Source organism: Pituophis catenifer, unplaced genomic scaffold (assembly GCF_029215685.1).
Source record: "Pituophis catenifer annectens isolate HBS135680 unplaced genomic scaffold, rPitCat1.0.hap2 SCAF_3, whole genome shotgun sequence".
In the NCBI taxonomy this organism is placed as follows: Eukaryota; Metazoa; Chordata; class Lepidosauria; order Squamata; family Colubridae; genus Pituophis; species Pituophis catenifer.
The window spans coordinates 23,635,867-23,780,045 of record NW_027256883.1 but is presented as its reverse complement, the minus strand read 5'-3'; the positions used below and the strand labels follow the sequence as shown (position 1 = coordinate 23,780,045).

The following is a 144,179-nucleotide window of genomic DNA, read 5'->3' as shown; positions in this document are numbered from 1 at the left end:
GTCTCAAATTTTATTTTTCTTATGTGTTTTTTTTCTTTGGGGGGGAAGAATTTGCTAGATACAGGTGAATTACGGAAACATTTGGGGATACAGGTAGTGCTGAACTTACAACTAGTCACTTAAATTTACAGCCCATAAAGTACGTCTGGCTGTTGTAAAATGTGCCACATGCCTATGGCTCCATGCCTGCTCTTGGATGCATGGCAACTGGCTCATCTCTACAATCCATTGCAGCCATGTGTCTGTGATCGTGTGACTGTGATTTGCAACATTTTTTGCCAGGTTCCACCAAACCACATCCAGTTGTATTTGTACCAGTGGTGAGTTGCTACCGGTTCACCCCGAATCGGGTGAACTGGTAGCGGTGGTGGCGGGAGACTCTGCCCACTCACCTGGATGTCTCTGCGCATGCGCAGAAGCGTTGCACGCACGTGCAAGCGTGAGCGCGCCTATGAGCAAACTGGTAGCGGCCAAAATTGAAACCCACTACTGATTTGTACTTATGGTCACTCTGTTTGCTTAATGACTGAATTTGCTTAATGATCACCACAAAAAATGTCAAAAAAACAGGTCCAGTCAGTGGGTACCTAAGCTTACTACTGTCATAGGTTTATGACCAGAAATTCAGTTCCAATTGTGTTCATAAGTTAAGGGCTACTTGTATTAATGTAATGCAACCATGTCAGGTTGTTGCAAGAAAGCGTCAAGTTTTCTTTCAAGGCAGATACCTTATATTAGATACACACACACCAGAGATGGATTTCAGCAGGTTCTGACCAGTTCTGGAGAACTGGTAGCGGAAATTTTGAGTAGTTTGGAGAACCGGTAAATACCACCTCTGACTGGCCCTGCCCCCATCTATTCTCTTCCTCCCTACTCCCAGCTGATTGGGAGGAAATGGGGATTTTGCAGTATCCTTCCCCTGTCATGCCCACCAAGCCACACTCACAGAACCGGTAGTAAAAAATTTTGAAATCCACCACTGACACACACACAATAAAGTAATATATCTAAGAAGATACTGTACTTAACAGACAAGGACCCACTGAATCTATCTCAATATTTTTAATGAGTGATCTTGATATTCACACTGATGAGTCTTCCTTCTTGACTCAGCTGTCTCCCGTCTTCACTCCCATTTATCTCTATATTTCTCTCACTTAGAGGGGTTTCTTTCTTTTATCTTGTGCAAGAACAGCTTTGTTTATCCCATAACCAGCTGTTTTGTCGGCCCACAAGCTACTTAGCACGTAGCTTTTACCAGTTTTTAAATCCTGCTTCTTCTAAGAGTTTCAGTCCATCAGTTTGCTTTTTTCCTAAAGTGTTGCATGTTATGACCTCAGTTAGCTCCTTAGAGTCTGCTATTTCTATCTTGTCTTTACCCCTGCCCTCAACTTTTCACATGTCCGCTGCAAATGAACTATTCACCCTAGGTATGTCTTAGTTGTGCAACTGAAGGAATCTGATGTCTTCATAGATCCTATCCTCCTTTTTGTCTGATGTCTATCAAACCTAAGAAAGCTATGATGCCTTCCTGATTTACAGAGAATAAAATTAGAGAATGTTAAAGCCTTTTTAGTCCAAGATTGTGTTTCCCATAGTGGCTAACCATGTATCAGTAAGCAATAAGGATGCAGCTGCTTCTTTGTTAACTGATTTGATTAAGCCCGTTGTGCAAATTAGAACTATTAGAGAAAACTCTGGCTGCAAAATTCTGGGCAGAGACTAGATGGCACAAGGTTTCTTGTTTTTTGTCTCATCAGTGGCATTTTCTGCAGACAACTCTGATAACCTGAGAGCAACCCAGTCCTTGAGTTGGTGCGTCTTGCCCAAACTATAAAGACAAAAGTATTTTCAAAAATCTGAAAATTGAGGGAGATATTGAAATGTTATTGAATGAGAAGGACTAAAGGTGACATGATAGCAGTGTTCCAATATCTAAGGGGCTGCCACATAGAAGAGAGGGGCAACTTATTTTCCAAAGCCCCTGAAATCACGGCAAGATGCAATGGATGGAAACTAATCAAGGAGAGAAGCAACTGCAAACAAAGGAGAAATTTCCAGTGGGAAAATTAATCAGCAGAAAGACTTGCCTTCAGAAGTTGTAAGGGCTCCAACACTAGAGGTTTTTAAGAAGAGATTAGACAACTAATCTTTTGGTGTAGGGTTTCCTGCTTGAGCAGGAGGTTGGACTAGAAGACCTCCAAGGTCCCTTCCAACACAATACTCTTGTGGCATGTGTAATTGTGCCTTGTTTTATCTAGATAAATCTGCTCTTTAAACCAATAATAAGCAATCAGCAAACTCACAGTAACCTTTGTATGCTACATCCGATCTGGAAACTGTAATGAGTGATAATGGCTAGTAGCCATGAGGACTACTTGGAGGTTCAAAGGAACATTTAATTTTACCACAGCAACACCTTGAAATGAATCAAAATCTATCTGGGAACTGAAGACTGAATGGGAGCAGCCCTGATCTTTTAATCCAGAAGCAGAAAAGAAGCCTCTGTAGATTGCTCACAAGTTCATTTCCCACAGAATAAAATAATCAGGTAACTTGAATGCTTTGATTTGACACGTTGAGACAAAATGACTTGATTTTTTTCCCTAAGTTGAGGTATTGCCTCAATGGTTTGGACTGAGCCAGTATTTTTAGGCAAAGGAGGATCATTTTTCATGGCCCAGCTGGCCACAGACAGATTTATGGCTAAGCTCTATTATCTGTGTAAGCATGTGGTAGATCACCACTCTTGATGATAGATTTTCAAAAGTTAACTCTGTGCTATGTGAAATAGTCCCTTTCATCCTTTCTGACTCTCCCACTATTTATTTTTCCTGGATTAGCAACCTACACTGTGGTCTATACATATATTGATGCTACCTAAGACTTATCCAAGCAGATTTTTTTCTCTTCATATGCTGCTTGAAACTCTACCTCACTGTACAATTTTAACACTGAAAAACATAGCCTCTGACTTCTTTATTTCTTATTTCTTTTCATTCATTCTTTCTTCAACTCTACCTTTTCCTCACTTCTCTTCTCTTGAGATAAATCTTTTGATTTTGTCTGATTAATCTGATTTTAGTCAGAATCTTTAGATTTCTAGCCAATCTCCTTCTCTTTTTATTAAAGAAGAAAATATAGGATGGAATAGTCATTATACAATAGATTAATTGTATAATCAATATTCTATCATTTCCTTCCTTTTGCACTGAGGCATACCAGATTTAAACAACCATAATCCCTGGACCCATTTTTCTACAATTAGACAACTGCTATCTAATTGTCTTTTCCTGTGTATCCTTGAGCTGTGTACTGTTGTCTAAATTATGTCTCCATTAACCCTTCTTTTAGGCCTTTGAACTATGGTGCTAGAGAAGACACATGCAAGTCCCTTGGACTGCAAGGCGATCAAACCGGTCAGTCCTAGAGGAGATCAACCCTGACTGCTCTTTAGAAGGCCAGATCCTGAAGATGAAACTCAAATCCTTTGGCCACCTAATGAGAAGGAAGGACTTACTGGAGAAGAGCCTAATGTTGGGAAAGATTGAGGGCAAAAGAAGAAGGGGATGACAGAGAACGAGGTGTCTGGATGGAGTCACTGAAGCAGTCGGCGTGAGTTTAAATGGACCCCAGAGGACAGGAAGGCCTAGAAGAAAGTTGTCCATGGGGTTGCAATGGGTTGGACATGACTTCGCAACTAACAACAACAACAAACCCTTCTTCTTACCCTGCAGAAGGGTTTCTATTTCACATAAATGAGAAAGGGCAGAAATTTTTATTTTTCTTCTGCTTTGGTGGTGTCTGCATGTATAAATTAGAGTTTTTCTTTGTTAAACTATGTTAAGCTTATTTTAGAGCTTCTAATTTTCATGTATTTCCTGTTTCTAAATGAAAAAAACCCTTGCACCACATATAGTCAGCAATTGTGCTGTGGGGAAATTTTCTGAGGCTAAAAAAAGGGGAGGTAGATGGGTTGAAAAGCTAGGGCTGCAAAATGGCTTAAATTTAACAGAAGAACATAATTGACTAGTAATTATGGGACATCAATCCATGGTACAAAATGTTCACAGTACAAAAGCAAATGTAACAATGACTTAGAGAAGGCATGTATTGCAAAAGTAAAAAAAAATCAGAAGGTGGATCACTGTTTCGAGATCGGAACCCAGCTACATAGATTTGATATTATTCTCTCTTGGCTTTTGACAAATTGACCTTGAGGCGCCTTAAGAATAAAATCAGAACCCACAGTCCCTTCTTGGGTGTTTGTTGTAGTAGAATATAATTGGTATCATAATTGGATCTTGAACCACAATCTGTTTAAATGCAAAACCCCTCATTTGTTTACCTTCCTTGTGGTCAGAGAAGGAATCTGAAAATTGATTGTTTGCTGATCTGTGTCATCATTATTTTGTACATGTCTCTGTGGTATAGCCAGGTCCAATAATCATACACTTATCTTAATCAGCATAATCATAGGGTAATTAGCATACTTTGCTTTCCTTTTGTGTATGCCTTATTTGAAGAGAGAAAGAATACTGATTCTTACTGTTCAGATCATTTGAGCACCTGAGGACACAGAGAACATCATGAAGTAGATGCCAAGTTTGCAATCTAAGGAACATCAAGTTTGTAGAAACATAAAATTGGAAGTGACTCTTTAAACCATTAAACCCAGCTCCCCGCTCAGTGTAGAAATCCAAATAAAAACATCCCTGATAGATGGATATCCATTTTCTATTTGAACACATCCAATAAAGAGGAGTTCCCCCAACTTTTCAATGTCATTGGTTCCTGTCATTCTTGGTCCACTAGAAAAATGTTTAACATTCATCCAGCAGCTGCCTTCTCATAACCCAAGACAATTAGCACACATCCTGTATTTTGAGAGAATAAATAGCAGGCTTCTGTCTGAGAAAAAAGCAAATAAGTCTTGATGTTCTTATATATGATATACCCATCAGATATTTGAGAGTGCAGTCATATTAAGACAGTAAATCCCATGGAATCTTCACCCTTCAAACACACCTGATTATTACTACTTAATAAACAAGATATACTTGTAGTGTGAAAATACCATGATTAATATTATGCTAAAATTTGAGGGAATCTTAATCTCAGAACACCCTTAGTTTATATACCCTGTCATTCTTATAAATATTTTTTTTTTAAAAAAACTCAATAAAACTGGCTAAATGTTTAACCCCTCAATTTGTTTTTGAGGAACTGATTCAATTTTTTCACATTGTAGTGGGGTTTCAGCTAAACACAAGATTTGTGTAAGGAGGCATGACTTTATTTCATGATATACTTTATTCCTACAGTGATACATTGCTTCTCATCGAGGCGAAGAGGCAAAGTATCACCCTGAGTCTTTCACTGTCAGTTTCAGGAGATAATTGGAACAGGTGAACTTAAACATGAGCACTTTGTATGGGCATTTTCTCTTGTCCCTTAGAAGGAAAGTGTTGCTTCATGAACCATCCATGAGGAGATGTTTTACTCAAGCCTTGGCACAACCCTATTGAACAAACATGAACACATTATACACTGAAGTCATAATATAGTTAAAGTCCATTTCTAACTCTTCCCTGATACAGTTTTGTGAAAATGGGATTCTTGAAAGACTTGAAGTTACTTGAACCATAACTGGTTTCAAATACCAGTTCTAAACTCATTTGGTTGATGTAGAAATCCCCCCGTACCCATTTTTTCCAGAGCTGAATCTGTGGGGTCATCCAGTTCCCCAAAGAAAACAATTTTAGTGCCAACTCTATTTAGGAGTAACTGGATGCTATTAAAGTTGGAATTTATCATTTTTTTAATGATAGCACTGACAGTTTTATGTCAAGAATAGGAAAAATAATAATATTCTTTGCGATTCACTCATTTTTATTTCTTTTGTTGGCCATAGCATGGACATTTTCATGAAACCACCTACAGTTCTAATACTGACTTCATGGCCTTGTTACTTAAATAAATCTCTGGAAATATGAAGCATATAGAAGCTGACATGCCTGTAATCTATGATACAAAGTATGGCAGTCTCCTAATGCTTTGAAATTCCAGCCTTCTACCATATTAAAGAAAAATTCTGGAACTCTGAATGCTTCCTGATCAGTGAATGCTTATCTAATAGCCAATTCTGACCACCATAAATATGCTGTTCTACCTTGCCCAGTTCTCACAGTTTTCTTCCCCTGCAAAAGAGGACTTATTACTACATTTTTAAAGAACTTGAGACTTTCTTACCAGTTTCTCTTGGGGAGTATTTTGAGCTTATTTTATGATTGGAGATAAAAGACAGCTACTTCCGGAGTTCTGTTTTCTGTCAATCATCTTTCAATCCATCTAAAAGATGGCAACCAAGATTTCCCAACTAGAAAAAGTCCTATAGGAAGGGTTATTGACCTCGTTATGCCTTTCCTAGAGACTGAATGAATGAGAAGCCAGTTCTCTTATAGCCCTTGACCACCTTGTAATATAAAAAGTGAAATAATATTGTGCTTTTTCTCCAAAAGAATTTATCTCATTAAATTCAGACAACTGCACCCTAAAATCAAATTCTCAAATTAAATGAGAACTGACAGGGGAAAAAATTAATTGGGACTTTTTCTGCATAATAGCATTTTATGAGGCAAGACATGTGGTTCTGGCTTTCTTATGTCTTAATTCTGTCTCTTCCACCTCCTCCTCCTCCTCCTCCTCCTCCTCCTCCTCCTCCTCCTCCTCCTCCTCCTCCTCCTCCCTTTAGTACCTTGTTTTATCTATATATTCCAAGCATAATTTTCCTGCCCACATGACCCACCCACTCCCCCAATTTGTGTTGCCCTCATGTGTCTTTTCCGACCTGTATGGCACCTTTTCTGCAATTCTACATATATAGATCAATGAAGAAGGAAGAAAGGAAGGAAGGAAGGAAGGAAGGAAGGAAGGAAGGAAGGGAGGGAGGGAGGGAGGGAGGGAGGGAGGGAGGGAGGGAGGGAGGGAGGGGAGGGAGGAAGGAAGATTTCTTATACTCCCTGCCAGCTTCCAACAAGGAATCTCAATGGGGAAGCCAGAAGAAATTTGCTTCCATTCCTGCTGCCTTTTTTGCCCGCTTTCGGTTTCTCTCTTTAGGTAAGGAAATAATCTCTAAAATCCTGACCCAATGGGGTACAAGTTGTATAGTTAAAAATGCAAATGAAGTCAAGATTAATTTCATTTCTTGCTTTTATTTTTGCATGATGTACATACCAATATTTCAGTGTTAACTTCCTTCTTTTTTGGGAAAAAATGCATCAGAGTGATTGCATAGTTAAAAGAAAAGCCCAAGAAATATTCAGTGTATCATCAAGCATCTAATTCATATGAATATAAGATATTGCAGTTCTATACAGCATGTGGCTTCTGACACTAGCTGGTCTTACATTTCTTCCACCACGCTTGACTCAATTGCTTTTCCTTCCTATATTTCGCTATACTGTTCTTTTGCAAACTATGTAAATAAAATTTAGTGACGTTGACTATGGGAAGAAAAGGTTAACTAAACATTTAGTTAACTGTAACTTACCTGGAGCATAGCTGGTTTGTGTTTTCTCATGATAAATTTGCTTTCTTTACTGATGTCAACACATAGCCATTCAAACATATTTTTGACTAGAGGTAAATTTTTTATTGGTCAAAACATTAAGACATAAATGTGCATTTCATTATATTTCAAGATATTAACAGATAGAAATTAATGGACTCCTTTTAAAAAATATTCTACACGTGGTTTACTTTGACTATCCATGATAGACATTTTTTGTTTTTTCACAGTTTGGTGAAGTCGTTAAAGTGATAAAGTTTTCTAGTCCCACATTAGACATGAAATTCAGATGAGTGACTTTGGGTCACTGATTTTGCCTCAGCCCAACTCACCTCACATGATTATTGTTGTGGGCAACATAGGAGGAAGAAGGAGCATTAATTATGTTCACCACTTCAAGTTACTTATAAAGTAATAAAGGCAGGATGAAAATAAAATAAATGAATAAACATTGATAACTTTCATTCTAATGTTTTGGATAAATTAAAGACCTCCAGTTGGTAGAAAATGAATAGAATGGTAACAAATCCAAAGTACAAGTTTCACCTTTGGCATTGATTTCTTAAACAAAGTCCATCCATTTTTCCCTTCACCTGTATTGAAAATAATTTCAGCTGAGTTGTTATGGTTAATTCAAAGCCCATTGCTTTTAAAGCTTAACTTGGCCTATGGAATAGAACCATAATAAATATTCTTTTACCTATCATACTTCTGTTTGATTAAACATGATGAAGGGATACCAAAAAGAAAGGAGGAGACCAATTTTTGTAGTATTGTACTGTTAAAAATACCCATTAATCACAATTGTAAGATTTGTGCTGTTTTCTGTGGTATTCTTTCTTACTACAAACCTGTTCAAAAAAGGCTGTATTATGCTGTAAAATGTGTCCACAATTCTGTCTAACCGGCTTTGTACTGATTCTGGTGTCAGTTATTCCACCTATTAATAACCGTGGACTGAGATAATTTTAGCTTAGCATGCTTGAGAGGCTGGAGTTTCTTTATCTGAACTATTTTATACAAATTTCATAATGCATATATTCAATGCATATATTCTTCTTTTAAAGATCATATTCAGCTTCTTTGGATTATACTTTTTCATTGGTTTGTGCAGACACGTTGTGCTCTATCTGCAATTACAGTTTATTTCCACATATATTCCATATTATTCCATAATAATTATTCCTTTTTTCTAAAATACAACTCAAAAGCTACATTTGGGGTGTGTGTGTGTGATTTATTTTGTTTCTGGAACAATAGATTATTTTCCCAGTATAAGTATAAGCATTTGAGGTCCCCCACTACATACTCCCTCCCTCTTGCTCTTTGTTTTAATATAACAAGATCATCAGAATTGTCATTTTAGATGAGAAAATGATCTATCATCTTTTTTGGGGGGCGGGGGGGGGGCTGGTCAGTTTCCATCTCTGCCTTTCTGGAGGATGCCTATTTAAAGTGGTGTTATATATACATATTTTCCCCAATGAGCAACAAGTTCAAAGACAGGTTTGCAAGAGCATTCCCATTCCTGTCAATGGACGTTGGCATGATTCCATCTGGATTTTATGTCATCATGGCATAGGACCCGGGTACCTTCGAGACCGACTTCTGCCACCAACAGCCTCCCACCGGCCAGTTCGCTCCCACAGAGAGGGTCTCCTCAGGGTGCCATCAGCCAAGTTATGTCGGCTGGTGACACCCAGGGGGAGGGCCTTCTCTGTGGGAGCCCCTGCCCTATGGAATGAACTGCCCCCGGAAATGTGTAAGATCTCCGACCTCCGTGTATTTCGCTGTGTCCTCAAGACCCTGCTATTCCGCCAAGCCGGGCTATCAATGTAATGATTTTTAAATTGGGTTTTAAATTTTGGGGTTTTAAATTTGAGCCGAAATTATGTAATATTTTTAATTATTTTTTAACTGATGTTTGTCTTTGTGTTTTTAATAGGCTGTACACTGCCCCGAGTCCTTTGGGAGAAGGGCGGTATAGAAATAAAATTATTTATTTATTTATTTATTTATTTATTTATTTATTTATTTATTTATTTATTTATTTATTTATTTATTTATTTATTTATTTATTTATTTATTTAAGAGGTCATTCTCCACCCAGATATTAAGAGCTAAGACCAGTAGTGGGTTCCATTTACCTTCGCTACCAGTTCAGAATTGTGAGCATGTGCGCACTCACTTCACTCATGCGCTGTGCTTCTGCACATGTGTGGAACCTTCTGCGCATGCACAGAGCATCTGTGATGACATCTGGGTGGGTCGGCATAGCCTCCCACCGCTGCCACTACCTGTTCTCCCAAACCGGGGTGAACTGGTAGAAACCCACCACTGGCTAAGACTGAAAGTCTACATAGTTTCTTGGGAGTAAATCATACAAATCCCAGCAGAGAAGAGTGCCAAGTAAACATAGAAACATAGGGAATGTTACTTTGCTCTGAATCCATGAATGGTATATTTGTTTGCTTTTCTACTGAAGTATTTCTATTTAGCACTGATTTTTCTTTCTTCCATATACTTCTGATCTCTAGGTAATGTATTCAGGGCTTAGACTTTTGTTATCCAGAAACAGTTACATTACATTCAGGAAATGCTAGCCATGATCAAATGGAGTCTTGACTTTCAGCACAAGGGCTCACATTCTTAAAAAGTACATGTTCTGCTTGTTATGTCTATGGAGATTCTCAGTCTCATGAACCCAGTTCATGGTTGTCCCAAAGGTGCTTTTTTTCAACAGGCAACTGGACTTGGTAGGAAAACATAGGAGAACAAACCTATCAGGACTAGATTCAGCAGTCCATCTGCATTTAAAGTCCACTCTTTTGAAGACATCAAAGTCTACATTTTGGACAGAGAAGACCGCTGGTTTGAAAGAGGAGTCAAAGAGGCCATCTATGTCAAAATTGAATAGCCCTCTCTCAAAAGAGGGCTGAAGGTCAGAAGGTCAGAGGGGAAGTCTACAATGAAATCCATGGCTATTTCATCCCATGGCCGGTTGGGCTCAGATACTGTTTGTAACAAACCTACATCATCTACATCATTGAGATCATCTATCTCCAGGCTACAACATAATCCTTTCAACAGTTCCAAGAAGGGATGTCCACACCCATTTGCACCACTCAGGTGACCATGACAACACAGATGAACCTCCAGGTGACCTTAATGACTCGTTAAAAGAAAGCAAATGACCAGCTGTTTGCAAAGAGTATAAAGTCTTCCATTCCCCACCAGCCAGTCAGAGCTGAAGAAGCTTTGAGAAACAAAATGTCTTCAAAGAAAAACCAGAAAGTCCAGTTGCCTCTTGAAAAGAGCACCTTTGGTTCTGCTGGTTAGTTGTATATGTGGAGAGCTGACAGATAAAAAGAAATTTGTAATTTTTTTAATGTTATATATCAAGTCTATTGGAATCTAGGAAAATTGGAAAGGAGGACAGTAATTGAATTTCCATGAAGCTGGAGCATCTCACAGGAGGTTGAATGAGAATATTTCAATAACAAATCTACCATTGGATCCATCAAACCACTCTATTGAACTCAGTATAGGAGATGGAGGCTGCATATCAACTGTACAGCACTGAGTACCCAGGTTTTTGGGATATATTTGTGACCATTGTGTTCAGTAACAGCAAAATGCCTAATAGTTACAATCAACTGCATCTACATCAGAAGTTATTTATACTTACAATAGGTCTCTGGAATCAAGGTCCATACACTTCTTTATACTAAGAAACATCACAAGCATTCTGCTCACATTTAATTTATTCCACCACCCCTAAAACCATTCTACCCTTTCTGTCCTTGGTGTTGTTCATTGGGGGATATTAAATCTCCATTGTGCTTATTTTCCCAAGCTCTGATTTGCCATTTCCCAAGACTGCACTCTACTACTAATTTAGCAACCTACTTCCCACCTCCATTGTCTGTTACACTAAGAATGTCAACAATCTGCTGGTCTAATGCTATACTGATTAAATCTTCTTTTTAGAAATTGTTCTGGTAAAATAAAGTTGTGTTAATTCCTAGCTATGTTTGACAGAGACTATTTCATTACCATTCAGTCCGTGACCCACTCTTTATGGCAGTGTTTGTCATCTTTAAGAGATGTGGACTTGCTGGCTGGGGAATTCTGGGAGCTGAAGTCCAGACTTCTTAAAGTTGCCAAGGTTGACAAACATTGATTGATGGACCATTCCTCTGTGAAAGACTCATACATTTCTGGCTTCAGCAGGAACTTTCGTAAATATGCACAAGGATGAATATGGAAGTATGGTTTCAGTAGTACATACATAGAAATATGTCACTCTTTCTTTTAATAATAGCTAAGTTACTACCCCAAGTATATTTTAGTTGTAAGTTCCAGAATTCCCAATTAGCATAGTCAAAATTAGCATAACTTATTAGCATCAACTGGCTAAAACACCAAAACATTTGGTCAGTTATTGCTGAGAAAAGTAACTGAATTTGTATATCATGGATTTGTTGGAAGAAATATCCATCTGGGTTCAATTCCAAGTGGAGAGAAAGACACTGGAAACATGGAGACTGTTGAAATGATGGTATTAATGGTGGACAGCACCACACAGGGTTTTTGGGTCCTGGGCAAAATGAGCACATGGGGTGGAGAGAGTGATATATTTATACATTCTCTTGGGGCCTGCCTTAGAGTTTCCTGTTCCTGTACAAGAAATATATCCCATTGGCTGTCAGACTTCCAGGGGGCGAGGGTCTTAGCTAACTTTGTAGGCTGCCTATGTCCCAGGCCTGGTTGAATCTTGCTGGGTGATGATGTAATGAATGGGCTTTGGGAAATTCCTATTATGGCTTAATGGCTTTGTCCTGGTTTGGATCTTGAGTGAGGGCTAATCCTATCATATCCTGAGGGCCATGTCTTTTGTGTTGTAGATAAGCTGGCCCAGCCTTTGTCTTGTAGATAGGTTGGCACCAAAATATCTGCTGTGGGGGGGGGGGGCAAGGAGCTGAGGCTCTGAGTTTGTCTTTAGAAACATGTTTCTCCTTTAGGGAAAATATAATATTCTGCCTTTTTAATATTTCCTAGAATATTTCATTTTCCTAGGAGAGGGGTGGGTGCTAATTTCCTACAGGTTAAAATAGAAAAGGTTTATACAGTTTCTCAGAGGACATGTTTTTAAACTCAGATTTGTAGGTACTTTCCCTTTTATTTAGGACTTATTTATGTGGCAAACAAATCCACAGATATCACATGACAAGATGGTGTTCACTATTGCAGGGAAGAATGAAGCTATTTACACAGAGAAAATATGTTTCCTGCAGTATCACAGGAGTGATGGGTTTAAATTCTGAAGCCTTTTTCTTACTTTTGTGAGTCAATACTGTAGATATTTATCTTGTCTCTTGATAGCTTTTAGAAGATCTGATCTATGTTGACATAACTATTCTGTCTGGCGTGAGGACTATGGATTCTTCCTCACCCTTTTTTTAATTTGAAAGTTACAATGAGTAGAAGTCTTGTCCATCAAACAAAAAGACAGATTAGACATGGGAATTATTTATCATATCATTATAAGATTGTGTTTTTTTTTTTTTAATCTAGTGTTATAGGAACTATAGCTTTAAAACACAATTCAAAATTCAATTTAATCATGCTGGGAACCAGACTTTTTGTTGTAGCATCAAGAAAATATGTACCAAAAGACAACAATTTTAAAACATCATTTCTACATCTCTGATGTATTCTAAATGTCAGATCAGATCAGGATCTTCATGTCATGATATTTGTTTATGTCTATTGTAATTTGGCACACCTCTGCTAATGATCAACATACAGAACTTCTTCTCAATTGATTTGCTATGCAGAATGAGTTTCTAAATCTAAAAATTAAGTCTTATCATTGTATCATTGTCAAAAGCAAAGTAAATAAATTCTGTTGTAAAAGCGAGACATATGTTTCACAAATTCAAATGAAGAAAAGAAAAATACTATAATCAGTGTTCAATAAACTCCTCTATTTTGTGCATAATTTTGATTGGCACCAGGTTTCTTCACAGTTGGTTGCCATTTAAGCATCAGATGACAAATAGCACCGTACCCAAACAATTTAAGTGCCTCTAGTTCAATCAAGCAAACAGTCTGGCAAACCTGGTCTTTTTGTAATTCCACCCAGATTAGAGACACCTGTTTCAGAAGAAGGTTGAATAAGTCTTATTAGATAGGAAGGGCATTTAATTAAAAATGTTATTCTTTATGCCATCCAAGTCACTTGACAGTAATCAAATATTTTTTAAAAGATCTTTTAGGCCATGTACTTTGTATAATAGAAAGGAGAAAGGAGTAGAAACAGACCAGACAAGTAATTTTAAGAACTTAATTGACTTCTTTATGCTATGCATGCATGTCTCTCTGTGTGTCTATGTGTATGTGGAATGTCTTACAACATAGAGTCTCTCTAGATCCTTGCTTTGTATTTCTTGGCAATTGCAGGTGCTTAGATTTAATTGGAAAGGTTTTAGGCTTTTATTGATAGCCTTGCTAAATTCTGAAATGCTTTTCCCAACAGCGTTTTGAATTAGAATAATCAAAATAGTGTACTGACATGGTTGCAGTTATTTACATCCCCACAATATGTATCCCATTAGTAGACAATTCAATGGCTATTCACATGAATTGGTAAAATATACAGTGGGATGATGTTGCCACACCTTTAACCTCATTGTTATTTTATTTGAGATTTTGCATGTAGTAAAACCAAATGACTGTACTGTAGAACCCTCTGTGCCAGCATTTTTCAAACTTTTCAAATATGTGTGAACTTCAATTCCCAGAATTCCCCAACCAGGATGCTGGCTAGAGAATTCTGGAAGTTGAAGTCCACATATCTTAAAGTTGCCAAGTTTGAGAAACACCATTCTGTGCCTACAGTATGTATACTTCTCAACATATTATAAAACCCACTGCTATCAAAGGATAGTATGTTTAGTGCATGTGAATATGTGGGAACACAGAGTGAATGGGACACTGTGGACTCATAGTACCTCCATACTTAAAGGGTTTTCACTTTAAGAAAATGATAATGGACTTATAGCAATAGCAGTAGCACTTAGATTTATATACCACTTCATAGTGCTTGACAGCCCCCTCTAAGCAGTGCCAGCATATTGACCCCAACAATCTGGGTCCTCATTTTACTGACCTCAGAAGGATGGAAGCTGAGTTAACCTTGAGCCTAGTGAGATTTGAGCTGCCAAATTGCAGGCAGCCGGCAGTCAGCAGAAGTAGTCTGCAGTACTATCACTTCAGCCACCATTTTATGAAAATACTCCAGCATGTTCTCAAACTTCTGAATATGGTCACCATCTCAGGTTGAAGGTTTCTCTTTGAGATGAAGAATGTTTTAAAGCAAACAATCCTCAAACTTCAAGTGTATTTTTACACGTGCTGAATATAAATCACAATCCAATGCAATACAGTATTTTCCCCTAACCTGATTATTTTTGCTGGATCAAGACAAAACTCAGAGCTTCGAAAAAGATCAAAAGCCTCTCCAAGTACATTGAGATTTGGACAATATAGTCCTCCAAAGATCACAACTTTTAGAAATTATCATCTGGATGGAGATTAAGCTTTATGGTCATTAAATAATATATTTCTTTCTTGTCTATAGCCATAAGTATTATATTCTGCTGTGCTTTTCCACTCCTGTGTAAATTGTTGGGTTAAGGTTCTGTAGCCCCATTTATTCTGAAATATTGGCCAGAATGAATCATAAATATTAGCAGAGCTATTTTAAAACTTGCTGGTATTACCATTTGCTGCTTCAAATGCTCTTCTCAACTAGCTAATGACTTCTGCATATTTGTTATAACTTCTTCATTTGAAAAGAAACCATACCTCTGTCTACAGGAAACAAGCATTTCAAGCCAATGGGGAGACTTGACTTAATTATCAGATTTTTAAACTGAAATTATGTTTCCTAGTATGGAGGATCTATTCAGCCAGGTAGTTCTCAACTTAGAACTGGTCACTTAACCATTTGAAATTGCAACAGACCTACTGGGGGAACCACTTATGATTCAAATTTCTGATGGTCATTCCCCCACAGTCATGTGACCAAACATCAGGCACTCAGCAACTGAATTGCATTTATGACTGTCACGTCTAATGACCATGATGGGCAGGCTTCATTACGGTTGTAAGTTAAGAACTACCCGTATAGCTCACATACTGGCTGGCTATCGAATTGAAAATGAAATATGTGTTAAAACTTGGAAATTCCAGTCTAATCATGATAGCAAAAGAACTCAGTTTAAAATAATGTTTCCAATTTAGCACTTCCATACAGTGGTGGGTTCCTCCCGGTTCAGCCCGGTTCCACCAAGCCGGTAGCGATGATGATATGACGTCACCAAACCGGTTCTCTTTGTTCGGGAGCTGGGCCCTCCCCCCCGCATTATTCTTACCTTTTATTTGGCCCCGTCTACAATCTATTCATTGCCTCTCGAATCCCAGCTGATCAGCTAGAAGGAAAAAAACCTGTTTAAACTTGTGCCTTTGAAGTGGGGCTTCAAAGGGCCGCCCTACAGCTGATCAGTGTTAAAAGGTGGTGGTAGACCGTTCACTCCAAAAACAAATAGGTAGACTGGTGCCTCCAAAAACAAATGGGTAGACCAGTGTCTCCAAAACAAATGGGTAGACCAGTGCCTCCAAAAACAAATGGGTAGACCGGAACGTTCCAAGAACAAATGGGTAGACCGGTACAGCTCTGCAAGCAGTTAAAAACGCCTGGTAGACCAGTATCTCTGTTAAATCCTAAAGAATTGTCACATGACCATCAAACCACACCCACAAAATAAGCCACGCCCACAGAACTGGTAGTAAAAAAATTTAGAACCCACCCCTGCCTCCATAGATATTGGGAACTCAAAACCCAGAGTTCCCAGCACAATGATTAGATGGGAAAGCAATTTAAAAGAGCATGAAGTGGAATTCAGTTATGAAAATCAAAAATCTCTTTTTTTAAAAGACAGAGCTGCAGAAACTGGATTATGTAGTTGTATTTTGCTTGGCTGCATCAATATAAATTAAAGAAAAAAAAAAAACAAACAAACTGTTGAGCCAATACTTGTGTGCTGATTTTGAGGTTATCGCAACTTGACTTTACACAGTCAAGACTTTGGGGTTTTAAAATATCTCTCTTCCCCCCATTATTCCCTCCCTCCCTCCATCCTTCATCCCATCCTTACCTAACATCTTCAGGCCAGCCTGTCAATTTCCATTTGTTAAGAGTCATATTTCAATTTTATCAAAATAAAATTCAAAATAACCCCTTGTTATAAAATTCAGGCCATTCTCTTTCTGACTTTCTTTCCCCAAATTATATTTGACTTATGTTATTTTATATTATTATTATAAAATAGTTTTTTTATTCTCTCTATCTCTGAAAGATCCATTGGCATGCATACAATAAATCATACAATAAAATAATTTGCTAGTTTTTTTTAAAGATTAGGTTTTGAAACAAAACTAATGAGCACAATACACCTTTATAATTGTAATGTGATATATTTCACACAGACATAAGCACACACACACACACACGAAATAAGGAATGCATCTGAGCACATAATTCTTCTTCATATTTTCATTAGAACATGGCACTAAGCTACTACAGCAGGGCTCTGCAACCTTAAACACTCAAAGAGCCATTTGTACCTGTTTCCCACAGAAAACAAAACACCGGGAGCCACAAAACCCTTCCCATGCCTGACTATTGCTTGAGCGGCCACAAAACTAGCATATGTAGTTGAATTAAATGTTCTGTTTTCTTCTGAAACTTTTCTTTTCTTGGATTTTCGCGTGCCGGTGAGTGTCGCACATTGATGGTTGTGACGCATATTTTGAGTGACAAGGAGCCGCAGCAGAGGGGTGAAAGAACCACATGCGGCTCCAGAGCCGCTGGTTGCTGACCCCCGTACTAGGGAGACAAAAAATAGACAATATTTTTGTATCTTCAGCCAGTGATTTGTTTTCATGAAGAAGTTATGAAGAGTTTGTCAAGCTCTTTGCTTTAAAGAAAGGCAAGATTTTTCTCTCTGTTATGATAAACATTATGGTGGCCTATTCCAAACATGTACATTTCTCAAGCAACAAAATATAATTGCAGTTCGGTGATCCTCCCAAATGGTCCCTTAGCACCTCTGTGGTTGGGGACAGAGTGAGACAAAATAAGCTTTAAAAGTAAAGTTGACTGGAGGAGATGATGGTTTCGGTATTGTCTGGCAGTTCAGACTATGGAACTAAAGGTTCAAATTGGTCCATTGATTTGAGATTCTCTATTATTCCTAAATAGATAAAAATAAATAAATATAAAGAAGGGACGCAGTGGCTCAGAGGCTAAGATGCTGAGCTTGTCGATCGAAAGGTCGGCAGTTCAGCAGTTCGAATCCCTAGTGCCACGTAACGGGGTGAGCTCCCTTTACTTGTCCCAGCTTCTGCCAACCTAGCAGTCCGAAAGCATGTAAAAAATGCAAGTAGAAAAATATTGACTACCTTTGGTGGGAAGGTAACAGCGTTCTGTGCGCCTTTGGCATTTAGTCATGCCAGCCAGATGACCACGGAGATATCTTCAGACTGAGCTGGCTCTTTGGCTTTGAAACAGAGATGAGCACCACCCCCTAGAGTCGGGAATGACTAGCACATAAGCACGAGGGGAACCTTTACCTTTACTTTATTATTCCTTTAAGATCTGCTGCTGCCAATCCTGGATTAGCCATTAAGCAAAATAGGCACATGCCCAGGGCACCAAGGGAAGGGGTGCATCTCAGAGTTTTTTCCTCTAGATATCATCCCTTTAACACTTTCATTGCCGCTCTCAATTTCTATCAAACTTTTTGTAATCATCCTTATTTGTTGTGTTCAGCGTCGATCTGCATTGTTAAAAACAGTGTTTTCTTTGGCATGGTACATGACTGAAGCTTAAAAGTCTGAGTCTTAATGTCTTATTAGTTAAGCTTTGGAAGGGCTAAAGGGCACTGTTACTGGGCTCTGCTTAAGGTAGGAGTGTCTAATCTTGGCAACTTTTAAGACTTGTGGGCTTCAACTCCCAGAATTTTCAAAGAGGAATTAGATATTTTGCTTTCATTGGAAAAAGAAAGGCAAACCAGACTTTGTAGCTAGTATTTTTATCTCCACAAATCCTTGTGGGAGATGGGACGGGGGACCAAACTTCCTTTCAGCTGGATCCATGGTGACATTCTTGTACAACCCTGGTTCTCAGCTGCTATAAAGCAAGGTTGAATATTTGTTTCAGTCCTACATTATTTTTCAGGTTAAACTCACTTTTTACTTCTTAACCAAATGAACATCTGGCTCAGATCTTAAGTAAAATCAAAATGCTGCGTTCCTTTTTTGAACTTTTTAAAAAAGTCTCCAGTTGCCCCTGCTGCTTCTGCTTTCTACAGCTTTGCTTTTAATCCAACCATTGCTTGCAATAAAATTAAAAATGTTCTGTTGTTTTTTTTCCCTTTTAGGATTAGAGATCAGAACACTGCGATGTTCTGGCTAAGCTGATGTTAACTTGTTTTGCCCTGTGATTAAGTGTTGCAATGTAGCAAAAGCTGAAGATTAAAGTACAAATGTCTAGTCTTTCTGATGGGACAAGATAGTATTGTTGAAAGAAAAGCATTTGGAAGACACCATTAAGGGATAAGGGATTAAAAAGCAATCGGATATTTCGTTCTGTGAATGGGAAGCAGTTAATGGGGCATATAAATGGAATGGGCCCACAGTGCTTTTTCTGGCTGAATTTACTTATCTTAGTGTAAGAGAAAAGGAGTGGGGAAACTCTTAAAATGCATATTTTTTGGCAGTCTTGATAGATAATAATGGCAGTCTTGATAGATAATAATGAAGATTAAGAGTGACAGGTTTAGACAAGTGTCACAGGCTGCTGGGATGATTGATGTCTTCATCTGGGAAAATTATCAGGTCCTTTATCAGTTCCTGAGTGATTGGCAAGGAAGCTAAGGCAGGAACAAATTCTGATGAGATCTTGTAATTTTCCCTTTCAAAAGCCTGGAGTGCAGATTGGAAACACGGTGCCTGGCTCTTGGTCACTGCAATGCCAAAATGATGATTAAAGGTAAATGTTCCCCTCGCATATATGTGCTAGTCGTTCCCAACTTTAGGGGGTAGTGCTCATCTCCATTTCAAAGCCGAAGAGCCAGTGGTGTCCAAAGACATCTCCATGGTCATGTGGCCAGCATGATTAAACGCCAAAGGCGCATGGAACACTATTACTTTCCCACCAAATGTGGTCCCTATTTTTCTAGTTGCATTTTCCCACCACTGGAAATAGCATTTCTTCTGGAACAGAGCTCATTCTCATCCAAATCCAAAATGTTCAGATTTGATTTCCAAATTCCCAATCCTGTTTTCTCACTGCCACTTTAGAGATCCTCTTTCCAGGCATTCTTACAATTGTGGCCTCTCTATGCTGTCTACCTTACCACCAAACCTACTCTAGCATTTCCTTCTTTCCCAAATGGAGAACCTTTCTATTGCTGATTTAAGTGACAAATAGAGGAGAATATTTGTAGCTCAGGATTAAATTGTGGCATTCTTGATGCTTTGCGAGCTTGGTTGTTTTCTTGCAGATGTGAGGACCTGTTTATTGCATGAGCCAGAATGAGGGCTGAGAAAATATCTACAGACCCCACACATCCTGGACACAATCTATCTCAATTTTTCCCCTCAGGACGCCTCTGTAGGGCATTGCATGCCAAAACAACTAGACACAAAGATAGTTTTTTTGCCCATGCCATCACTCTGCTAAACACCTAATTCCCACAGCACTGTCTTATGCCTAAAGATATTTACTCAGGGCTGTAATGCTATTTTCCTTCTCATCTTCTCATCTTTCCTACTAACTTCTCCTATTGGTATCTTATGATTTATCACTTGTTGTTCACATCTTATGATTTATGGCTGTATCTTATGATTTATGGTCTACAACTTATCACTCTGTTGTTTGTATATACACTGAGAACTTACGTACAGGAAAAAAATTCCTTGTGTGTCCAATCACACTTGACCAATAAAGAATATTCCAATATTCAAATTCATTAGCAAACTACTGTAGGTAACATCTTTAATGCTAGATGACATTGTCTAGTTGGATAATGAAATGTTGCAAGAAAACAACCAAATCAGAGCTGATTAACTGACCCTCATTCTCAACTTCATATCCCTTGTCCCTTAGTAACAATCTTTCTATGAAACAGTGTTGAAATTTAATTTAATTTAATGATTTAATTTAATTTTTGTCCTTTGTTCACATTGTCTCTTTTGGGACGGGGCCCAACGGGGTTGTGGTACAACCTCCAATGTGCTAGACCACAATGAAAATGGGTATCCTTTGATTGGTTATTTTTATTTATTTAGTATACGGCATATGATATATGGGCTAGCAATACTGTATATATTAACATTTCGTCTAGACTAGTAAAACAAAATAGAATATAAATGTTAAAAAGTTCTATGTTCAAATACTAATGCCTAGGCCAGGCCTGTCAAATTCATGGGCCCTACTGACCACGCCCATGGCTGGTTTAGCGAAGGGGGAAAAAAGTCGTGATACATCACAAGACACGCTGTGATGATGCAAGTTTGACACCCCTGGTCTAGGCCATCAAACACTGAAGTGCAAAATCATTTATATTAAAAAAAAAATCAGACACTGGACCAGTATATGCCCTCAGTTTACAGCCAGCCACGGTGTGATCTACAGTTTGACATGGACCCCTGCAGTCACACCGGCCTGGCCTAATTTTTTTCTCCCCTTTCTTTTAAATTTTAAATTGGAATTTTAATTTGTTTTAAATTTATTGGGATTTTAAATTGTCGTTGACCAAATTATTTAATTTGGTTTTAAATTGTTTTTTAACTTTTGTATTTCTGTATTTTATCCTGTGCCTGTTCACCGCCCTGAGTCCTTCGGGAGTAGGGCGGTATACAAATTTAATAAAACCTAAAACCTAAACCTAAACACTGGGGATACTATGCCCCATTAATAAAGAGACTCCCAGTAGATGCTATATGAGGTGCGAATCCTATTCAGGATTGTCCGTTGCTGACACGGTAATTAATCCTTTGACTGGAAGTTTCAATCCTTCCAATCCTTTGATCGGAATTTTCATTTTTAAGTGAAGAATTTATAGTGCCTCAAGAACTGATACACTTTAATATAGGGGCCTCCAACCTTGGCAACTTTAAGACTTGTGGACTTCAACTCCCAGAATTCTGGGAGTTGAAGTCCACAAGTCTTAAAGTTGCCAAGATTGGAGACCCCTGCTTTAATCTATAGTATCTCCCTCATAACAGCACAATAAGTTTACTTGGAACCTGGCATGACATTGTAGTGCACTACTACCAGCAACCCTTCCTTGTTCCTGGCCATACTGATTGGGGTTCCTAAAACTGAGAATCAGAAATATTTGATAGTTTACAGGATTTCCTGCATAAATCCAACACAATTATACTGTAACAGTTAAAAACTATTTTTGATATTGCAAAAGTAGCTAACAATATGCTAGGGCAAACAGATACCAGTTGTGCATTTAAATGAAGTGGGAACCATACAGAATTTTGGTTGCATATCAGCAGACTAACATGGTTATTCCTATAAAAATATTAATTTCTTAGGGCCCATTTGTCAGCTGAGAACCACTTGTGTGAGGTAGTGATTTATTATTTGTCTCCATTCAATTCCCTCTCAACAAATGAAGACAGAAAATGGAATTAAAACAATTCTTTTTTCTGTTCAAATTAATTCAGCTGTTAAAATATGGCTATCCTATCTAATAACATAATCTTGAAAAATTCAACTGATTTTATTTCATTGTATAATTCTATTCCAGCAATCTTAGAGTATTAGTCTGATTGCTTTAAAAGTTTCATAAGCCAATACAAGCTGGGGAATATTTTCATTAGATCATGTAATAATATTTTCACTGTGCAAATAACATTTTAACCAATAAAAAGGCAGGATATATTTTGCGAGAAGTCAACAGTGAGAAAGAAAGACACTAGGAAACATGTTCCTCAAATTTTTATTTCATTCAACAATATCAATCTTTATCAACACCTTTTGTTTGGATTCTCATTTCCTAGTGTCTGCAGAAAACTAAAATTAAAACTTTTTAATTATTCTTTCCCGACTTGTCAATGGCTCTGGAATTATCTACTTATACATTTTTCAGCAGATTGATTTTGAATTATATAAATGGCTATTTCCATAACCTAGACTATGTCATTTATTATTATGTCATTTTGTAAACACATATGATTGACTGATTATTTTAAACTTTAATTAGGTATGGCCAAGTTATATTTCCTTTGCCATTGTGTAACATGTTCACACTGGTGCAATAGGACTGGGTGTTTTATTGGGTTAGGGATTTTTTGTCTTCACTGTGAGTTGTATTGTGTTGGGGGGGTGCACTGAGGGAGCTCAAACCAATCTCATTGTACATATGTTGTGCACTGACAATATTTTTTTTAAAAAAGATTCTGGAATCAGAATCTGAGGCTGATTTTTTTTTTTAACCATTTACCTGAATTTCTCACACAAGATAATCCTTATTACTAAAGAAGAGATCATGTTGAGATACTAACTTATGTGTATTGAATCATATTTATAAATGCTCAAATTTGCAGAACACAATGAGGATTATGTTCAAAGGCACATTTTTTTTAAAAAAAATGTCACTTCATTCCTGTTAAAAGTTGTTGGGGGAACTGCAATGCAATTGTCAAACACTTCATTGCTTTGTATTTTATCATTAAAGAACTTGCAGTTGCTTTGTCCAATTCTTACAGAGATCATTTTGAAGTTCTACCTTTTCAATTTTTTATTTGATCTTAATTCCCGCAGTTATAGCTACAGCCATTTTATCTTGCAAAAAGTCTGGATGACCACTGCACAGCAGCAAAGAGAATTATACAACTCTTTGGGGGTGGGGAAGCACTGTTGAGTTTCAAGTCTACCAAATGTATTTCCTGCTATCCTGCTGTCAACTATGGGTAACATCTTCATTTGACACTCAGTGAGCCCACCAGTGGCTACCAGAAGGTGATTCAACAAGATGTTTCAATTGTGTTCATGAGTCACAGCAATTGTTTTCAATTGCAATGATTAATTGAGGAATATTTTAACTACCAATCTTCTTATCACCTGCCTAATTAAAATCAAGTTGCAAGACACATTTTTTCATGGTGTAAATGATTCTCCTGAAATTCAGTCATCCAGCGTAGGAAGCTTACATCATGTGTCACGGTACTTCATTTTCTTCCCACCCCTGTTCCTGCCAACAGTAACCAATGATGTATAGCAGAAGTGTGAAGTTATAAAATGACATCATGGGATAACTAGAGTTCTGTTAAAGAACTGATCTTCATTCAGTGATTATACTTGGCATGTTTCTTGAAACATGTCTATGAGTCATGGGATCCACCTATTATTCAGTCAACATAATTTTCTATCTCCCCCTTCTTTATGCTTTCTCTATTACATCCATTTCTTCACCTGCAAATGTTACAGCTTTTAAAACCAAAGGGACTTCAATGTTTTTGCTTTCTTTTCTTTTTTTAAAAAAAGCTCTATCTTTTGAAAGTTTGTAAAAGTATGGGAAAAAGATGTTGGATATGAACTTGATGAGTCAGCTTAGAACTCATGGTGTAGAATTGCCTTTACATCTATTTTGGCATGTCATCAAGCATTAACTATAAAAATATTGCTCCCTTAAAAGTACATTAAATTAAACAGCATTAATCAAAGTCTTCCCGTATTGCCTTGAAAGGAACCTGATCATACTGAGTGGATGGAATTCTCTGAGTTTGGTATTTGAGTTGCAGACATTACATTGCTGTTCCAGGTAACCATTATCAAAGCATGTGGTTTGGAGAAGTGAAATTTGCTGATTGGCAGGGATGATATATTGCTATATCTTGTCTGCTTTGTGTGTGCAAGATTGGGATTGTTCTGTGGGTAGATACTGTTTTGCAAAGGATTGATGCCTAATAGTTGGTAGATTACCTATTTGTCTGATCGATAGTGATTTCCCTGTTTCCTGAAGATAGGCTCAAATTACAGAAGGATCTTGGCAGACTGGAATCCTGGGCCTTAACTAACAAATTGAAATTCCGTGGTGAAAAAAGTAAGTTCTACATACAGGATTAAGATCATGTGAATTATTAGTATCATTTGGCAAGACCACATATTCAATTATGGTCACCACAGTATAAAAAAATATGTTGAAACTCAAGAAAGAGTAGAGCATCAAAATTAGGGGACTGGAGGCTAAAACATACGAAGAACAGTTGCTGGAATTGGGTATGTCTAGTTTAATGAAAAGAAGGACTGGGGTGACATGATAGCAGTGTTCCAATATTTGAAGGGCTGCCACAAAGAAGAGGGGGTCAACCTATTCTCCAAAGCATCTGAAAGCAGAACAAGAAGCAATGGATGGAAACTAATCAAGGAGAGAAGCAACCTAGAACTAAGGAGAAATTTCCTGACAGAACAATTAATCAGTGGAGTGACTTGCCTCTAAAAGTTGTGGGTGCTCTAATTATGGAGGTTTTTAAGAAGAGATTGGACAACCATTTGTCTGAAATATTATGGGGCTTTCTGCTTGAACAGGGTGTTGGAATAGAAGACCTCCAAGGTTCTGGTATTTCAGTGTTTGGCTCAGTGAGGTTGATTATGTTGTGTAGTAGCACTGCGGTTGATTAGTTTGGCTCAATTGATACGAAGAGAACAGCAGCGTGGTAGGTTATCATGATTTCATTCTTTTCTGTTGCTGGGTATTTTATTCTTGAATCCATTGAGATGGTGGTCTGAGGGAATCTTTGCAACTATCTGCTAGGTGTTTGAATTTCTTGGCCAGTTCTATAGATAGGTTGTATGTAGCGTTCCCTAATAGAGAAAGACCAGAACAAGATGACAAGTATGTGTATTTTTGGACATCATTTGGAAAATTGTGAAAACTACAAATTAATAATTACTTAATTCTTACAGTGGTATAATGTTCACTTTTCCCAGTAGATATAAAATGGGGCCATAACAAATCAATCATTTTTGTAAGTTGCCATATTTACTGTAGTAAATACTGGAAATTCAAAGTGCATCTTTTTTTGAGCAGTTGATGTTAAAAGTGTGCTAAATTAGCTAAAACCTAACAGCAAAAGCTCTTGAATTTTTTTAAAAATATAGATAATTTTTCTCATATCTCGTTTATAGTTTTAGTTATATCAGCAAAATAATTCCTCACAGATTATATTAATATACTCAGATGTCTTTTGGTTAGAAAAATTAAATACATTATTGACTTTTTTGTTATATAACTCCTGTATTTTTAAATACTCCCAAACAGAACAAGAAATTGTTTTGATTTGCTTTTGATTAATTTCTCTTTGCTGTTTCCATTGTTTTATTTTTCATGTGGATTTTAAAATTATTTCCAAAGTTTGTTGATTGTTATATGTTTAAATAAGGCTTTAAAAAAAGCATTAACTTTTTAAAATTGCACAACACTTGTTTGTTATTTGAAGCCTCAAATTTGCCAATAGAATCTAATGTAATTACAGCTTCTGGTCTTTCATCTCCCTTGGTATGAGAAATATTTTATTGCTCTTTTAGCTGTCTGATTTGGGGAAGATCTTTATCAACAAAGTGTTATATAGTGGGGTCAATAAATGAATAATGCAGTACAGACACTTGAACTGAAAATAGTTTTTAAAACCAAAAATATTCCTTAAAATGGCCTGCTTTCAATTTAGTTTTACAATCTTCTTTCTAAAAAAAAGTGTCCCATAGTTTTAGAAGATGCTAGGGAGGATTCTTCCTTCTGAACATTTAAATATCCCTCCCACACACACCCCTAACAATCTCAAGTTGAAATAGCTGATCTGTTTGCCCCTCAAATGGTTGGCTTTTCAAACTGAATCTAAAAAGTGTGGAGCAAGCTAACTTCAAATATTTAGTTATTTACTCTGGGCATGCCATTCTGCCCTGCTTTTTAATCATGATCTAATCTAGTCTGCTCTCCAGTTTTAGCATCTAATAGATAACAAGGATGATTAAACAGCTAAGATATAAATCAAATATAATGTTCTTGATCTCAGGACCAAAGAAAGATCAATCTGTAAGAGAGGAGATGTTAAAGGAGAAGTAAGCATAGCCAAAACTTTACTTAAATTACACAAGACTTGTAATTCTGTTAAAAATACAGATGCTATAAATTGGTTAAAATAGCCTGTGGGTTTTCAAGCCATATTCAGGAATTAGTTAATCAGACATGCATAATAGACTTAAGCCATATATATTAACTTTGTCCTGAGCTTCTGCATTGAGTTGGATGATCTTCAGGGAACTTCTATTCATGGTTGCTTGAAGGGAAATAAGGCTCAATGTAAGTGGAACACTTACACAATCAGGCTTTCAAATGTGTAAAGGTTTACCTTTCAAACATAAAGTGTGATAAGAAGCTTAATAAGTTTCCGACTTAACAAAAAGCAACAAAATAGGGCTGGCATATACCAAGAACTGAGAACTTAATTGTATTTCCTTACCAGTGGTGGGTTGCTCCAGGAGTGGGTTCTAAATTTTTTTACTACCAGTTCTGTGGGTGTGGCTTATTTTGTGGGTGTGGCTTGGTGGGGATAAATGTGACTGGGTGGGCGTGGTCAACTTTTTTTTTTTTACTTTTAAAAGCATTTTTTCTACAATCTTAAGAGGTTGCAGAAAAAAATGCTTTTAAAAGCCTCTGACGATCAGGCAACTCAGCTGGGATCCTCAATTCCACCTCAATATCAGACAAAAAAAGACTCTCACTTTATCACTAGATATAAAAGATCTGGCCATTGGTACCTTCTAAGGTAAGCGTAAAGGTTCCCCTTGCACATACGTGCTAGTCATTCCTGACTCTAAGGCAGTGGTTCTCAACCTGTGGGTCGGGACCCCTTTGGGGGTCGAACGACCCTTTCACAGGGGTCGCCTAAGACCATCTGAAAACACATCTTTTCAATGGTTTTAGGAATAATTTTATGGTTGGGGGTCACCACAACATGAAGAACTGTATTAAAGGGTCGCGGCATTAGGAAGGTTGAGACCCACTGCTCTAAGGGGTGGTGCTCATCTCCATTTCAAAGCCGAAGAACCAGCTCTGTCCAAAGATGTCTCCGTGGTCATGTGGCCGGCATGACTAAACACCAAAGGCGCATGGAACGCTATTACCTTCCCACCAAAGGTGGTCCCTATTTTTCTACTTGCATTTTTTACGTGCTTTCGAACTGCTAGGTTGGCAGAAGCTGGGACAAGTAACGGGAGCTCATCCTGTTATGCGGCACTAGGGATTTGAACTGCTCAACTGCCGACCTTTCGATCGACAAGCTCAGTGTCTTAGCCACTGAGCCACTATGTCCCTTTTTTTGGTACCTTCTGCTCATTCCTTATTCCTACTAATTCCAGTCATTTGTGTATTCCTAAATTACTGCAAGCAATGAGAGTGTATGCATGTTTGAGATGGCTTCATGGATCATGGTTTCATGTTTATTTCTGAGAAGGAAATGATCATTTGCCTTTTGAGGTAGGCTGACAGATTTTGTAGCATGAGGAAACAGGTCTCTGTTCATGTACTGTATGTAACAGTAAGGAATCCTGATATGAAGGAGTCTGAGCGTGTAATAAGTTTCTTAGGGAGCTCATCCTAGAGGGGATTTGCAAAGAAATTATGCCTCAGAACATAGGGGTGACAGTAATTGGATTAAATACACCTCCCTAATTATTTAAAAGGGAGGTCGGATGGCTCAGGGATTAAAGACACTGAGTTTATCATCTGGAAAGCTGACAGTCAAGGTTTGTGCCCTGAGCATCATGCAATGGGGTGAGCTCCCATTACTTGCCCCAGCACCTAGCAATTCAAAAGCATGCAAATACAAGTAGATAAATAGGTACCACTTTGGTGAGAAGGTAACAGCTTTGTCTGTGCCTTTGGTTTATATCTAGGCTGGTCATGGAAAATATATTTGGATAAAGCGGGCTAAGAAACCGAGATGGGCACCGCCCCCTAGAGTCTGAAACAATTGGGCAGAGAAAACTGACTATCATTAAGTGTTGTACTTTAGGATTCTTGACAAATGTATCTTTTCTTTTATGTACACTGAGAGCATATGCACTGGAGATAAATTCCTTGTGTATCCAATCACACTTGGCCAATAAAGAATTCTATTCTATTCTATTCTATTCTATTCTATTCTATTCTATTCTATTCTATTCTATTCTATTCTATTCTATTCTATTCTATTCTATTCTATTCATTTAAAATTTCAACTATGTCTATTTTTTCAGCTTCCTCCATTTAATGGCTTTTGTATGAGTTGGGTGCAACTCTCAGAATGTCCAGAATTTCTACCATGGAGTTCTTGGTGCTATCTGAATTTGGTTGTTGGCTTGTAGGCATTTTATTGCCTGACATCATCAATACTGTTTGGACTGATGAGGTGACCTAATTAAGTAATGAAACATCTGCAGTCAAAAACAATCAAGCTCAAAGAGCACCAAGGACTTCATAGTTCAATCCTGATTTATATATAGTCTCGTCTAATAAAATTAGAGCTGTCATTTCAGTGGCACCAGAGTAAAGAAAAAGGTCTTCCTTTTGCTACAGGAAGAGAGAAAGCTGAAACCTTTTTGTTTCATACGATATAGTAAGTCATCATCGCTTGCTTGAAATGGAGGCAAGGTTTGTGAAACCATAATGGGAGCAAATAGTAAGCAACTGCTACAAAGCTTGTGAACCTGAAATGTGACTTCCAATTCTAAGATAGCCCTATTGGTTTACCACCCATTAGTGGGTTTGCAAAAATTCACCTTTGGACAAAAGATTTAAGAACCTCAATGTGCTGCATTTGGTGTTATGTCAATGTCCTTCGTTTGCAAAATTAAATTAACTAATTTCAAAAGTTTGAGGTGTAAGCTCTTAAAGCATGGAATTCCAGCCAAATGTCAGGACAGTAAACATTGGCTCTGGTACATAAACACACATTCTAACATCTGACTTTCTAATTCATGACTGTGAAATTAGTTCTTTGGTAGAATAGAAGATAGAAGGCGGTTTTAAGTGTGGAAAACTATGATTTCTTCCACTCCTGTTGATCAAAATCTTCCTTCAGGTTACAAGAAGGACATGGGTGGTCCTTAGTTCTTAAGTAGACATGCCATTGTTCAAAGGCTTATGATTAAGAAGGTACAATGTCTAACGTAACATCATATATCTTACATATGTGTTTGTAACAAATATGATTAAACTAATCTAAGCCTTATGTTCTCACTTTGAGCCTAGCCTAACATTGGCAGGCTCTCTTGCTTACATGAACTAATGCTTAGATGCTTCAGTAGCATTAATCTGATACATATGTGTTTGCCTTTAATGTATACACAAACACATCCTGGGGATGAAGGATATATCCAATGAACTCACTTGAAGAAAAATCCATTCTGAGTGGCTGGCTACAGCTAAATACTACCACATTAAATTTGTTTATTTGATTTGGACATCTTGCAAAAATGCAGATTCTCAATGGTCTACTGTAATTAAGAGCAATAACAAAGGCCATCACTATTAAAAACATCTATAGTAGGAGCAAGATTAAGCATATATAGCTATAATATAAAACCCAACAATCCCGGCTATCTTGTCAATCATGATGGGCCCTCAAAATAATTCAATTTTCCAAAGTTTTTGGAGTGCTAGAACTGGAGATCAGACCCTGGCAGCAAAAGTAGTCGCAGCTATTGTTCAAGGTAGGTAGAAATAGGAGGACATCAGCAGGTTTTCCCATGATGGATGAGTCAGTTCTGATTGGAGAAGGCAATTCTCCACATGCTTCAGTGCCAAGCTCTGAGAAGATCAAAACTAGCATGTTGAATTGTGCTTGGGAGCTAGTGGGAACCCTGGAAGTAGGAAATGTCAGCTAATGAACAGAATGCGACAGTCTGAACTATGAGCTTCCAAGTAGTTTATAAAAGAAAATACCATTTAGTATGCATTGTAATAATCCAGGCACATAGTAATAAGGTCATATATTACTATTATGAAATTTTTCCCAGTCCATGCATGGGTACAACTGATGGAAAATTCTCTCTGACCAGAGCCTACACAGAAATAACTGCAATCTATTCTAGATTAATACCCTGTTTCCCCCCAAATAAGACATCCCCTGATAATAAGCCCAATTGGGCTTTTGAGCGCATGGCAATAAGGCCAAGTGCTTATTTCAGGGTTCAAAAAAATATAAGACAGGGTCTTATTTTCAGGGAAACACGGTAGATCTAGATATTTCATCTACCTGTTTCTTTAAGACACCTTCAAAATAATAGCATAGTTCTTAAATAGCATACTAAACAGGGTGGATAAAAATCAATGATTTTTTTAAAAAAATCAAAAAAATCAGATTTTTTTGATTTAAATCGGATTTTTTTTATTTAAATTGGATTTTTTTGATTTTTATCGAATTTATTTTAATAAAAAACTTTTGGGGTAAAAATCTATCGTAAGATAGTTTTCTATTTAAGATACATAAATAATTTAGTTTATTAAGCATGAAATGGAACTTAATTATGTAGCATGAGGCTGTATATTCTGCAACACTGGGACTATCGGTGAGTCAACAGTCAAAGGAGTAGCAGAGATGACAGTTACTCTTTAAAAATTATGATTTAAATTGAGTTGATTTAAATCAAGCCTTTTTACTAGTGATTTAAATCATGATTTAAATTGTGATTTAAATCAACTCAATTTAAATCAAATCCACCCTGATACTAAATGAAAATATTTTTAAATATCTTTTTAAAAATATTTTTCTTATTTTAAAAGAAAGAGCTATACACTCATAGCATTTCAAGTTAGCAATCTGAAGAGAAGCTCTGAAAGGCAACCTTAAAACCTCTGAAAACAATGCATGATAAGAAAAGTATTGATCTATTCCACTAACCGAAAAGAGTATCCTGAAAAAGAGGAGAAAGGAGAAGAGCTTATTGAAGTTGGCAAGGAGTTTCCTAATTATTAAGCCAACAACATTTCATGTCCGCCATCTTAACCATCTACTAGTATTTAGTTGAGCAGGGCAGAGCTTCTGTAATTGATTTTATTTATTTATTTAAAATTTGTATGTCTGCCCACTCATTCTCACACTCTGGGCAGTTTAGAAAAATAAAACCCAATATATGAACAATAAAAAAACAATAATCCCCTCCTCGACAACAAAAGGTTGGGACCCGGTTATCTGAAAGATCATCTTTTCCTGATTACATCTACCCAACCCACTAGAACAGTGAGGCAGGGAATGTCCTAAGGAGGTACATCTGGTGGGACCAGAAAAAGGGCCTTCTCTGTTCAAAGTGAGGCCAATCTAATCTCCATTGGGATGATGTTCCAAAGGGAGGGAGCTACCACAGAGAAAGCCTTCCCCCAGAAGTACTTCCTTAGGACATTCCCTGTTTCCTTGCTTTGGTGGGTTGGGTAGATGTAACCAGGAAAAAAAGGTCCTTCAGATAACCAGGTCCCAAGCCATATAGGGCTTTGAAGGTGACAACCAGCAGCTTGAATTATATCTTCAAGCAGATGAGCAGCCAGTGCAGGTCCTGCAGGAGAGATGACACCTGTGCACACCTAGGTCTGCACAAAACCATATAGACTGCTACATTTTAAAGCATGACTGGATTTTTATGGTTACCCTAACCCCAACGAATTGAAATATTTAAATATCAATGGTACCAATAACTAGAACTGACTGAGACAAAACCAATGAAGTTGATGCAGAATTGGTTCAATGTAACTCAGACACAAAGCTTCTACCAGTGTGAACTTTTAATTCATCCTTTAATAGACAAACAGACCTAGATTTGAACCAAAGTTGTTGTTTCATGGATAAACCTATCAAGTCTCTAACAGAAAAGGGAAAATATGTTCTGTTATAGATAGACTTTACTCATAAGAAAGAAATAGTGGTTGGAATCTCTTCTAATTTTTAAGCCCTGTGGGGGTAACTTCTTAGCTATTATGGCTTTCCTTATTCCCCTTCCCCTGGTTCTTTTGTGTTTTGCCTCAGGAAATATTAGATGTATTTACCTTAAGCCATAGGTTAACAAAGTTTCCCATGAGGAACCGGGTATGTCTCCAGCTGTATTTTGAATAAATTTTACCCATGGACCATTAGTGTTTGAAGCAAGACTTTATCTCCATGAAGACAAAATTTATTGCATTTTTTAAAAGAAAAGGGAAATTGGGGGTATTTGAAATAAAACATTTTATATGCGTGGGAGGGCTGGGAGTGAGGATGCTGCTTTAACATGCTCTCTTTGAAAGCTTCAGCTGCTTTTTCAACAGATGTTTGAATTTATTCCTTTCTAAAGCGGTATATGTGTGTCACACGTGTACCGTGCTTTGTAATAACAAGCAAAGGTCATTGACTGAGTGCAGATTGGGGTGGGGGGGTAGATTGCTTGTTTATGTGCTTTGGCTGGTAAGGAGCTCGTCTCAAGTGCTAAAATTGATTTAGTTTTTCCATATGCTTTGAAGTGGGAGCTATATTGGTGTGTCAGCTTCACAACACCAAAACAATCCTTTTGCTCTTTTTCTCTGTCTGTCTATCTCTCACATATACCACTTATGCACTTACTCTTTCCCTTCACCTTGGTACATCTTTTTTACTTTTGACTTCTCTCAGATCTATGCTTTGCTTAAAAGACATTGCTTCCTACTCAGTTCTACTCATGTGCAAGAACATCCAGAGACACTTGAAATACTACTTAACAGCCTTCCCCAGAGATGCCTAACATCTTCTACATCCACTACTCACCAGGGGTGGGTTCTAAAGTTTTTTACTACCAGTTCTGTGGGTGTGGCTTATTTTGTGGGCGTGGTTTGATGGTCATGTGACAATTCTTTAGGATTTAGCAGAGGTACTGGTCTACCAGGCTTTTAACTGCTTGCAGAGCTGTACCGGTCTATACTCATTTGTTTTTGGTCTACTCATTTATTTTTTCAGGCACCGGTCTACTCATTTGTTTTTGGAGGCACCTGTCTACCACCACATTGCCTTTTAACGCTGATCAGCTGTAGGACGGCCCTTTGAAGCCCCACGGCAAGAGTTTAAACATCTTTTTCCTTCTAGCTGATCAGCTGGGACTCGGGAGGCAGCAATAGATTGGGGGTGGGGCCAAATAAAAGGTAAGAATAATGCGGGGGGATAGGGGTGGGGGGGCGGGGGGCAGAACCAGTTCGGTGATGTCATATTGTCACCGCTACCAGCTCTGCGGAACCGGGCAGAACCGGGAGGAACCCACCACTGCTACTCACCTAGATTTTCAATGGGGACTGGTTCAGTAGAATAATATGAGTAGAGAAGCATACAAAGAAACATATTTTCCCCGGCTTCAAGCAGAGAAACAAGCCATTACCAACAAATCTTTTCTGGGCTGGTATATTTTTTATGAATGATAAGACTTAAAAAATGCTGGTTAGTTATACAGGATCTAACAACCGCAACATCCTTGTTAAGATATTTAAATTTAGTAGCTGGAGCAGTGGGGTTGTGCAGTGAGCCAGAACATAAAGTTGTGGTTGATTGGTACCAGAGTACTGGCTCCTGTGTGAGGCAATCTGTGCTGTGATCAGTTGCTATGGGTGTGGAGGATAAGTTTACCTTTTTTCTGCCTTTTTCTTCTGTGTTCCCTGTATGCTCTGTGATTTACCTGACGATGCTTCTGTTGCCTGACTATCTACTTTGTTGTATATATAGATCTTAAATACAGTGGTGATATTTAGTCGGTTCGATCCAGATTGCGCAAACCGGTAGTGGCGGCTGTGCGAGGTTCCGCCCACCCACCCGGATGTAATCACATCTTGTTTTTGATGCTCTGCGCATGCGTGTGTGTTTGTATTTGCAAACTGGTAGTGAAGGTAAGTGAATATCACCCCTGGTTAAAAATATTTATTTATATAAAACTAAAACTTTGTATCAACATCTATGACTTCATTTGTACACCTGCTGCACAATTCCCCAATCCCCCCTCCCAATGACCTGACTTTCACCCCTTTTACAGCATGTAAGGAATCATACAGTAAAAAAAAATTATGCAGAGGAGAACCTATATTCATGGTTCTTCTGGTCAGAGCACATGGCTTTGTCATTATCCTCAGACTTGCAAGATTGGCAGAATGTCTATGGCTTCAGCCTGGCGGATGTCTGAGACTTCAAAAATCAGCTGGGGCTCTTTAACACTTCGGTCAGCTCCTATGGAGACGGTGGACCTCGCGGTATAGATCCTGACTGTCTGTGTGAGATTTTTAGCTGTCTTTGGAATGGTACAGAGATAGGTTTGCTCTTATTTTAATAGGAGAAACTCCAGAGCTCTCCAAGGTACTGTTTTTATTCATTTATGCTGTGTGGGCTACCTGTAGAGAGTTTTAGATATTCAAATTAGTTTGAGGCATACACTGAGTTCCTCACCCCCAGAGAAATATGTTTAAAAAGGGACAAACTTTAACAAGTGAATTCAGATTTGGAGGGGACTGATAGAGCAAGATGGAAATGAATACCCCCCCCAGTTTTTCATTTTGCAATATGATCTCATAACCTGATGGATATCTAACCTCAGCTTATAAAGGTAGTTCATATCTGCTTCTAAATGCCCTTTTCATAGTGCCCTGGACATTAATTGACAATAATAAAGGGGGATATTTCCCCCCTTGTGATTTAGACCAAAAGCTGCCAACTGCAACAAGTCTGATAAAATTGTTCCTTCTTTGAAAAAGATAAATAGTTCCCAATGGTTGTAGATTAATTTTAGAATCAACAAACAGAACAATTACTCAGGAAGTGTGCTTGGAGTTCAGATTTTCTTCCATATATATGTTTCCTAACTGGAAAGAGACTTATACCATTTTTTCCCCTGTAATTTATTTATTTATTTATTTATTTTATTAAATTTGTATACCGCCCTACTCCCGAAGGACTCAGGGCGGTGAACAGCCATAAAATAAAACATGTAGATACAAAATTTAAAATAGAGATAAAACTAATTAAATAAATTTGGCTGAGACATTTTAAAACCCCAATAAATTAAAACCAAATTTAAAATTCCATTTAAAAAGAGGAAAAAGTTTAGGTCAGGCCAGCTTGATGGAATAAAAACGTCTTAAGCGTAATGTTAAATCACAAACCAAGTTGAAGTCCTAACCGACTAAAAGATAAACAGCAGTCTGAATTTATCAACGCCAGAAAAAAATGCAAAATAAACACTTAAATGGAATCTAAATATATTTGCAAGTTGATGTTATGGAGATCCCAAGCTTCTTTCAAGTAGCTCATGGTTGGCTATTATTTTATCCTTGCTGCTTTCTTCTAAAGTGAGTTTGAATAGCAATAGCATTTAGACTTATATACTGCTTCACAGTGCTTTTTACAGCTCTCTCTAAGCGGTTTACAGAGTCAGCATATTGCCCCCAACAATCTGTGTCCTGATTTTACCCACCTCGGAAGGATGGAAGGATGAGTCAACCTTGAGCCTGGTGAGATTTGAACTGCCAAATTGCAGGCAGCCGGCAGGCAGCAGAAGTAGCCTGCAGTACTGCACTCTAACCACTGCGCTCTTGAGAATGAGATATTGAGTAACTCAATCTTGTTCAGTTTAATTACTGAATTTAATTAATATAAATGGTGATTTGAGCCCAGAATTCTTGTGTAAATCCATCACTAATCTAATTATAATAATTATTAAGAATGTAAAATTCTTGCAACTTTTTCAGGTAACAGATGTACAGTAAATCATTTCATTTCTAATGTTGAGGGGAAAAAATATTCCCCACAACATATGGGTATTTGCTTTTACCAAAAACAATTTTCTCCTGAAATTCTGACCATATATTGTTTTATATAAGCAAGTTTCCTGAATAGAATGCCTTTCGTTGTTATTTCGCGTGATAAATAATTTAATGTGCCCTTTTATCAATACACTGTTATATATCATTTGGTGCTACATCATTCAGGAAAAGAAATTTTTCAAAGAATAACTGAGTTTGACTGCATTTATTGGTCTAAAAGTGCAACATTAGGTTAATTTCCATTAAAATGAGAAACCAATGAATTCCAGCTGCTGTCTTGTAAGTGAGCCAAATGGCATTCAAAAGATGCATAGACACATCCACATGGAGTAAAAAGTAAATAAAACTTCATAACAAACTCTTCATAACTCTATTCACTACCTGAAATGACTTTACAGTTTCATGTTGTTTTAATCCATTTCTGGAATGGATGAACTGCTCAATTGGATTTTTAATCAGTTTCCTAGAATACAGTTTAATTAGTTTCCTATTGAGGTAGACATATTTAAGAATGTTAGTTTTTAATCTTGATGGTTGCGTCACAGGATGCAGAGTTATAAAATGTGAAGAAATTCCGATTTTCTATCTTGCGATTTTTGGATATGAGTCTTTGGATTAGAAAATGTAATCTTATACTCAAAAAAGAAATTCTAACCTCCATTTCTGATTTCTATCCGACATAGATCTTGCATGCCTAAAGTATCTCATCATTAGTCACATAAAATCATTTGCCATTCTAAACTTAAACTTGGAATGAGTTCCTATGCAGTTAAAAAATAAAACAATTAAAAATTAAAAGATACAAAATGAAAAAAATGAAAAAATTCCTTAGCTCTCCACTATCTTAATTTTTGCTTAAAAAGTGTTCATGGCTCTGTCTCTGTGTATGCATGTGCACACACACACACTTTTGACTTTATTCATGGTATTTCTCTTTTATTTGTATTGCTATGACTGATTTGCTTGCTTTATAATATGATGGTTTTAAATTTCCTGGAATATGGATCAAGTTTATAATCTAATTTGAAAGTTATCCGTTATGTATTCTGGTCCAAATCAGATAGAAGATAACATTTGATTTTACATTTGTTGTAATGATATGAAAGACTTAAAATAAAAAACCCTAACCTACTTTTTTAAATTTTACAAGTTATTTTTAAATAAATAAAATGGGACTCTTGGGGCTGTCAATTCCATGCGAATGCCTGAATTGGAAAACCCAACTTGTCATATTGCTTCATTGTCCCTTATTTTTTTCTACATTTGCATATTATATTTTGGATTTCTAATGTCACAAAAACAAACGAAACTCTTGGGTTCTCATCATCATAATTTTGCAGTTTGGACCTGGGACAGTTGATGTTATTTCTGAAATTAAATCTTCTTAATACAAAATACCTTTTTTGTAACCTGTCTGTTTCTAGTTGAAGATTTCATTTTTTGGTTGCTGCAAACCATTGAGTTGTGGGGTTTGTATAATGTAATTCAATGCTCAGTGAAACAGTTACAGAATGTTCAACTGCCTGATTACAGTAAGAATTACTTCATGTTCTTTGGTCTTTATTTGAAGACATGTAGCAAGACTGCTTCAGGACAAGCTCTATAAGGATTAATTGAAGAAACTTGGTCTATTCAGCCTGAAGAAAAGAAGGCTCCTTTCCTTTTCTAAGGAACATGTCAAGAACTATTTCTATTGCCTAACTAACTAAACTAACTAATAGATATAAGTTGTAGGGCTCTTAGTTTAGCCTGAAGGTAAGATCTGTACAACAGTGAACAGTCTACCATCAAGACTCCCAGCCTCCCAGAGACCGGTAAGATCCCACAGAGTTGGTCTCCTCCGGGTCCCGTCAGCTAAACAATGCCGGCTGGCGGGCCCGCGGGGGAGGGACTTCTCTGTGGCTGTCCCAGCTCTCTGGAACCAGTTACCTCCTGAGATCCAGACTACCCCCACCCTATTGGCCTTCTGGAAAGCAGTGAAGACCTGGCTTTTCCAGCAGGTCTGAGGCCGTTGATCTCGCTGTTGCAATCTTGCGAGATCAACGGCCATGAATGGTGTGCATGGGCTTTTAATGTTTTAAAATGTTTTTACAATGTTTTTTAACAATTTTTCTATGTTCGCATTATTTTTGCTGTAAGCCGCCCAGAGTCCCTCTGGAGTTGGGCGGCATAGAAATGCAATAAATTAAATTATTAAATTAAATTAAATTAAATTAAATTAAATTAAATTAAAGCCGCAGGTTCTCCATTTCTGGAAGTTTTAAGAAAAAGCTGAACAAATGCTACCTTGTGTTTCCTTCAACAGCATTATGATATGATTTTATAATGGAAAGAATAATTATTTCTTAGGTAATGAGTTTTCTCATGGGATAAAGTATACCTTACAATTAAGAAATTATCTTTTCGCAACTTAAATCCTTTAGAAATGGTCATATGGAGCTACTGATAATATGTAGTTGATTGAAGGTTGCTATAATGCCTGCTTTGCATCTGTCTTCTATCCCTCATGAAAATTACCACTAGTTCCTTCATCATGTTAAATTCACCTCAGCATCTGAACTTGTTCACCCACACCCACACCCACGCCCACACCTCTCTGTCTCTCTATGAAAGCCAAAGTTGTGCAGTAACTAAGGTACGTGACTGGGATAATAGAGACTCAGTTCTGATCCTTTCCTTTGATGTATAAGCTGGCTGAGTCATTCTCAGTTTCAGACTGGGAAGTTGAAAAATATAGAAGAACAGAGTTGGAAGGGACATTGGAGGTCATCTAGTCCAACTCCCTGCACAAGCAGGAGACCCTATATTATTTCAGACAAGTGGTTGTCTAGTCTCTGCTTGAAAACCTCCAGTGATGAGGCACCCACAACTTCTGAAGGCAAGGCATTTCACTAGTTGATTGTTCTCACCATTAGGAAATTTCTCCTTAGTCCTAGCTTGCTTCTCTCCTTGATTAATTTCCATCCATTGGTTCTTGTCTTGCCTTCTGGTAAATAGTGGTAATAGTGTCTTGCCTTTGGTAAATAGTTTGCCACCTTCATCTTTATGACAGCCCCTAAAATACTGGAACACTGCTATCATATCACCCCTAGTCCTTCTTTTCACTAGACTAGACATACCCAATTACTCAGAATATATCTATGTATCAATCCAGCTGGATCACTGGAGTGATAGATTACAAGTCCATAAACTTCAGTGAAGAGACCTCCACCTACAATAGATTAATTCAGAATAATAAACACCATCAAATAACATTTCCTCATCCTTGCCAAGTCTAAACATCTGGCTGACTGTGCAACCAACTGTAGTAATTATATAAAATTGATTTATGGAATGGCCAATCCTTAACACACACACACACACAAAATGATAAGCAATGGGGGTGTGTTACAAGCAAACAATATTCTGTGTGTCTGAGTGAAAAACAACAACACCTAGTTCTAAATATATATAAAACATGTTTTAAATGTTGAAGTTGAATGGCGGTAATACATTCAAAGACACTAATAATTCTTTGGTTGTTCCTATAATCTGCTACACAGGATGTATTGTTTTTTTTTTTTTTTGAAAAAGTTTTCAAATACAAGTTTTTCCCCCTTTTCCCCCCCTCTTCCCTAACCCCCCCCTCACCACCCATCCCCCCCTGTGACTTCTTCACAACATTAAGCTAATTCATAACTAATTACATAATATTTTACCATTCCCTTACTCCCTCCTCAAAATACTGACCCTTAGCATAATATTCTTATAACTCCCATTTTCGCAATAATCTGCCCTTTTTCTCCTCCCCCAAACTTATAGTATATTATTACAACAACATAACATTTAATCTTTTATATATATTAATATAACATTTCAAAGCAGCCTTCTCCCCACATCCAAATTAAACATTTATTCAGTTCTATCCAATTCCTCCACTCCCCTAAATATATGATTTAAAAATCCTTTTTCTTAAATTAATCAATCAGTAAACTAACCTATTTCAACCCAGTTTCCCGCAAAAATTACCATGCACTACAATTCTAAATATGAACCACTGCCCACTCTGCTAAAATATACATATATCTATGTATACATTCCATTTTATAAAAAGAAAAAAGACAATGACTTTAAATTTATAATTCATATAATATCTTCTTTGATGTCTTTCCACTGGATTGTTAAATCCATCATCCATAATAGGGTAACATAACATCCTGGTGCAACAGTTTATTCAAGATCTTCAATCATCTTCTGCCTCTATCAGTAATAAATATCCTCATATATATATAAAAGTAAAAACAACCACCCGAGTGACATTATAATTATATTCCATATAGTTGTAATTGGTTTTCATCAGGATTATTAATTCCCATCATCCTAGTGGGTAACAGCCAGATCTTCTGCATGCCCCAGCATGACTCTCTTGCCTTGTAACTCGAAATAGTTATAATATATTTATCGGTAAAAGAAATCCAAAATAGATAATTCAAATCCAACAATGTAAGGCTCTTTTCACATCCCAAAATCACGGCATTGCAGATGTCTGCCACTATCCTCAAGATAGTATTAAACAATACTTCGCCTCCACTATTTTAACATATTCGTTCATTTTTTTAAAGTCCCTGGCTTCACTGTTGCTTAGTTTAGAAACTGCTATTTCTATGAGATCTGTTTCTTTTCTTTTTCTTTTGCGGGTTGAATTTCCATGCTGGTTTCCTTCCTACAAATTGTATATCAGCTGATCGATTTTCATTCTGCTTTATAAGTTGATCTTGTTGGTTTTGTTTTATTATCTCATATTTCTTTTCCATCACTTGCATATCAACTGGTTGATTTACGCACTTGTCTGTAACTTGATAATTCATCACATTGGAATCAGATGACACTGCTCTCATATTTATAGACAGTCCAGCTGGGGTATCCAGGGAGTCCGAAGACAATTTATCTACCACAGCCTCTATAATTTGATATTTTCCCTTTGTTTCCAACTCCTTTTGTTTGTCCTGTATTATGCCTAAAGATGTTAAATTCATTTTTAATATTTTTTGATAAAATTCTTCCGCTTTTTCAACAGTGTTCAGTTGGTATCTTACTCCTTGGTGTCTCAATATTAAACCAACTGGAACATCCCACCTAAATAGGATATTTCTTCTTTTTAACTCAGACACTAGAAAACCAAATTTCTTCCTCTCCATTAACATCTTGGGCGGGAGCTCCTTAAAAATCCAAATCTTTCTTCCACGAAATTGCAAAGTAGAACTAAAAGAGTTCTGCACAATATTATTCCTAATTTCTTTATCTGTAAAATAAATCACCACATCTCTAGGCAATTGCCTTTGTTTTGCCAACCAGGAATTTATTCTATAAATTCTGTCAATCCTGCAAAACACTTCATCAGATTGAACCTTTAAAATCCCAGCCAGAATTTCAGAAGATATCTTCCTTAAATCATCTCTGTCATTTTCCTGCAGACCTCTCAGTCTAATTGCATATTCTGTAAAATTGTATTGAATCATTAAAACTTCTCTTTCAATCCTCTGTTGTACATTTTCTTCATTACCAATCTTTTGGTCAACCTCCATTTTAGGTTTGTCTTCTGAACTATTATCCTGAGTGTTTGCCAAATCCTTTTTAATTTTTTGGATCTTGTCGTCCAAATTCTCCTCAGTTTCTTTCATTTTAGACTCTAATAATTTAGTATTTGCATCCAACTGAATCACAAAGTCTGCTAAACCATTAGCTGTTTTTAAAATCTTTCGATCCAAAAAGTCAAACTTAGATTTCACCAATTCACCAATTTCTTTAATTTCCAGCTTAAATTTTTCAAGTTGCTGATTCACAATCTCATCCCTTCTTACAATCTTCTCAAGAAGAAATTCTATTATATTAAAATCAGGTTTCTGAGACTGGAGAGTTAGAACTTGTTGATGTAATTTGTTAATGGGGGAATCCCCCCCCACAGCCTGTTTGTCTAACTTTATAAGTCTCAGTGCCATTTTTCCACACAGACAAGATTTACTGGAAAAGAGAAAAAAAAAAGCTTTTTTCCAACCAAGATCAATATCAGATCCCCAGGGAAAAAAAAAGAAAAAAAAAGGAAAAAACAAGAGTGAGAGTGAGGTTTTGCCTTCAATTACAGCCAGAAGTATTCATTTTGCTACTTTGTAATAGAAAACGGAAGGACTTTCCCCTTCAGCCTCTCTTCAAGCCGCAGCAGTCACAGCAGCAATCGCCATTTTAAAAATCTTTTTTCCTTTCACTTCTTAAACAACTTCAATAACTTTTCTAAAATAAGAAGAATACTTGCGCTTCAGGATCAGAGGTCCAGCTCACGTCTTCTTTAATTAATTTAACAGATTTACAGGCTTGCTTTTGCCCCCTAGCTCTGCATGTAGCAGAGATCTCCCAGAGCCCGGAGCATCGGCTGGGGATACGGGGAGTCTCTTCCGCTCCCTCCCAAAAGTAAATAAAAAACTTTTGGGATTAGGCAGAGGACTCTACCCACCCCAGCCGGCTCTATCTCCGTTTCCTAATGGAAACGGAGTTTTTTCGAGCCGCCATTCCGCTGAAAAAGGCGGCTCTTACAGGCAGTGGGTTCGACGATCCCGAAGGAGCGTCCAGCGGGGACAAACAGCAAACCGGAAGTCCACAGGATGTATTGTTGATTGGGCACCAGCTGAATTAGAAGTTTTAGACTGCCAGATCCCCAAATGCATAGCAAAACATGATGCAACATACCCAAAAAGGAACTCAGATTGTCTTTCCCAAAGAAAATTGACTGTTGTGGTTTGTTGTAAGTGAAGCAGACAGTAGAGGATGAAAACAAAGATCCATATAATTACATAAAGTAAGCAAATGCTGAATGTTAATAAATATCTAGAGAGAAAACATTTTGACAAAATCAAGGGTGGCACCCAAAGCTGTTAAGTTACAATAATGTAACTTAATAGCTTTGGTCTTTTTTCAATTTTTGATTGAAAAATTGGAAATACTATAAAGATCAGCATAGTCATTACCTAAAAAAAATAACAATAAAGCAAAATGAATAATAACAAAGCACAGCAATGGTTTCAGATTGCATTTCACCGACTGCTTCAGTGACTCCATCCAGGCACCTCATTCTCTGTCGTTCCGTTCTACTTTTGCCCTCAATCTTTCCCAGCATTAGGCTCTTCTTTTCCAGTGAGTCCTTCCTTCTCATTAGGTGGCCAAAATATATGAAGAGTTTCATCTTCAGGATCTGGCCTTCTAAAGAGGAGTCAGGGTCTTTTAGGGGAAGATGGTAAATGTGTTTTAATTGATGAAAGTATTTCCCCATTTTAAAAAAATATTAAAAAAATCTTGTGAAAGAAATGGTCACTGAATATTTTTGCCATTATGTCACTTTCCTACCCCACAACATATTGTCACTGTATAACTATCTCAGGTCTGGTGATCTCAGAAGATTTTTTTCAGGTTTTTTTTTTTTTTTTGAAAAAGGAAAAGTGTAGGTTCTAAGCCACAGCTTCTTGTCCATTTCTTGTTTTTTCATCTGCTTAAATGGAATTGTTTAAAATGACAACTCTTTATGTCAGAACATATATTTCCTCTCTTTCAGGAATGGTTAGCATTAGGCTTTCATTCAGATATATATTTTTTTGAACCTTAATTTCAAAATCAACTTGGCTAAATAATGAAGAAAAGCAACATTTTGTTAAGTATGTTTGTTAAACCCATCCTCCAGCTCAGTAAGAAATAATCTTGAAAAGAATAAAATTTCAGTTTTAAGCAACTTTACTAATAAAGGGTTCCCATCTTTGTCTTAGGCGCTATTTCCACCGGACTGTAGCACACTGAGAAGTAAGAGGAGCTATTGCTTTGCTTGTAACATAAGCTATCACATTAGCACCACATTCCTCCAATTTTATGAAGCATTCCTCTGCAGATTTAGCACTCATTTGGTTTGACTAGTTCCCTGTTTTTTGTCATGGCTTAGCTATGTTTTGAAAGTGGTGCTAAGCTGGCTAAAAACCAAAGCCTTGTTTTCTTTAGCACTCTGTGCTTGCATTGAAGAGCTGTAGAAGCTAAAAATTGTGTCTGTTTCTTCTTTCTAATGTCTCAATCAATCAGAGCAAAGCTGGAAGGGACCTTGGAGGTCCAACCCCTTGCTCAAGCAGGAGACCTATTCAATTTAAGACAAGTGGCTGTCCAGTCTCTTCTTAAAAACATCCAGTGATGGTGCATCCATAACTTCTGAATGCATGCTGTTCCACTGGTTAATTGTTCTCAGTGTTAGGAAGTTTCTTCTTAATTCCAGGTTGCTTCTTCCTTGATTATTTTCCATCCATTGTTTCTGGTCTTCTGATGCTTTGGAAAATAAGCTGACCCCTTCTTCTTTGTGGCAGTCCCTCAAATATTGGAATACTGCAATCATGTCAGCTGTAGTCCTTATTTTCTCTAGATTAGCCATACCCAGTTCCTGCAACCATTCTTCAAATGTTTTAGTCTCTAGGCCTTTAATCATATCTTGATTAAATTTAAATTTATGTTGATGCATGTCTTTTATGTGCATCAACATCAGTGGTGGGTTGCTACCGGTTCTCCCTGGTTCCGGCGAACTGGTAGTAGTGGCGGCGGGAGGCTTCGCCTACCCACCCGGATGTCATCAAACATGGTCTGTGCATGCGCAGAAGCTTGTGCACATGTGCAGATGTGGCGCATGCGTGAGCGAAGTGAGCACACATGCATGAGCGAACCGGTAGCAAAGGTAAGTGAAACCCACCCCTGGTTAACATATATAATTATTAGTCATATCTGGGCCTGCAAAAATCCCGATGATCACTAGATGCTTGTCTCTTTGCTGTCATCTAGAGGTTTTCTGGGGTTTTGTAGACCCGGTATGATTTCCTTAGAACCATCTGAATTTACCAATTTAAAGATCATGTCATTAAATTCTGTACTCTTTCTTTCCTAGACACAGAAATACCTTTATTACTAAATTCAAAATATAAGGAACTAATTATTTGGAGTATAATAAGCAGAGACAGTATAGAAGTATTTACTAGAGAGTGGGGCTAAGAGTAGAATTATCTTACTTACACATTTCATTTACTTCTTACATTCCTATCCTGCCTTTCCTCTAGGAGCTCGAGGCATTATTTGCAGTATTCCTTTCTCCAATTTTGTTCCAGTAACAACAATTATGTGACATATCTTAATCTTATATATAATTAGGCTATTGGAATGAAAAATAGGGACCAGTACAAAGTCAACCAATGAGTATACCTGATTGAATTTGGTCATAGTCCTGTACTGCAAATATTAAACAGACAGTTGGTCTTCTGTTTATTTGAAACTTCCTTGATGTATGCATGCACATTTATTACTGATCAGTATGTGTGTATGTGCATGCATACATCAAGGAAGTTTCAAATAAACAGAAGACCAACTGTCTGTTTAATATTTGCAGTACAGGACTATGACCAAATTCAAGTCTTGGCTATCCCAAAAAATAAGGTAGAATGTGGTTATGGAAGAACATGAAATCAAAGAGCTAGCGGCAAGACTTGGCAGAAAAAAATCCTGGAAAAGAGAATTAGCAACCAAATCTTTCTATATTATTGCTAAGAAACATAGATATGTCATGAACTCACTTGGAAGGAAGCACAGCTTAAAGGATTTTTAAAAAATATTCTGTCTTAGAATAAATGTACATCTCCCACTACATGCTGTAAGGATATACATTCAATAAATGTAGGCCAAAGTACTTGACAGCACTCCATATTGCTTTAATTGGAACACTTCTGCTTTATACAGAACTCACAAATATAATTAACTATAGCAGCAGCAACAACGGCTGCATAGTATTTAAACTAAAATATTATTTTTAATGTGTTAGTAGTTTGTCCTTGATGAATTCTTAGCAACTCCAATAACAGTTGTGAGCTTGAAAATCACACAGGGCTAAAACATACTGGATGTTCATGTTCAGTGTTGAATACAACAAACAAATTCCAACTTCTCGTATGACCCCCTGTGTATGTGTCCATGCTTTCTACGGGGCTCCCCTTGAAGAGCACTCGGAGGCTCCAACTGGTCCAGAATGCGGCCGCGCGGGTGATTATGGGGGCGACATGGCACACCCATGTAACACCTCTCCTGCGCGAGCTGCACTGGCTCCCAGTGGTCTTCCGGGTGCAATTCAAGGTGCTGGTCACCACCTTTAAAGCACTCCATGGCTTAGGACCTGGGTATATACGAGATCGCCTTCTGCCACCAATAGCCTCCCACCGGCCAATATGCTCCCACAGAGAGGGACTCCTCAGGGTGCCGTCGGCCAAATAATGTCGACTGGCGACACCCAGGGGGAGAGCCTTCTCTGTGGGGGCACCTGCCCTCTGGAATGAACTGCCCCTGGAGGTTCGCATGATCCCCGACCTACGGACCTTTCGCCGTGCCCTTAAGACTCTTTTGTTCCAACAGGCTGGGCTGGCTTAGAAAATGAATTTTAAATTGGATGTTTGTTGCTTTTAACATAAGGGCCAAATTTATATATTTATTTTAAATTGCTTTTAAATTTTGTGTGTATATGTTTGTTTTAATATGGCTGTACACCACCCTGAGTCCTTCGGGAGAAGGGCGGTATAGAAGTTTAATAAACATAAAACATAAACAACATTTGTGTATTTGTGAAATTGCCCAAGATTGAATTCAATTTCAGAACATGAATGTAATGTGTTCTGAATACATATGTAATTCATGGTTTGGATCAATAAAAGATAAGATGTAATGGAGGAAACATCACATGCCTACTGTTAAATGTCTATGGAGATTTTCAGTCATCCAGCTCATAGTTGTCTCAAAGATGCTTTTTTTCTTCAAAAGGCAACTGGATTGTTTTTTCCTTGAGGAAGAAGAAGAAGAAAATGTTTCACTTCTCATCCAAGAAGCTTCATCAGTTCTGATGGTGGTGGTGGGTGGGGAATGGAAGAAAAGGTAGGTACTGACAGTTGAGACTGGAGGTTGGGGGGGGGATGGAAGGATAGCTTCTGAATGGATGGGGGGATGATGGAAGGATTCTATTTCTTTGCAGTCATCTGGTCATTAGCAGTCTCTGAGAGCTGTTGAGACCATTTCGGGGTTTATCTGTGCCCTCAGGATCATCTAAATCAGGGTGCAATTGGTTGTGGAATCTTCTTGGACTTACTGCAAGGGCTGTGTTGTCGACTGGAGACAGGTGGTGTCTTATTCCTCCCCCTCTGTTTAGGGAGTGGGTCTTCAATTCTAACATAGATGGATTCTTTTACCCCTTTTCGAACCAATGGTCCTCTCTATCCAAAACGTTACTTGCCTACCATTACTTGCAGATTTCCAATTAGACTTATTTAAGTTTTACCACAATAATTTTTTTTTGCAATAAACTGCATTTGAATCAGGAAGTATATGGCTCCCGTTAAAACTAAAAGCTTTCACAATTTAAAAAGTAAACTGTCACTGAAAACTAAAGAGTCCATTACCCTCAGACCCTTTATTTTTCTGTCAGGCTGGCCTCTTGGCATGAAACATTGGCCACTTACTTATGTCATTATTAAAGACTCCATTGCATAATTCAACTGCTCCTCAGTATGTCTAAATATGGAAGGAAATTGCAACAGCTTGAGATCTGTAAGTTCAGATCTGCACCAGAAATTCCATTAATCTTCAAATTTCCTTTGAATTTCTCAGAAACATTTGTATGACACCTGAACTGACCTGACTCCGTGAATCATTTCAAAAATTCAAGTCAAATATTTGTTCAAAGGAGTGATTTGATTGATTTTCTTTTGAATCAAATCACCCCTTCAATCTTTTTCTGTGTGTGAGAATGAGTGAGTGTGGGAAAGAGAAAATTTCAGCTAGATACTTGTTCTTGAATGACTGTCACCCCGTTGATAAATAGCCCACAGATTGACTGTACTGCTGTGTCTTAATTGATTTGATAAACTTGCTCCGTGGAAGATTAAATCAGTTTTGGTTCTGCTTTATTAAATGCATTCATCACTTACTGTCACTCTTTTTTGGTTTAAAATGCCACACAAATTTGTTCTTCCCTGTCATATCATAATTCTCTTAAGGATGTGTGTCTTTTTGTTATTCCACTTCAGTCACTAGTTATTAATTAAAAGTTCTCTACTGATATTCATTCAGCTTGGAAGCATTATATAGATGACAGGATATGAGAGGCAAATGTATGTCCATCTCTACAATGTGTGATAGGGCTGAGATTTTATCAGAGCCCTTGTCATCATCTTCCTCCATACAAAGATAGCTTAGGAATTTTACAGGCGAGGGAAGAAATGAATCTTCATTAAATGTTACTTTTCCCAACATACAATCCTTGGAACAAGGAATTATGAAATAAAAAGGTATGGAAACTGGTAGTCAACTGGATCTTGAAAGCAAAATAGAATATAATTCTTTATTGGCCAAGTGTGATTGGACACACAAGGAATTTGTCTTGGTGCATACTCTCTCAGTGTACATAAAAGAAAAGATACATTCGTCAAGAATCATAAGGTACAACACTTAATCATAGTCATAGGGAAACAGTCAATATAAATCTTAAGGATATCAGCAACAAGGTTACAGTCATACAGTCATATAAGTGGGAGGAGATGGGTGATAGGAACGATGAGAAGATTAATAGTAATGCAGACTTAGTAAAATAGTTTGACAGTGTTGAGGGAATTATTTGTTTAGCAGAGTGATGGCGTTCCAGAAAAAACTGTTCTTGTGTCTAGTTGTTCTGGTGTGCAGTGCTCTATAGCGTCGTTTTGAGGGTAGGAGATGAAACAGTTTATGTCCAGGATGTGAGAGGTCTGTAAATATTTTCACAGCCCTCTTTTTGACTCGTGCAGTATACAGATCCTCAATGGAAGGCAGGTTGGTAGTAATTGTTTTTTCTGCAGTTCTAATTATCCTCTGAAGTCTGTGTCTGTTTTGAATGTTCCCCTTGAAATCATGAGACCTAGCCCAAAATTTAGAAGAGGAGACATATCCCACCGTTTGTCCTGGAACCTCTCCAATATCTACATACACCCTCTTAAAAACACCTGCCTTAATTTTTTATTAATTTTTTTGCCCCGGTCTTGCTGGGTAAAGAACTGCATATGTGCTCCAACTATATCAAATGGATTGCATTCTCAAACAAAGTAGATAAATCGTGTTGACCAACTGAATATTTAAAGAAGCTGTTTATATATTGCTATATATTGAGTTGAGGTGGCATGATGGCTTAGCAGTTAAGATACTGGGCTTGTTGTCTGGAAAGCTGGCAGCCTAGGTTTGAGGCTCGAGCACCACGGAATGGGGTGAGGTCCTGTCCTCATCCCAGCTCCTGCCAACCTAGTAGTTCGAAAGCATGTAAATGCTAGTAGATAAATAAATACCACTTCGGTGGGAAGGTAACAGTGCTCCATGATGTCAGCCATATGATTGTGGAAATATTTTTGGACAGGGCTGGCTCAATGGCCTTGAAACGGATATGAGCACTACCACTCTAAACAAAGATTAGCAGAGTAAAATATGCAGGGATTCCTCTTTTTTATATATATTGAGTTAGAATAAAAATTCTCTTCCTTAAGTCTTCAAAAGATTCAAGATGGTTTTGGGAAGTCAATAAGAAGTAAATATGGTATTCATCATGTTGTCTATTCCCTCCAGCATCTTTTTCTAAATATGAAAGTTGGATGTTTGGTTATTGTGAATTCTAATCTTCCACCAGCTTCTCTGTTTGTTAAAATCCACTTGTTCCAAATAAGTATTTTTATGGCACTAAACATATATTTCCATATATGCCTAAGGTACACAAGTTAATTTTGCATGTTAAAGCTGTTTCAACTTGAGGTTTGACAGCTTAATGAAATATACTCCAAGTTATTCCTTTCTTCTTTTAAGGTATGGGGATATAAACCTGGATTTTCCCCAAAACTATTAACCATGCAAATATAATTTTAGGTATCATACATCTGGAATGGATCAAAGTGACTGAGGTTAAAAGAATGCACACAATCAAACCCAGATGTTAAAATATGGCAGTGCCTCATAGGCTCAACAGATCTCAATGGGTAACAAATGAAAGATAAATGTTTGAATGTAAAAGGGCTAAGTGGCTTTAAATTTAGGTGGCTTGGAGGTGATGGGGATGGTGAATAGCTTTATATCAAAGTAGGTGTGAGGTCCAAGAATTTTAAACACTCCAGTCAAGGTCTGTTCTTTTTGTTTTTTTTTAAAAAGAAAAACAGACTTCTTTTTCTAAAGACAGGATATTAAGTAAACTTTCATAAGGACAACAACTAGCAATCTCAGCTGAACCTATGTGATTTAGCAAATTAATTTATTCTGTATTTATCACATACCATTCCTGTTCTTTGTCTGAAGATTTCAAAGTCCTGTGTGTAAGGTTATCTTCACAACAACCCTATCAAGTAAATTAGGGTAAGAACTATGATTGATTTAAGGCCACCCAGTCTACTTCATAGCAGAGGAGGAATTTGAACCCAATATGCTATCTGCTACATCATCTTAAGTCTCAACAAAACTGCTTTTGTAGTTTGGTAAAAACAATTATGCCACTTTTTAAAACTGCTTTTCACATCATAATAACCTGGACAGGACCAACAGGCATTTTTGCAAGGAATTTATGGCTAATCCACCCAATCTGTCCCACAGGTTTGGTAAACATAGATATCAGATGGATATAATGCTAAATAAACTCTTCTGAACCTGAGTTGCTTAAATATGTTAGAACTTCATCTTCCAGAGTTATCAACCAGAGTTACAGTTTCAATATATCCACTAATTCCCAAATAGACCTGCATCTTTGGATGGAAGGTAGTTAAAGTTTTCTTAGATAATAAAGCTAATTAGATCACCATCTTTATCACTGATACGATTATTGACAGTTTGCTTTGCTAGGAGGTACTTCTACTCCATGCCATTCTACCTTAGAAGGTAGAAGAGCAAACCCTGAAGAATGTAGATCATTGTGTGGTCTTGTTGGCAGAAACCCTGTATAGCATAAGCCTTACTAGGTCTGTGCTTTTCTCAATACCCATTATTTCTTTTATTCTCAAATGCTTCACAGATATGATTGTACAGATCCCTTTTGAAACCAAACCATTTATCTGTCTTAGTCAGAGGTAAGTTTCACTTACCTTTGCTACCGGTTCTGTCACATATGCAAAGCGTATTTGATGATGTCCGGGCATGTGGGCGGAGCCTCCTGCTGCTGCTGCTACCAGTTTGCCCAAACTGGGGTGAACCGGTAGCAACCCACCACTGGTCTTAGTCTATGTTGCCTGCTTCTGACTTTCTGATCTCTGCTTTCTGGCAAAGGGTTTGTCTTTGCTGATGTAGGATAACCATACATACAGACATACAGACATACAGACATACAGACATACACACAGTACTCTCCCAGGTCATGCCTTTCAATACAGCTAAAGGAGAATAAATGTTATGGTTGAAACGAGGGGTCTTTGGTTGTTTTCTTGCAGATGTTTCATTGCCCAAACTGGTTAACAAGTGCAACCAAGCTCAGAGACCACAAAGGATTCCTTATTTCACTACAGCTTTTAAGGAAGGACATAAGCACAATAACTTGTACAATCTAACTACTTAGCCCTGAAGAGAAAAAAATAAATAAAAGAAATGTGAGTGGAAACATAAAAGAAGCAGAAAAAGAAGAGAAAAAAATGGCAGGAAAACAGAGACTGAGGATATGGTGAAAAACATTACATGGGATTTTGCTGTGTGATGTTTTCCTCAGTTCTTCAAACAAGATTGTCTGCAAAATTACTTGTGGGTACCAGACTGCGAAAACATGACACCAGCAAGCTTGAGAATGAGTTGATAAAAGTTTATTTTAGTATCTCGTGGATTACTTTAATATCTTGTGATAAGGAAGAATGTTAAGAGTTGAGATGAAAGATCTAATGTCCAGTATAGCGGGGACATTCAACAGAGGAGAAGAAGGCAAAAAGGTCAGTTGAGGTTCTCTGTTAAACATAGATTCTTGGACAACGGAAATAGGTCTAACATTCACATCTCCTTCTTGTTTACCATAGCCTATCACCTGAAAATTCAAAAAACAAATGGTTATTTAAGACCAGCAAACATCTGGAATGAAGAGCTGTAAGCAAAGTATGTTGTCCAGCAATCACAATAATTTTTGTTTTAATTTTAATCTTGACTTTCATAATTTTCAAGCAACGGTTAGAACAATCAAAAGAAACACCAAAACCGGACCATAAAACGTAGGTGAATGGAAATTGATTTCATGATATATAGATTCTGCAAACACAGGATAAATGTGTCAATCTTTCCTCCCAAATCAGCTTACTTCAAAGCAAACAGAAGCAAAAGTAGTAAGTAGCATTGTAGCTTTCCATTCTGCTGGTGGCAAAATTATTTATTTTTAAAAACCAGAGATGAAGAATCTTTTTTCTATTGAAAGGTGCATTGCCTTATCAGAATTGTTTTTTTAGCAATTACTTAACAGGAAGGTTGAGCTGCTGTTGAATCCAGTAATATGAAAGACCAGAACTGTTAATTTAATCGATTTTCTTTCTATCTTTTTTTTTTTTTTGCTTTTCCATTTCTCTTTCTGCTTCTCCCTAAGTATATGTTAGTGTTTTTCGAAATACTTACATGGATGCTCAACACTCTCTTGTGCTTACTCCTGAAATGTAGGAACCAGTCGATCAACTGGGTTCTAGTAAGGCTTTTCAGTGCTACAATCTATAAAGCCACAGAGAACAGAATTCCTTAGAATCATCCAGCAAAGATGTGCCAGTTTTACAGTATAACCATTTTGACTCAATGTTGTTCACTTTACAAGAACAAAAAGGGTGCTTCAAACAAAAGTCCAGAAGATGGAAATTTTAAACTGTTTATTTTACAGGAAAAAAGAAAGCAGGAAGCCCTCCGAAGTGAGATTTTCACTCTGAAGTATTTGAAAAAGGAAACAATCTGCCCACTCAAGTTCCATCAGTTTGTTCTAACTAGAACAACTAGCCATGCATATATGTTCTGTACTAAACTTGAGATGGCAACCTTACAAAACTTTCTTTAGAATAGGTTTCCAAGGAACTTGTTTCCTCCTCCTCCTCCTCCTCCTCCTCCTCCTCCTCCTCCTCCTCCTCCTCCTCCTCCTCCTCCTCCTCCTCCTCCTCCTCCTCCTGCAGGACGCCCTGTACTATTATGGACAAATGGCTGCCCAATCTCTTCTTAAAAACCTTCAGTGTTGAGCACCCACAACTTGGCAAGTTGTTCCATCGATTAATTGTTCTTACTGTCATGAAACTTCTCCTTAATTCTAAATTGGCCTTCTCTTTGATAATTTTCCATCTGTTACATCTTGTCTTACCCTCAGATACTTTGGAGAATAAATTGACCCCTTTCTTCTTTGTGAAAGCCTCTCAAATATTGGAATATTGATATCATGTCCCCCCTAGTCCTTCTCTTCATTAGACTTGACCTACCTACCTACTTACCTACCTACTTCCTTCCTTCCTTCCTTCCTCCTTCCTTCCTTCCTTCCTTCCTTCCTTCCTTCCTTCCTTCCTTCCTTCCTTCCTTCCTTCCTTCCTTCCTTTCTTTCTTTCTTTCTTTCTTTCTTTCTTTCTTTCTTTCTTTCTTTCTTTCTTTGACAAAAAGAAGCTCACAGTCTCCTTTGGACTGAAAAATGGTCCAAGGCTCATCAAGCTTTGCCTGCTGTTAAGAAGGAAAGATGTCCAAAACAGTATCATGTCTGTCTAGTGAAGTTAAAAAGTTTGGCCCAGTCAGATCCCGAGCAGCAAATGCCTAAGAATGTCATGTTTTTTTATTTGCAATTTCATAGTAGATGGAAGAATGGAAGCTCAAGTTACTTAATAACTTTTTATCAGAACCAAAATCTGATATTATTCTATTTTGTCACATTTTGAATACTACAATAAATCTCTTCTTTATTGTATGTTATGCGTCACCTTGGAGTTGAAGTCCTAAGCATGTCCATTAAGGGACACTTCCAAGTGAAAACCTATAATTTGAATAATCAAAATATACTACAGACACAAATTCCTGGTACAGAAATTGTCTTTTGAAATCCCTGCTCTGCAACAATTATATATTTGCAATACCCTGGGGACTGAGAATTGGCTCTCATAAAAGCATAGTTTTGACATATAACAAAAAGAAGAAAAAAGAAACATGTAAGGATTAGAAACATAATGGATCAGAAGAGACTCTTCTGGGTTAAGAGTAGAAAGGCAGACTCGATGTTTATTTTCACTAATCCTGACTAAAAAAAAAAGAGACAGCAGTGAAGGCTGCATTTAAGACTTTTTCCCATTAACCACTTTTTGAGATTTTGAAGGCTTCAGTTGCTGCTGTCTCACACATGACCTACAATGAGATAATATTCATGTGGAAAACAAGCTGTTCATTGACACTTGTGATGAGTTGTGTATTTATTTTTGTCTCAGAACATGATTTTAAGAAGCCTAGATCTCCTATCTTTCCATTTTACCATGCTCTCACCATTTGTCGGGAACCACTTAAACTCTAATTCTGTCCCTTCAGGCCAGCAGAACAAAATGTCTCAATTTTCCATTTTTGCTCATTTATGAACCAGATTGCCTTTATGGTTTAATTATAAAAAGTGTGTGTGAAAGTATGCACGCCTATTTGCATATTTGTCTATATAAAGCTTTACAAATTTTGAAAGAATGAAACTAGTAATCCTTTCCATGTATTACCTCTCGGGCAAGTCTGTCAAAGACATATTGTTGAGTAATCACTTCATTCCAGTTTCTGTCTACTTCTTCTCCAAGATGGGAGTCATCTGTGCGTTTCAGCTTGATTAGAGCAGAGACCTGTGAAACATACTATTCCTTACTAAAAGCAAATATTTATTTAGCCAATTGCTAGACTAAGGTAAAGGTAAAAGTTCCCCTCACACATATGTGTTAGTTGTTCCCAACTCTAGGGGGTGGTGCTCATCTCTGTTTCAAAGCCGAAGAGCCAGCGCTGTCCGAAGACGTCTTCATGGTCATGTGGCCAGCATGACTAAATACCAAAGGCGCAGAAAATGCTGTTACCTTCCCACCAAAGGTGGTCCCTATTTTTCTACTTGCATTTTTACATGCTTTCGAATTGCTAAGTTGGCAGAAGCTGGGACAAGTAATGGGAGCTCACTCCGTTACACAGCGCTAGGGATTCAAACTGCCACACTGTTGACCTTTCTGATTGACAAGCTCAGCGACTTAGCCACTGAGCTACCGCGTCCCTGGGTAGACTACCCAGCTTCAAAAATGACTCTGGGCAACCTAGTGAAGTTAAAACCAAAATACGTATATTCTTCTCTCTCAATTGCCACTCAGGGCAGGGGCAAGGACAGCTAAGCAGACAGGAATGGATGTTCCTAGAGTGGCCCCATTGTCATGAATCCTCTCTAGGACATTGTGTCAATATCAGAACAAGAAACTCAACCAATACTTATTGAACAAGATCTGCTTGGAATTAAATTTAACTCATTAATTGGTGCAGATTAGAGCGCTCTTATGACAACCCAGGGTGACTGCTACAAATTCCTTGAAAAATAATGTGCTATTTAAATTGGGGGCAGGTAATGTGACGTCCTTCAGATGTTTTGGATTAGTGTTTCTACAATCCCTTGCCTTAAGTAAACTAAGATTAATGAGATTTGAACTACAAGTATCTGGTGATCATAAGGTTACCTTTCTATAATCTAAATCATACATTTATATAATCTGTACCTGAGCAAGAAATTCTTCTTCAGACAAATTCTGGAGTTTTTCCTCAAAGTGTGCAAAGAATTCTTCTATTTTTTTGTCAACATATTCAGAGCTAAATTTTTTAAAAGAAATATGATCTTCAATGTTCTTAATGCCACCTATACAGTATTTAGTTTTGTCTAGGTTCAGTTCCGGATTTTAGTGGAGGTTGAACAAGCTGCCTTTCATGTAACCCAGAGCTGATCAAACTTCTCTTGACTGCCAGCAAATATTTATCCCCTTAGTCGGGAGATGCTAAAAGCTAGATTTCCCCCCCCCCTCCCACCATTAACCAATAAACTTATACAGTAGTGAATCTGGAAGAAATTGGAACCCAAGCAATAGATTGATTTGAATTTAGATAGTCCAATTGTATTAAAGGAGGTGAGTCATGATGGGCATCAGACACTCATCAGAGTCGAATGAAATTAGGTTTCAGAAATTTTATTTTATTCAGCAATTCTATCTTGATCTTTATACAAACCATTTTAATATCTCCTTACTAAAACAAAATTCTGCCTATCAAATTTTTAAATATAATCATAAAGCTTTTATCTTTTATATCTCTTTTCCAACCAATAATAGAAACAGTTCCATATTCTATAATACTCTATCTCTTCCCTATTTTTAATCCTTAAAGTCCATCTATTCATTTCTGCACAGTCCATAATTTTTTTTATCACCTCATCTTCCAAAGGTATTTTCTCTGCTTTCCAATTTTAAGCATAAACAATTCTTGCAGCTGTTATTACATGTATAATCAAATAAGTATGTTCCTTATTAGTCTTTTCTGGAAGAATACCCAATAGGAACAGCTCTGGTTTAAATTCAATACGTAACTGTATCATCTCTTCCAACCATATTTTAATTTTATTCCAATAATTTTTTGTTTCTGGACATGTCCTCCATGTATGATGGATGCTGTAACAGTCATAAATGTCATAAATCACTTTTGCCAATGCGATGGTAACTGTGAACAGTCACTAAATGAATTATTGTAAATTGACACTACCTGTATTCTTGTTTTCCCTTTTGTGTTGCTATATTATGAGGCAAGACTAAAAAGTTAGTTCACTTTTAGAAAATAATATCCAGCTGAGAGACCAATAATTATTTCTTTGTGTCTTCTTGACAAGTTTTAAGTGCTTGGCAACTCTTATGTTCTTAACAGAATCCAATTTGCATATTGAAAAGCTGCGTGTCTAAGGCTGCAGTTTAGCACATTTTTAAACAATAATCATATATTTGTCTTTCTTTTTCTGGCGAATGTTCAACTCTCTTTCGTGAAGCATTTATTTTTAAAAACCCTGAGTTGTCCTTAAATGGACACCTCTCTCTGTGTGTGTTTGTGTGTGTATGCATACACATTTATGCACATATAAAGATCCTTCTTTATTTAAAAAAGAGAGTGATAATAGCAGTGACCTTTCTCAGAAAGATTTTCCTTCTCCCTAATTCAAATTAAATTCCCTGCAATGTACTTGGTCTTTGTGTAGATAACATGGAAATATGCTACCCTCAGATCTTCTAAATTGATGATGTAAAAAAATTAAGGCTGACATGTATATTCAAAAGTAATTTATGAAGTTTAGGACTGTATAAGATTATGTTAAGCTAAAGTCAATTTTCATTTTTAGAAAAAATCCTAATCCAGCTAAAATTCAGGGAAGGTATGTTGTGGAGTTTAATTTAGTAACTGCTATGAATCGGTAACTTTCGTTTTAATGTACCTGGATCTGGGCCATAAATTTGATAGGCATTCCTGTCCCTCATAGGTCAGACAATTTAAGTAGGTAGGGTTGTTTTGGGAATATATCTCAGCACATACATTAAACCTCTCAGCTTTAAAAGAAAGCAGCAGAAACATTTGTAAGGGAGAATTAACAGTTTTAAACATGTCAGAGTTTTTCAAGAATGATTAGCTATTAAGAGTTCCAGAACTCATAGAGTTGTAGGATGGAAAGAATAATATAACATTTACTTGCTATGAAAAAAAAAAAGAGAGAGACTTACTTATATTTGGTTGCCTGTGTTGTTACGGTAACAGAAAAACCTAGGATCCCAGAAGTATTTCTTGTAGCAGGGTAGACATGGTAACTAAAGCAAATGAACAGAACAATATCCAGAATCAGAAGTCATTTTATGCAGACTATTAATTAGGGTATTAATATACAGTCATTTTCATATTAAACTCATTCTTCCATAGGCTTATTGAAACTTCATGGAAGCCAATATTCAGTGATTTACTAGAGTTACAGCTTTGAACTAGTGATTTAGCCAAAGCTTTTCTATCTCCTGAACTTCAAGGGAGAGGAAAAAGACAGTGATGGTCCATTCCAGAGGTTTTCCAACTTGGTAGCTTTAAGACTTGTGGACTTCAACTCCCAGAATTCTCCAGCTATGCTGGAGTTAAGTCCAGCTGTCCTTGGATTCTTTCTCCAATGAGAAAGAAGATCATCCCCATTGAGGCTGGAACATCAAACATCTAAAAGGTACCAGATTAGAAGACATTTTGTTAGGTATTGCTTCTCCTGGGCTAATATCCAGGATGGTAAACTTATTCATTAAGGACCTAATTCACAAATGGGATGGTGGGAAGCCCAAAGTCAAAGTTTTGGCTCTTTTTTTAAAATCTGCCTTTTTTATCTGCCTTTTCCCTATGGAGTAGGGAAAATACTCTACAGCAGTGTTTTTCAATCTTGGCAGCTTTAAGATGTGTGGACTTCAGCTTCCAAAATTCCCCAACCAGCAAAGGCTTCAAACTGACAAGATTGAAGAAACAATGATCTTATAGACTTATTTGATGTTTGAAAGCAGTGATTTCAGATGAACTTATTTAAATTAAACATGGATAGATTACAGTTTAGGAAGGGAATAATTAGGTTTTTTTCACATTGTTTCCTAATTAATAACTATAAAAAAAATTCCTTCCTTCCTTCCTTCCTTCCTTCCTTCCTTCCTTCCTTCCTTCCTTCCTTCCTTCCTTCCTTCCTTCCTTCCTTCCTTCCTTCCTCTCCTCTCCTCTCCTCTCCTCTCCTCTCCTCTCCTCTCCTCCCTCTCTCCCAGAAAGTATACCAGAGACAAAAGTCTGTTGGTTGCAAGTAGCTATTGAAATGTCTCAATTAGCTAAAACATCTATGTTTTAAAACATTTTGCTTAATTTCTGTCAATTATATACTAATGCTAGATCTTGATAATTTTTTTCCCTCCAGAGCCATTATCTGGAGAGTGAAAAAACTTGCAAATCTTTACAGAAATACATCATGTTTAATATCAAAGGCTGTATATCCTATAGATATAAAAACTATAGTCTATGATCAGAGGGACGCGGTAGCTCAGTGACTAAGACGCTGAGCTTGTTGATCGAAAGGTCGGCAGTTCAGCGGTTCAAATCCCTAGTGCCATGTAATGGGGTGAGCTCCCGTTACTTGTCCCAGCTTCTGCCAATCTAGCAGTTCGAAAGCACGTAAAAAATGCAAGTAGAAAAATAGGGAGCACCTTTGGTGGGAAGGTAACAGTGTTCCATGCACCTTTGGCATTTAGTCATGCCAGCCACATGACCACAGAGCTGGCTCTTTTCGGCTTTGAAACAGAGATGAGCACCGTCCCCTAGAGTCGGGAACGACTAGCACATATGTGTGAGGGGAACCTTTACCTTTACCTATGATCAGATACTTCCACAAGACTAGAAGTGGAAAACTCACCCCAGTGTATTCTTGGTCCTCAGGAAATCAAAGCATGGTTCCTCCATGTGCATCTGAAATTCCAGAGATTTAGAAGTTAAATAACGTAGTTTGCTTAACTCATACATTTATAAAATTATCTATGCCGCTGCATTAGTCTATTTTTTTTTCCTTATAAAGGGGAGAAGATGTTGAAAGCTTTACAATTGTGACTTTCTTCTGAAACATATCTAGAATTAAATGAAGAATCTGATAGCACTTTTGCTAAGTAACCAATTTTTATTAAAAGGGATAAGCTTCTGCTGCATTTGATCAAGTGAACTTCAGCTCACGGTATGTTGCTCATTTTAATAAAATTTGCTAGTAGAAAAAAGTGCTATCAAACTCCTGATTTTATTTATTTATTATTATTTATTTATTAATCAAATTTCTATACCGCCCTACTCCCGAAGGACTCAGGGCGGTGAACAGCCAAGATAAAATACAGATAATACAAATATTAAAAAATCCCTTAAAATTATTAAATATTTCGGCCGAAACACAGATTAAAACACCCAATTTATAAAATCACAAATTAAAAAATTTAAAAAATTTAAAAAATGGGAGTTAGGCCAGGCCAGCTTGCTGAAATAGAAAAGTTTTGACAGCACGGCGAAACGTGCGCAGGTCCGGGATCTTCCGTATCTCTGGGGGGAGCTCGTTCCAGATGGTAGGTGCCCCCACAGAGAAGGCTCTCCCCCTGGGGGCCGCCAGTCGACACTGTTTGGCCGACGGCACCCTGAGGAGCCCTTCTCTATGGGAGCGTACTGGTCAGTGAGAGGCTATTGGTAGCAGAAGGCGGTCTCGTAGATACCCCGGTCCGATGCCATGGAACGCTCTAAAGGTGGTAACCAAAACCTTGAAGCGCACCCGGAATACCACCGGGAGCCAGTGCAGCTCGTGCAGGAGGGGGGTCACATGGGAACGCCACGTCGCTCCCATAACCACCCGCGCGGCCGCATTCTGGACCAGCTGGAGCCTCCGGGTGCTCCTCAAGGGGAGCCCCATGTAGAGAGCATTGCAGTAGTCCAAGCGGGAAGTAACGAGAGCATGAGTGACCGTATTTAACGAGTCCCGATCCAGAAAGGGACGCAACTGGCGAATCAGGTGAACCTGATAAAAAGTCCCCCTGGCCACGGCCGTCATGTGCTCTTCTAAAGACAGCCGTGAGTCCAGGAGGACACCCAAGTTGCAAACCCTCTCCGTGGGGGACAGTGACTCGCCCCCAATAGTCAGTGATGGCACCAACTGACTATATCGGGATGTCGGAAACCACAGCCACTCGGTCTTGGATGGGTTGAGCCTGAGTCTGTTTCTCCCCATCCAGATCCGCACGGCCTCCAGGCACCGGGACATCACTTCAAGGGCATCGTTGGGGTGGTCCGGGGTGGAGATGTACAGCTGAGTATCATCAGCATACTGGTGGTACTTCACCCTGAAACCACGGATGATCTCACCCAGCGGCTTCACATAAATGTTGAACAGAAGGGGCAAGAGGACCGACCCTTGTGGCACCCCACATACAAGGGGCCTCTGCCCCCCTGTCAACACAGACTGCGACCGGTCAGAGAGAAAGGAGGAGAACCACCGTAAGACGGTGCCCCCCACCCCTAACTCCTCTAGCCGGTGCAGCATGATACCATGGTCGATGGTATCAAAAGCCGCTGAGAGGTCTAATAGGACCAGGACAGAGGAACAACCCCTGTCCCGAGCCCTCCAGAGATCATCAACCAACGCGACCAATGCCGTTTCCGTGCTGTACCCAGGCCTGAAGCCCGACTGGAACGGATTCAGATACGACGATTCATCCAGGTACTGAGGGAACTGTCGCGCTACCACACTCTCAACAACCTTCGCAACGAAGCGAAGGTTGGAGACTGGACGATAATTTGCCAACACTGCCGGGTCCAGGGAAGGTTTCTTGAGGAGAGGCCTCACCACCGCCTCTTCCAAGGCGGCAGGGAAGACACCCTCACTCAAGGAAGCATTTATAATCCCCTGGAGCCAGCCTCGTGTAACCTCCCGAGAGGCCAGCACCAACCAGGAGGAACACGGATCCAGTAAACATGTGGCTGCGCTCAGTCTACCCAGTATCCTGTCCACGTCTTCGGGCGTCACAGAATCAAACTCTTCCCAGATAATACTCACAAGACCTGCCTCTGTCCTCCCCGCTGAATCTACCCAGTCAGAGTCCAGATGTTCCCGAATCTGAGCGATTTTGTCATACAGATACTGTACAAAATCCTCAGCTCTACCCTCCAAGGGGTCCTCCCGCGCTTCCTGGTGGAGCAGGGAGCGGGTCACCCTAAACAGGGCGGCCGGGCGATTATCTGATGACGCAATAAGAGTGGCAAAATAGTTATACTTCGCCACTTTTATCACCACCAGGTAGGTCTTAATATGAGACCTTACCAGTGTTCGGTCAGATTCAGAATGGCTGGCCCTCCAACCACTCTCCAGGCGTCTTTTCCGGCGCTTCATCTCCCTCAGCTCCTCGGTGAACCAAGGAGCCAGGCGAGATCGACGCCGGGTCAGAGGCCGCAAAGGCACGACCCGATCCAAAGCTCCAGCGGCCGCCCTATCCCAGGCGGCCACCAGCTCCTCAGTCGAGCCGTGTGCCAGAGCCTCAGGAAATGGCCCAAGCTCCGTCTGGAACCTATCAGGATCCATCAGGCGCCTGGGGCGGAACCACCTCAATGGTTCCGCCTCCCTGCGGCGGGGTGCGGCGGTTCGAAGGTCAAAGCGAAGGAGGGAGTGATCTGACCATGGCAAGGGCTTGATCACTATATCCCCTATCTCAAGATCACTCAACCACTGACCAGAGACAAAAACCAGGTCTAGCGTGTTTCCCCCCGTGTGAGTAGGGCCATGAACTAACTGGGTCAGGTCCATGGCCATCATGGAAGCCATGAACTCCTGAGCCACCTCAGATGCCTCACCGATGGATGGCAGGTTAAAATCCCCCATGACCATAAGCCTGGGGGTGTCAACCGCCACCGCGGCTATAACATTGAGCAGCTCGGGCAGGGCTGCACCCCATGACCCCACTTCACAAGGAGGGACTCACAACCAGCAGTCTGAGGAACAGTGACCTCCCTCGGACCAAGACCTTCTCTAATAACAACCGCCACCCCCCCCGCCCCTCCCCTGTGTCCTCGGCTGATGGAATGCGTGGAAACCGGGTGGGCACATCTCAATGAGGGGGACCCCCCCCTCCTGGCCCAACCAGGTCTCCGTAATACCCGCCAGGTCCGCTCCCCCCTCCTGAACAAGATCATAAATGAGGGGGGCTTTATTTACCACGGACCGGGCGTTGCACAGCATCAGCCGAAGGCCCAGGGCCTTTCACCATAGATTGACAGATTTGCTTCTATAATGTTTAGAATTAGAGATATAAAGGTGAGGGTGAGGAGAAGTATACTTTTTAATTACAATTAAGAAGTGGTGAAAGAGCTTACAAAGCAGTTGAAAAAATACAATAGTCCTTAAAATTTATGTGTACCAGGACAGAGAGTAAAGAGGAAGCAGAAGGAACAAATTCAGGCATTAGTTTTTAAAGTTACAGGCATTAGAACTTACCACAAGCAGTTCTGTGAGTGTATAGTCTTTTAATTTCTTAGCTCCAGTCTAAGATTTTAGATAACAGTAGGTTAATGATTTGTCTAGGTATATGGTATATATTTCAAAATGTAATAAAAAGATAAAATAAGAATGCTTTTAATATGTTGTTGCCCTAAGTTTTGCAAAAGAACTCAAGTCTTAGGATCACCAAAGCTGCCAATCAACTTGGTTAAACTATTTTATTTTTTGTCTGCAATGCTCAAATTTCCTATCTGAAGGAAGGGATTGGGAGAAAAACACTGGTAGTATTTGACAACAGTGATGACAAGAGATATCCATGAGGCAGGTTGAGAAAGTCACATTGGTGGCCATAAATGTTTGACCAAAGACCCATCTTTTACAGACAATACATGTAAAAAAAAAAAATCTGAGATCTTGATTACTTCTGGTAATCTATCTAACATCAACAGAGTTGGAAGGGACCTTGGAGGTCATCTAGTCCAACCCCCTGCTCATGTAGAAGACCTATACTAGGGATTCAAACCGGCGATCTTTCTGATCGACAAGCTCAGCATTTTAGCCACTGAGCCACCTAGGGAGCCGCCAATCTAATCTATTACTACTGGTTTCTATCACCATCATGATTTTTGGGATTATTTTTTTTTGACACCCCTTGCTTGCTCTATTTGACAATCACTCATTCAAAAAACGTATTTTCTACCCTTTCCTTAATAATGCCATTTTATGTTTGAAAAGAAATAGAAAGAAGAAACTTTCCTTTGCAGCAAATATAAGCCCAATTACAAAATTATCTCCTACTTTGATTGCAAATAAGCTCATTTTTTGTACTATCCATTTTTTAAATCATCAATCCCACGAATCATACCATAAGTGCATTTTTTTCAGCCTCATATAAAAAGCCTACAAGGTGTTTCCAGTTGTAATAGACTAGTAATCAATTAGTCAATTAGTAATAGACTAAGAAATGTGGGATAGGTGTAAGAAATCAGTAAAAAGGTAACTATTATGATGCTAATTATTTTCTCCTCAAAATTTAATATGGAATCATAGGATAGATTATATGAATGTATTATTTTCATATGATGCAACAGTTTTTATTTATGACTAAAAGTCAAAAATGAAAAGGTACAAGTGTCACATGATAAAATAGCTTAACAAGCACAATAACCTGATATAAATACAGTTTAACATCCATTTCAAATCCTGAGGTAAAATTCACCTGGTAATAGACTGTGACATCAGTGTTTGCATCCCCAACGTGAAGAGATTTCACTTTACATAGGATGTGACTATTAGGCAACTCCATCACTCGAAACTGAATGGGACATGGGTGTATTAGAGGACGGAACTGCAATTTTCTGGAGAAGGAAGGAGACCAAAATAAAAAAAAGAAACAAAGCAGCTTATATAGAAAAACTATTCTACATACTAAAATCTCCCTAAAAAAAGCAGTCCAACTTCCTGATTATGTTTTTTGATATCTCATTTTTTTCACTGGTAGGTGAATAATTACAGCATCCTCTGCTCACAACAGAATACCTTATGCCACCAGGCTTGAAATTTTGGGATTAGACAATTGAGAACTATGCCGCCTTTGGTCTGACCTAAGCGTAGTACACAAAATTATCTGCTACAACGTCCTATCTTCAATGACAATAATACACAAGCACACAATAGATACAAACTTAAGGTAAACTGCTCCAAACTTGATTGCAGAAAATATGACTTCAGCAACAGAGTGGTCAATGCCTGGAATGCACTACCTGACTCTGTGGTTACTTCCCCAAACCTCCATAACTTTAACCTTAGACTGTCTACTGTTGACCTCACCCCATTCCTAAGAGGTCTGTAAGGGGCATGCATAAGCACACCAACGTGCCTACCATCCCTGTCCTATTGTCCCCATTTATTCGTATCCTTATCCTGTATTCATAATCATGTTTATACTTATATCTGTTATCTTATACGTGTTTGACAAAAAAACGAATGAATGAATGATTAAATAATTTTTAAAAAATCCTCAAGAGGATGAGGGGACCTTGGTACTCTCTGAGCTTAGTTGGTTTTTTGCAGATGTTTCATTACCCAAACTAGATAAATCATGAATGCACTAGTTACCTAATGAAACATCTGCAAGAAAACAACCAAGCTCAGAGAGCACAAAGGACACTTCAACCTTCATCTACAAATATTTTCCTTTATCGATATAGGAGTTTGTAGCACTTTGAAAGAATCTTTTTCCTGCCAGAGAATCAGCACATTGATAGGTAAACAAAACTTGCTCAGCTTTCCTTTGAAAATGAAACCAAGGAATGAGGGAGAAGTCAGATGCATTGTAGGTCCAAAACTCAGTCAAAGCAGTAGAAAAATACAAACCAGTTTGATTCCAAGTAGTAGCAGATACAGGGAAAATTTTTAACAGAGGAGAACACAAAATATTCATATTTCTAGCAGTGGGTCATTTTCTAATGGCAAGCTATAGCACTCAGTCTGCCATTGTTATTTAGAAATTCAGAAATCTGGTTTATGCAGCAGCAGTTCTAAAAAAAAAACTCCTAAATTTCTATTCCCAAGGAAGAAAGGCTGTATTTTCCTGCAATCTCATACTTCTGCATCTTTCAGTAATCTGACTTTTGACCTACTGCCACTCTTATGGACTGAGATGGTGCTTGGGGGTTTCCTGTATGCAACCTGAGGTTTCAGCTACACTGGCAGAACAGACCAGTTTTCCCTCCATCTGCTCTGTTAGGTCCTGTCTCTTAGCCCATATCAGTCTTCAAAAGATCCTGCCCCACAGTTTCATTGCTGTATCATCTGACAAAGGTCATAATCAAAGGTATGTTTATGTAAAGAAAAAATCGGCAATGCCCTTTGAAGTTCTACACAATGAGGTCTCCTTGCTTCCAAATATTAGAATGGGATGACTGCACCATCTCTTCTGAATAGCATAGCATAGCATAGCATAGCATAGCATAGCATAGCATAGCATAGCATAGCATAGCATAGCATAGCATAGCATAGCATAGCATAGAATTCTTTATTGGCCAAGTGTGATTGGAAACACAAGAAATTTGTCTTTGGTGCATATGCTCTCAGTGTACATAAAAAGACAAGATACATTTGTCAAGAATCATAAGGTACAACACTTAATGATAGCCATAGGGTACAAATAAGCAATCGAACCATACTAGGAAACAATCAGTATAAATCATAAGGATATAGCAACAAGTTACAGTCATACAGTCATAAGTGGGAGGAGATGGGTGATAGGAACGATGAGAAGTTTAATAGTAATGCAGACTTAGTGAATAGTTTGACAGTGTTGAGGGAATTATTTGTTTAGCAGAATGATGGCATTCGGGAAAAATCTGTCCTTGTGTCTAGTTGTTTTGGTGTGCAGTGCTCTATAGCGTCATTTTGAGGGTAGGAGTTGAAACAGTTTATGTCCAGGATGTGAGGGGTCTGTAAATATTTTCACAGCCCTCTTTTTGTCTCATGCAGTATACAGGTCCTCAGTGGAAGGCAGGTTAGTAGCAATTGTTTTTTCTGCAGTTCTAATTATCCTCTGAAGTCTGTGTCTGTCTTGTTGGGTTGCAGAACCAAACCAGACAGTTATAGAGGTGCAGATGACAGATGATGAATAATAAATGTAGTGCAGGATTTGATTGAGGTTTATACTATACAGTCAGCAAAGCTCCCTGCTATGGTGATGTGGAATCTACTTTGCTGGTGTATAGTATAAGCTCATGGAAACAGTAGATGGTTTACAATTAATATGAAAATTATGCTGGAATTTTAAATTAGCCAGTTGGTCTAAATTAATGCAAGTTGACATCAAAACAATATAAAATAATATTTATAGTTTGAAAAAATTTGGAATTTCAAAGTTTTTTTTGCTAATGAAGATAACTGGTAGAACATAATTTTAAAAATAAATAGAGAGATTTAAACAAGTGCTATAATACTGCAGGTGTTCTTAAAGAAATGCACACAAGCCTAATAAATAAATAATACAACACAACTATACTAAATGTATACTAAAAAGGCTGGTAACTATAAAGAATTAGGTTTCCAATGCAAATGATGGTTTAGTGTTGTGAAAATAATATTAACTACCATGTAGTTCTAGCAAAAAAAGCTGTCTTTTATTCAATAGGGGGAATCAAATTGCAATACTTACCCAGAGATATAATTCATAAACTCCTTTGACTCCTAAGAGATAAATTGTGAAAGGTAATAAATTTGAAAAAAAAAATAGGCAAAGTGATTTTGTCCCAATATTCAACAGTTTTTGCATCAAGATCATGAAATCCCTGGACTATAGGCTAGATTAATAAAGCTATATAGGAAAGTTTATTCTATAATATTTATTGATGTCATTATTTTTATTTATTTATTAAATTTGTTTGCTACCCATCTCACCACAACATGGCTCTGGGCAGCTTACAACATTAAAATGAAACTATAAATATATAAAAACATATTAAACAGCAATAGCACTTAGAGTTGTATACCACTTCATAGTGTTTTACAGCCTTTTCTGAGCACTTTACAAAGTCAGCATACTGCCCCCAACAATCTGGGTTCTCATTTTACCCTTGGAAGGATGGAAGGCTAAGTCAACCTTGAGCCTGTCAGGATCAATAATAAAATCAAATAAAACAATAAAATACAAGTTATAAATAAAGATGGGGTTTATTATTATTTAAAAAGTGTTACCATTTAATAAATATCTAGTACAAGGGTGTCAAATTCAAGGCCTGCGGGCCGGATTCAGCCCACGGGATGCTTAAATCTGGCCCATGGCGCCAGCCTGGGAATATCAAAGGACTGGCCCACGGTCCCTCTGCCTGCCAAAAATGGGCCACACAGAGACCTCATGAAGCCCCCACGTGGCCCATTTTTGGCCTCCCTGACTTCCAGCCGCACTCTGCCAGCTAAAAATGGGCCACATGGAAACCTTGCAGGCCCTCTGCGTGGGCCATTTTTGGCTGGCAGAGTGCTGCTGGAGGCCAGGGAGGCCAAAAACGGGCCTTGTGTGGGCTTCACGGGGCTCCATGTGTCCTGTTTTGGCCAGCAGAGTGCTGTGTCCATGCCATCTCCTCCCCGCTACCCCCCGCCCCCCCCCACCCTGCCAGCCCACAGAGAACTACAATGCTGATCTGGCCCTCAGAGAAATCCAGTTTGACACTCCTGATCTAGTAGAACACATAGTTTGTAAAAGGGTATAAAAGTTAGAGAGTCCTAATTCTTGGTACCAGCTGATGACCTTCACCATCCCATAGCTAAGTGGATTTTGTACTCACATTTTGTGTAAAATTTCCTTGGACAAGTCCTTCTATCCACAGGTTTGATTTGAAAGCGCCCACAAATTTTGTCAGAGATGCTATAGAAATACCATTAATCAAAGTTTGATATTTCTCTATTAATGACCATCTGCCATGCTCCAATATTGTTAGTCGTATGTCTCTGAAAATTCCCAAATGAAGATGTATCAGAAAATATGTATCAGTTCTGGATTTTTAGGGTTTTTTTTTTTTTAATGCTGAAAGCATCCTAATAATCTAACTCTATTCATATGTCGTTCAATTAGGTACTGAGGCAAAATTGCTTCCATTCCTCTCCCGGTGTCCCACCACCAAACACGTGGAACTTCTATATGCAAACATCCACTTACTCATAAGAGGACCAAGCAGAATATTTGACTATAGCGGTGTTCCATGATTACAGGATTTCAATGCTAGAGAAAATGCACCTCTATAACAGAAGGTGCATAATGTGAACTCACATTTCTCTATCCTAACACATTATGTAACGTTGTTCAGAGCCTTTCCAAAATTTATCATCAATTGGTGACAATCTTGATGTGACAAACAATTAAATATATGAGAGGTCATACATTGAGAACTAATTGCCTGAATATACTTTTAACTAGAGAAAATCAAATCTAGTTTTTGTTCAGTTATTGTTCACATTTGTTACCTTGATTCTAATTTTTGAAGTGCATCTTCTGGTTTTTAATTTGTTAATATGTTAATTTGTTTGTTTAATTCAATGCCAAATGTTTGTTTTGCCTGGGGAAAATTATAGATTGCACATATTGTCTATGGATTCAACTACTACCCCATATCTTTACACTCATAGGCTTGAAACTAATTTTGTTGTTATTTGTTTTGTTTTTGTTGTAGTGAATTTATACAATTAAGCTCCAATGCGGTCATTTTTTTCCATGAAGTTAAAACTTAAAAACACTCACTTGGCCAGTGTATCTGTTTTGATGAGATAATTAAAATATGATCTTTTCAGCTGCTCTGTTATTATCTGAAAGTTTGAAGGTGTGATCTTCAATTCAGATAAATTATTGATTATCAACTGAAACAGCAACTAGAAAGAAAAGCAAAGATTAAGTAGAGTAGCATTTTACGAAATAATAAAAGACTAAAGATACCATATTAAGCATCTCACAACTCTTGGTCCAAAGCACAAACATATCAATCTATATGCTGGATAGTGAAGGATCTAAAATCCAACATCAATTAAGAGGTGGAACAAAGCAGGTTCAATGTAATCATAATACCAGCCTTCAAATATTAGTAAGGCCACATTTTGTAAAAATAAGCAAGCCTCTAATAGGCCTCACAAACTTTCAGAAATCCAAATCTGCTCCTTGAAGTGAAGAATAAAATAATTCAACCCGCCCTTAAAATATAAACATTCAAATCAACCCATTAATTTATTAAATAAATAAAATCACTGAGCTAAACATTTCCATCTGCCATTCCTGGTGACATTATGAATTCTTCCCTCCATCCCATTTAAGACTTGGAGCCTGACAAGGTACAAAAAAATGATTGTCTTGTTTGGTCTATAATGGCACAAAGACACAAAAATAATGGAATGTTGATTATTTATATAGATCAGTAAACATAAATCAGGAATAAAATCTCAAGAATAATGTCTTTCTTCTGATTCATTATATCTCATTTGAGGTTTGCAGTATATTATTCCTATGCATAGAATTTAGAGAAATCAAATATCCCAATTTCCAGCTAGACAATCTTAGATAAAAGGATAGACAGAGTTATTTGTAGCCAGACAACCAACCAAGATAGCAAAATTTGATTTAGTATACACCAGTGTTTCTCAGCCTCAGCCTTTAAGATGGGTGGAGTTCAACTCCTCATGCTGCCTGGCATTGATTTATGATGTCTTTCACCAAGGATTAGGTAAATAGTAGCAACAGGTAGTCCTTGATTTATGACTCCAATTGGAAATTTGGTTGTAAGTACCTACAGTCATAAATTGAGGTATCCATCTGATCAGGCCTGGGTTTTGGGGGGGGTTGGACATTTTTCATGATGGCCATTAAAAGAATCACATGGTCATTAAGCAAATAGTACAGTCATTAAGTAAACATATTCTTCCAAAACATGGGCAAAAAATGTCACAAATCATGCTCACATGTCCTCAGAAAGCTGCAACTGGTTGTAAAGGCAAGCTGATTACTAAGAACCTCAAATCTAAGTCATGTGACCAAAGAGGAGGACAAGCAACATTTTACAATAGCTATTTTACAATAGCTGGAAGTACTTCATGAGCTGTTCTGGGCCACTGTAATTCTGAACAATCATAAAACAAATGGTCATAAATTGAGGACTACCTGAACTTCCATGTTGTCATTGTTTTAATCTTTATGGTCACTGGAATGGAAGTAGATTATGAAGAAGTAAGGATCACTCACAGGTAGCTTGTGGTTAAAGCCTTTCACTCGAATGGTCAAGCCATGCTCTTTAGCCATCACTTTATATTCCAACTGAGCAACATCGGCTTCATATGCTGGTTCAGCAAGGTTATGGCTGAGGATGCTTACAAAAGTATCAAAAAGCACCATGCTAGGTGAGGGGAAAATGAAGTGAATTAACATAAATTGAAGTCTATCTTCATATATTTTACAGGAGAAACAGAAAAGTGGCTGCTCTAAGACTAACATTACAGATTGTCATTTCAATGAGTCAATTTCCCTGTGACACAATACATTTGGGAGATTCAAACTGCAATGGGAAAAATATAGCCATTTCCAAAAATTACTGACATTTTTGTCCCAAAGGTGCTTTTTCGACTATCCAGTTGCCTCTTGAAAAAGTACCTTTGGGACAACCATGACCTGAATAACTAGGAATCTCCATAGACATACAGACGTTTTTACATTTATGAGCTTTTTCGCTCTTCAAGATCTACTGAGTGAATTTAAGCTATAGAAACAATTATCCTTGTCTTTATGTGTTCTAGTGCAAAACTTTGGAGTAGTGGCTTCATTACACAAAGATTCAAACGAAGTTCTTTAAACTTCTCCAGAAAAAAAGAAAGACTATGAAAGAAAACTGAGAGGAGTCTTTGGTAAATTCTGCAGATCTTTGGTAAATTCTGCAGATTAGCCTGGCTAGGTGGCTCATTGGCTAAGACTCTGAGCTTGTCAATCAGAAAGGTCATCAGTTCAGCGGTTCGAATCCCTAATATAGGTCTCCTGCATGAGCAGGGGGTTGGACTAGATGACCTCCAAGGTCCCTTCCAACTCTGTTACTGTTAGATCAAAACATCTCTCAACCTTCTTTTGCAGTCTTGGTCAAAAGGCTTCCAGGCTAGATGACTTTGACAAATGACACTTTTAAGTAATCTTAATACTTTTTGAAGTTCTTCCAGATCAGCAAGTTCAATGAATCACATAGTGTGCACTGAAGCTAGCAAATTTCCTGAATGCTTGGTTAAGCTCCTTCCAGGGTAGATAGCTCTGAGGACAATCTCAAAGCCATGCAACCTGAAGCCCCCTTTCCATGTACTGAAAGATCTTCAGATCTCAAGGCTTTGGTGAACACTGCACCAATTCTGAATCCATCTACCCTAGAAAACATAGGATAGAGTTGCAAGGAGCCTTCTAACCACAATATTCTGGTTCAGGGTCTTTGCTTAATCAAATCAAGACTTTCTTATTTCATCAAGCTGGCCTGACCTAAGTCTTTCCCCTTTTTAAATGGGGAATTACTTTTAAAATTTAAATTATTGGGGTTTTAAATTTGTTCAGCCAAATTATTTAATTCGTTTTATTTTATTTTAATTTTTGTATTTATATGTTTTATTCTATGACTGTTCACTGCTATGGCTGAGTCCTTCGGGAGTAGGGCGGTATATAAATTCAATAAAATACAAAAAAAAAAAAAATAGAAAAAGCAAATCTAAATCACTTCATAAAAAGGCCGTATATGTATTATTGCAAACTGACAAGTGAAATCTCTTATCATCTTTAAAAATCAGGGCAACCAGTCAATTATAAAAAATGCTTACTTCAGTGGAGACTGTAATATTATTGGTGATACCAGGTAGAAACAGATAAATCCTGGAGAAAAATGTTGGAAAGTTGGAAAAGCAATAAGAATATAAAAATTGTGCTGTTTATGTACATACATCTATATTTTTAAAGAGTCAACTGAAATCTCTTCTACACCAGTTGAGGGTTGTTCAGTTAGATCAAACATCACAATTTTATGCTTTCTGAAACCATTACTTTTAGTGGTGACCATACTTGAAGATCCTCATGATGATGATGATGATGATGATGATGATGATGATGATGATGATGATCTGTCTGTCTGCCTGCCTGCCTGCTTGCCTGCCTGTCTCTCTCTCTCTCTCTCTCTGTGTGTGTGTGTTTGTGTGTGTGTGTGTGAGAGAGAGAGATGGAGAGAGAGATGGAGAAGGGGGAGGGGAAAAAGCAGAAAAGGGAAGACAGACAAATAGAGACACATAAACAATCTTCCCTATGCCCAACATTGTCCCCAATAGCAAACACTAATCAATGGGTGGAACTGATTGTTAACACAAGGTTTTAATTTCAGTTGGACAAAATGGTTGTTTCAGGAATTTATAGTAAGCAAATGCACTTTAAATATGTCAATTCTTTGGGTAGATTTACTTTAAATCACCTTCTTGTTAAGCTTTTATCCTAAACTCTTTTCACATCTCTTTTCCCAAAGGATGCATTGAGAACAGTTTTTCCATGACAAAGTGCTCTCCAAAGTGCTGATTGCTTTGAGCAATTAATTAAAGGACATTAATAGCTTGATGAGATATCTTACTATACCTTTTCTATAGATGTAATCTAAGAAGTATGATTCATTTGTATTTATATAATTTACCTTTGGGGACGCCAAATTTATTGTCTTCCTTGTACCATAGACACCCTTCACGTGTGTTTATTATTTTGGTAGGATATTCTGGAGCATGGATATTTGTTTCTTTCACAGAGAAATCTGTGGCTAAAATAGGGGATAAAAGTGGCAAATTACTATACTGAGGATGATATTAATTCATGGACTTGGTTGCCTGCTACATTGCTGCATAAAATCTTCATAAACTTAGTATGAATCTCTGGACGTACAAACTTCTATAGTTACTTCCTAAAGTTTTGACTACAATTTCCAAAATTCATGCATAATTTCCTACTATTTTCAGGAAAAGCATTCAAACCTGAGGCTTAGGTTAGTTGAAATTTTTTTGGGAAAAAATCCTTGTCCCGTAAACCTAGAGTGGGAAGCACTAAAGGGAAGAAGAAAAAAAATATTGGCTTATGTATCCAAGTCTATTAATTGTTATTTGTTATTTATTATATTTATAGTCCTTGCTCTCCAAGAGATATTTGCACTACCCAAGGGTGAAATCTGTTCTGACAGGTTCTGGAGAACTGGTAGTGGAAATTTTGAGTAGTTCGGAGAACTGGCAAATACCACCTCTGGCTGGTCCCAGAGTTGGGTGGGAATGGGGATTTTGCAATATCCTTCCCCCAGGAGTGGGGAGGGAATGGAGATTTTGCAGTATCCTTCCCCTGCCACACCCACCAAGCCATGCCCACCAAGCCACACCACGCTCACCAAGCCATGCCCAAAGAACCAATAGTAAAAAAATTTGAATTCACCAATGTGTACAATAGTGGGTTAATAGTTTAACTCAGTGCCATAATAAGAACACTATTAAACTGAACAAGACTATGTGGTTGTAGTACTAACCTATATATTTATTTTCTTGTGGCAGATGTAAATCTGAATTCAGAGGGAAATCAGTGTTCCACAACTTGCTCCAATATGGGTCAATGTCTGTGAATGTAACACAACTCAGAATGAACACTTTAGTAGAGAATACCTCAAGATAAGAATTAGCCTTAGATTCTGTGCTGCACAGAATTTAGCTTAAATTAGACTCAAGCAATCTTCCAGTTTTCTTAATTTTAATTCTATAAGCTTTTTAAATTGTGCATACAACCCTCCCTCTCAGAGGGCAGCTAGATGCTTTTAATACCAGAAACACCACAGGAAAAGAAGGAAGCTGTCAACTTTGTTTCCCAAATCTCAAAACTTTTACTTTAATTTCTTTATTTATAATAATTATTCTTTAATTGCTTTAATTTTGTTATTTAATCATAATTTGTGATTTTGTTCCTGTGTTTACTTACTCTTGAACCCTTGACTTTTGGATTGGGTGACTACTAGACTCAGCACTCTGGCTTATGGATCATATTTGGATCACTCTCTTGCTGCTTAAACTTCAAACAGACTTATTCCGATAAGCTCTCTTTGCGCAGACTCTGATTTATGGTATTGTCTACTGTTATCTGCTTAACACCACAGAAACTGTGCCTGCATGTGCATGTTTGCAAACTGAGACAGGACACAGTCAGCATGGCCAATGCCACAAGACAGCAAGAGCTACCATGCTCCACGCCATAGGAATAAAATGAAAACTCTGAATTTTGAATTCTGCAGGGAAATTCTTGTAACTTGTAAACAATTCGTATGGAAGTTAATGCAGCAATTTGTACCATTAATAACATCTTTGCTCCAAGATGTTTTGAAGCAGATTTTTACAAACCAGTAATAACACAAATGGCCACTTTACCTAACATACAATATTGTGTCCCAAACCACTTTTCTTTCTTGGAGCATTGTCCCTCGTGGGAAGGAGATAAGAGGAAGATGTTTACTTTTTCAGGAGTGAGATGATTAAGGGCATCAGCAATGATCTGCAAATATAATAGATAAAAGAATAACTCAATCCATTCTCTATTAGTCAATTTTTCATAAAAGTTGCCTCTTTGTTCTTAAACGGACTTTTTTAAAAAAATGCCATGACATAAGAATTATTATGGGAGATGGAGGATGGGATATTATCAATCCACTGAAACTCACTGGCTGATTGGTTAGGAATCTGATTGTATTTACATACACAATAGAAATTAAAATCTTATATTGCCACTAGAGCTACACTTTAAAGAAGCTTCACTACATTTTGGATCAGGAAATGTACACAAATATTCTAACTAAGCAAAACACTTCTTGAACTTAGCATTAATGTTTCTAGAGCAGACTCCTCAGCTGAAGCCATCTAGATGCCTTCAATGTACAAAATTTAGATTTCTGAGCTATCATAAGCTTTTATAGAATTCTAAGAGTTGCAATCATATATCTGGATGGTGCCAGAGTGGAAAAGGTGATTCTAGAGTGATTTTCCTTTCACTTTTTTTCCAGACACATGTGGGCTCCACTTACTTCAGCATTATATTCCATCAGTAGTTGATCTCCTGTTAGTAGGTCTTCCTTTTCAAAGATGTGCATATTTTCACATATATTTTCCACAAACTCAATTGGGTCTGTCTGGAGATATGGAAAACACGATGAAGAAATAATAAAAGTCAGAAGATTAGAGTTTCTTAAAACGTAGTCTTGAAACACAGCACAATTCACAAGGCTTAGAATCATTTGAATTCCATTATCTAAAATAATGTGCCAATATTTCCAGTGAGACTGCAGGCATATTGGAAACTGGAAGCAAACGTATACCTGTTCCTGGAAACAAAATTCATTAGCTTCAATCTTCTGAATCTCTTCCCATATTCTGCAAAACAAAAAGTTGTGTCACATAGAACAGCTGTTCCCCATCTCGGTATCCTTGAATTGTTTGGCCTACAATCTCAAACATTCTCAACAGTAGTTGTAGCGGTTATGCTATTCTTGGACCTTAAATCTACACATCAGAAAGATACAGGTAATCCTTGAACATGCCCACAATTGAGCCCAAAATTTCTGTTGCTAAGTGAGATAGTTGTTTAAGTAATTTTACTCCATTTTACTATCTTTCTTGCCCCTGTTGTTAAGTGAATCACAGCAGTTTATTAAGATACTAACATGGTTGTTAAATGAATCTGGCTTCCCCATTGCCCTTCAGAAGGCCACAAAAGGTGAACGTGGCATACTGCAATTGTCATAAACATGAACCAGTTGCCAAGTGTCTGAATTTTGATCATGTGACCATGGAGATGCTGCAATGGTCATAAGTGTGAAAAACGGTCATAAATCACTTTTTTCAGTGTCATTGTAAGTTTGAGCAGTCACTAAACAAATGGTTGTAATTCAAGGATTACCTGTATACAGGCTGGGACTGGTTGAAACGGAAGGCCATTTTTCTACACTACTATTCATAACTTGAATCATCAGGTGTTAGAAAATTACGTAGAAAGTGTGAGCTCAAAATAAACAAAAATTAAAGCCTGCTTTTCATGACTGCAGAAGAAAAACACCTTCATTCTGGGTGCACTGAATATGCATGAGAGAAAGAAAGAGGGGTTATCATGACAGATTACAATCTTGGCCAATGAATGTTTAATTTATTGACTGTACAAGCCTCACTTGTTAAGACTGAGTTATGGACTCTCCAAAGTTATGGGCTCTCCAAATAAATCTGCGTATTTTCTGAATTACCAAGTTGGCATTCAAACCAACTTTTCACATACTAAGATTTGCTATCATTATGTTTCCCTAGATATATAACCTAGAAGACAAAGAAATGCCCAAATTTTGAGCACTGTGAAATGTTCCCCAAAGTTCTCAATGCTAGATAATATAGTACTTTGGAGGAGCTAAGATCCAGTAGAAAGTGTATCGGAGTCATGACATATTGATTACACCCCCTTGTTTTAGATAGGTAAGTCCTCAATTTTTCACAAAGGTGCTTTTTCAAGAGGCAATTGGACTTTCTTATTTTTCTTTGAAGACGTTTCGCTTCTCAGAAGCTTCTTCAGCTCTGACTGGATGGTGGGGAATGGAAGGATTTATTTGCGTTCTTTTAGAGAGTCGTTGAGGTCATTTGGACCTCACACTTAGCTCACACTTTAGCTTTTTCCTCAGGGTTACCTGAGTAGTGCAAATGAGTGAGGTGCCTTCTTAGAACTACTGAAAGCACTGTGTTGTGTAGCTCATTTTGAGCTACACAACTTACAATCACATTTGGGACCAGAATTTCCATTGCTAAGCAAGGCAGTTGTTGAGTGAATCATGCCTGATTTTATGACCTTTTTTCCCAGTTTATTAAGTGAATCACACAGTAATTAAATGAATCCAGCTTTCCCCATATGACTTCCTTTCAGAAGCTAGCTGGGAACGTCACAAACAGCAATCACATGATCCCAAGCCACTGCAATCATTATAAATACATGTTGGTTGCCAACACCTGAAATTTGATCATGTGACTGTGGGCAGTGGTGGGATTCAGCCGGTTCTGTCCAAAGCAGTAGCGGCGACTGAGGGAGGCTCTGCCCACCTGCCCGGATGTAATGAGTGACTACTGTGCATGGGAAGAAGGCTCTGCGCATGCACATAGGCCAGTGGCGGGTTGCCCCCGGTTCGCACTGGTTCTATAGAATTGGTAGTAAAACTGGAGGGAGGCTCTGCCCACCGACCCTGATGTTATCAAAGTGCTTCTGCGTGAACGAAGCGAGCGCGCGCATGGCCCCACTGCAAACCAGTAGTAAAGGTAAGTAGAACCCACCCCTGGCATAGGCTCTCACATCTGCGAACCGGTAGGGAAGGTAAGTGAATTCCACCTCTGACTGTGGGGATGTTATGACAGTCTTAAGTGCTAGAACCAGTCATAAGCCACCTTTACCCATGTCTTTGTAACATCAAATGGTCACTGTTATAAGCTGAGGACTATATGTATTCTTTCTATCTGTCACTTTTGTAGGATATGAGAAATAGAGACATACATTATGGTTTTGAACAGATGACTAACACCTACATCAAATAAAATTTCACTTTTGTTGGAAGGAATGCCTTTTAGAGATCTATTCCTTATTAATATGAAATATTATATAATTATTTATATAGCATTGTTTATAACTGCTGTCAAAGAGATTATCCTGCACATTTCAAACACTATTACTGCATATCTTGCATATGTTGATTTGATTCGATATATAAAACATGATGATTTGATCTGAAGATTAATATGTTTAATATGCATTCTTAAATCTTTGTTATTTACAGCATCAGTTACAATATGTACTGAAAATGTATTAAACACAAAATAAGAAATGACTAGCAAAGTCATAACATTTTAAAAAATATGTAAATACCTTTTCTCTGGCCCATTTTTTTGCAACATCTTTAAATACTGAAATATAAGATGAATAACCTGAAGATAAAGAAATGGATGCAGTTATTTTTGAGGCATATTTGACTACAAAACAGGGCAGCATTCACAACTAATAAGCCAGGATTAATCTTCTAGACAAACAAAAAAAAAAAACCCATACTTTAGCCATAACATCTGATAATTTCTGATATCCTATGGTTCTGGCATCCCCAATCAGAAATTATTTTCTCCATAAGCATTATCTCACTTAGCAATGATTGGTAGTACAAATGGACTAAGAATCTTTTCTCTGAGATTTTAGATATTTTTAGTATGGATGGTAGTGTGCTTTGATGATATGCCCAATAATGGGTTAATTCTACAGTTGGAAAAGAAAAATATTATTTTGTGGGATTTTTGTCTGGACCCTATGGAATTTTCATGAATTCATTTATGGCTCCAACAGATCATAAGTATAGACTATTGATGAAGACTTATGTTATGGAGGATCTAGTAACCGGAACTGATTTCAGATGAATTGTCCATTTCCTCTCCTTCATTACTGATAAATATCTCTACATCTTCAACAAAAATAGTCTTACTCAATTATTCCCAAAAGTGTAACTAGTTGCAAAATAAGAATCTTCACTCCTTGCTTCATCTTCTGTAATATTGTCCAACACTAAAGCATTTATAAATCTCTATTAAATGCAATTTACACTTGAAGATGACAGAACATCACAAACATTTGGAATCTAACCCATTGTATAAAGAAAATAAATACTAATCTTCTGTTCCTTTTCAAGTTATTTCATTGATCTTTGTGGAATTTACAATACAATAGTATATGGGAATAATAATAGTAATAATTGACCTCATAGAAATATTTAAGGCCTTCATCTGTCAAAGTCACTGAAATGCTGAAGATGGAATAGGTAGAGTTTTGTTCGAATCCTGTCTCACCATTTCCTCCATATAAGGCAAGAGCCCAAAACCTATTGTGAAGGTAAAGCTGTGATTAAAGTAAGTAAGTAAATATTCGAATTGTAAATAGTGAACATTAACTAAACATTTAATCAGGTTATATTCCTAAAAGTGGGTTCTTGCAAAGTATGTTTTCAAAAATATAAATATCGAATAACAGAATTGGAAGAGACCTTGAAAGTTTTCTAGTCCAATCCCCTGCTTAGGCAGAAAACCCTATACCATTTCAGGCAAATGGTTATCCAATCTCTTCTTAAAAACTTCCAGTGTTGGAGCATTTACAACTTTTGGAGGCAAGTTGTTCCACTGATTAATTGTTCTAACTGTCAGGATATTTCTCCTTAGTTCTAGGTTGCTTCTTTCCTTGATTAGTTTCCATCCATTGCTTCTTGTCCTGTCTTAAAGTGCTTTGGAGAATAGCTTGACTCCATCTTCTTTGTGGCAACCCCTGAGATATTGTAACACTGCTATCATGTCTCCCCTACTCCTTCTTTTCATCAAACTAGACATATCCAATTCCAGCAACTGTTCTTTATATGTTTTAGCCTCCAGTCCCCTAATCATCTTTGTTGCTCTTCTCTGCACTCTTTCTAGAGTCTCAACATCTTTTTTACATCGTGGTGACCAAAACTGGATGCAGTATTCCAAGTGTGGCTTTACCAAGACATTACAAAGTGGTATTAACACTTCAAGTGATCTTGATTCTATCCCTCTGTTTATGCAGCCTAGAACTGTGTTGGCTTTTTTGGCAGCTGATATGATAAACAATATTGCATGCCCTTTAATATTCTCAAAAAGATACTTATATAGGGACAATTTTACTCCACTCTTACTTTTTATAATATATAAAAATAATTTTATAGTATTTATTTATAATATTTATAATATATAATTTTTAGACATACTTTTTCCTCAGAATGGAGAGCACACTTCCGCTGCCTTCATGTCCTATCAGCCAAGAGATATAATGCAGTGGCTTCACCCTAAAAATTTTGAGGAGAAACATTATGCATCAACTTATTTTAAAAGAGCTTGATTAGAAGAAGGAATGTTTCCTTTATTTATTTATTTAAAAAAAAAACTGTATTACTTTTCTGTACATTCAGTAAATATTACATTATTTCAGATTAGAAGGTCACCTGGAAGTCCAGTCAAATTCTAATCTGTTCTGGTAATCAATGCTATGTTAGGGAGAATTAACACTAAATTTAAAAGCTGTGTCATTTATTATAATTGGAAAATATAATATTTTATTGAGCCACAGTGGCGCAGTGGTTAAAATGCAGCACTGCAGGCTACTTCTGCTGACTGCTGGCTGGCTGCAATTTGGCAGTTCAAATCTCACCAGGCTCAAAGATGACTCAGCCTTCCATCCTTCCGAGGTCGGTAAAATGAGAAGTCAGATTGTTGGGGGCAATAGGCTGAGTCTGCAAACCACTTAGAGGGGGCTGTAAAGCACTGTAAAGTGGTATATAAGTCTAAGTGCTACTGCTATCACTAATATACAGATAGTCCTCAACTTACAACCACAATTGAGCCCAAAATATCATTGCTTAGCAAGGCAGTTGTTAAGTGAGCTGTGCCCCATTTTTATGACATTTTTGCCACAGTTGTTAAACAAATCACTGCAGTTGTTAAGTGAAACATGCAGTCATTAAGCAAATCTGACTTCCCCTGTTAAGTTTGCTTGTTGAAAGCCTGCTGGGAAGGTTACAAATGTTGATCCCATGACCCCAGGACAGTGCAACATTCATAAATACATGCCAGTAGCCAAGGCCCCAAATTTTGATCATCTGACCATAGGGATGCTGCCACAGTTGTTAAGTGTGAAAAATTGGTCACAAATCACATTTTTTTTCAGGGCCGTTGTAATTTGAATGGTCACTAAACGAATGGTTTTGTGTCAAGTACTACTTGTAGACACATATTCAAAGTTATCAATAATTAAAAGCCAGGAGGTTAGGTTTGTTTTTTATAAAACTATATAAAGAGAACGTGATGGTCTCGTCTTGTGCTCTGTTCCCCCACGATTGGGTAGATGCCTCTGGGAAATGTTTTAGGTAATTGTGTGGTAGTAACAATGTTCTGTTGTTCCACAGCAATTTTGTGCCTCTCCCAAAGCCATTGACAATGTCAACAGGACATTGTGAAGTTCTACTTCAGAGTCATCTGGACTGTGGCCATAGAAACATACATACAGTAGTGGCCAAAATTGTGGAAACCTTTTGGGAAAAGTATATTTTTTAAAACTAGCTAATAACATCACTTTTTTTTTTTTTTGGAGCAGTACCCTAAAATTATATATCAATGGAAAGATAATAACCTCTTCGGCTGAAGAGGTTGCAGAAAAAAAAGCTTTTAAAAGCCTCTGACGATCCCAGCTGAGCCGCACGATCATCAGAGGCTTTTATTTTTTACTTTTAAAAGCATTTTTTCGGCGGAAGAGGTTGTAGAAAAAATGCTTTTAAAAGTTTTTTTTTTAAAAAAAAAAGCCTCTGATGAGGTGGGCGGGGTAAGTGAGTGGCAACCGGGCCGGGGCCCAGTTCGGGGGCGTGGCCAGCCAATGTTATTACTGGTTCTCCGAACTACTACAAATTTTTACTACCGGTTCTTGCAAACCTGGAGCAACCCACCACTGGACTGGCTCTACGTGTAGAGTAGTCCTGTGTAAAGGCCTCTTTGAGATGTCTAAAGATAAAATATCCTTAGCAGCAGTGCAGAAGTGGCTTGCATCGTATGAATTTTTAAAAATTATTTAAATGCTAATTAAATTTAAATACAGGCAGTTCTCAACTTACAACAGTTCATTTAGTGACCATTCAAAGTTACAACAGCACTAAAAAAAAGTGACTTATGACCAGTTTTCACACGTTTGTGTGACATTTTTCACACACTTTATGACTTTTGTAGCATCCCCAGGATTATGTGATCAAAATCCAGATGCTTGGCAACTGGTTCATACTTACGGCCATTGCTGTATCCCAAGGTCATATGATCCCCTTTTGCAATCTTTTGACAAGCAAAGTCAATGGGGAAATGAGATTCACTTAACTTATCAACTGCAGTGATTCACTTAACAACTATGGCAAGAAGGGTCATAAAGTGGGGCAAGACTCACTTAGCATATGTCTCACTTAACAACAGAAATGTTGGGCTCCATTGGGGTTGTAAGTCGAGGACTACCTGTATACACCTACATTGAAATAAATGGCTGTCTTACTTGTTAAAGTGTGGCCTGTGGGATGCCATTCAGAAATAATATGTGGCTTTTAGTCTACAAAGCTCATTCTGATGCACAAATGCCATAGACTATAAACTCATCCTGGACCTCATTCCAGAGTGGATATGATTCCTAGTGTGAACAAAACCATCACATCTCCCTTCACATTAGATGTATTCAAAGCCTTGAATGGTGCAACTGCATCTACTCAGTTGTCCCAATGCATTAGAAATATATACTATTTAGAAACAAATAGCCATATTAAACCTCAGAACTATCATGAGACAAAGGCCTTCAGCTAAGAAGACAATGGCAACTCCATCTGTGTAGCTTCTGAGTAAAGAACATGGACATATTCATATAAATCAACAGGATTTGACCTTGGCTCAAGGGGCACTTAATTGACAGAGACTAGTGAAACTATTAGGTCATACAATAATAGGAAAAAGGAACTCATATTCATGGGGTGTTCTAATCAAAAGCAGGAGGCATCTGTCAGTTCTTGAAGGAATTAAGTTAGGACTGCTCAATTTCACAAAAGATCTTCTTAATATCTTATGATGTCTCTACTTATTCTCTTGCCCTTTCCCAAATCATGTTTCCCAATGCATATAATTGCCCTCCAGAGACAGTTGATTAGTGACTTGATTTGGAGTTTATTAATCTATTATTTATTCACTGCATTTAAAATGAACTGCATATTCATTTCACTGGGGCCGTGCATCCTTAAAACCTGTTTATTTTGCATTGGTCAATGACTAATAAAGAATTGAACACAGCTATTCATTATTGCTTTGTATAACAGGTCGGGGAATAGAAGGACTCAAGACAATAGAAAATAATATTCTTAATTAAGTGATGGATGCAGATCTGATTCCTCGTCACTGAAATATATAAATGGAAGATTGTCTAAATTCCACTCCTTACTTGTAATTCTTTTCCTGTGGGGGAAGAGCCCAAGACATGTTCAAAGAATGTATTTCTTTCACTGGAATAACTGAAACAGGATAAAGGGGTTAATATAATATATTCAAAAGGGTGGATACTCTTGAATTTGAAAAAATAGGTAAGAAGCATAGGAAAGGTTATGGGGGAAAGAAAGCCAAAGATCTCTGCTGACCAAGGGATCAAGGATCTTTGGAGACCTCTTACTTCCTAAGAAGAACATTATAGCAAGGTGAAGACCAGTCCTTATATTTGTTAGACAATGAAGACCTTTAAGGAATTTGTTTTTCTCCTGAAGTTGTGCACTGTTGACTTATTGGCCATGCACCACTGTACCAGCTGCTGTTAAATTAGGGCACCACCAAAGACTTGATCCAAAGAGAATGCAAACATCACATTTTAGTTGATAACTGAACTTTAAGAATTTATTTCATTTTTCTCTTCACATCCTTCTCTTTCTTTTTCTACTTTGTTTAAGGCAGGGTTCAACTCTGTTTTCAAATGGCTATTAATACTATAGGACAGGGATGGCGAACCTTTTAGACACCGAGTGCCCAAACTACATACGCGCACATGCCAAAACTGAAAAGTGTGCATGCACGCATGCGTGGACATGCACATGTGAACATGTGCATATGTGGACATGTGCATTCACGGACATGTGTGCATGCGTAGCAGAGACCCGAAGACCAGCTGGCCGGTGGGAGCAGGGCATCCTAACACCGGCAGCATGGAAGAGGTAAGATCTTTTTCTTTCATGAGCTTCTGTTTCATCGTTTGCAGGGAAACTGAAGCTCACAAAAGATCTGACCTGAGGCGACGGCACGCATGCCACCACTAACATGCATGCCATAGGTTCGCCATCATGGCTATAGGAGATGGGATAAAATATAAATGACATGGCTAAATAGTTCTGTCAGGTTTCGATGCTATCTCAAAATAAATGAATTTCCAAACTGCCGATCTTTAAGGAAATTTTCTCTTTATTTGAGCACAGCAATCTGACCCTGGCTCTTTCGCAGTCAGTACTGACCTTTGCCCCCCAATCCCTCCCTTTCCGATCCCCAATTCTCTGCTTCTCATTGGCTATCTTCCAAGTCACTTTCCTGATCCCTTCTTCGTCAGATCACAGGAATGTCTCCCCCCTCTCCCATCTCCGAGGAGACAGAATCTTCAAAGGGATTTAGTAGGCAAAAGTTCAAGCTTCTCCTCTCTTTATATGTCAGTGCTGGGACACTGACAAGTTCAAGTTAATCTAAAAAGTACCATCACCACAATGTATACTCTTGTAAAATATTGTAAAATAACAGCAATATGTCTCACTTCCCCTAAGCCAGGATATCTAAGTCCAAGAGATACATATGGTCTCCAAACTCTGAGTGTACCTCCCAGAGTGACTTGAAAAGTTACTCCCAAATTGTTATTTGTGATGCACAGAAGATGAACTTCATAGACTCATGCAACCCCTTGGCTTTGCAAGCTGTACTGGTTACCACTTGGTTTCCTGGTGCAATACCAAGTGCTAGTTATCCGTTATAAAACCCTTCATGGCTATCTCAAGCACTGTGTCTCCCTTATTATTTTTAACCATCCTGTACAATTTAACAGAGACACATGCTTCATACTTCATCCATTAAGCTATGTCATCTGATGATGCTTGGAATCATGCGTCTATGGAGATTCTCAGTCATCCAAGTCATGGTGGCCCCAAAGATGCTTTTTCAAGAGGCAACTCGACTTCCTTGTTTTCCTTTGAAGACATTTCACTTCTCATCCAAGAAGCTTCTTCAGCTTTCCAGTTGCCTCTTGAAAAAGCCCCTTTGGGACTAGGAAGCATGCATTTCTTTTGTCACAGGGCCTTCCCATTAATATACTGACTCTAAGGTCTGAATTGTCTCGACTTTGCAGGCCTTTAAACATTATTTTTAAAAGTTAACTTTTCCACTAACCTCTGGGATAAATCAGTGATGCATCCATTTCATAGGTATTGTTTGTTTTGGCTGGTGATATGTGTTTTCCCTGATTACACAATGCCTTTTTTTTTAATCGACTTTGCACTTTTAGATACTGTTTTTCATTGTTCACTACACATCATCAATTTTGAGTTGGGGCAGCATTATGAATCAAATTATAAACAAAGAAATAAGCTGCAACTTGGAATGTAAGAAAAAGAAAGAATACAAGTGAAAAAAGGAAGTAAAGAAAAAAATAAATATGCTATGTGACTATGAAAAGAGAGAAGTTTGTAATTCGTCCTTTGGTCTTGTGACTCTAATACATGCAGAGAAGTAAAGTATCGATTTAATTGTCTATGGAGCTTATTAGTCATCCAGGTCATGGTTGTCTCAAAGGTGCTTTTTTCAAAAGGCAACTGGACTTTGTTTTTCCTTGAAGATGTTTTGCTTTTTATTGTTGTGGCCCATTAGCCACTCCCTTAGCCTATTTAAGGAAGGATGATGACTGAGGCAATTTGCAGGGAACAATTTCGTTCACTCTCCTTTGCATCCTGATCTTAGTTCTCTTATCAGCTTCCTGCAAATTGCTTCTGGGCTTTCTGACAACCATAGTAAGATTACGATTATTTATTCTTTGGATTCTTGTAGGCCAGGGGTGGGCAACTATGGCCCTTTTATGACTTGTGGACTTCAACTCCTAGAATTCCTGAGCCAGCCATGTTAGCTCAGGAATTCTGGGAATTGAAGTCCACAAGTCATAAAAGGGCCATAGTTGCCCACCTCTGTTGTAGGCTGTTAAGAAAGTTAATTAACAGCCTTTATTTGAAAAAGACTGATTTAATTTAGTAAACTAAGGTTTGTACAGCTTTGTGTGTGCTGCGTTCTTTGGGGTCCATAGCTGGGGCAGAACACTCATCCAAGAAGCTTCTTCAGTTCTATAGGTTTAATTATAAATAAAAGAGTGAAACTGCAAGTCAGAAAGTAGAACTGGTGTTACTTGAATAGATAATGAGTTCATTGGACAGTTATGCATGTTGTGCTCTACAGGTAGTTCTTGATTTACAACAGTTCATTTAGTTCAAAGTTGTTCAAAGTTACAAAGTTACAACGGCAAAAAATGACATGATCATTTTCACATTTACGACCATTGCAGCATCCTCATGGTCACGTGATCAAAATTCAGACACTGGGCAACTGACCCATATTTATGACAGTTGCAGTGTCCTGGGGTCATGTGATCACCTTTTGCAACGTTCTGACAAGCAAAGTCAATGGGAAAATCAGATTCATTTAATAACTCTATTACTAACTTAACCATTGCAGCAATTCAATTAACAACCGGGGAAAGAAAGGTCGTAAAATGGAGCAAAACTCACCTAACAAATGTTTTGCTTAACAACAGAAATGTTGGGCTCAATTTAGATTGTAAGTCGAAGACTACCTGTTCTGAATAGTGATAAGGAATGAATCATCATGAGGAAAATTCTGAATATTTGAGGGGTTGCCACAGAGAGGAAGGGGACAAGCTATTTTCTAAGGCACCTGAAGGCCAGACAAGCAATAATGGATGGAAACTGATCAAGGAGAGATTCAACCTAGAAATAAGGAGAATTTTTCTGACAGTGAGAATAATCAATCAATGGAACAGTTGCCTTCGGAAGCTGTGGGAGCTTCATCACTGGAGACTTTCAAGAAGAGATAGGACTGCCATTTGTCAGAAATCGTGTAGGGTCTCCTGCTTGGATGGGGGGTTGGACTAGATGACCTACAAGGTCCCTTCCAACTCTGTTAATCTGTCATCTGAATAAATGTGATCTAAAGGAAAAACTTTATTCTACTAGATGACATGTATGGATAGATAGGAATTAGAGAATAGAATATAAACAAAGTGATTGGCTTATTTGGAGATCAAAGAATTAATGAGATTTCTCAGCATTCGCTTAGAATAAAAATCTGTTTTGAATGTTGGTTTATGCAAAAGCTTAAGTAATGAAAACACACAGGAAAAGAATCTAAACGTAAATCATGACTAGGGAAAGCTACAACGATGATGAATGGTTCCGAATATGAAACAGAGCAATTTTTTATTGTGTAACTACTATATACTGGGTAAAGAAGGAAATGAAGTAGAAGGAGATATACAATATGAAAGAAACTAGTATGAGAATAGTACGATTGTATGAACAGAAAGTCCACATCATATTTGAAATAGTATCAGAACATAGATGAATCTCCCAGTGGGGCAAATAGAAAACAGATGTAAGAAAAGAAAATGTAGGATTCAGCCAAAAAGTGAATAGTGTAATTAGCAGGTTAAATTACATTTCACTTTTGTTGTGGCATCACTGAATGTTTTAACCTCGCCCTGTCAACTGTTGATCATGTAAATCCCAGAATGTTAATCAAAAACTCAGTGTATCCACTAAATATAAAGGTGCACATCTCCCTGTGTAACGCTGCATTTTAAGAGTATAAATATATACTATATGGTGGTCAGCTGTTGATCAATCTTTTTTTTAAAAAAACCTTATGAGAAGCATTCATACTATGATGTCAGTATTGTGAATACAAAATAGTCATAGGTGGAAGGCAATTACTTGTCTATAATAGGGGTCTCCAACCTTGGCCACTTTAAGACTTGTGGACTTCAACTCCCAGAATTCTGGAGACCCCTGGTCAATAACATATCTTTCAACACCTGATAAGCTGTGAGTGCAGTTCCCAAGATTTCTTTCTGGAAATCATGCTGGCTGGGGAGTCTAGGAGGTGATGTCCCCACACATTTGGCAGGAGCGGGGCTGAAGAAAGATTAGTTTGAAGTGACATAGTAACATCATAGCTGAGGCAAAATGAGAAATTCTTATTCAGATCTTTATTCGCCTATCTCTTATGCCTGTATTTCTTGAAGAACCTCTCAGGGGTCTGCAAAATCAAAATTATTTGCCAGATATGGAAAATTTTGGAAAAAATGTAAAGCAATGACACTTTCCCCATTTTTTTTTTTTGTTAAAAAGTATATGGCTTTTTCATCAAAAACATTTTATTTATGTTAATATTGAATGGGTTTAATACAGGGGTGAAATGCTCCCGATTCAGACCGGCGAGTAGGTAGTGATGGCGGCGGGCACTTCGGAGAACTGGTAGCAAAAATCCCTGCCCCCGCCCCCCATGCCCAGCTGAGCCGCGCGATCATCAGAGCCCTTTTTTTCTTTTAAATGGCTCTGACGATCCAAGCTCTGATGATCCTAGCTGAGTTGCCTGCCGATCAGGCAACTCAGCTGGGATCGTCAGAGCCTTTTGAAAGCATTTTTTTACATGGGTTTACATGTAAAAAATGGTTTTAAAAGTAAAAAAAAAAAAAGGCCACGCCCACCCATTCACATTACCCCACCACCACCACCAAGCCACGCCCACAGAACTGGTAGCAACAAATTTTAGATTTCACCCCTGTTTTAATATTGTTATTCCTATGTGATTCAATCAGCAGCCTGTGAATATAATGAACATTCCATTTTAATGTTTAATATGATAAACATCAATAAAAATAACCCCTACACTCAAAAGCTCTTTTGGGTTCCTCAAAGTTAGAAATGATCCTAAGTGTGTACTTCTTAAGAAACACCGTGTTACGCTATACCAGAAAATGATATTTTGATGCACAATTTCCATCCAGATTCCCCAACTTTAAAAAAATCTGAATCACATCTACTTACTTTTGTAAACCTTGTGAAATTCCGGTGTATCAAAAGGATTCATCAGGTGACTAAAATCCGGTCTGGGCAACCCACTTAAAAAACAAACAATCAAGGAGCATTTTATTTAAGGTTTAAAGTTTAAACTCTACCGCCATCTCATCTCTCTGGTGTTCCTATACAAACCCTGGCACTGTAGAAAACCAAAAATCTCTTAATATAAGACCTCTATGATCCCATAACTGAGTTATGATACTGCCATTCTTTAGACATTTATCTTTGAGTCTACTCCTGAGTTTTGGTGTCTACTCCGATTTATATCTCCTGTGGCAAGACCTACTTTTACTGGGAAAACTTATTGCGTATCAGCCTACATCAGCTTTGTTAGCTAATTCAGAATGGAACTTGTTGCCCTAACATCTGGATATTATATTTGGCAAGAACCCAGGAGTCCCAACCTCCTGTGCAAGAGCCTGTGGGAATATTGTAGGACTGCTTTGCTCCTCTCCTATCAAACATTTCTTTTTTTCAACTAAATAATGATGTGTTCCCCCAGAAAGTTTTCTGTACTTAATCAGCATGAAGTTTAAACATGATCTGCAAGGGGGCTACTCTTGGACAGCATTGTAATTTCTCATATTTGCTTTTTGAAGTACCTCACTGGAGCTTTGTTCAATGTGTAAACCTAGGCTGAATCACACACAGTCTTTCATGCTGCAAACTGCTCAGATTTGCTTCCAAATGACATGGTTGGCCAAAATAATAATAATAATAATAATTAAATAATTTCCTGATCTATTTATGGGCTCTCTGAGGTTCCCTAAATAGGCCATTGATGTCCAGTGGCTCTATGGCAATTTTCAAGTATTACTTAAAACTATGCTAATTTTTAAATGACTGCATTCGGAATCTGAGCAATTTAATGTTTTTCTATGCGCTTATGCAGGGGTTTGGGAGAGCCTCTAGCTAAGATTCTGTGCAGTTTAGAGAACCTTCAAATCCTACTCCTGGCTGGCCCCGCCCACCCCACCTCGCCCCTCCCAGGAGTCCCCACATGGCCTATTTTAGATGCAAGTAAGTGCAGGGCACGCACGGAGGCTTGGGGAGGGTGAAAAATGGGCCTACTAGAAGTTCAGGAAAGCCAGAAACTGGCCTGTTTCCAGCTTCCAAAGGGCCTCTGGAACCTGGGAAGGCCGTTTTCACCCTCCCGGAGGCTCAAGGAAAGCCTCCGGAGCCTGGGGAGGGCAAAAATGCCCCCCCACCATGGTGCAGGAGGCTGACTAGGCCATGCCCACCATAGCCACACACCACTCAGCAAACGGGCAGAGAACCCCTTGCTAAAATTTTTGAAGCCCACCCCTGCACTTATGTATAGATCTACTCCTTACAGCAATATAAAGAGATATGTGGAATTCCACATATCCCCAACCTCCAATCTTTAGACTGAAAAATCATTTTTTTTCAACTTCTGATAAAGTTCCCTAAATTATTGCGAAAGAGGTTTTTAGAAAGACTGACTCCTCGCATTCAACTGTACCCATCCTCAGAATTCCCTGACATTAATAGGGGAACTGTCAGCTGTGATCTAACAAAGAATGTGTGTTTTGGTTGTGGTTTTACATCTATGCATCTTTTTCCTGGAGAAGATCCAGGGATGATTTTTAGATAAGCAATAGGATTTTGCTTCTCTGGCTCTTTGACAGTTTTATGCTTTTGACTGAGCTTGATATTGCTTTCTTTAGTTTTAAATGAATTTCATTTTGTTCCTTTTGGAGGACCTGGAAAGAGGAATATTATTGAGTTTATAAAAAGTCATAAATGAGCCCAGAGCTTGTGGCAGAAGAGAAGTCATAGATGTGTTTGTCCCATTTCTCCTATAAATGCATTTTTTAGAGTTCATTTTATAGTTTAGCAAGTGAATACTTGAAGAGGAAGAGTCCTCTGCCTGCCAATAAATAGGGTACTTTTACCATATTTTGATTTGGTTTTCTTTGGGAACCAAACGAATAGTACAATATATTACCATAGTTAATTAATATATTACCGTTTTGGTTCCTAACCTGCATTAATTGATTAGTATCCAGATCAGAAATTCAGTTCAAAACTTTGAATTGAATGGATTTTTGAAATTGAATTAGTGAACTAACTCAGATGTCTCCAAATTGATTTTGATAATTTTGGATACTTTTGCTTATAAACAGAATTGTTTTCCCAGTTTTGAATTCAAAAATATTAATCAAACCATGTCATTGTGATCTGAACATTCTAATTGAATCAAATTAGTTTTCTAAATAAATTTAAATTATCAGATTGATCCATTTTCAAAACGGAATTAATGGTTAAAAATTGGTTTGTGCATGCTTTTGATATTAAGTTCCAAATATTGACTGCACTTCTGTTTGCACAAACCTCAAAATACACATTTATATAAAATCATGTATATGTTTTAAAATGGGCAGATAAGTAAACCTAATACTGACAAATAAAGGCAACCTTAAAAGAAATCCTGAACCTTCAGTTTCCATAACCTAAAGTTAAGGTTTCCTTGTCCAATCCTGTTCAATTCTAGGGGATGGTGCTCATTTCCATTTCTTGGCCATGGGAGCCAATGTTGTCCGAAGACTTTTTCCAAAGGTGCATGGAAGTCTGTTACCTTCCCACAGAAGTGGTACCTATTAATCTATTTCCATTTGCATGCTTTCAAACTTTTAGGTGGGCAAGAGCTGGGATATGGAAAGGGAGCTCAACCTGTTGTGTGATGCTCAGGTCTTGAACCCAGGTGTCACCTTTCCAGCTGAACCACTGTGCCTCTTCCATAATCTATCTACAAATCTCAAATCTTTAATTTTATAAAATAAAATTTAAAACTTCATAAAATAGAAAATTTCCTATTATTTATAGTCCCACACCATTCATCTTTTTAAAGCAGAAGAAGCATGTTATAGTTATACTTCTGGAATGTATAGTTATGTTTATGGAAGTTTTATAATTTAACCAGAATACTTCAGTTATTGGGTGAATTAGAAATTTTAAGATTAAGAATAACATTAACAGAGTATATTCTTTCACACTGCAACTTCTAATGGAACATATGGCATATAGAAAACATTTAGCTCTTCCAGGGAAAAAAAGAAAAAAGATAAACTCACTTATTTGGGATGTATGAGAAAATTTCGGTCACCCATTTTTGCAAAGTATCCAGGGTTTCTAATCAGAAGAATATTTAAAAAGGAAAAGAATCATAACATGTAGAAAATATAGAGAATAAGAGGGAATTGACAACTGCCATGAAAAAATGAACTATATATTGTAAGCATGTATCAAATTTCTATGCATGTTTCAAAGTCTTCAAATGGCAGTTGTGCATTTAATCAAAGATGGAATTTCCTATAGCTTAGTGACTAACTATGAACCCACAAAAGAAGTACACAATATTCTTCCTTTCAACTCTATTTTTGACAGGAACCAGAATCTTTTGATACTGGGACTCTAATTTTTTTTTTTTTTTTGCAGCAAGGATAAAAAATGTGCATACTAACCAAATTTCAGTAGTGCAATTTTTAAAGAAAAGGTTAAGGTGAAGAATCGGAATGGAGACCTCTGACAAATAAATCTCTCCCACAGTCATTCTTAGCAGCTGATAAACCCCTGAAATCTTCCTTCAAATTGGCCTGAATAACATTGCAGTTAAAACTTCACATTTAATTCTTCATGCAAAGCATCACATTCTGGGCAATGATGCTAAATAATTTGGTGGTCCATGCCAGTTGAGATGTCCTACACCCTCCATCAAGTGTGCTTAAAAGTCACTCCTTACTAAATGCAAAAAACTCAATTTGCTGTATTAAGGAAACATTTGCACAGAATCAACCACCAGTGATTCTTCCGATTAATTGGAATTAGAATTAATTCACTAACCTTGATATGCTCTAGTGCAGGGATGTCAAACTCACGGCTCGTGGGCCAGATGCATCATGCGCCGGCCACCCCCATCGCTAGTTTAGCAAAGGGGAAAAACATTGTGATACATCATGTGACGACAATGTGATGCTGCGAGTTTGACACCCGTGCTCTAGTGTAATTGTATGTGGGAATGAACTGATGGCAGGAAAAGATGCTGCCTGGAGAATGACCAGATAAGGAAGCGGCAAAGGGAGAGCATTGAACTGCAAAACAGGCAGAGACAGAAACTTAGAAAGGATCCTCCTTAATTTATGAGGCTATAAAAATGGTAGGAGATTTGTACTTTCAGACTTGCAAGATTCTGTTAATGTAGCCTTACAATAAAGTAGAATTACCTCATCTTGTTGTATTTCCTGTCTGGTCCAACTAGGAAGGTGGGCATTTAGCTTGGTCAACCAGGGATCATATTTTTCAGTCCCCCACAAAGGGGGATTGGAAGCCTATCACTTCCACATTACTTTCTGCCTTTTTTTTTTTTTTTGGTCCATAAGAATCACAGTATTTGAAGGACATTATTCATTTCTCACTGCTTTTTGCCCTGTTTTGCCTCCTTATGTGGCCATTTATCCATGAGGGTAAAAACCAAAACAACTTCTGTGGTAGAAAGCTTAAGGAGGCCCTTTTAGAATACAGTATTTCCATGTTTAGTGTCATACAAAAACAATTGAAGGGACAGTTAACTATTAGATAAATCAGGGGTGTCAAACTGGTGGCCTGTGGGCCGGATGCATCACAGGAATTGTCCTTCCGTAGCATTAATCAACTCTTTGGGAGGTGGTAAGCAACAAAATATTTATTTTATCCATTTACTTAGCTGAACCTATATGTTCCTCTACCTGCCTGCCTGCCTGCCTATCATTTATCTATTATATATGATCTATCTATCTATCTATCTATCTATCTATCTATCTATCTATCTATCTATCTATCCATCCATCCATCCATCCATCCATCCATCCAGCTATCTACTGTCATAATTATGTGTAGATTCTACCTCTAGACTGGACAACCAGATTCATGTAGTGAGCTGAGTAGTATCGTTTTCTGAAATCCCTCAGTCTTGCGTAGGTATCAATTCCTTTCTTTTTTGGCGCATATTTCAGTGTCTCTGCATTACCTGTATAGTTCATGAAGAAGAGATTTTCTTACTAACATTAGTATCAATTTTCCTATTGTCTTGTATTTTAGTTGTAAATGTTTTCTCTGCGACAAACCAGGTTTTGTTTAACTTAAAATAGCCCAATAATACCAACTAAACAGTTTTTAACACAGATGCTTTCTTCTATGCTTCTATTATACTCAGGGGTGGGCTTCAAAAATTTTAGCAAGGGGTTCTCTGCCCGGTTGCTGGGTAGGCGTGGCCATGGTGGGTGTGGCCCAGGGGTGAGTTCTAATTTTTTTATTACCAGTTCTGTGGGCATGGCTTATTTTGTGGACATGTCTTGATGTTCATGTGACAATTATTTAGGATTTAGCAGAGATACTGGTCTACCAGGCTGTACCGATCTACCCATTTATTTTTGCAGGTACTGGTCTACCCATTTATTTTTGCAGGCACTGATCTACTCATGTATTTTTGCAGGCACTGGTCTACTCATGTATTTTTGCAGGCACTGATCTACTCATGTATTTTTGCAGGCACCGGTCTACTCATTTGTTTTCTTTTAACACTGATCAGCTGTAGGATGGCCCTTTGAAGCCCCGCGGCAAGAGTTTAAACAGTTTTTTCCCCTCTAGCCATCAGCTGGAACTCAGGGGGCAGCAATAGATTGGGGGTGGAGCCAAATAAAAGGTAAGAATAATGCGGGGGGTGGGAGGGTGGGGGGGCAGAACCGCTACTGGCTTGGCAGAACTGGGCCAAACCAGGAGGAACCCACCACTGGTGTGGCCTAGTAGGCTTCCTGCACCGTGGTGGGGAGGCATTTTTGCCCTCCCTGGGCTCCGGAGGCTTTCCTCGAGGAGGGCGAAAATGGCCTCCCCAGGCTCTGGAGGTCCTCTGGAGGCCGGAAATGGGCCCATTTATGCCCTTCCCGAGCCTGCCTCCATGCCCTGCACTTACCTGCATCCAAAACAGGCCATGTGGGGACTCCTGGGAGGGATGGGGTGGGGCCAGCCAGGAGTGGGATTTGGGGTTTTCTCAAACCCCTGCGAACCCCCAGCAGCCCACCCCGATTATACTGCATAAAATACTTTTTTTAGAGTAAAGAGCAAAAAGAGATACTAGAAGAATGATTTTGGAAAGTTACAAATAGACTAAAGGTGCAGATGGCTTTGAAGAAAGATTCTAATATTGTGCGAAAAAGCTGTTGTTTTTGAATGGGACTTCGAATGTTGGACACTAAAGGGAATCATAAGGAATTAACAATTAAAATTAATGGAGAAGAATAGTTATATTTAATTTATTAATACAGAATGGAGCAAAATACTTTAACATTAAGGAGTTTTTTAAACAAATAACTCAGGCTGCCATTATAGATAGACTGTGTTTAAAAAATAATTTGGAAGAGGAACAAATTTTATTGAACAAAGAGACTGAACTCAACTGAATGATAGGCTACAATGATAATATGGAGAAAAATGCTATTCTGGATATAAAAATGAAACCATCAGATATCTTAATAATTAAAAGTGATGCACAAATAACATGCCACAAGAGTGACCTGGATAATTTTCCTATATTGGATTTACCAAAAAAAAAAAAAAAAAAAAAGACTTCTTAAAGTTTTAAGGAACTTTGTGAAAACAGACCAAAAAAAGTTTAAAAAATCATTTTCTAGGACATTATTTGACTGGACTAAAGGTTAAGATTGTTAGAAGTAAAAGGAAGGAATGTAATATTGGTTTACTTGATTAGATATGTTGTTATCCCTGGCAATCCTGAATAGACTTTTGCTGATGAGGACTGACAAAGCTTTAATGATTTGTTTATAGGTAAGAGATGGGATATTGGAAGAGGAGAATATTTGTTGTACTTAAGAGAAAGTTATGTCAATAAAATTGTTTATACTTGTGATGAGGGGGGAAGTCATTATATATATATAATGTTTTCTTTTTCGTTACTATATTTTTCTTTTTTTTATTTCTTCCCTATTTTCTTTCTTTCTTTTTTTCTTTCCTGCACTTTTTTCTTTTTAGTCTTTTTATTCGTTTTTTAATTCTTTTTTACCTCTTTAATTGTAATTTTAATAAAATTACTATAAAAATGAAACGTGTCACGAAATCAAACAACTGGTTGATTTTGTCCTATGGTAGCCTAGTTTTAGGAATGCAGATGCTGGGATTGAATTTGGGGACTTCTGCAGAAAGAGGATGTTTTTGCATCACTAAGCTACAACCTGGCTTTTTCCTTCCTTATTTTAATGTAGCTTGGATGATAATTGAATGTCAAGCAAATACTTTTAAGAACCTGTAATTAAATACCTTGACAACTCTATGATTGGAGAGAAACATAGTTAAACAATTTAGATAGATAGATTAGTGCAGCAGAATGTGGTAGATTGCAGGAAAGAGCATTTGATTTAATAATGTAATTTTAATAGTAGTTTAAGACTGATTGGGTAGATGCAGGGGTGACATTGTAATATAATTTTAATCATATTTAATTTGTATCTCAAATTATTGTATTCTATTCTGATTTCATTTTAGATCATATTTTACTCTAATTTTAAAATGAACACATTTTAAATCGTGTTTTATTCCTATTCCAATTTCATTTTAAATTGTTTCTACCAAACTTTTGTAATAATAGTTTCTGGAGCTCTGCACTTTGATATGGCCCAAGGGCTAATCAATAAATAAAGATTGATTGATAGATAGATAGAATTCTTTATTGGCCAAGTGTGATTGGACACACAAGGAATTTGTCTTGGTGCATACACTCTCAGTGTATATAAAAGAAAAGATACATTTGTCAAGAATCATAAGGTACAACACTTAATGATAGTCATAGGGAACAAATAAGCAATCAAATCATATTAGGAAACAGTCAATATAAATCGTAAGGATACTAGCAACAAGGTTACAGTCATACAGTCATAAGTGGGAGGAGATGGGTGATAGGAACAATGAGAAGCTTAATAGTAATGCAGACTTAGTAACTAGTTTGACAGTGTTGAGGGACTTATTTGTTTAGCAGAGTGATAACGTTTGGGGAAAAACTGTTCTTGTGTCTAGTTGTTCTGGTGTGCAGTGCTCTATAGTATTGTTTTGAGGGTAGGAGTTGAAACATGATTTACTAATCATGGTTATTTGAAGAAGTCACAATTAGCCAGGTTTTACAAATAAAGGTAAGAAACATGCTTTAAGAACCACAATACCTGAGTTTGTCACATCACAATACAATAAACAATACAATGAAAACTAAATTTAGGGGTTTAAATTTTAAGGGGGGGGAGGAACTATAGTTTTCTCATACAATTATTCTCTCTAATTCTAAGAAACCAATATTACCCTTCATCTTAACTTCTCATCGTCCTATTATTTATTAGTTCAATTTATATGCCGCCTTGAGTCTCTGGAGAAAGGCGGCATATAAATTGAACTAATAAATAATAGTAGGATAAGAAGTTAAGATGAAGAGTAATATTGGTTTCTTAGAATTAGGGAGAATAATTGATATGAGAAAATTTATATATAAAATGGTGTTAAAATGGTGTTAAAGATAAACAAAAAGCTGTATAAATCTAGAACCGAGCCAATATTCTGTTCAGAAAATATGCATTGTATGCTTGTTTGTGTGTTTAAAAAAAAACTTTATTAAAAAAAACAATACAATAAACATAGAATTGTTCTAGGCAATCTATTTTCCCAATCTATATTAACATCATGACTTCAAGACTTATCATAACTTTTGGGATTACTACTTTCCTAAGTCTACAGGAATGAGAGGCAAAACTATATCTTAAATCCAGCACTTCATGTACATGGGTTGTTCCTTAACCAAAAACTAAATCACTCAAAAGCTAAAAGAGGACTATGAACAAATGTAAGATGAATATACAAATACCTTCTATGAACAAATGTAAGATGAATATATTGACCTGATTGTTTCTACAAGACTATCATATATCACATCAGACTTAACCATGTCTTGAAGAACACAAGATTGTTGCAGCATACAAAGCTTCTGTCATAAAGCTTGTTTGAAGAATGGCATACCCACAACTTTAAAAGTAAAGAAAATATATTACATAAAGTTTCTATTGAATACAAGTTCCATTAAAGCCCATCGGCTTCCATCTCAGTATACTTCACTTACCCCAAAAGAATTTTCTCATAGGATGTCCCGGTTTTGCAAGACTTCCAAGCAGGAGTTCTCTTCTGTTAGCATCAGAGGGTTTTGCAATCTGATATTCTGTTTATTTTAAAGTACACATTAGGCATAAGAACTTAAGAAAAGAATTCCAGTGATATGATCATTTGGACAAGGCGAAGAGCATAATGCACACATACATGAAGCAGCAATGAAAAGTGTCATACTCATTTGACACATGCATTTGACACATGTGGTTTTGTTGCAGAAATATCATGGGCTCCATCGGGGATTACTGGTACTCTGGAGAATGAATATTCCTAGCAGCTCTGCCTATTTATCAATCGTAATAGAGCCAGAATCTCAATTAAAATAGGTTAAATGGATGTTCTCTTGCGAGACCCAAATTACCATTTAACCACGAGATACATATTGGTGGGAAGAGAAAGAGGTCCTTGATTTCCTGGTTCTTCTAATGGAAACATAAAATAATCTTCCTTCAGGATATCTCATTATTAGTATTTATTTCTATAAATACTTTCCACTGCTATAGGCTTGAGATTAATATAATGGTGTGTCAAAAACTGGATTCCAAGAACGAAATTTAGAACTTCACAGGCCAAGGAATGATCATCCAGAGCTGCAGTGAGGTTGAGAGTAAAAAAGTGGCCAGTTTCATCAAGAGGTCTCCATTGAGTCCACCAGAGTTTATGCTGGTTCAGGTTTCCTTTCTTCTTTGCTACCTTCTTTCTTAACCCTGTGCATACCATTTGACCAAAGGGATTTATCTTCCAGAAAGTTTATTTAGCAATAATATAAAACAATAACATAAAATAGAGGTTGCTTTCCTTTCTGTAACATAGGTGAAGGTAGAGGATTTATAGAAAATAACTTCCCAGAAGTTTTGTTTTTTTGTTTTTAAATATCATTTGGTCTTAGATCTTAAACTAAGATAAAGGACTTTCAAGAAATTGTGAAACGAAACAACCAGGTTTGCCCCCCCCCTCAGGAATACACAGAATTCACTTCAGAGAATGGTAGTATTTTTTGACCCCCTTCAAGTCTACTTACGGGACCGCCTACTACCACATATAGCCTCCCACCGCCCGGTACGCTCTCATAGAGAGGGGCTCCTCTGGGTGCCGCCAGCCAAACAGTCGACTGGCGGCCCCCAGGGGGAGGGCCTTTTCTGTGGGGGCACCCACTATCTGGAACGAGCTCCCCCTGGAGATACGGAGGATCCCGGATCTGTGCACTTTCCGCTGCACTCTTAAGACCTTCCTATTCCAGCAAGCTGGCCTGGCCTAACCTTTTCCCCCCTTTTCTTTTAAATTGAAAAATTTAAATCTGTTTTTAAATTATTGGGATGATTTAAATTTGTCTCGGGCTAAATTGTTTAATCTGGTTTTATTTTTGCTTTTAAATTTTTGTATTTATGTATTTTATTTTTGTGCCTGTTCACTGCCCTAAGTCCTTCGGGAGTAGGGCGGTATATAAATCTAATAAAAGAAAGAAAGAAAGAAAGAAAGAAAGAAAGAAAGAAAGAAAGAAAGAAAAAAGAAAGAAAGAAAGTCAATATTGACTTTTGGTGGCTGAATGGATAAGTCTCTGCAGTTTCTTGGCAAGAATTCAGAAGTGGTTTGCCATTGCTTTTTTCCTAGGGTTGAGAGAGAGTGACTGGCCCAAGGTCACCCAGTTGGCTTTGTGCCTAGAGCCTGACTAGAATTCATAACTCCTGATTTCCAGCCTGGTGCCTCAACCATTACACTAAACTGCCTGTTAAGGCTTGTATGAACATTTACCCTGAGTTAATCTCCACTGAATTCAACATGTTTCCTACAAGGTATCATCAGGATTGTAGTTATTTGTCCAGGTTCAGAGAACAGAACTAAAAGGTATTGCCTACAGTGCAAAGTACATGTAATACAACTGATTTTAAAGGTTTTTAAATGTGCTTAAATCTTTGAATTTAAAATATATTTTTTTATATTTTTTTTGTTAGACAGCTCATTCAAATTTCAGAAACACGAATGCCTCAAAAAAAATGATGTGAGATAGTTTTCCACCATCCAAGAATTGAAAAAGTATAAGTAGTGAATAACCCATTCATTAGTTTTACCACTATCCACAGCTTCAACTTCACGGTCAATAGCATCTTTAATCATTAGAGGATGAATGAAGAACTGTGCCCATCTACAAATAAAGTAGAAGAGAAATACAGGTGTTTGCTATTAAGCCTTGAAATGTGTGAAATAATAATGACCTGTTTCCATAAAAATGCTTATGAACTAATGTTATGGCAAAACAAAACTTGATTTTTCTTTTACCACGATTTCATTTTTTATTACACCTGGGCAAGATAGAGATTACTTTTTCTTTAATTACTTGGAGGGAATAAATGCACAAACAAAAACAAACAAATGAACAAACAAACAAACACTGTATTTGAGTGTAGAATTATGTCTCTGGGCAGCTTGGATTTTCCATGGCTTCCCAAATTTCAATTAAATGCTATAAATGCTATAATTGTATCATTTGCAGATGATACAACAGTTATGGGACTCATCTCCAGGGTGCGGGGGATGAGTCTGCCTATCGAGATGAGGTAGTGGTGTGGAGACAATAACTTGGTCCTTAACACAAATAAGACCAAGGAGCTTATAGTGGACTATAGAAGGAATAGATCAGACATCCAGCCCTTGCTTATCAATGGAGACTGAGTGGAGCAAGTGGCCAGTTTTAAGTTTCTGGGTGCTATCATAAAAGAGGACCTGATGTGGGACACTCACATTGCAGCACTGGTCAAAAGGGCCCAGCAGAGATTATGCTACCTGAGACTTCTCAGGAAACAACAACTGAATGAAAAACTGCTGGTGGCCTTCTACCGCTGTACCATAGAGAGTATTTAACTTACTGCACCTGTGTATGGTTTGCCAATTGCACAGTGGCAGATAGGACAGCACTCCAGAGGGTCAACGTCATTGCCCAGAGAATCATTAGTTGCCCTCTCCCCTCTTTGGAAGACCTTTATAGCTCCCGCTGCCTTAAGAAAGTTCAAAACAATCTTAAAGATCCATCTCATCCTGGGCATCCTTTTTTTGAACTATTACCATCTGACAGATGGTACAGGTTAATAAAAACAAGGACAAATAGGCTGAAAAACAGCTTCTATCCCAGGGCAATAACCATATTGAATTCTATGGCATAGTGCAATATTGGGTTTTCAATTTCAATTATATAGAATGTAAGGGATGTATGTTTGTGTTTTTATTTTTATAGTTATAATGTACACTGAAGATGGCATTTAATTTCGTTGTACCATGTCCAATGACAATAAAGTAAACTATAATCAAGATATTTTAGGACATTTTTTCAGGTTAGAACAACCAGTCAGCTGGCCTTTCAGTTGCACAGAGTATGACTTCCTCTCTCCCAAACCCCCGTAATATCTTCTGAGCTTCATAAAAATAAACAAAATTTGAGGACTGAGGCTAATTTAAAGATAACACAAAAACTAGCAAAAGCAAAAAGGTAGACTAAGCTAAACTTGCCCCCCATGTCAAAAGGAGATACAAATCATGTATTTTAAATGCATGCAAGAATTACATTCATATTCGAAACATTTAAAGCTCCAATGTTGAGCCAAAACTGCTGCCTGACCTAACTGGAAGGTTTCTAAAAGTATTTGGAGCATTTTAGAAATATTTCAAACTCAGAGCAAAATTATTTTGAGTTTGGAACAGTTCTAAGAGTGGCTTGGATACTTAGTTATGGTTAGAACATGTTTTTGGCTCATACCCACTAATTCAAGCTCAGAAGGAAGTGTTTGAATTCAAAATGCTAACCCTTTTGCACACCTCTAAGGCATATTATGATTTTGCCTCTTGGAGAGTTAGAAATCAAAATGGTCTTTTTGTTATCCATCATGCTTTCAATAAATTAAAATTGTGTGCAAGGAGCAATTTACCTATTGCACTAGAGCATGATAAATGGAGCCCTAATAAGCCAATTAACCTTTGATTTCTGTTCTTTCCATCTTCCTCCGAGATTTCCTTCAATTAGAAAGAACTTTTCAAATTTTTCAACATTTTCTTCTAGAAATTAAAGTCTGTATGGCCAAAAGTGAAGAATGATGGGATCTGGACTCAGCAATAGCTGCAAGACCTCTGCTGACCCAAATCTTAAGCAGAGCACACAAATCAATTACTTCTTGATGATCTGCAATAAATTATATTTATGAATATGGTTAATTTAGAACAGTGTTTCCCAGACCTGGATAAATTACCCAAAATTGGGTAAAAGTGTTTTTTCCTTGGGTAAATTAACCAAAGATCCCAAAATATCCCAACAGGGATATTTAAATTAACCTATAGATTGCCATGTATGCTAAAATATATCCAAAAATCTCCAAAATAATTCCTATTAAGATGAAAATGAATCACATTATACCAATGGTAATTTTTGAAATGAGATAAAGATCAATGATATTTTTTATAATACAAGTAGTCCTCAAGTTACGACTGATCATTCAGTGACAATTTGAAGTTATGACTGTGCCGAAGGAAAGGACTTACGATCAGTCCTCAAACTCTGGTAAGATTCTCTAATAAACAATTTGAGGTAATGAAGGAAGAATCTGGAAAACACTGATCTAGAATGTACAAGATATAGAGTGACTGTAGTCTTCAAATTGCTATAGGCATTGTACTGATGGATCTCTTAGTCTTTTAGCTCATTTCGTACTCCTAAATTACCTTTCAAGAGCATCTTTAAAATATTTCTTTTGGATATCAAACTGGAAAATAGTTCGTTCCGTGTCGGTCGAAGCATTGTCTGACCCTCCATGCTTCTTTAAGAAAGTATCAAATCCATTTTCATCTGGATATTTCTGGCTACCCATAAACACCACTAGAAGAAAGCAATCAGATAAATTGGCTGCGATCAGATGCAGGTAGAGATTTCAGTCTATTATCACTCATGTTCACTGATATCATTTGTGGCAATGACTTTCTATAGTAGCTCCAAAGGAGAGTGTGTGTGTGTTGGGGGAAGATATCCTTCATTAGGGCTGCAACAATTAGATGTGCCACATTAAAAATAAGACATGAATCCAGTTGTTGGGGTTGTTGCTGAAAAGCCTCTGCTTGATAGGTGAACTAGTGTAGTGGTAAGTGGCAGTGGCAGGAGGCTCCGCCCACCCACCCAGACGGCATATGGACACTCTGCGCGCACGCCCTCACAGTTTCGAACCGGTAGCGAAGGTAGGTGGAACCCACTACTGAACTAGTGGCTATATATCTATGTGGCTGTAATGATCTCGCTGAACTGTGTCAGCCAGCTTTGAACAGCTGATATTCTCCAGACCCCTTTGGACCTCCTGCCTGTCTCTGCCCCATGCCACTGGCTAAATTATGGCACTGTCTACTGTATATCGGAAATTGTTTGTGTGATTTTCAGTTTCTAACAGTCTCAATTTCCAATAGAAGATAATGTATGTAGCTCTGGATTGAACCGTGGAGTCCTTGCTGCTCTCTGGGCTTAGTTGTTTTCTTGCAGACATTTCATTACCTGACTAGGTAATATCTTCAGTTCTAGAAGGCAGTGTGGTTAGCCCTTTATTTATGTACAGTAACTTGCTCTGTCAGAGTTGGTGAGGGTGTTGTTTTCTCCTTGGTCGTTCCTTGTTTAGGCTGCTGTTTACTGTTTAATTGTTTGACTAGTTTAATTCATGTTTATCTGGGCATTGATTGTTGGAAAAGAGGTGTTCTGGTCTTTTATTTTTTTGTATCCTTTTTAGCTTCTTTACTGTTTTGAATAGTGTGCAAAATGTTGTTTATCTCTATGTGCCTGTGGAAGTCATCAACATCTGCAAGAAAGTATCCAAACTCAGAGAGCACCACAGTATCAATTTCCCACAGTGTTGTGCTATTCTTGGCCACTGTGGAATATTGAAAAGAGAAACAGATTCCCATACTTATCCAGTACCAATAGTTCAATTGGATTGCGATTTGGGGAATCCACAAGGAAGTACTTCACTTTCATATCCAGCTTTGTCTTTGCTCCTTTCTCTGGAACATCTTATGAATGTAAATGTCTATTGGACACTCTTAGTCATTCAGGTCATGGTTTTCCCAAAGCTGCTTTTTCAAGAGGCAACTGGACTTCCTTTGTTTTTCCTTGAAGGTGTTTCATGTCTTGTCCAAGAAACCTCTGAAGTTCTGAAGAAGCATCTTGGATGAGAAGTGAAATGTCTTCAAGGAAAAATAAAGAAAGCCCAGTTGCCTCTTGAAAAAGCACCTTTGGGACATACGGATGTAAGTAGACTTATGGAAAGATATTGATTTATCTGCCTTGTTTATTTTTTTATTGCTTCCTATTACTTTTTTTTAAAGCACAGTTTGACTGATTTTTAAAAGAAAACTAAGAGCAGTTTAAGCCTGTAAAAGAAAATATTTAAATAGTACTGAGGATGTCAACATAATTTAGTATTGAAAGCTACACATTCCACAGTATGAGATGGAACAGGTTTCTTTCTGTCTCTTTGTTAATTGTTCAGTAGATAGACTTTAGATTTTACATACTATGCTCCAAAAAATGAGCTAATCCAGGTAAATCATCAGGGTCACAGAAACTTCCAACACCAACAGCAAGGGCAGCTGCAGCCTGCAATCAAAATATAAAGGAGAAACAGTGGGAAGTCATTACAAGCCAAAGCCAAAGAATACAGCCTTCTTCCAGAATGAAAGGAATCCTACTTCTGTCAAAATTCTGTTCCATTCCCAACTGCAAGCATTGTCCCTAAGAAAGCAAGCAGACACAAGTGCTATTATTATGTTTCACTCTTAACATTTTCCTTGCAGGCAAACCTGAGTAACATACACAGCAAAATAAGGCCTTCAAATCCTGCATTCAGGCTGGTTCAAATAATCCCATTTTAGTCTGGCTCTGAGGTAAAATAATATCTTAGCTTTTTAAAAAATATTACAAAGTTGTAACTTAAGAATGTCATTTTATTCATTTTGACAGCAGCATTTCAACCTCTGGCCCATGGGTTGAGGTATACTCTCTAAGGCCATTTTTGAAGTCATCAAAGCATCAGAGTTCCCCTACCCAGACCCTTGATTCTTTTAAAAAAACATTTAATTAAAAAATAGGTATATTAAGCTTATCCAGGGCTTAAGACATACATTATGTTTAAATTTATTTGGAACAAGCACTAAATAGTCACTTTTAGAGTCTATATAACTTCATTGTCATATGAGCCCTTAGTCTTCAGAATGACACAAACAGGGTGTACCTACTAGCTAAGAAACAATACATCCCTCAATGTGATATAACATAATTAATTCAAGCTACTGTCTCAACAACAGTGCTCATCCTGAGGTGAAAATGGGTTTACAGATAGTCCTTGCTTAATGACCATAATGGGGATTGGCAATTCCATTGCTAAATTCATTAAGTGGGACGTCAAGTGTCTATGCTGGACTTACAATGTCACTTTTCCCCACAGACATTAGGTGAGGCAACCCATGACCAAGATTTGCTGTTTCACTGCTGGCTTCTTCATTGACTCTGCTTGTCAGATGTGAAGCACCCAAATGGATATCATGTGACTTCAGGACACTGTGACAATCATAAAATGGCTGCTATTTGCAAAGCAGCTAAATCTTGACGACGTGACCATGGAGACATTATTTTATTTATTTATTTATTTGTCAAGCATATATAAGATAACAGGTAAAAGTATAAACATAATTTGAATACATGAAAAGGAATATTAGGACAGGGACGGTAGGAATGCTGGTGCACTTATGCATGGCCCTTACAGACCTCTTAAGAATGGGGTGAGGTCAACAGTAGACAATTTAAGGTTAGAGTTTTGGGGGTTTGGGGAAGAAACTACAGAGTCAGGTAGTGCATTCCAGGCATTGACCACTCTGTTACTGAAGTCATATTTTCTGCAATCGAGTTTGGAGCGGTTTACCTTGAGTTTGTATCTATTATTTATTTTGGATTTATTGGATTTATATGCCGCCCTTCTCCCGAAGGACTCATTTGCTCGTGTATTGTTGTGGTTGAAGCTGAAGTAGTCATTGACAGGAAGGACATTGTAGCAAATAATTTTATGTACTATGCTTAGATCAGACTGTCAGTTCTAGGTTGTCTAAGCCCAAAATTTGGAGTCTGATGGCATAAGGTATTTTATTGCGGTTAGAGGAATGGAGGATTCTTCTTGTAAAATATCTCTGAACTCTCTTGATTGTATTTATGTCCGATATGCAGTGCGGGTTCCAGACAGATGAGTTGTATTCAGGAATTGGTCTAGCAAATGTTTTGTATGCTCTAGTTAGCAGCTATCAGTATGATAACTGGTTGTAAAGTTACTTTTTCAAATACTGTTGTAACTTGGAATGGTTGCTAAATATAGAAATCATTACTTGTCTATTTTATTTAATACTACACTTCATCGATTAACAAATAGCTAAGTTATTTTATAACATACCTGCTTTTCTGTACTGCCCATCTTATTTTCATCTTCTTGTTTCACTAATTCTTCGTATATTTCAGGGTCATCATGATCTTCCCTCACCTCATGATCACCTTCAACAATACTATCGCTACCAAAACCACCACTTCCTTCACTTCCAACTTCACCTTCTAGAGATCCGTCCTCAGATTCCTTGATATTCCTATCATTTCTCTCAATTTCCTGCATTTTTGTAGCAAGATTTTCTTCCTCATCTGTTCCAGACGATATGAGGAAATCATCTAGTTCAGTGTCTGATTCATCGGAAGAAGTGCAATCATCAATTGTCCAATCAGAAATCAACAGCACATTCATGCCATTTTTTAATTTGATGTACCTGTAAAAATAATGACAGAGGTGTGTTTATGTGCAGTATAAACAGGCATCGTTATTGGCAGCTATTCTCATAATCCCTGCAAAGTGTTTTGAAATATATTTTATGGTGAATTTAGTAAGAACTCTCTGTTATATCGAGGGACTCAGAATACCCATTTCTCAGGTCTGTACAGAGAGAATGGATGTTGTGAATGAAAGCTTTTGAATGGTGAATTTTGTCAGACAAAATGTCTTGTATTCCAGAATATCTTCCCTAATGAAACAGGCGCTTTCGTTCATACTCTTATGCATTTTGCCTTAAAGAACAATAGAAAATTAAGTCAATTCCTTCTGGCTTCCTTTTTTTTCATACCAGGGCCACAAAAGTAGCTGAAGTGATAGTTCAGGTTAATTATTATGTATCAGCATACAGATAAAATGGTCAAGGAAATTTTTATTATTTTAATACTCAAACGTATATCTATTTCTTATTGTTAAAAAAACCTTTTTCCAATTAAAAAAAAACCCCTGGAGAAAATCTATTTATGTGGTATCTAAGAACCAACACCAAATTGATGGTATCACAATATCTCTAATATCATAAAACAACCACATCTGCCTATCCTGGGTTCTTGGGAAGGACTTGATAGGTGGATAAAAATGCCAAAACCAGTTGGAACATCTGGCTAACTATGCAATGAACAATATCCGTCATTGGACGTTGGCGATCATGTTGGTGATCCTTTTTTTATCAACAGCCACATGAAAAAGTGCTGTTGAGTTTTGTCCAAACCAGTCCCTTAGATTTTGAAGCCATGATGTTCTTCTTCTGCCTGGACCTTGTTTGCCTTCAATCTTTCCCTGGAAGATTACGTGAAATATGACATATTTTTCCAGGTGTCACATCACATCACATGTCTGAAATATTCTAACTTTTTCTTTAATGGTTTTGATGATTTCCCTTGGCTTTCCCAGGTGGCTTATCACTTCATTTCTGATTTTGTCAACCCAATTTATATATAACAGCTGCCTGTAAATCCACATTTCAAATGCTTCTAGTCAGTGGTGAAATCCACATATTTTTTACTACCGGTTCTGTGGGCATGGCTTGGTGGGTGTGGTGTGGCTTGGTGAGGAAGGCTTGGTAAGCATAGCAGGGGAAGGATATTGCAAAATCCCCATTCCTACCCAACTCCAGGGGAAGGATATTGCAAAATCTCCATTCCCACCCCACTCCAGGGGAAGGATTTTGCAAAATCTCCATTCCCACCCCACTCTGAGGCCAGCCAGAGGTGATACTCAAAATTTCCGCTACTGGTTCTCCAGAATCTGTCAGAACCTCCTGGATTTCATCCCTGCTTCTAGTCTCTTCAAGTGGCTTTCTGTTAAGAGACCAATTCTCCATTCCATTCCTACTGTCAGCCCATAATTACCTGTATTCCTTATGGTCACTGGGAGACTTTACAATATCTGGGTCTCCCTCATTTTTCTTGGCTCGACGCTTCCGCAATTCCTCTGCACGTTGGGACCTCTCATTACGGCATCTCTGTGGCCTCTGCTGCTGTGAGCGTATAATTGGACAATTTTCTGTTCCTTTGGTCCTAGTCTCACCCGACATTCTGGAGGCTCAAAGATGATCTTCAAAGAGCTGGCCAGTTGACCTACTTGTCTACTAACTATACAGCTCTGTTCAAACCAAATAAGTAGCCCATCCATCAGCTAGCCCATTTTATCTCTTTCTTCTCATTGGCTGACTAGATGCTTTAGAAATAATATATGTTTATGACATCAGTGAAGGAGAAAACCAGGATTCCAGGAGAATTATTAAAGGGGGAAGAAAGGACATAAGAAATCCAGAAAATAGTATCTATTTTTGGTTGTAGATCAGATTTCAATTAAATAGTTAGGGCATGCACAAATAGTAAAGGTAGGCTTTTATTAGAAACTTTCTTTTAAGAATGAAGGTTGATGGTTAATGCATTTTGAAATTATCCAAATCTTATGAAATATGAGCCTGGACAGCCACTTGTCTGAAATGGTATAGGGTCTCCTGCTTGAGTAGGGGGTTGGACTAAAAGACCTCCAAGGTCCTTCTCAACTCTATTATTTTGTATTTTGTATTCTACTAGCTCTGATGCATCTTCCTGCCCACATTGAACTTAATGAGCTACTTATGAGTTAAATAATTATAAGCAGTAGCAAAAAGCTTTTTTCTCACAGGGTAAATTAGGAATTGGGGAAAAAAATCAAGAAAACTAATATAAAATATAATCTGATCATTATTTTTGTATTCTTAATGTTCTGGCTGGGAAAAGAACTGAACTTTCTCAGTTATTTCATAAGGTTCCAATGAAATTCTGCCATTTTTATATTAATGTTGGGCAATAAGCCAGCTTGGATAAGCATAGTTGACCTATACATTTGTCCTACAATTAAATTAAACTGAATCTGTGCCATTTCGCAGGAGATAGGAGGTTGTATGTTTTATAACATTTCTATATATAATGGTGTTTTAGCATTTGCTGGTTCCATCTGGGATCTGTTACAACTCTTGAGCAGCTGTATTTTTGTAGCAGCCCAAGGTGGCTGAAGTACTGAATAATAATAAAAGTCTGGATAGTGGATGTGACAGAATCTGGAGACAACAAAATAGAAGAGAAAAAATGTAACAAAATACACCGACCTGCAAACAGAAATAGAATTACTGTGGCAAAATAAAGCAAAGTTATAACAATAGTAATAGAGGCCTTGGGTGCAATCCCAAAACAACTGGAGTACCACTTGAACACCATCGGCATTGACAAATTCATCATCAGTCAATTGCAAAAAGTGGCTTTACTCAAAATAGCTTTACATCCTGCGAGGATATCTGCAACACCATCAAATATCCACATCTGCCTGTCCCAGATCCTTGGAAAGGACTTGATAGGTAGTCAGAAATGCCAAATTCAGTCTGAACATCTGGCTGTGCAGCGAAGCGTAAAAATATTATTTTTTCTCTCTGAGTTTTTAAAAATTAATTAGGTAAAACAAATGACAAAAATATACCTGCATAAAGATAGATAGATAGATAGATAGATAGATAGATAGATAGATAGATAGATAGATACCGTATTTTTCGGAGTATAAAACGCACCTTAGTTTTTGGGGAGGAAAATAAAAAGAAAAGCTGATTGGCAGGTGGAACTGCCTCAGGGAATACCCCCAATCAGCTCTTCCCAGAGGTGAATTTTAGCAACAGGTTCCTTGGTTGTGAGCTCTGTGCCTTGCTTTTTTTTTTTTTTTTTGCTTTTTTTCCTGCCTCTGAAACTTCTGAAACTCCATTTTAGAAAAAACTTTTTTCTGCCTCTGAAAGCCCCAAAACAGAGCTTCAGAATAAAAGCCTCTGAAGCTCTGTTTGGGGGGGCTTCTTTTCTGAAGCTTTGCTTTTTATGCTTTTTTTAGCCTCCGAAACCTCCGTTTGAGAAGCTGGGTGAGACTACATTCGGAGTATAAGATGCACCCAGATTTTCACCCTCTTTTTTTTGGGGAAAAGGTGCATTTCTTCCATGCATTGATGTGGAGGGTTTGCAGTGCAACTTGCTACCATGATTGGAGCTATTGTGAAAAGTGCAATAGCTGATGGCGAACGGCCAGTGGACCTTCCAGTCTTGCTCTTTCTTCCAGAAGAATCATCCTTTTCCAGAAGTGTCTTTTCCAAAAGATGAAGATAAAGAGATTTGTGATGTTCTGGATATCACCCAGCACCAATTTGAGCTTGAGATCCAGGAGAAAAACACTTGGGGTGGGGGGCAATTGGAATGCAGAGTTTTGCACATTCTTGCTACAAAGCAAGGAAAGAGGTGAAAAGAGCCCCAGATTCCTACTATTTGAAAGCAAACTTTGAATAATGAAAGGATTCAAAGAACTGAAATAATGACGAAGTATAAGAGACTATAAGATATTTGACAATGGGGTAATGTCTGGGCTAGACATACCTAGCTCCCTCAACTGTTCGCCGTACAATTTAGCCTCCTTTGTTGCACACGTTCTAGAATCTTATCAGCACAGTGTAAAGTGGCACTATTTCTTCTCGTTGACTCGATGCTATCCCTCTGTTGATGCAGCCTAGGACTGCATTGGCCTTTTTGGCAGCTGAAGTACACTGTTAGCTCATTATTAAGTGGTGGTCCCCTAGGACACCTAGATCCCTCTCACAGTTACTACAGTTGAGCCTATTCTATACCTACCTATGGATTTGGTTTTTCCTGCCTAAGTACAGGGCCTTACTTTTCTCATCACTGAACTGCATCTTATTATATAGGGCCCGATGCTCAAGTCTGTCAAGATCGTTCTGGATCTTGAGCCTGTCTTCTAAAGCATTCTGAGTCTCAGTATGTTACATTGAGTTTCTTCTTGCTTGAACTGGCAAAATTTTGCTCTTATTTCATCCCACTCATTTCAATTTTACTATGATGCAGCTGGTCCTGGATTAGGCTTCGGTTGAAAAAAAATTGGCCAGTTTGCAGAGATGTGAATGAATAAAATATAGTCAAGAAGACACTTTTCTCTGTTTCATATCTAATTGAAGACAGTATTTTCCTCTCTATATTTCAGGAATATTACGGTATATATTTAGAATGCATGACTAAAATCTCTTTCCTTTTTTCATCCTTGAGCCAATTGTAGTTGGCCTCCATCTATAGATGTGTGTGTTTAGAGGAGAAGGGCTATACTCTAGTAAACAGGAGGCTGGCGAAGGGGACTTTCTGCAGTCAACAGATGTCAAGGAAAGCCAGAGATCAGCAGCAATGTATCTCTAGCATGAATTTCATGAACCAGCAGAGATACTAAGACAGGTTATCATAGTGCTTAGTAATTAGAGAAAAAGTAATGCTGAGAATTGATCCAGGAGACACAGCGAAAGGAGCCAAATATATCAGACAAGGAAGTTCAGTCAGTAGGCAGAAAGAATAATTTCTGAGTATAGAAGGGTCAGCAATTAAAACAATAGAAGCTTGCTGAAACAGACTCTACAATTTTCATCAGGAGCTAAAAGATCAAAAGATGAACTTGGGAGCAGTGTCTGACTCTCAAGTACATCTAGCAATCCTGAGGAGTTCTATGTAACTAAATCCTTCTATGCTTTCTGACTTCAAATCCAAAATAACATTTGTGTAACCCTATTGGGTTAGGGTTACTCAACTGTGAATAATTATCACATTTTATTGTAATAGTTACAAAGTGAAAAATTTCAGAGTCACAGTGTAAGGTGCTAATAGACATGTGGATTGTGATAATTGGCATTATATGACACGGTAAATAGAAATACACACATACTAATTTGATTTTTCAGGGTCTCTGTAGACACATTTTATTTTCCTGTTTTCCAGTTTTCTTTGAACTTCAGTGCTTACCCTGTTTTAGGTCTTCACACCTTACAGTGGATATTAACTAAAATCTGCCTGATCTCAGCTGTAAAAATTTGGGCAACCACAAGATGGCAACAGAAAAATACAGAAATTTCCACTTCCTGCCACCTAATCACCATTTTAAAAAAGGGTGTCCAACTTTGGCAACTTTAAGACTTGTGGACTTCAACTCCCAGAATTCCCATGGCTGGCTGAGGAATTCTGTAAGTTGAAGTATACAAGTCTCAAATTTGCCAAGACTGGACAACCTTGATTTAGAGTTTATTAGTTCAGATATATTAGCCATGACATTTATTTATCTTGCTTTCTTCTGACCATAAAAGTATGAAGAAATGAAAAAAAATGGATTCTTATCTTAGAAAGAAAGGTGGGAGGAGAGCAAATCTGATTCATACTTAATATGGTTGTCTTTAGATAACAGCTAATGAAATGTGGTTTATCAACACTTAAAGATGGACTCAAAGCAGCTTCTGGTTCACCAGATTATGATGCGGAGTATAACTTCCCTTGGATCTTGCTACCTTTCATGCAGGCATTAATAGAATAATTTAAAAAAATAAAATTATTAAATTATTATTTCCTATGAGCAGAAGTTCTATGTTGTGATTCTTATTTTTATTTAAAGAAATAACTGATCTCTTCTCAATTTAATTCATGTACATATAAACTGACTTCCTTCAAATATTTCCAACTATAAGTCCCACAATGTCTTGCCATTGCCATCGCTATTGTCACTGATCTGATGAAAGTTTAAGTTCAGAACATCAGGAAGACACAACTCATGATATAAAGATTTGGTTTCTAAAGGTAGCTATAAAACACAATTGAAGGCACTAGGATGTCATTTAAATCTATTCTACGTCTAATGTTGTTTATTGTGCTGTGCCAAAATATGTCTTTCAATTTTCTCTATAGAGACCATAAAAATTCATATTTCATTATAGCCATACTTAGTATTTTTCTGGAGTTTTTTCAGCTTGCCTTTCAATTGCAAAATGACCAAGAATGTGATGTATATTTTCATTTCTAATACATTCAATACACATATTTATGCTATGTTTCAGGGTCTTTGGCTATCTTGATCTTCTGATCAAAATAGCTCAAAGGGAGGAGTTATCCCATTATATTTTCTCTGGGATATAATTGAAGTGTAGAATTCCAAGAAGGATGGACACCACTAGATTGAGATTTGTTAAATGGAAGACAAAATATACACACAGCAGAGGTGGGTTTCAGCAGGTACTGACCAGTTCTGGAGAACCGGTAGCAGAAATTTTGAGTAGTTTGGAGAACCGGTAGTAAAAATGCTGACTGGCCCCACCCCCATCTATTCTCTGCCTCCCAAGTCCCAGCTGATTGGGAGGAAATGGGGATTTTGCAGTAACCTTCCCCTGGATTGGGGAGAGAATGGAAGTATATATACTTCTTGTATATGACCAGCTGTCTGCAAAGAGTATATATCCACCATCCAATCAGAGCTGAAGAAGCTTCTTGGATGAGAAGTGAAAGGTCTTCAAAGAAAAAACAGAAAGTCCATTGCCCCTTGAAAAAGCACCTTCGGGATAAACAGTTGGCTGTTTTCCCAGATTATACATTGATCCATTCTGCTGGTAATTGTTCTGATATTGAGCTGATTCATTGAACTAGACTTTCTTTATTGGCCTTCAAGATAATCTGTCATCACCACCACCTCATTTTAGCAATAGCAATAGCACTTAGACTTATATATCGCTTCAAAATTGCTTCTTGAAATGGCACTTCTATAGGGGGATAGTGGCTGGATGTGCTTGCTAATGCTGTGGAGGATTGGAGACTAAAAGGAAGCCTTTAAGGTAATAGCAATAGCAATAGCAATAGCACTTAGACTTATATTCCACTTCACAGTGCTTTACAGCCCTCTCTAAGCGGTTTACAGAGTCAGCATATTGCCCCCAACAATCTGAATCCTCATTTTACCGACCTTGGAAGGATGGAAGGCTGAGTCAACCTTGAGCCTGGTGAGATTCAAACTGCCAAATTGCAGTCAGCTGGCAGTCAGCAGAAGTAGCCTGCAGTACTGCACTCTAACTGCTGCACCACTGGGGCTCATTTTCAGAAGGTAATAGAGACCTTTTCTTCATATATTTGGCTATGAACCTCAAACCTAATACATGTGGATAAGATATATAATTCACAAATGATGTTGTGATTGGAGTGGCATAAAAATGTTCCACTAACTGTGGAGAATGTTTTTATCTAAGGATTTGATTGATTGTGCCATTTTATTTAAGGATTTGATTGATAAAGTGCCATCAAGTCATTTTCCACCCCTTTCCACATAGAAAGATTTTCTTCATGAATTTTAAGGACATGCTATCCAGATTATTCCTGTATTTGGGCTCTTGTTTGATCTGGCTGGAACAATCCACAACCCAGTCCAATTCAGTCATAAACTATTTCACTTTACGATGCCACTTTATGATCACTCTGTAAACTCAGGAGTGCTAATCAAATTCTTTTGAGTCTGCTGTGAAACGAGAGAAATCAGAATTCTTAAAGTAACCCTAGTTTGGTTAATGTTACTGGAGGAACTCTCTTCCCAAAATTGTCCTCTGATGCTTGCGCATCCTCAATAGCTACTGAATATCATGTACATTTTGCAGAGGTTGTGTATGTAGAATGAGAATTGTGTTGGAAGGGGCACAGGTGAAATTAAAGCTGTGCCAGAGATAGTCTTCTAGTGTCTCAATGCTCCTCTAATAAATAGACTTCCGTTTTTCTATCTTACTCTCCATTTCCTGGAAATGGTCTTTCAGATATTTGAATGGTGGTGTTAGTTGCAATAGTGGATGCTACTGATAGTGATTTCTGTTCTTTTTTTTCCAACACCCTGAAAAGGTTTAATGGGAGAATGCCATTATTAACCCTTGTCTTGAAAGTATTGAAAATCTGGGAAGCAGGGAGGTTGCAGATCACTGGAGAGATTTTAGTACAATAAAAAAATATGGGACATTCACCCATACCACCTAAGCTAAATTGATGCAGAAATACTTCACTATCTATACGATTTTCTCTTCTCCACTGAAACCAATGTGGAAATCAATTCTCTCTGTAGGAGAAAATGTAACACTGTAGACGAAACAATCTTTTATTGTTTGTTGGTTGTGTTTGCAAAAGAGCTATGACCTCAGTGCGGATTCCAGAAGAAAATGTAGGTAATCAAGCCACATTCCTGCTGCTTAATTCTAAGATGTTCTCTCTTCCAAAACCACTATTTTGCACTTGAATGATTGTAGATAATGAATCCCAATGTCCTAATATAAAAGAAAATCAGTCCCAGGAGTCTCTTTGCTGTAACTAAAGTATTTTGGAAAACAATAAACTGGCTGGCTGGAATGGTGAACAGGAGGACAAAAGGCGGGGGACATTTTGTTGAATGTAACCAAACCATTTGGGATACGTGATTGTTGCACTGAGCTTTTGCACGTATAAAAATACTTTGATAGAGACACAAGCCATTCATCGAAGAGAAATCAAAGAACTGAATTCTTTGTGTCAGACAAGGTTACAGAGGGGAGCTAATCTGTCTTCTCTAAGGAGGAAATTAGGAAGAATTTGTGGCTGTTGCCTCAAAATAGCTGTTAAAGTATTTATTGCCACTGCAGAAGGCCTTCTGTTTCAAGAATAAACGTTCAGTCACAAGGACACAGCTTCTTTCTAAAGTAAATATGCCATATTCAATTGTGCTTAAAAAGGTAAAGATAAAAGTTCCCCTCGCACATATGTGCTAGTCGTTCCAAACTCTAGGGGGCGGTGCTCATCTCCGTTTCAAAGCCGAAAAGCCAGCGCTGTCCGAAGACATCTCCATGGTCAGGTGGCTGGCATGACTAAATGCCAAAGGTGCACAGAACGCTGTTACCTTCTCACCAAAGGTGGTCCCTATTTTTCTACTTGCATTTTTTAACATGCTTTTCAAACTGCTAGGTTGGCAGAAGCTGGGACAAGTAATGGGAGCTCACCCTGTTATGCGGCACTAGGAATGCGAACCGCTGAACTGCTGACCTTTTGATCGACAAGCTCAGTGACTTCACCACTGAGCCACCGTATCCCTGTCACATTTGTGCTTATGATACAGTAAATAATTTCAATTCAGGAATGTTTAGGCAGCTTCATGTCAACCTTTGAAATCCCTCCTTGACAGGCTTGACTAGTTTAAATTATATAAACTATGTAAACTGCCCAGAGTCACTTGGTTGGGTTGAGCAGCTATAGAAATTGAATAGATAGATGGATGATAGATAGATAGTTTGATAAATGATAGATAGATAGATAGATAGATAGATAGATAGATAGAAATAGAGAGATATAAAGTTACGAAATACAAAATGAATCACCATTTTTATAGGATGAAAGGAATGACACTTATGTGAATAACCGCTAGATTGCATAAATAAACACAATTTTGGTATCTTCCCAAACCTTTATTATCCATCACAGATTCAAAGGGAAAGTTAAGCCGAATCTATAAATGTCTCTAACTGTTTCCAAAGGAAAAATATGGTCCAGTTTTACAATAAACCAACTGGAGTTGCACTGAATTTAACAGGTTTTATCACGGGTGACAGTTTATACATTGAAATATTATTACAGTAATAAACCAATATATAGCGCCTTATGGTTCAAAGCTTAAATGTCAGCCTTCTTTTCTTTAATGATTATATCTGTTTCTGTTGCAAGTGATCCAAAAGAGAAAAATACTGTGATTTTATTGGATTATTTAAAAAGGAATAGCTTTCTCCCTTGGCAATTTTGCTGCATAGAATTTATAACAAAATGCTGGGCCAATGAGAAGGGTATGAATGGATGCTGTCATCTAGACTTCAGAATAACTTTAAAGAAAAAATAATGTTTCCTTACTTATGATTGGGAAACACACTGCGGCTTTTAAATTTGTAGACCATTATTATCTTTTAGAATGCCTAAAAATATCTGTTAATTTCTGATGTTTAGCTGCCTGGCATCCTGCTCTTTTGAAGATAGGTTAAGATGTTGTGTTTTACTAAAATTGTGCAATCTATCATAAAAATAAAATATTTAGAAAGTTCTGGGCACTAAATGAAGTATTTTATTTCACTGGGTGCAAATACACATTATAAATAGGAAAATACTGGGCACATATTCCAGCCAAAAAAGAAAGAAGACCTTGACTAAATGATTGATTATGATTTCATTATGTGCCATCAAATTGGTGTTAACTCTTTGTGACCACAAAAATAGTTTTCTTTGATGTGTCCCCAATCTGGTTTTTCGCATCTTCCAATATTACACTGATCACCTCTGTAATTCAGTCCATCTACCTTCCTGCCAGTTATTTCTTTCTTTTCTTCCTTCCACCATGCCTAGAAAGGAGAAAACCTCCTTAGACCTTTCTCCAGAGAGCTATACACCTGATGTATTTGAAGTATGACAATTTAAGACGTTGTGCCTTAAGTGAGAATTCAGAATTGATTTGCCTAATGATCCATTTGTTTATTTTCTTGGGTATCCAAGAAAGAATTTAGATCAAGCCCAGAATGAATATGCTGATCTGGTTTGTATGATGGAAGACTGATTGGTGAAGGAAAAATAAACCTCTCCCACATAGCTGCCCAAATTTCTTGCCAAACGTATGGTTACCAAACAGTATCAAAGCTTGTAAGCAGCTTTCAGTGTTGGAATGACCAGAAAGGCATTCGGAAGTAAACAAAAAATAAGTAAATATAAAAGAAGTGTCTCATACACTGATGCAGACAAACTCAAAACATTTAGTTCTATGGCACAGGAATAACGTTGCCAATGATAAGAAAAAGAAGGCAGGAAAGAACAAAGTTAAATGAAATGCCTACACAATCTTGTGAGAGGATTTCTGCTCTACATTTATTAATGCATATACAAACTAATTTAAACAAGCAGAGGAAATAACCCATCACAAGACAGCTGCTAGGGTAGACTCGAAGAACATTTAGTCGATAAAATATACTTTCCATATTAAAACATAGTAGTCTGTAAGGTCTTGAAAATGTATAGCATTGCAATTCTGATTAAAAGCTCTTTTCCATTATTTTCGAGAATGAATTGATTGCCAAGCTCCTAACTTAGCTTCCAATTTAAAAACACAGCATTAGTTTCAAAGACAGTAGAAATTGGGTTCTTCAGCTTAGAACAAATCAGGGTACAGGGAGATCAGAGGTGGGTTTTACAATTTTACCACCGGTTCACCGCACATTGAAAATGTGAGCGCTTTGCTCACATGTGCTTTGCTCATGCAAGCGGCTTGCACGCCTGCACACGGCTTAAAAAATATGGCTAAATAGGATGGCATAGCGCCGGGGTGGGGTGTTCTACTCCAGCTACTGACCCCAAAGAATGCAGCACACAGAAAGTCTGTACAAACCTTAGTTTACTAAGTTAAATCAGTCTTTTTCAAATAAAGACTGTTAATTAACTTTCTTAATAGCCTACTAGAATCCAAAGAATAAATAATTGTAATCTTACTATGGTTGGCAGAAAGCCCAGAAGCAATTTGCAGGAAACTGATAAGAGAATTAAGATCAGGACGTGAAGGAGAGTGAACGAAGTTGTTCCCTGCAAATTGCCTCAGTCGTCATCTTTCCTTAAATAGGCTAAGGAGTGGCCAATTAGCCCTAAGCCTTACTCTCGAGGAGACCTCCTCCTGAGGAACCACTCCTGCCTTTTGGCAGCTCTGCATGCCCGTGCAACGAGCAGAGGCTCCTCCTCTTCTTCTTCTTCACTTATGGGAGCTTCTGGAGGTTCTGAAGGCCCTGGCTGAATCCCCGCCTCTGGCACCACATCTTCCCCAGCCTCCTCATTGTCTGACTCGAGTGCCAGCTACACAGGCTGCTGGCGCAGCATCACACCAGCCTCCTCGCTGTCGGAATCAGGTACTAGCTGCACAGGCCGCTGACGGGCCACAATATGGGGGTAGGGATGGGTGGGCAGGGGCGAGCGGGGGGAACTACCGGTTCGCCTGAACGAGTCCAAAGCGGTTGAACACCACCACTGGTATTTGGGTCATTGTGAGATGACATCATCACATATACAGCTTCATTTCTCTTCCCTCCCATATCTCCAATTAGTACAGTGGTGTCAAACTCACGTCATCATGGTGTCATCACATGACATATTGTGACTTTTTCCCCCTTCACTAAACTGGGCATGGATGTGGCCAGCATGTGATGCATCTGGTCCGTGGGCTGCGAGTTTGACACCTCTGATTTAGTGGAAGCCAATATGCATAAAAACACTTTTAGATTATCAGCAGGCAGATTGATTGTGGATGGGTTGTGTTCTCTTTAGGATAGAGGGTGAAAAAAGGATAAGGAAAGTAGAAAACAACCACAGCAGCAGTAGTAGAAAAATCAATCTCAGCAATGCGGTTCTTTAAAAAAAAATACTCTTATTAATTAGGATTTCACTGGGCAAGAACTATATTTTCAAAGCATCTGCTTTCACCCCAATGTTCAGATGCAGCAAATGTGCCACACAAACCTATACACAGGTTCAGGTTTTGAATATAAATATGCCTCAGACTGCTGAAAAGAGGTATTTCTACCTGTATCAGGTCAGAAAAATAGACCAATCAGGGCAAACGACCAAATTTTGGCAAGGGAAGCTGGCTCTTGACTAGACTTGATAGGGTGCACTGAATCTTCTTTGGTTTGAACATGAAAAGTAAACATTTCAACTCTATTTACATATACTGTAAAAAGCCATCACTGTCAGTAAACACGGATATGCCTCAGGAAAGAAATTAATTGTATCTGTGAGTAAAAGATAAACTATCTGCAAAAGATTAGAGATTTTTCTTTAACCTGTCAATTATTTTTCATGTCTATAATGAGACTCTCTGTTGCCCTAAGCCCGTGATGGTGAACCTATGGCACGCATGCCGGAAGGGGCACACAGAGCCATTTCTCCAGGCATGCAAACCATCACCCGTTGCTCTTCTGGGTTCTAGTGTGCTGACCAGCTGGTCTTCATGCACACGGAAGTGCCGGAAACCAGAAGAGCACCTGCCTGGTGCACATGCGGGCACCGAGAAGATGATCTTCCAGTTTCTGGTGCATGCATGTTCACGCGCGCATGCGTGCCAGAAACCGGAAGACCAGTTATGTTGACCAAATTCTGCAGAATCCAAAGAGACATAATCTGCTGGCAGTGTCAAGTATATAAGACTACAGATAAAAAATAAAAATCTTCTTTTCCTGATAGCAGTAGTGCTTTAAAATTCCTCTCTGGGCCTGAGAGAATGTTTTGTACTGTTAATCCTTTTTTACCCCTTTTATAATTCCACTGTTGCTGCCAGATCTATAATTGGCATCTTTTCTAACAAACTTGCCATGCTTTTCTAAACTCTGAGATAAATCATATTTGTCACCATGAAGCTAATGATAATCTGTTTGGCCCACATGAGGGACTACATGATGCAGTTGAATAGCTTGTTGGTATGGAAAAAGCTGGCAGTGGCATTTCGTAAAGAATATTGAGCTCAAATTGTTCCTCACAAACATGCAATTGTTATTTTCAGCAGGGACGTCTTTGAATTATCATCTTGAGAGCATGTTCAATTTCATAGCATAGTTTGTAGTAAATTAAGTACATTGGTACTAAAAATATTTTAAAAGTTAATGTGTTTAAATATAAGTTCAAGAACGTTGAGGACTTCTATACAAATAAGGTAAAGGTACAGGTTCCCCTCACACATATGTGCTAGTTGTTCCCAACTCTAGGGGGCGCTGCTCATCTCTGTTTCAAAGCCGAAGAGCCAGCGCTGTCCGAAGACATCTCTGTGATCACATGGCTGGCATGACTAAATGCCAAAGGTGCCCAGAATGCTGTTACCTTCCCACCAAAGGTGGTCCCTATTTTTCTACTTGCATTTTTTATGTGCTGTCGAACTACTAGGTTGGCAGAAGCTGGGACAAGTAACGGGAGCTCACCCCATTACACGGCACTAGGGATTCGAACCGCTGAACTAATAACAGTAACAGAGTTGGAAGAGACCTTGGAGGTCATCTAGTCCAACCCCTTGCTCATGCAGGAGACCTGTACTAAGGATTTGAACCGCTGAACTGCTGACCTTTCTGATCGACAAGCTCAGTGTCTTAGCCACTGAACCACCGTGTTCCCTTATATACAAATAAGGCACCTACACTATTACTAATAATGATAATACCAATTCCCAAAATAGTGGATGCTTTTGTTTGTCAACAACTAAGATGTCTACAGTATATGTATTTCAATAGCATACTGCGAGGGGCTTGATGTGTCTGGCAATATAAATTCTAAACACAATTTTCAGGATTTCACATTCATTTGCTTTTGATTAACACGGTCAGATTTAGAACAGGATTTGGCTCTTTCTGTAATCAAAATAACACTGATGCTAAAATTGGGGTAAATAGCAGCAGCCAAATGACACAAGATATGATGTGTAACTGAACAATCAGTTCTAAACATGTTTATCTAGAAACAGAAGATATTTCTAAGTTTAGACTATTACCTTTGGACACACATAAACTACTGTTTTCTGGTAGGGGACTTTGGAGAATTAATTATCCAAACTGAATAAAAACTGAAAATTAGAAATGAAAGACAAGTTTGATATTCATGGTCTGTGGAGAATTCTACTTTGCTGGTTTAATTCTAGCAGAATACTTTCCTTTGGGAAATCAACTTTATCACTTCCAAAACCTAACTTATTCCCCATTGTATATTTACACACTTCAGTGAAGAATACAAGCTTTCGGCTCAGTACAGAAAAGTCAGGGGGAAAAAATAGCATGGTTATTTTTATGGATTCATCATATTCCCAAAAATATATTATAAAAAAATCTTTGGTTTCTCTTTGGAGATTATGCATATTGTGATTTTGTAATTACAGTAAAAAGCTTTGAACGTTTATGTAAATGCACACATTTTAAAAACTGCAAAATAAAGATACGGAGCACAACATTTTGTGTGGTTGTGATTGCTTAAATTTCCATCCTGCCTGTATGCACAGATGGAATAGAATTGGTAGAATGATCAAAAGTTGTCCCTCACTGTAGTTTTGGCAGGCAGCTGTTATTCTCCATTATCATTGAATCACTGATATTTACATATTCAAGGCAAATTTATCAGATCTCCTGTACTATTCATTGCTATTTATCTATAATTCTGGATTAAATATAGAAAATTATATTTCTGAGGGGTCCTTGGTGCTCTCTGAGCTTGGATGTTTTCTTGTAGACGTTTCATTACCCAAATTAGATAACATCATCAGTGCTACCCCTCATATCAACCCTGACTCTGAACTATAAATATTACACTTATATTCCTCTTTTCTTGCAAATAATTCCTTAATCTTGCCTTTAAAAAGTTAACTAATACTTCAATTTTATTATATTAAATTTCCTTCTAACTGAAATGTGAGCATCTGCCTTGTGTTAGATCTGCTATTAGAAATGGAGGCAAATGCCATTCAGATATGTTTTTCCTACTTTGATCACATATTTCCAATTCCTCATTTCAATGGAATTTAAGAAATCAGTAAAACACAGCTGGAAATGAAATAAGGGACACAAGCAATCATCGCCATTTATTCAAAGAATAACCCATGTTTTTATATGAACTTGTATGTGTACCCCAGGGTAATATCGATTCCTTACTACGTCAGATTGAACCATAAATATCTTTTTTTTAGAAATGCTCTGAAAATAAGAATAACATTTTAAAATCAAGGTCTCAAGAATAATATTGTGCAAAATGGATTTTTATCATGTAATCTTTAGCTGCAAGAATTCTTCAAGCTACAGAACGATCACCTTCAGCTGGCTCAAGCCATTTCTTGTCCAGGAGAAAAGTGGTAATGGATGCTATTGTGCTATCCTGATGTCATGAATTTATATCAGATGATAAAGTTAACATTAATGCAACTCTTGAGAATCATTGTATACAATATTGAGAATATGGTACAGATGTAAACTCAGATTGATATGCCTTTATGGATCTCAGCCAGGGGTGAAATCCAGCAGGTTCTGACAGGTTCTGGAGAACTGGTAGTGGAAATTTTGAGTAGTTCAGAGAATGCCAAATACCACCTCTGGCTAGCCCCAGAATGGGGTGGGAATGGAGATTTTGCAATATCCTTTCCCCAGGAGTGAGGAGGGAATGGGGATTTTGCAGTATCCTTCCCCTGCCATGCCCACCAAGCCACACCACGCCCACCAAGCCACGCCCACAGAACCGGTAGTAAAAAAAATTGGATTTCACCACTGATCTCAGCACAATAAGTAATTTAGAGGACAAAACAATAGGCAAAATGGTTAATTAAGCCACCCGGAATCACTTTGGAGAGTGACATACTGTAGATGCATATACATTTAATAAATAAATAACATACTCGTACTGAATTTCTCTCAACTCTTTCTTTGACAATTAATCATACATTATCTTTTTACAATATCTCTTTGGGGGTTAAATAGCCTTTTCCATTCAAGCAAAAGGGAAAATCCAAATATCCCTATATATCTTCTATGCCTTATGAACTGCTATGATTAAGCAGTAGGATCAAATCAGAGTGAAGAATAAGTAGTCTTTGGAAATTTTCCACCAAATTTGGATGGATGATTTTTCCAGGAGAAAAAAAAGAAAGTTGTATTTATTCCATAATTTATATTCTGCCTCAATTCAGAAGATTCTAGGAGGCTCATGAGTAAATATATTGACCAGGAAATGATCTAACATAACAAAATTTACCACCTTCAGATTACAAGCCAACCGTACCAAAGGAAGGACTAGATTCAGCAAATGTATGCACTGGGCCAGTTATCAAGTTAGACAAGTCTCTGAACATGAATTCCTGAGCTAATTCAGATACTGCATTCAGAATTGAAATCTGTGCAGGCATAGCAACTTGGAGGAATCCAGCCCCGGCTCCTTAATCAGATCTAGAAGCTCAGATGGAAAAACTGCTGACCAGCAGAATCAGCAACTTATACATACAGCTTAACTTCAGATCCGCACACTTACTTAACTGCAGATCAAGGTGTCTGTTTGCAATCAAGGTTTCCTGCAGAATCATTAAACTCTGAAAGCCTGATGGGCATATTATATAATGGATCACATTCCCATCCCCATCCCAATTAGGCCTGGGTCATGCATGCACGTTGCTTCCACCTTCCACCTTAACCAAATTATAATTATTATTTATTATTATTTATTTATTTGTCAGCAAGTAAGGAAACAAGTAACAGTATAGACATAGACATGGATATATGGCAAAAATTTTTTGGCACAAATAAAAGGATATAAGTAGGCAAAACACAGCCATAAACACATAGAATGATTACATATAAATGGGGACAGTAGGAGAGGGACGGAAGGCATGCTGGTGCGCTTATGCACGCCCCCTTTGGGACCTCTTAAGAAACATGAAATGTCCACGGTAGACAGTTTAAGGTAAAAGGTATGGGGATTAGAGAGACTAACAACAGGATCAGGTAGAGTGTTCCAGACATTTACTACTGTATTGCAGAAGTCATATTTCCTACAATCAAGATTAGAGCGATTTACATCGAGTTTGAATCTATTGTATAATTACAGTTGAAATTAAAGTACTCATTTACAGGTAGAACGTTTTGGTAAATAATCTTATGAACTAAGCATAGGTCAGAACGTAGACGGCATAGTTCGAAAGCTATCCAGATCTAGAATTTCAAGCCTAGTGGGATAGGGAATTTTATTTCGAGCAGAAGATTTGAGTACTCTCCTAGTAAAATATCTCATAAAAAATTATGGGAGGACTGCGTCTTATTACACAATGAGCCCAGCAATACAATATCCATGATTTAAGGATGACATACTGTAATTGGATTAAAAGAGGGGACTGACACCAAATTGTCTTAAGGTACTTCACTTAAATAAATCTCAAACCTCCCATTTGCCTCCATACTCACTCGTGAGGTCGATGTATTACTGTGTTGTTTTTTATGCCCTTCAGCGGTGACATAAATGAATGAAAAATATGCAACCTTTTAACTACAGGGATGCTGCCCACAATTGTAATGAGGTGAACCTTCAGCAGTGTTGAATAAAAGTTGAGGAAGCCCTAAGGCATATCTAGTCTGTGACTCACTAAGTTTAATATACCTTGGTGAGATAAAAGTGAGACTTGGCATCTGTTGTATGGAATTGTTCAAGCTGAGCTGTCTTTTAAAAAGCAAAATTATGAGGATGATAGACAACTCCTACCACCACATGGGACCACAGCCTGCAAAGAGAAGAAAAGAATAAGCAGGCCCATACCACTATTCGGAATGTATGGGAAACAAAGAAAAAAGTCATCGAAATAGATAATCAGTTGGGGGCTTTCGGCTCATGTCTGCTTAACTACAAATTCATCTTGTGTGTTCTGTGGAAATAGAAGTAGTCCAGATGTGTACAGAGTCCATTCTCCTGGGTTTGAGTCTGAGCCCATGTTCTGATTCACTTAGGTACAAAAGAAGTCAATCTATCTGTGTGATAATGCTCATCACAAAGAAAATTGTCAATTTCAATTAAAATTTGTGGGGAAGTTCACCAGATTTTTTGTTAAAGCAGATTATTCATTAATTTACTGGTTTCCAACTGGAGTTTGTTTGAAATAATGCCTTTGACGCCTATATTCTCTTTTATCTAAGTAAAGTTTCTCCTGAAGAAGGGAATATTCCTTTTCTCTCTAGTTCAGAGAAATACACTCTTATAATTCTGACCAATATCCTGGTGTCAAAATGCTCTCCAGTTGTTGCATTTGATGATTGAAAAATATTTTGGCAAGACCTAGTATTTTTAAAGGTATTTTATTAATATAGATGTGCTTACATTTTTAATTTCATTAGGGATATGTCCATTACATTTATCATAACATGATGGTTTCCCATAGTCCTAAATGTCTTAAAAAGTTGCATTGGCTATAGATCCCATCTTTTTCAGACTGACACTTGATTAGGAACAGAATTAGGGAAGCACTTTTATAAACAGTTTGGATTGCTTTTCACTATAATTGGATTTACTTTTAATTATGTAGATGGAAATGTTCCTTCTCTGGAGAGATGGAATATTCTATTATTCCATACCAAAATGATCTGGTTCTTCTAGGCTAGAGTGATGCTTCTGGAAGTAAATCTGATTTTTGAAAAATGTTCCAGTTCTGGATCGTGATATTCAGAGTACTATGAACTACCTCCTGTCCAGGGGTGGGCTTCAAAAAATTTAGTAAGAGGTTCTCTGCCTGGTTGCTGGATGGGCATGGCCATGGTGGGCGTGGCCTACACAGCCTCCTGCACCATGGCGGGGGGGGGCTCCAGAGGCTTTCCTCGAGCCTCCAGAAGGGCGAAAACAGCCTCCCCAGGTTCCAGAGGGTAGACCTATTTTTTGCCCTGCCTGAGCCTCCACGCACCACCCTGCACTTACCTGCATCCATTTGGGGACTCCTGGGAGGGGCAGGGCCAGTCACAAGTGGGATTTGGGGGTTCTCCAAACTGCATAGAATCTTAGCTAGAGGTTCTCCCGAACCCCTGCGAACCCCCAGCAGCCCACCCCTGCTCCTGTATGAAAGTTTGATCCTCGGCAAACTGCCAAACTATTTCTGGAATGGCTGGTTTTGCTTGTTATGGAGGAAGAACAGAACATGCCAGATTTCCCAAAAAATATTCCATCTCCAGAGACAGAATGCTTTGTAAATATCTATTTTTTAAAGGGAAGCTTTCCAATTAAACTTTTTGATGAATGTTTTTGATTAAACTATATCTAATAGTTTGGATTCTGAAGAAGCAAAATAGTAAGACTATTGACACTTTTGAACTTTGGAGTTGGGGAATACTACAGACAGCCAAGTACACAAACCAATAAATTATTGAACAAATGAAACCAGAGTTTTTACTTGCAGCACAGATAACCAGGTTCAAATTATCCTACTTTGGACATAAGCAAAAACCCACTCTTTTTGCCTTTTTTTTACCTGCTGGGAAAGGTAGAAGAAAAGAAGAAAATAACTTCAGTTACAGGACAGAGTTATTGTTGGTGACTGAGGTGATTGAAGTACTGTTAGAGACTTGAAAGAACAGGTTAGCGATAGATCATCTTGAAGAAAATTTAACTACGTGGTTGCTAAGAGTCAAAATTGATGGTACTCAATCAATTAAATTTAGAATTATAGCTTGCTATTTGCCTTACTTAAACCAAACTTTCAAGTAACCGAGCAGCTTTTACTGTTCCTGTTGTTTTTGTTATTTTATTATTTGTTCCAATTTTAAATAAAGTAAAACTTTTTAAAGTGGTAAAAAACTAAGAAGGTTAAAGTCTCATTTAAGTACAGTCTGATTCCTGGTGACTTCATGGGCATATAGGGGTTGCTGTTGTTTTTTTGCTAGCAATATAGAAAAAGTTACCTGGTCGTCTGCAATTTTCTTTTGTAAAAAATTATCTGGAGTTTGCCCATCCATATATTAACCAGATCCAATTTTGCTTCATTTCGGAACCCAAACTAATTTGGCCAAGCCAAATAAGGAACCCAGACAAATTTGGCCCAGCAAAGATTCTCATAGCACAATTCTCTATACATTTAAAAATAATTTAAATACATTTTAAAAATAAATTTTTAAAAAATAACCCCCAGTCCCCATTTTTTTCTATTCCACTTTCTCTCCTTTCTGTTTCCTGCTTCAATTCCTATGAATGTGCTAGTAATTCCTCCATAGAATTTCAGCACAGCCCAACTTAAAAAAAAAAACAAAAACACAATTTTAGATAGTTTTGGAAGCTCTGTTTTCACATATATTTATTTATTTAGCTAGTTTGTCAAACATGTATGAGAAAACAGGTATAAATATAAACATGGACATGAACACAGGAAATGAGTACGAATAAATGGGGACAGTAGGACAGGGATGGTAGGTACCCTGGTGCCCTTATGCACGCCCCTTACAGACCTCTTAGGAATGGGGTGAGGTTATGGTAGACAGTCTTAGGTTAACGTTTTGGAGGTTTGAGGATGTAACAACAGAGCCAGGTAGTGGATTCCAGGCATTGAACACTCTGTTGCTGAAGTCGTATTTTCTGCAATCAAGTTTGGAGCAATTTACCTTGAGTTTGTATCTATTGTTTGTCCATGTATTATTACGGTTGAAGCTGAAGTAGTCACTGACAGGTAGGACATTGTAGTAGACAATTTTGTGTATATATAAATAAAGATCTATAGGCACAAAGTCAGCACTGCATTAAACAGAATGAAAATGCTTCAGGCAGCAGATACTAAATGGCCGAAAACATTTCACTGATTTGGAGGCTGGTCCTATATAGACACACAAATTAACAGAGCTCCCAGCTCAGATTAACACCTTGGGCAGATGGAAGTTTTCATCATGTTCTTTGCCTTCAGCAGTAAAAAATCTTGAGCAGGTTCTCCCCTTGTCTTATTTCCATACAATGCTTTTTATTTGAGAAAACTAATGCTGCAGTGATTGCATTCATTTGAAGATTCAATTGCTATTTTTGCAACTCTCTGGAACAACTGTTGTCCTGCAGAATTCAGCATTCACTGAACTCAGTTTACAGTATCTTTCTCCTATGCTATCTAAAGCAGGGGTGAAATCCAGCAGGTTCTGACAGGTTCTGGAGAACCGGTAGCGGAAATTTTGAGCAGTTAGTAGAACTGGCAAATACCACCTCTGGCTGACCCCAGAGTGGGGAGGGAATGGGGATTTTGCAGTATCCTTCTCCTGTCATGCCCACCAAGCCACTCCCACCAAGCCACATCACACCCACCAAGCCATGCCCACAGAACCAGTAGTAAAAAAAATTGGATTTCACCACTGATTTAAAGGGTTAGAAATTCATAATCCAATTAATTGGAGTCTCCCCCCCTCTCTCTCCCTCTCCCTCTCTCTCTTTCTCTCTCCCTCTCTCATAGCAATCAATATCGTTCACAGAATCTATTATTGTCAAACAGTTCTTCAATACATGCACATTTGCTCTGAGATATGTTATATTGTGATGGCATTTCAGCCTTCAATATTTATGAAATAATTCTTCAACTTTATCATGGTGAAACAATTATGTTGGTCAGGATTGTTTTGTAAGAGGCCCTCCCACTATCCAACTTGAGTTGAGTCAATGTGATTCTGGATTCCTGACTAGATTGTCATGTCAACAATAAATCACAAACCCATTTAGCTTTCAGCAGTCAAATATCTTTCTGATTCGTGTTTTTAATAAAGTCACACATCAAAGCTTCGTGCCTGACTGGAATGCGCTTGGATGAAGAAGAGTTTTAAACAAGGCCAACTAAACCTGGTAACAAACACTCTATTTATTATTATCCAGTGAGATAAATGTTTGGAAACACCTGTCATTTGATTAATAATGTACATGTTGCTTTTTTACCATAATTGCAAATAATAATATTTAATTGCTAATCTGATTTGAAGGAGAGTAGGATATAATTCCAGATGGACTCCTCATGAATTCAGATTACCTTTATATGCTGTAGAGAGATAACTTCCTGTGTTTTCTTAAGAAAACTAAGAAAATGGATGTAACATTTTTTTTCACTTTTTGCCATTCAAACAAGTGAGAAGAAGTCCCTGAAACACTTGGAGGTTTAATCTGTGTCCTCAGGGACACCTGAGCAGTGCTCCTGGTTCCTGTAGTCTGCAATTTTTCTCTGGAAATCCATTCCTACTCCCACACCATTCAAAGGGTGTTTATCCCAAATTGCATAGCTAAAGGTCTTTAGAGATTCTCAATCATCCAGGTCATGGTTGTCCCAAAGGTGCTTTTTCAGGAGGTAACTCGACTTTCATGTCTTTCCTTTTGAAGACATTTCACTTCTCATCCAAGAAGCTTCTTCAGGTCTGACAGAATAGCAGGGAATGGGTTCTTATTTTAAGAATCTTTGACTTTATGATCAATGTTAACTCTCCACACTGATACTAACCACGTTATATGCTGGTCAGGATTCTATCACAATGAGGATTGTTATACAGCTTATTCTAAGTAGGTGCACAAGGCTGAGATGCTTCCCATTTGCATGTATGGTCTCTAGTAGACAGGAATCTTCTCAAGAAAACCTCATGTCTTTACTTTAAAAGTTGTGTCTAAAGGGTTCCAAAATTGGACCATGAACATAATCTAAATGGACAGGGGAAAAGAGAGCACGAAAACAATAAATCAAGACTGGTTTGACTTTTAAAAAATATGATAATCCAGTGTTGATTATATGAGCATTACATTGTCAAACGCTACACATTTTTTTTTAACGTTCAAAGGACATTATCTAAATAATATATTCCAGTGAATTGAAAGTAAATGAATCCATAGGATGAGAAAGTGATCCTTTGCAGAGTTGACCTGTTTGCTTCTATTATAAATAAAATAACTGGAAGGAAAAAAAATCTAGTCCAGCACGGCATTCTTGGAAACATTCTTTTCTCCATGGGAAATAACCCATCCGATGGTTTGTCATTGTTTAGATGTGTTGCATTAATCAGAATAGAAAGACAATGTTTGAAAGATTACAGAAATGAAAGCCCCCTTGAGGAAAATAACATGTTTAATGTACTTTATCTTTCTTTTTTTTCTTTTTTTCTTTTTAAGAAAGTCTTTCATAAGTTTACTCCTCTTACAGGAAATTTGTCAAAAGGGTACTGATCTGGGGAAAAGGCAATGTTCTCATCAAATACTCCCCAAGGTTTTATATAATTTCCTCAAATATGAGCTACAAAACAGTCCTTCTGCTGCTAATTATAATCCCATTGTATCTGTTCATTATCTCTCTTTATTAAACATGCTAGTCAATTCCTTGCTACTTCATTTTTCAAGAATCATAAACAGAATATTATAACAATGCAAAGAAACAAAGAAAGAAAGATGTCAATGAAGGCACCTGGGTTTGTTAGGTGTCTGACAACCTTTGCAAGGTATATAAATGCATTTGACAGCTGCAATTTATACAGAATGAGCTCAGAAGAAGATTGAGGGGGAATAGTGAGAGGGGAAGGTTTGGACAGAACGTTAAGACAGTTCCTTGATGGGTTCAAGAGAAAACTTTTATAATGTAATTGGGGGGGAGCTTCAAAAGTTTTTAGCAAGGAGTTCTCTGCCCGGTTTCTGGGTGGGCATGGCCATGGTGGGCATGGCAGTTCTTCTATTTCCCCCACCCCAATAGAGTGGGTAATCTTAAATTCAAGATTCTTTATGCATGAAGATGATATTTTGTGGTTAGAAATGAGAAAACGTGATTGATAGTGTTCTTTTTCTGTTTTCTTTCCTTTCCCTTCCCCTTCCTCTTTCCCTTCCCCCTCCCTCCCTCCCTCCCTTCCTTCCTCCCTCTTTCTTTCTTTCTTTCTTTCTTTCTTTCTTTCTTTCTTTCTTTCTTTCTTTCTTTCTTTCTCTTCCTCTTCCTCTTCCTCTTTCTCTTTCTTCATGAAGTTCAAATGAAGTTGCTTTGGAATTCATATTTCCTTAAACATCTTTTATCATATCCCAGATATGATTAAAAACTCCAGATGTTATCTGTCAATGCTATTGTTACAGCCTAATAACTCAGAGAATTGAAATTAGTTTTAATCTGAATACTACATACTTCCAAATCAGTTATTTGCAAACAACATCCCAGACTAATGAATGGCATAATCCATGCAATGAAAGGATATGAATATGAATATGAAGGATGCTACTGCCTGATTTTTGTCTGATTTACCACTCTGGTATTTCTTGCTTTCAGTTCACCTTTTTTGGAAACAAGAATGATTTGCATCACAACAGAAATTTCTTTATTTCCGTGGAATAAACATAATTAATCTCATTGGGAAGAAGGTAAGGGCAAACTTGTCAAGGAAACTGCAGGACAATTTTCAAAAAAAAAATTTTTTTTTTAAATTTGATTTATATGCCGCCCTTCTCCAAAGACTCAGGGTGGCTTACAATGTGCTCAGCAATAGCCTTCATCCTTTTGTATATTTATACAAAGTCAGCTTATTGCACCCACAAACTGGGTCCTCATTTCACCTACCTTAGAAAGGATGGAAGGCTGAGTCAACCTTGAGCCTTGGCGAGATTCGAACCCTGCAGTAATTGCAGGCAGCTGGTCTTAATAAGCTTAATAACAGGGTGCCTTAAACCCCTGTACTACCAAGGCTTTGGTATTAAAAATTTGGCAAATTTAAAACTTGCCAAGAAAATTACAGGGATTAGTCCAGGCAGTTGTCAGGAGTCAATGCTGATGCAGAGTTATACATACATATCCATTCATAGATACATATATACATTTTATTCTGAGGTTAGAGAACATAAAAAACAGTTCTGTAACTCCTAAAATAATCTAAAAAGCAAAGAATCCATTCAAGTCAAAACTTGTGACCATGTCAACTGGATATCTTAGCAACAATTAACAAGTGGTTGGCTACTACCTACTTCTGTATTTTTTTTTTTAATTTCTCTGTCTAACTTATAAACCTAGGATCTCCTGGTGCTTACCAGTGAAAATACTAACCAACTTCAAAAACGTAACTTCAAAAAACAAAACTACACCTCCAAAATGCTTCCCCAAACTGAGGAAAAAGAAATCCTAACTTTGACCTTTCCTCTCTCTCAACCCAAAGAAGATAATGAAAACCCACTTCCGAAATTCATGCCAAGAAAACTGCAAGGACTTTTCCACGCTGTTGCTAGGAGTAAACCTGACTGGAAGGCAGAAATATCTCCATCTCTATTATCTCTAAGGCTATTCACTTCAGAGAAAAGCTACAATAAAATCATATTTGGTTTCACTATCAAAGGCTGTTTTGACTTTCAGATTTGGAAGGTGGAAGGAAGGAAGGAAGGAAGGACACCTTTCTAATTTACATACCAGAAAGGACAGGGTGATAACATGAAGTAATTTAATTAGGTCTCTTTTGACATCATTGAGATTTTTTTTTTTAATTTGATTTATATGCCGCCCTTCTCCGGAGACTCAGGGCGGCTTACAATGTGCTAAGCAAGATTTACATTCATAAAAACTGATTGGGGCTCCTCCCCAACACCAGCGATCAATGACTAGGGCCAGTGTGTTGCAGAAGTTCAAATCTCTCTTCCTCTGATTAGATTGATTTCCATTACTTAAGATACAACACCCCTTCATAGATTACTGCCTTGTCGTGGTGGAGGGGCTTGTGTAGCAGAGACATCACCCTGCCAACAAAAGTGCTTATAGTCAAGGCTATGGTTTTCCCAGTTGCATGTATGGCTGTGAAAGTTGGACCATAAGAAAGGCTGAACACCAAAGAATTAAGGCCTTTGAACTATGGTGCTGGAGAAGACTTCTGCAAGTCCCTTGGACTGCAAGGCGATCAAACTGGTCAGTCCTAGAGGAGATCAACCCTGACTGCTCTTTAGAAGGCCAGATCCTGAAGATGAAACTCAAATACTTTGGCCACCTAATGAAAAGGAAGGATTCACTGGAAAAGAGCTTAATGCTGGGAACGATTGAGGGCAAAAGAAGAAGAGGAAGAGAGAGAATGAGGTGGCTGGATGGAGTCACTGAAGCAGTAGGAGTGAGCTTAAATGGACTCCAGAGGATGGCAGAGGACAGGAAGGCCTTGAGGAATGTTGTCCATGGGGTCGCGATGGGTCGGACATGACTTTGCAACTAACAACAACAAAGATACAACAAAAAGACCACTTGAGTGGGAAGCAGGATCAGTGAGAATAACCCAAAAGTGTCTTAGAAAGTTGTTTTGCTTGGCCAAGATTATAGACAAGAGAGTAGTTTGTGTATATGTCTATTTGTCTATTTCTCCCTCCCCCTATCCCTCTCCCCCCCCCCACACACTAGGAGTGTATATATATAGAGTGCATTTAATATCATAAAAGCTCAGGAACAGCAGGAAGTTATCATGCAGCCCCCCAAGTTAAAGTGGACCACCCGTATCTGATCAGACATAATTTACTTTTGGCCTGAAAAGGAAAAGATATTTTTTAGTCCCTTATGATAAGGTGATTTATTTTATCAACTTTGGTGAGGCAAAGTGTATGAAACAACATTCTTCTTTGCCCTGAGCAGGAATAGGTCTTTCAGAAAATTTCTTCTTTTCTTTTTCAAGCCCCTGCCCTCACCTGCCTATCAGTTTTTAGATTCTAGAAAACCTGTTTGTTGATTTCAGGGAAATCAACTTCTTGGTAAAAAATATAACACAATATCTTATGCATATAAAATGAATACTTTGACATTTTCCTTATTTTTCTTTCAGGTTAAACCTTTCCTGAAAAACATTATTTACTGTAAAGAGTGGCATCACATAACTTTTTATAGATTACAGTGGGATTGGTAGAATACAATCCTGAGAAATGGATAAATGTATAGAGTTATTTATTAATAGAAAAGTTACAATATAAATTTCAACATGGAAGTAGAAGCAAGAGACAAAAATGAGGAACAGATTAAATGGCAATTATGGACTGTTGTTTCAGAAGCATACACTGATATGGTGGATTTCATTTCTCAATTTCATGATCTGAAAAAAAAAATCCTGGTAATTTGCAATATTTTCACCAGAGATAACAATAGCATTTAGACTTATATATTGCTTTACAGTGCTTTACAGCCCTCTCTAAGCAGTTTAAAGAGTCAGAATATTTTCCCCAACAATCTGAGTCCTTATTTTACTCACCTCGGAAGGATGGAAGGCTGAGTCAACCATGATCCTGGTGGGATTTGAACTGCCAAATTGCAGGTAACCAACAGTCAGCAGAAGTAGCCTGCAGTACTGCACTATAACCACTGTGCCACCGAGGTCCTCCTAATATATTCATCTTTTTAACAAGGACACCCTTTTCTCAGTCATTTCTCCTAATTTTATGCATTTGGACTGTACTTTTTATGCTTATTTTAGAAATTGGAGGATTGCCAGCATCTCCAGGCCAAGACTGAAAACAGGCACAAGCAGAGGAATTGAGGCACTATATTTAGACCTCTCCCTAGTCCAGAGATGGTCTTATTTTCCGCAACTTTTCCATTTCACAAAAACAGAGATGAACAAAGTACAGACAATTTATTTAGAAAGAACAGCAATTTCAACCAGCAAACAAATCCAAGCTGTGAGGAAAATAGCTGATTCCCATATCAAAGTTGCTATGGAGTAGAGTGTGTTTCATCTGTTCAGGCTGGTGAGTAGATTCTGGTTTGAACATCATAGAGACTTCCAGATATGTTGAAAATACAAAGCCAAAACTCCCAGCAGCATGAGATACTTTTCGGTACCTCTTTGAATAAAGCTGGTCTCAAATGAAAGTTAGCTCTCCTTAATTGGCATCTCCTTGTAGTAGCTACACAGCTTTCAGTTAAGGTGCCATAGCTCTGCCTTTGCTACCTTCAGCAAGGGTAAGCTTGAAATCATAGAATCAGAGGTATATTGCAGGGGTAATATGCTACCAGTTCAGAACCAGTAGCGATGGTGGCAGGTGGTTCAGAGAACCAGTAGCAATGGCATCATGAGGCTCCGCCCACCTGCCAGGTCGTTGTTAAAACCAGGAAGTAACCTGTTTTTTATCCTCTTTGCATGCACAGAAGGGTTTGCACATGCGCAGAAGGTCCTCACGCGCGGGGCGCAGGCACTTCCGAACCAGTAGGGAAGGTAAGTAGATTTCACCCCTGGTATATTCTTTGCATGTTTTTATTGTTTTAAATTGTTTCAACTATTTTATAGTTATAAAATTGTAAGCCTCCCAGAGTCACTTGGCTGAGAAAAGCGGCTATAGAAATTGAATGAATGAATGAACAAATGAAGGAATAAATGAATGATAAATAAATTTAGGCCACAGAATCCAGGTTTCCACTCCCTGTGGAGTGTGAATTCAGATAAAGACATCCCCAAGGCTATCCAATCTTTGCTTGAATAAATCTACATAGTCCCCCTCAATTATCTTTCAAAGGCTAAATGTACTCTGTTCCCTCAGCATCTCTTTGTAAAGCTTCCTCTTATCTTTGTTACTTTAAGCATAAGAGTGGAGATGGATAGAGTAGAGTAGAGTAGAGTAGAGTAGAGTAGAGTAGAGTAGAGTAGAGTAGGGTAGGGTAGGGTAGAGTAGAGTAGAGTAGAATAGAATAGAATAGAATAGAATAGAATAGAATAGAATAGAATAGAATAGAATAGAATTTTATTGGCCAAGTGTGATTGGACACACAAGGAATTTGTCTCCGGTGCATAAGCTCTCAGTGTACATACAAGCAATAAGTGATAAATCATGATCATAGTCATCATAAAAATACATTCATCATAAATCATAAGATGCAACACTTGATAATCATAGGATACTGAATAAGAAATCAACATAAGTCATACTAGGATAATAAGTAAACAATATAAATCGTAAAATACAAGCTTATAAGATACAAAGTTATAGTCATAAGAAGATGGGGCAATAGGTAATCGGAAAGATGAGAAGAATAATAGAATACAGCCTTACTAGATAGTTTGACAGTGTTGTGTGAATTAGTTGTTTAGCAGAGTGATGGCATTGATTAACATGGATCTCATCAATGCAGAAGGGAGTGGAATTGTTCCATCCTGAGAGTCTAGAAAGTAGGCAGTCTGTAAAAGTTCTTATATGTCCCAGTTTTAAGGTGAAAGAATGCTTCAAAGAAATGACCAGATGGAAGCTTTTGGCAAGAATGGTCTTCCATGACCCCCTCAATAATAAAAAAAAAAGAAGGTATACGTCATCTATCTATGAGAGAATTATTCACACTAATATAACAACACTAATACAAAGCATTCTGCACTTGTTTGGTTGTTTCCAGGTAATGTTCTATACATGGGCACTGCTATATAAATACCAAAGGAATTGGGAAATATTGATTATATTTTGTTAGCTATGGAGCCCAACATTAGAATACACTATATCAGGCAATTTAAGGTTCTTTGTTTCCATTCTTCTTCGGAGTTACAGTAGAAACCCACATCCATCTCCCTTTCTTACAACATGATTTAATGCATTCCTTGATTACGTATATGGTTTTTTTTTTAATTACAGGAGGAATAGCTAATACCTCAGAAGACAGGCTTAAGGTTCAAGAGACTTCAATATTGCATCTTATCCACCAAAATGCCATTCAGTGGTAATAATCATAAGATACTGCACTTAGTTCTAGTCCCACTTTAGGCCTGAAAGCTGGCTGGGTAATTTTGAGCCAGTCACTCTCCCTTAGCTCAACTGGCATGGTTGTTGTGGGGAAAATAGGAGGAGGAAGGTGTATTGGATATGTTACTACCTTGAATTATTTATAAAAATAATAAAGATGGGATAAGAAAACCTGTAAAAAATAATCTAATCAAGATAGGAAAAGCTGGGTACCCAGGTACAGGGTAGGCAGTACATACCATATTTTTCAGAGTATAAGACACACTTTTTCCCTCCTAAAAGAGGCTGAAAATTTGGGTGCATCTTATACTCCGAATGTAACCCTGCCCACCTGCCGACCCCCACCCTTCGGCCTCTGCGTGTCCTCTTCCTGGCTGTAGAATTTGCACCAACAATGGCTTGTGTTTTTAGGCTCTATGCGTCACATTTTCAGCCTCCAAATGCTCCATTTGAGAGCCCTTCAAGGCTGCAAGGATCGTCAAAGCACATTGCCACCAATCACCACCCGAAAATGCGACGTGTTTGGAGACTGAAAATGCCATGTTCATTGGCTACCTGGAACAGTTTTTGCCTTCTCTTACCCCTTCTGCGCTTTGTCTGCTTTAGTTACTGGAGCTCCCTCCGACAATCAGCTGTGCTTTTGAATCTGTTTTTCAGCCCCAACACGAGCAAAGGGATCTTCTGTGCTTTGCCTGCTTTTCTAATTGCTGCTCCCTCAGATGATCAGCTATGCTTTAGAAGCTGTTTTTTTTAGCTCAAACCAGCCCCAACAAGCCTCAACCTCAAAACCAGCAAGTGATCTAATGTGCTGAAGCTGACCAGGCTATGGACGCTAGCCAGATAAATACCTGGTAGGCAGATTATTTTTTTCTTATTTTCCTCCCAAAAAACTAAGGTACATCTTATACTCCGGTGCGTCTTATACTCTGAAAAATATGGTAAATTGCTAGTAGTACTGGTGAGAATTATCTGGGGTTTTCTGAAAGAAAACAGATTAGCCATGAGCCAGCAATATGCTACAGTGGCCAATACAATCTTGGGCTTATCAACAAAGTTATAATATTGAAATCACAGGAAGTGATCATTCTGTATTGTGCTTTACACTGTCTTAGGTTTTGGCTGCCAAATTAAAGTAATGATGATCAGGAACTGGGAAGACTATAGAGAAGATCAACATAAAATGATGAGAGTCTTTGTGGTTCAATCCTATGAAGATTGGTTAAAGGAACTGTGTATATTTAACCTAAAGAAGGGTAGACTGAGGAAAGAAATAATATCAGTCTTCTGATATATGAAGGGATGGACTTAGGATGATGATATGGTTTGTTCTCCCTAGTCTTCAAGAAGAGGAAAAGAACCAAGGGGTAGAAGCATAACAAATTAAGATTCAAAATTGAAATAAAGAGAAATTTCCTGATATCAGGAGCTATGAATTGAAAGTGGTGTTCAATGATCCGAAAAGCGGACCCTGAATCTGTGGGAATACACTAGGAAGAAGAGGAAGAAGAAGGAGAAGGAGGAGGAGGAGGAGGAGGAGGAGGAGGAGGAGGAGGAGGAGGAGGAGGAGGAGGAGGAGGAATTGAATTGAATTGGTTTGACTTGGCTTGGCTTGGCTTGGCTGTCCATTCCAGAAGACTGTGGACATGTTACAAAATCCACAAAACAAAAAACTGTCACAATAGAAATAGTTAAAGTTTGGTACAAACAATACAAAAATACAACAGGGCCCCTACAATAGATACAAACACATTAATCTCTAAGGGCTAAGAACAGCCTTTTTCCTGTGGTTGTGAATGCCATATCACTGGAGATTTTAAAACAAATTGTGGAGAGGCATCTCTCTCTCTCTCTGTGGGTGTCCTGAACAGGAGGGGTTAGACTAGAAGATCTTTTAAGATCCCTTCCAACCCTCTGATTTCAAATAGCATAAATTAGGAAATAAATAATGACAAATCCCCTTCCCCTTTTTTTTCTTTTGTCATTTAGAAAGTTCTTTAATTTTTAAATCAATAGCACATTTCAGGTCGAATTCCTGCTATTTCCAATAAGCAAAATATGTCAATAATTGATACAGCAAAATTTTTTATCAGAGGCCTCCCTTATTATTTATCGTTATACTTTTGCAAATGATTTGGAAAGAATTTTAAAAAGGATATCAAAGGAGCAGAAGGTGACACAAGAACTTCAAACGATTTCATGTACTTTCTTAATCCATATCCTGGAATTTTCTGATTTTTTGGAATTTACCAACCAAAAACTTATAATATCTGCTATACAATAAGATATCACTTGCCCTCACCCCACCCCCAAAAGTGGGGAGAAACATTCCTGATCCTATTGATTAAAATTTGGTGGACTTTCAAATTGTGTCTGGAATGTCAAAATGAAATCATTTACTTTCTCCAGCAGGATTTGAATCAAACCTTATTTTAGTGCATATTTCTAAAAACAATATATCTAATTTGTTCCCAGGAGAATAATATTTCCTTATTTGCTTGGAACTTTTTTCTCACCACTGAAATATTCTCTCTGTGGAGAAAAAAAATAGCTAAGCGAGATGATGGATTCCTGTTAAATATGCATTACTGCTAGATTTTCTCCATTGTCTTCAGAAATGATTACATTAAACATAACACTTTTAAGTAGAGAAATCCTTTACTGGACTGACTTTGGTTCTTTCAAGCTGTTTCTTGACTAAAGTTTGAAAGTCCTCTGAGTTATATCTGGGTTTCAGAATCAAATTTTTATCTACCTTCTTTGTGAATAGTAAGCATGGGTTTATATAATACATGTTCATAGAACTTTGTGGCCAGTAATTCAACGCTTCCTTAGTTCTCCAGATGTTGGCACCATACGTGAGGATTGATGGAGGATTTTTTGGGACAGGATTTCTGTGGAAAAATAATGCAGAAGAACATTGATTGCTATATATAGCCTTTCATTCATTCATCAATTATCTTCTAGAACATTTTCTTTAGAAATGTTGTTTCCCAATGTAACCAGTGGTGGAATGCTGCTGGTTTAACAACCGGTTCAGTGTGTGTGTGCTTTGCCCTTTGTGCTTTGTGCTGAAAATGGAGCATTTAGAAGCTCAGCTGCTTACCTTCCAAGTCAGCAACGGTAAGTACAACAGTGGGGGGGGGAATCAGCTGTGCTGCACGATTGAGATGATGTACAAAGCAGGAAATAAAGGACAGGATAGAGCAGGGGCGGGTGAGCAGGGCCAACTAATCATCGGCGCTACTGGTTCGCCCGAACTGGTCCGAACCGGCTGAATTCCACCTCTGAATGTAACTGATAGTTTAGAGCAAAAAAATCTCCTAAATCCTATGTCTATGAAGAAAATGCCACATGATGAAGGTTCTCTACTTAGATGGTTTTTCTAAAATGTTCCCTGTGGTATGGTCAGGTTGGCCAAGACAGAATCTTAGAGAATCAAGGAGAGAAGTAACCCAGAACTAAGGAGAAATTTCCTGACAGTGAGAACAATAAACCAATGCAACAGCTTGCCTTCAGAAGTTGTGGGTAGTATCATTGGAGGCTTTAAAAAAAAAGACTGGACAGTCACTTGTCTGAAATGGTATAGGGCCGTGATGGTGAACCTATGGCACTCGTGCCACAGGTGGCACGTGTAGCCATATCAGTGGGCATGCCAGGTCAGCTCCAGCGCGTGCATGATTTTTGGGCCTTCTGGGCTCACCAGAAGTAGGGAAACAAGCTATTTCCTGCCTCCAGAGGGGTTCGGGGGGTGGAGAAGGCCCATTTTTCTTTCTCACCTGGCTCCAGATCCTCTCTATGCATCTGGGGAGGGTGAAAACAGCTTTCTCCACCCCCTCGGAGGCCCTCTGGAGGCCCGAAATGGCCAGTTTCCCAACTTCTAGTTGGACAGGAAGTGACTTTTTGCTGTCCCCAGCCTCCAGAGACTCCTAGAGAGGCGCATAGAATTATGGGTGTGGGCATGCATGAGCACGAACCTCCCCCAGCCCCCTTCCTGGCAAAAAGGTTAGCCATCACTGGTATAGGGTCTCCTGTTTGAATAGGGGGTGGACTAAAAGATCTCCAAGGTCCCTTCCAACTCTGCTCTTCTGTTAAGATTAGTACTTCAAAGCTGAAATAAACAATTAAGCTCCTGCCACAAAATAGATTGCTTTGAATTTCGTTTTTGACTGTGTGCATCATGTCGCTCCAGCCAAAATGAATTACAGCGCTATAGAGCAGAAGGGAAGCAGTAAAATCATTATTACTGCTACTGCCTTATCAATGGGAAGATGAAACAGACTCCTTTCACCAGGGGGAGACATTAAAGCACATTTCTTGGTCTTTCCCACTGTGCAAGGACATTGCATTTATCATTAATCAGTTGCAGTGTCTTTCTCGGCAACTTGTCAGCTAAATGCCTGCCGAGAAGGTTACTCAATCCAGAAATAATGAAATACATCAAATGTATTCTCACTACTCTGTTTTTTCCAATGTGCTTGCCCAACTCTTCCTCACCCCCAAGGCTGATTGAACTTTAGACATTTGCCTTCTACTGTTTGGGTTGTAGCCATTGGGTTTCATTTCCCATATGTAATAGCTAGAGTGCTTCATGCTTGTCCTATATATGTGTGTGTGCGCGCATGTTATGTGTGTGTATGTGTGTGTATACCATAATTTATAATGGTAATATTTTTATGACTGTTGTTATTTGTTTTCTACAAAAGTGAGCAGATAGGTGAAGCCTAGAATAAAAATGAGCACTCAGTTCTACACAAAAAAGCTGACAGGGCTGGATGTTCCTCTTCTGTAACAAATTCAATATTATATTATTGATTTTTATTATTTCTTGCTATATTGTCAGTTGTATTTCCTATCTTGTGGTTTTGGTGGGTGAGTTGTATGGTACTAGAAGGTGAGCTACGTAGGAATGATTGTGGTGCCTATATAGGCAAATTAGTTTGCCTTGATGTATGTTCTTCATACCGCTCTTCGCTTGGAATTAACTTTGCTTATAGTCCAAAACAGAGGGACACAGTGGCTCAGTGGCTAAAACGCTGAGCTTGTCGATCGAAAGGTCAGCAGTTCAGCGGTTCAGCGGTTCGAATCCCTAGTGCTACGTAATGGGATGACTTCCCGTTACTTGTCCCAACTTTTGCCAACCTAGCAGTTTGAAAGCACATAAAAAAATGCAAGTAGAAAAGCAGGGACTACCTCTGGGGGAAGGTAACAGTGTTCTGTGCGCCTTTGGCGTTTAGTTATGCTGGCCACATGACCATGGAGATGTCTTCGTACAGCGCTGGCTCTTTGGCTTAGAAATGGAGTTGAGCACCGCCCCTAGAGTCAGGAACAACTAGCACATATGTGCGAGGGGAACCTTTACCTTTACCTTATACTCCAAAACAACAATTTTATCTTGCTTAACATTAGTGGATTATACAGGTCATAATTTTTTTTTAAACTTACATCTTACTTAGAAAGTATGTAATGTAACTAGTTGTTAGATTCACACATTCAACAAGTTTCTTCATACAAGAAGTGGCCTAACATGGAGTTCTGGTTTATATGCAACTCTGTCTCATGTGATAGATTGCTATGCTCCAAATGTTAAATAGAATTTTGTTCCTATTTCATTTGGGATGTTGCAAATGCAAAACAAGATAATTGGCATTTAAATTTAGACTCACTGTCATCATCAGTTCCTTCCAGCAAGCTGCTTTAGATTTCA

General features: G+C 37.9%; 1 protein-coding gene across 1 annotated transcript; it reads right to left on the bottom strand.

Annotated features, from left to right (window-relative positions):
* Positions 1–52,378: 52,378 nt before the first annotated feature.
* On the bottom strand, positions 52,379–109,503 carry LOC139315659 (nardilysin-like). The gene is made up of 31 exons (XM_070942062.1): positions 109,319–109,503; positions 107,547–107,907; positions 105,625–105,706; positions 103,798–103,951; positions 101,163–101,236; positions 99,050–99,145; positions 94,787–94,909; positions 92,979–93,036; positions 89,851–89,924; positions 84,165–84,234; positions 80,923–81,000; positions 79,908–80,028; positions 79,035–79,093; positions 76,465–76,519; positions 76,174–76,278; positions 75,524–75,647; positions 74,638–74,724; positions 73,771–73,890; positions 72,920–72,971; positions 71,322–71,472; positions 69,837–69,964; positions 68,887–69,049; positions 67,761–67,792; positions 64,800–64,938; positions 63,578–63,625; positions 59,981–60,033; positions 58,290–58,373; positions 56,259–56,349; positions 55,239–55,355; positions 53,149–53,238; positions 52,379–52,573 (listed from the first exon to the last, which is right to left on the bottom strand). The coding sequence occupies exons 1-31, from the start codon at positions 109,501–109,503 to the stop codon at positions 52,379–52,381; spliced, it is 3,369 nt and encodes a 1,122-aa protein (XP_070798163.1).
* Positions 109,504–144,179: the final 34,676 nt, after the last annotated feature.

Coding starts and splice junctions, on each gene's coding strand:
- LOC139315659 (XM_070942062.1), bottom strand. CDS start 109,503: ATGTCGGGTGAGACTAGGACCAAAGGAACAGAAAATTGTCCAATTATA. Junction 73,891..74,637: donor ACAAGAAAATAAATATATAG/GTTAGTACTACA, acceptor CCCCTATTTTAG/CCACAGATTTCTCTGTGAAA. Junction 71,473..72,919: donor ATATTACAGTCTCCACTGAA/GTAAGCATTTTT, acceptor CCCCTCACCTAG/CATGGTGCTTTTTGATACTT.